The sequence below is a fragment of the Eleginops maclovinus genome, chromosome 10 (assembly GCF_036324505.1).
Source record: "Eleginops maclovinus isolate JMC-PN-2008 ecotype Puerto Natales chromosome 10, JC_Emac_rtc_rv5, whole genome shotgun sequence".
NCBI classification, from domain to species: domain Eukaryota; kingdom Metazoa; phylum Chordata; class Actinopteri; order Perciformes; family Eleginopidae; genus Eleginops; species Eleginops maclovinus.
The window spans coordinates 6,164,326-6,302,834 of record NC_086358.1 but is presented as its reverse complement, the minus strand read 5'-3'; the positions used below and the strand labels follow the sequence as shown (position 1 = coordinate 6,302,834).

General features: G+C 41.6%; 11 protein-coding genes across 39 annotated transcripts; 6 read left to right on the top strand and 5 right to left on the bottom strand.

The window, feature by feature from the left end:
* Positions 1 to 2,251: 2,251 nt before the first annotated feature.
* On the bottom strand, positions 2,252 to 19,041 carry LOC134871357 (alpha-1,6-mannosylglycoprotein 6-beta-N-acetylglucosaminyltransferase B-like). Of its 2 annotated transcripts, none has more exons than XM_063894106.1 (18): positions 18,907 to 19,041; positions 16,761 to 16,817; positions 15,295 to 15,416; positions 11,402 to 11,531; positions 11,174 to 11,313; positions 8,900 to 8,964; positions 8,491 to 8,661; positions 8,050 to 8,217; positions 7,447 to 7,616; positions 7,219 to 7,350; positions 6,989 to 7,122; positions 5,540 to 5,682; positions 5,262 to 5,417; positions 5,033 to 5,179; positions 4,827 to 4,943; positions 4,633 to 4,707; positions 4,263 to 4,423; positions 2,252 to 4,095 (listed from the first exon to the last, which is right to left on the bottom strand). In XM_063894106.1, exons 2-18 carry the CDS (start codon positions 16,784 to 16,786, stop codon positions 3,894 to 3,896), a joined length of 2,259 nt encoding a protein of 752 aa, XP_063750176.1. In that variant the 5' UTR covers positions 16,787 to 16,817; positions 18,907 to 19,041; the 3' UTR covers positions 2,252 to 3,893. The 2 variants fall into 2 exon arrangements, with proteins under 2 accessions (XP_063750176.1, XP_063750177.1); XM_063894107.1 differs by lacking the exon at positions 18,907 to 19,041 and adding an exon at positions 17,243 to 17,313.
* Positions 8,566 to 28,955, top strand: tbc1d24 (TBC1 domain family, member 24). 3 transcript variants are annotated; one of them, XM_063894109.1, is made up of 9 exons: positions 8,566 to 8,580; positions 15,350 to 15,518; positions 20,487 to 20,597; positions 22,819 to 23,929; positions 24,595 to 24,753; positions 25,157 to 25,220; positions 25,695 to 25,790; positions 26,842 to 27,088; positions 27,684 to 28,955. In XM_063894109.1, exons 4-9 carry the CDS (start codon positions 22,944 to 22,946, stop codon positions 27,836 to 27,838), a joined length of 1,707 nt encoding a protein of 568 aa, XP_063750179.1. In that variant the 5' UTR covers positions 8,566 to 8,580; positions 15,350 to 15,518; positions 20,487 to 20,597; positions 22,819 to 22,943; the 3' UTR covers positions 27,839 to 28,955. The 3 variants fall into 3 exon arrangements, with proteins under 3 accessions (XP_063750179.1, XP_063750178.1, XP_063750180.1); XM_063894108.1 differs by lacking the exons at positions 8,566 to 8,580; positions 15,350 to 15,518 and adding an exon at positions 19,930 to 20,020; XM_063894110.1 differs by lacking the exons at positions 8,566 to 8,580; positions 15,350 to 15,518; positions 20,487 to 20,597 and adding an exon at positions 20,613 to 20,783.
* Positions 28,956 to 32,012: 3,057 nt separating this feature from the next.
* atp6v0cb (ATPase H+ transporting V0 subunit cb) lies at positions 32,013 to 39,430 on the top strand. The gene is made up of 3 exons (XM_063892616.1): positions 32,013 to 32,284; positions 37,267 to 37,450; positions 38,391 to 39,430. Exons 1-3 carry the CDS (start codon positions 32,212 to 32,214, stop codon positions 38,593 to 38,595), a joined length of 462 nt encoding a protein of 153 aa, XP_063748686.1. The 5' UTR covers positions 32,013 to 32,211; the 3' UTR covers positions 38,596 to 39,430.
* A 684-nt stretch (positions 39,431 to 40,114) lies between these two features.
* Positions 40,115 to 42,889, bottom strand: nubp2 (nucleotide binding protein 2 (MinD homolog, E. coli)). The gene is made up of 7 exons (XM_063892615.1): positions 42,687 to 42,889; positions 42,132 to 42,247; positions 41,754 to 41,952; positions 41,479 to 41,633; positions 41,185 to 41,295; positions 40,916 to 40,985; positions 40,115 to 40,403 (listed from the first exon to the last, which is right to left on the bottom strand). Exons 1-7 carry the CDS (start codon positions 42,700 to 42,702, stop codon positions 40,264 to 40,266), a joined length of 807 nt encoding a protein of 268 aa, XP_063748685.1. The 5' UTR covers positions 42,703 to 42,889; the 3' UTR covers positions 40,115 to 40,263.
* Positions 42,167 to 48,587, top strand: LOC134870448 (SPRY domain-containing SOCS box protein 3-like). The gene is made up of 8 exons (XM_063892614.1): positions 42,167 to 42,300; positions 43,004 to 43,112; positions 45,146 to 45,281; positions 45,752 to 45,932; positions 46,602 to 46,789; positions 46,923 to 47,025; positions 47,199 to 47,324; positions 47,435 to 48,587. Exons 2-8 carry the CDS (start codon positions 43,072 to 43,074, stop codon positions 47,965 to 47,967), a joined length of 1,308 nt encoding a protein of 435 aa, XP_063748684.1. The 5' UTR covers positions 42,167 to 42,300; positions 43,004 to 43,071; the 3' UTR covers positions 47,968 to 48,587.
* A 3-nt stretch (positions 48,588 to 48,590) lies between these two features.
* LOC134870447 (probable crossover junction endonuclease EME2) lies at positions 48,591 to 52,399 on the bottom strand. Of its 3 annotated transcripts, none has more exons than XM_063892612.1 (8): positions 51,201 to 52,399; positions 50,762 to 50,883; positions 50,587 to 50,673; positions 50,377 to 50,501; positions 50,156 to 50,222; positions 49,885 to 50,000; positions 49,616 to 49,805; positions 48,591 to 49,038 (listed from the first exon to the last, which is right to left on the bottom strand). In XM_063892612.1, the coding sequence occupies exons 1-8, from the start codon at positions 52,312 to 52,314 to the stop codon at positions 48,883 to 48,885; spliced, it is 1,977 nt and encodes a 658-aa protein (XP_063748682.1). In that variant the 5' UTR covers positions 52,315 to 52,399; the 3' UTR covers positions 48,591 to 48,882. The 3 variants fall into 3 exon arrangements, 2 of the variants coding, with proteins under 2 accessions (XP_063748682.1, XP_063748683.1); XM_063892613.1 differs by having other exon boundaries at positions 51,270 to 52,399; XR_010166562.1 differs by lacking the exon at positions 48,591 to 49,038 and having other exon boundaries at positions 49,731 to 49,805; positions 50,085 to 50,222.
* A 680-nt stretch (positions 52,400 to 53,079) lies between these two features.
* mfsd1l (major facilitator superfamily domain containing 1-like) lies at positions 53,080 to 57,901 on the top strand. The gene is made up of 13 exons (XM_063892564.1): positions 53,080 to 53,376; positions 54,079 to 54,179; positions 54,321 to 54,430; positions 54,521 to 54,576; positions 54,659 to 54,802; positions 54,896 to 55,054; positions 55,157 to 55,272; positions 55,394 to 55,494; positions 55,696 to 55,807; positions 55,899 to 56,036; positions 56,327 to 56,466; positions 56,546 to 56,657; positions 56,765 to 57,901. Exons 1-13 carry the CDS (start codon positions 53,355 to 53,357, stop codon positions 56,909 to 56,911), a joined length of 1,458 nt encoding a protein of 485 aa, XP_063748634.1. The 5' UTR covers positions 53,080 to 53,354; the 3' UTR covers positions 56,912 to 57,901.
* A 1,122-nt stretch (positions 57,902 to 59,023) lies between these two features.
* LOC134871135 (actin-binding LIM protein 1-like) lies at positions 59,024 to 74,844 on the top strand. 14 transcript variants are annotated; one of them, XR_010166635.1, is made up of 20 exons: positions 59,024 to 59,430; positions 63,364 to 63,501; positions 65,086 to 65,269; positions 65,353 to 65,468; positions 66,099 to 66,225; positions 66,341 to 66,434; positions 66,689 to 66,776; positions 66,918 to 66,976; positions 67,146 to 67,202; positions 67,808 to 67,885; positions 68,599 to 68,769; positions 69,363 to 69,392; positions 69,492 to 69,621; positions 69,779 to 69,868; positions 71,228 to 71,278; positions 71,605 to 71,669; positions 71,877 to 71,922; positions 72,341 to 72,415; positions 73,022 to 73,102; positions 73,383 to 73,557. XR_010166635.1 is itself a non-coding variant. In XM_063893749.1 (20 exons), the coding sequence occupies exons 1-20, from the start codon at positions 60,568 to 60,570 to the stop codon at positions 73,494 to 73,496; spliced, it is 1,725 nt and encodes a 574-aa protein (XP_063749819.1). In that variant the 5' UTR covers positions 60,517 to 60,567; the 3' UTR covers positions 73,497 to 74,844. The 14 variants fall into 14 exon arrangements, 13 of the variants coding, with proteins under 13 accessions (XP_063749812.1, XP_063749814.1, XP_063749813.1 ...); XM_063893749.1 differs by lacking the exons at positions 59,024 to 59,430; positions 69,779 to 69,868 and adding exons at positions 60,517 to 60,580; positions 72,032 to 72,039 and having other exon boundaries at positions 73,383 to 74,844; XM_063893742.1 differs by lacking the exons at positions 72,341 to 72,415; positions 73,022 to 73,102; positions 73,383 to 73,557 and adding exons at positions 67,968 to 67,985; positions 72,032 to 72,314 and having other exon boundaries at positions 68,737 to 68,769.
* Positions 74,845 to 76,212: 1,368 nt separating this feature from the next.
* On the top strand, positions 76,213 to 121,752 carry si:ch73-103b11.2 (myosin phosphatase Rho-interacting protein). 10 transcript variants are annotated; one of them, XR_010166559.1, is made up of 28 exons: positions 76,213 to 76,971; positions 79,595 to 79,672; positions 81,499 to 81,564; positions 97,783 to 97,934; positions 100,090 to 100,174; positions 102,444 to 102,497; positions 103,282 to 103,501; positions 104,014 to 104,584; positions 105,769 to 105,910; positions 106,027 to 106,143; positions 107,222 to 107,278; positions 107,363 to 107,431; positions 107,528 to 107,617; positions 109,518 to 109,627; positions 109,783 to 109,821; positions 110,816 to 111,596; positions 111,682 to 111,798; positions 112,655 to 116,392; positions 117,263 to 117,410; positions 117,498 to 117,603; positions 117,708 to 117,867; positions 117,949 to 118,056; positions 118,140 to 118,226; positions 118,338 to 118,500; positions 118,804 to 118,833; positions 118,932 to 119,017; positions 119,253 to 119,335; positions 120,374 to 121,752. XR_010166559.1 is itself a non-coding variant. In XM_063892588.1 (28 exons), exons 1-28 carry the CDS (start codon positions 76,852 to 76,854, stop codon positions 120,443 to 120,445), a joined length of 7,479 nt encoding a protein of 2,492 aa, XP_063748658.1. In that variant the 5' UTR covers positions 76,213 to 76,851; the 3' UTR covers positions 120,446 to 121,752. The 10 variants fall into 10 exon arrangements, 8 of the variants coding, with proteins under 8 accessions (XP_063748658.1, XP_063748659.1, XP_063748654.1 ...); XM_063892588.1 differs by lacking the exon at positions 119,253 to 119,335 and having other exon boundaries at positions 104,014 to 104,194; positions 104,282 to 104,584; XR_010166560.1 differs by lacking the exon at positions 118,804 to 118,833.
* Positions 121,753 to 121,773: 21 nt separating this feature from the next.
* Positions 121,774 to 126,414, bottom strand: LOC134870431 (toll-like receptor 13). 2 transcript variants are annotated; one of them, XM_063892593.1, is made up of 7 exons: positions 126,308 to 126,414; positions 124,818 to 125,645; positions 124,171 to 124,733; positions 123,941 to 124,088; positions 123,490 to 123,860; positions 123,245 to 123,338; positions 121,774 to 123,144 (listed from the first exon to the last, which is right to left on the bottom strand). In XM_063892593.1, the coding sequence occupies exons 2-7, from the start codon at positions 125,637 to 125,639 to the stop codon at positions 122,398 to 122,400; spliced, it is 2,745 nt and encodes a 914-aa protein (XP_063748663.1). In that variant the 5' UTR covers positions 125,640 to 125,645; positions 126,308 to 126,414; the 3' UTR covers positions 121,774 to 122,397. The 2 variants fall into 2 exon arrangements, with proteins under 2 accessions (XP_063748663.1, XP_063748664.1); XM_063892594.1 differs by lacking the exon at positions 126,308 to 126,414 and having other exon boundaries at positions 124,818 to 124,983; positions 125,073 to 125,226.
* Positions 126,415 to 127,636: 1,222 nt separating this feature from the next.
* prr35 (proline rich 35) lies at positions 127,637 to 133,072 on the bottom strand. The gene is made up of 4 exons (XM_063892595.1): positions 133,031 to 133,072; positions 132,396 to 132,428; positions 128,928 to 130,416; positions 127,637 to 128,797 (listed from the first exon to the last, which is right to left on the bottom strand). Exons 3-4 carry the CDS (start codon positions 130,274 to 130,276, stop codon positions 127,993 to 127,995), a joined length of 2,154 nt encoding a protein of 717 aa, XP_063748665.1. The 5' UTR covers positions 130,277 to 130,416; positions 132,396 to 132,428; positions 133,031 to 133,072; the 3' UTR covers positions 127,637 to 127,992.
* Positions 133,073 to 138,509: the final 5,437 nt, after the last annotated feature.

The following is a 138,509-nucleotide window of genomic DNA, read 5'->3' as shown; positions in this document are numbered from 1 at the left end:
GGGAAAATCAGGGAAAGGCCTGCGCCATGCCCCAACCACTCAAGCATACACAACAGCTCTCTGGACTGTAGTGTGTGTGTTGCTGATGGATGTAACATGCACATCAGGCAGAAGACGTTTTATCTGTCTCCAGGCAGACTTTTCTTCATTCAACAACTAAACCAACAGTGCATTTCTTCAAGGTTGCCCAACAATGAGTCAGCTATGTACATCATGCCTGGAAACAACTTCTGAAGGAATCGCTCCTCTCCCCTTTTCCTCTCTCCGTCGTTTGCCCCCTTTATTCCTTTGGTTTAATAGTCTGTAATAGTTACCAAGTATCATTAAGGCCAACCTCTGTGGCTTCTAACAGCGCTGAAGGCAAGCCAACTGTTTGTTGTCGGCATTTTATTGGCTTCCAGGGAGGAGGGTTGTTGTTTTTCAGTGTAATCTTGGCACGCCAATAACAGGTTTCAATAAAAGCAGCTGCTTTCTTATGGCAGTTAAGCCGCTCTCCTGCCTTCTTTCCCCTTTTTGCAAGTGTGGTGGTTGGACTACACTAGGAGCTACCAGTAGAAAAGACTTAAAGTGTCTTTATGTAACACATCTACAGAACTTCTGAACTCTTTCTTCTGTGCCCAAAAAAAAATCACTCTTCTTCGCTTGGATGCTTTTTATGTTTCTCTGTTTTGATATGTTATTTCCTAAGCAGGTTGCTGAGGTTTTAACTAGTATGCTTTGAGTAATGCTAGCTAGTTTAGCTTGACCACACTGCCCCCTTTAGGGAACAACCTGCTGTTGCAAATCAACAAAGCTGCAGCTGCAAAGAGGCAGAGGTTCATCAAGACTGGGCTTTTATATGAGTTATTATAAATTCTTTAATTTAAAAAATGTTGGGTCAGGCTATTTTAGAAGTATGAGTATTTACAGATGTGTACAAATCAGTACATTCAATCTGCCGTTGTTTAGAAAATGTACATTTATATTACTACTATGTGTTTTGTTTTTTCAGATAATTTGATCGTCCGTGAAACACTAGCTTTTATATAGCTTTTTAGAAACTTGCCTCTTTTTCTAAGAACTAACTAGCTACTGTCAAGGATCTCCATTTCTTCAGCCCCAAAGTTTGATCAAATTGTTGATTTATGATGATCTAATTTCCATATAGCATGAGGTTTCTCACAGTCAATCCTTATCTTGCATTTAAAAGGACATGCATGACACAGGTTTGGAGTCTGACTCTAAGCAAAACTCTCCTGTATTGCTTTCTTCAACAAGATCTCTCATTTTTCTTGGCAGTGAAGTGTGACTTGCACCACATTCCACAGTTGAAAGGTATAGGAGCAAAGAGTCCCTATGTGGCCAAAGGAGTTCCTGCCTCTCATGTAAAATTAAAAAGCACTCGGACAAACATTATTGAACCTTTGCTGGAGCGTGAACGTTCCATGATGTCTGGCTGATCCTGACACAGGTTCAAGTTTCCTCTCTTGGCTTCTGGAGGGTTTTGATTTTTTTTCCCTCCTCAATCAATCATCCCCTTATTTTCAAACTTTCTAATAGTTTTTCTTTTAACCATACTAACGGCATGGCTCTGTATGAAAGGCAATGTCAGTCTCTCTGTTTGTCTATCACTTTTGTCCAGCCTGAAATATCTCAACAACCATTGGATTTTTGTCCCTCTTGGGATACATTTCAATTACTTTTGTGACCTCCACACCTTTCCTCTACAGTGTAGAAATCATCAATAGGTCAACATATACTTCACATATCATCAACTTCAGCTGTAAGTTGTGTTTACTGCTATTAGCAAATGTTAGCATTCTAATCTACCAAACATAATGGTGAACATGGTAAGAAATGATAGAAACGTTAGCATTGTTGCTGTTAGCGTGTGGCCATGCTAGGAATTAGCTTAAAGCACTGTGCCTAAGTAGCCTACAGGTGTGAAGCATATGCTAGCATTGAGTGTTTCTTTCAATGATATTACCTTTTCGTTTACGATAAGTTCTATAAGCTCTATCACTTTTACACTCTTATACAGTCCCATTTATCATGAGGTAAGTAGGCAGCGGTGTGGAACACTAAAACCTTTGTATGTCCACATGTACGCCTTTGCTTCATATCTACTCTGTGCTGCTTTTGAACCCTCCAGTATCAGCCCCCAGGGAGGTGACAGCTTATATATGCCTTCACACATGTAACTGATGTGAATTTACATGACTCATCCAGAAATGACACATCACTTACCAGAAATTCCCTCTGGAGACTTCCCTCTGAGTCAAAAGCAACTTTATTTTCCTTTAATCCAAGCAGCCTTTTGACATAAACGCAAGTTAATTTCCATCATCTTTGGACCGTTCAGCTGATTAAGCACAAGTTACATTTGACAGGTCCAATTGATTCTACCAAAGTCATCAGAAATGTTGTTTTCTTCGCCCGTTTTCACAGGCATTTACTGGTCAATCTCATAGTCGACCGGTCCTGAGCGGTCTGATCCCTGAATGACAATATGTTCTGGTCACATGAAGTGCACCACGGCGGAAAAACTCTCTTGTTCTGCCAATTAACCTTCATGAGTGCATGCTTTCCAAGAAACACCTCACATTGACCCGGTTCAAAATAGCAGATTGTTGCCATTGTTGGAGCCATCTTTGCTAACAGCTGCACTGTGTAAATCCAGCACCCCATCACTTACAACACTGTAGTTTGGCCTTTACTTGTTATCATCTGTTTCTTTCACTGGCTGTTTTGCAGGCAGGGATGATGGGATAAGTCTGTGTGACCATTTAAGGCTTTCGTAATGGAAACGTTCAGGCCTAATACCTCTCGTTTCAAGTAGCCAAATCATACTGTATGTAAAGTTTCCATGTTTGCTCATATCAACCTGGTGTGCTGAATACCCTTGAGGGGATTTAGCTATCTGTGGGTCATGAGGCAGTGAAGGAATAATATTAGAGCAAATGCAAGAACATGGGGCAAAATGAGTCATCTGTTATGAGAAAAAATCATAATTTCTAGTAAAATAACTCAAGAAAACATAATTAATCCTGCCTTCGGTGAATTTTTTTTTCCCAGTCTAAATGACGCAAAATATGTGTTTAAAGACAAACAATGAGGTTCTGCCTTTACTGGCGGGGGGCATGGATTTAAACAGAGCTGAGGGGGTTTCCTAAGCCAAAGACAGTTGGGAACCAGTGGTTTATATGACAATATAATCATGGTCATATGGTTATGACCTCCCAAAGGCATCCAGAGGTTATCCATGATTCACTCAGATAATGAGCCTCATCACTTAAGCTGTCACCCGCTCTCCTCCGAGGCCAGGGCTAATATCTGCAGCCAGCAATGCATTGAGCGGTTACATGAGCGATAATCCCATGCAACGCTGACCACCATGATACATTACTGTAAGCATATGAATGATTAGATACTTATTCAGCATAATATTGAAGTGCACTGTACTGTGGAAGTTCTGGAGCGGGTGGAGAGAACCAAATGGCTTTAGAGTCAAAAGGGCCACTTCTAACTTATATCCATTAAAAACAAACACTTTTTGCTTAAAGTGCAGCTAGCGGTCATTTAAAGACTGTTTGCTTAAGGGATTAAGAAAAAGCTACAAAAACAAAGAGGGGTTTTATTCTGCACCAGGAGACACCAGGCCTTGAATTTATCATCATTCAACTCTTTAAAACACTTACGTAAGACAATTGTTCCTATTTGGTTCCTGAGTAGTACAAAAAAAACGATGTGAAATCCACAAACAAAACCACAAAGCTTCTAAAACCGTTGGCAGGACAGCAAGCTATCTTTGGTCGAGATCAGTTCTTACAGTATTTATTGCAGACGGCTCTTTGGTACTGTCTCTTTCATCATCCTCTTCGCTTCCTGCTTTTTCCTGAGTTCTTTGATAGCGTTTATAAGAGGCAGTCAGGGCTCAGTGCCACCTGCCCAGGTAGGTGAGCTCTGCAGGGACACAGTCTGCGTTGAGAGAGGTCGGAGCCGGCACAACTGAACAGCAGAGGCTCCTGCTGAAGGCCACAGTGTTGACCCCAAGGGCTGTAGGCAGGAAACAGGTGGTTGACTTCCTGTCTGGTGCTGGAGCAGCCTAACTTGAGTCTATGAAATGGGAAATGAAAGCATTTTAGTTACTGAGTTGGTATTACTTTGGTCTGATATTCTGAATAACTAGCATATACTGACTAATAAAATTAGCTGATTACCTGCCCTGCCCAGTGTCTTAAACTGTCTTTTCTCCCAACCTGTACAGTGTGAAGATTCCTTACCTGGCAAACCCAGCAGGAGTATTTAGGTGGTGAAACAGAGCGGGCTCACACACGAGGGAGGACCGTCGACACACACTATCGCATGACTGACCCAGGGGACCCAGGTGCACCCTGAGAGCGCATTCTGGTGGCCAAGTAGGAAGGGATTTACTGCAAAAGTCCTGGGGGGTATTTGAGTGGAAGAAAGATGAACATTTTAACCAAATTACAACTAAATGTTTTGTCTTTTTTAATGGGTGAAAACATTTAATATTGTCACAAAAACTCTCTTATAGTTCATATATAGTAGTTTGCATAGATTCATATTAGGAGTCTAATGAATAAAAAAAAGAGTGCAACAGGTCTATCCTACACGGCTCAGTCTCTGTACCTGGTGTGCAATGTATTCACGAACCCTCTCCAGCATTCCTTCACATGTGAACTCTCGGGGAGTGAATGGCTTCACCTGTGAAAACATACACATGCACTTTTTACACTGATACTGCAACTTTAATGTATAGGATCATAAGGTGTTTGGTTATATATACGTGTATACAGTAAAACTGCTTGTTCTCAGGTCGCCACCTCTGTGCTTAAAATGGCTCTGACGGCCTCCCGTACTTCGGTCTTGTTGGACACATCCACAGTCCACACGTGGGGTTTGCCGATGAATTTCTCGGCATAAGGGTGCTGAGAGGAGATCTGTCATCCAAAGTGAATTACTCTCTTAAGATTTAAATATTTGATGCACAATATGTGTATTAAAATCTAGAGTTTGAGGAGTTATCTACCTGTCTTGTGGTGGGCTTGCCTTTGTAGAAGTCGTTGTTGTCTGATGAGTGTGCTGGATCAAATCGGGGCTGAAGGAAGACACAGCCTAGAGCTATTGCCTCAATGGGAGCTGGACCCTCATAGGGGAACCCAAGACCTACAAACACCTGAGAGGGAAACATCAGATAACCTTTTTAAAATAATCAGATTCACTGACTTCACTCTTCATTATATGAGCTCTTATCTGACCTTGGCTCTGCGGAGAAGTTGTAGGAAGTGTTCCTGAGTCAGCAGGCCGTGGTTTCTGATGAAGCTGGGCAGATTAGAGGCGAGTCCTGAAGGCTGATAGACTGTAGCGTGGGTCTCCAGCTCTTCACTGATCACCTCCACATACTCAGATTTACCCTGTATAGACACACAAAGATGCAGGATACCGACATCTTAAAAACAACACACAAAACATCTTGCTTCTTGATGTGTTTGTTATCAACAAATGTTCTACATACATTTGCTTTCGTTCATTATACCTTCCACATGTAGTCCTGTTTGCCGTAGACAACTGCTATCCTGTCTTTCTTGTAGGTGTCTGGCTCCAGCTCTTCCTCCCTTACACCCTCCTTCACTGCCTCCTCACTCACAAAACCCAGGAAGGAGTTATCAGGAGTATGAGCTAGACAGACAGAAAGTTAGATGACATGTAAAATATCATTAAATTGCACCACAGATATTGTACTCAATCGTCTATGGCCTGAACCTGCGCACAATGAAATCCCCAATCACAAAATAACCACACAAGTACCCAGAGCTACTGCATTGCTTTATTTGTGAGTATTTGAGTCTTAAAAGTATCCTTATTTTACAATTTCCTAATCAAAGATGGAGAATGCAAGCGCACCCATCTTAAGCAGTGTGGAAAGAGTATCAGCAATATTACGGACAAACCTTAACAGTTGAAAAACAGTTGAGATTTAAAAACGGTGCGAGAGGGAAAAACATGCTGTGCCGTGTGTAAATCAGCTGTTAAAGGAAATGAGAAGTTGAAATATATGTGAGGTTAACGTCTGGCTGTTTGAACAGGCAGCTGACACCTGACACACTAAAGAAGGTGTGAAAGATGAGTATTTACTTTGGTAGGAATGTGCTGGCAAAGGTGTGTGTGGACGTGTGTGCAAGCATCACATTGAGTTGTAAAACGTGTGTGTGTGTTGGGGAGGTGTGCGGGATATGTCATTCTCTCCTTTCTCAACGTTTAAAAGAGCCAAATCCTCCTCGTTCACCCGTACTGCAGCACATTATTTCCTCCTCGTTCTTTTTCAGCTCCATTTCTCCTCACTTGTCTCTAACACCTGTCTGGTCTCACTATCAGATTAGCAGAGCCATGCATCTACGCACTGATACGATCAAGATCACGCAATATGGGGGGTCCGGAAGGAAGCTACAGGGGAATGAGTTTCTTTTGCTTTCATTGTTTTTGCTGCCTGTTTACCGTTCTGCTTCGTCTTGTTGTCTGTTTAGCTTCTCTAATCGACTATCTTCCTCTCTCCATTTCAAAACAGAAGCAAAAACACACGCCTGCACTTTTCTCAAGCGTTTTTCCTTTTTTCTCATGTCTTTGTTTCTCTCTTTCTGCCTCTTCCCAAACATCAGCTGACATCCATCCCTGTCTCCCCCTCAGCAGGACAAATAAACAGTGTTTCAGGCTCTCGGCCCAGTGTGTCCAGCTTGTGTCCGTCTCTGGCAGGGTGGGAAAGATGACATGGAGAGGTGTTGGAATGAAAGCTCTGTCTGGGCACCAAGTTTATTTGACCTCAGCTATTAATCCTCCTCTCACTGTGAAGATGCTTGGAAGGGTGTATGTGAAAGATCAGAGCTGCAAATCTGCAAATGTGTGTATTGTGTAGTGCGTGTATCTGATTCGATGTAGCATACAGTGTCACAGCTTTGTTCTGCAGACACAAATACACATGCAGACTTACGAAACATGGTCATGTACTGCAGGGGCTGCAGACCCCAGCTGCCCCACAGAGTTTTATGTCCATGACTGCGTGCATAACTCCCCAGGTTAAAGGCTGGCTCAGTGCCAAAAGAGTCCAGGATTCTGAAGCGACACCTAGAGATAATTTCAAAAAGCAAGTAAATCACAAAATGTATCTTACATTGATAAACACTGGTGTTCTACAAAAAGTATTTGTATCTGTGGTCGTACTGGTAATGCTTGAAAGCCAGTCCCATGGCGCCTTGAAGGTGAGCGAGGCCATGGTAGTCAGTGTAGATGAGGTCAAAGGTCAGGGGCCTCTGGATTGGACAACTGCCTCGGCCTGGCACAGCCCCTATCAGACTGAAACAACCACAATAAACACACATCACAGCGTTAATCACTAAGCACTAACTTGTATTTTGTGTCAAAGTCTTTGTATATGACAGTGTTGCAGACCTGTGGAGTTGTTGCTGTGAGGTGCTGAAGGTTATGTTGTGTCCCAGGATTGTCAGGGAAGCGCTGAGGTCAGCCCACTGGACCAGCTCCCCTAGAGGACCCCCTCTCTCCACCAGAGCCTCGAAACGCTGGCCAACACTTCCTGCCAGGGCCCCGGGATAAAGCAGCACCTGGAGGATGGGAGGTAAGGGCCGTTTTAGTGCCAACATAAACTTGTAAACAGAAATTGTTATATTAAGTATGCATGTTTTCAATGCTTGTTATTTCTGCTTTAAAAAATATGCAAGACTATTGATATCTAATAGCTCACTTCATATGACATTCTTGTCCTTAAAACTTCTTCTTATGCTCTTATGTCTTCTTCTATGTGTGAATATTGCATATATGAATAATGCAAATACCTCATAAAAAAGCAGGTAAGTGGAGGAAAGGGTAACTACTTCTAACTATATTGTTTATAGAAGTGATTTTCAACTAAGTATGAAAATGTGTTGTTTTTTTAGAAAATGTTATAGAAATCAGTATCTACACACTAAGCAGTTACGCAAACGATATGATCACACAGGCTGAACATATGTTGTGGTACTGTCTTACAGGTTATACCTTCATCTGGGTCGAGTCCGTCTTGTTGCTGCTCTGCCTCATCCTCTCAGCAGCCTGGATCCACCGCTCAGACATCCTCTCCACTCTGGACCGGATGAAGTTTAGAGCAGGACCGCTGTTGTTGCTGATGGCCGCATGCAGCGGGCTCAGATCTGTACGTATATTAGCCTGTGTCGAATCACAGTGTCGAATAGTGAGGTAAGTGTGTACATCTCTTAGAAATAATAATAGTAGTATTACTGTTTTAGTAGAACTAGAGTTGGTAGTGTAGGTACTATTCAATAGGCACTTTCTGAAAGAAGACATTTTATGAATAAATAGCCCGTAATCTCAAAATTGACTAAAGCTTGAAAAAAACAACATTACAGCCCATAGTGTCTTGCCTTATTCCACATTAATAGTAAATAAAAAGTCAGTTGAATGAACTTGCAGTGGTTGTACCTTTGTATAGGAGTGAAGTTTCTGGTGCCATGGCAGTGCAGAGTGGTTTCTTCCAGGAAGAGGGGGACAGAAGTCCTCTATTTGGCTGAGGTATGTCAATATGGAGCAGGTGGTACCATCCACCCCATAAAAAGCATAACAGGGGTCTGACTGCCATCGGGCCCGCAGGAACTGCCACAGAGACGGATGTTAAATCAGCCAAAATAACAAGGCACATTTTTGTCGATGCAAACTTTTAATGCTATACAATATGTACATGCTATATTGTAATTCCCATTATTTTAAAATCCAGCTCATAGACTGGGAACTAAATATGAAATACTATTAAAAAAAGTAGAGGTAAACACTTCAATACCGGTTTAACAGTGCACACACAGAGCCATTAGATTCTGCTACCACACTTTCTCACCTCCACTTTCTCCGCACACATCGGATACGCCTGATCCGTTGGCACCTCACACTTCTCATTGGGCCCTATGGGCGAGATATTAGCCATCACACAGTTATTCTGTTCAGTTTTTCATTTTGAATGCATCATTATTCCACCGTCTTGGCTTTAGAAACAGAAAGCACATTGTGGAGTCGACTCAATGCGGGTAATGAAGAGCAGTGGATAATAACTTTGATATACAACCTCTAGACTGAAATGTTCTCAGTGAATAGCAGCCATCACACAGCAGGACGTATAGTGCTGCCATGCATGTAAGAGGCATGAGAGTAGAGGCAGTGTGTTCTCAGAGGCCCTTTCCCGTAAGCCCCCCACCATCTCTAGCCAATGTCAATCAACTGGAATGAACACACACGCTCACACACACCTGACCAACCTGCCTCCTACCAAACATAACCTTTTACAATGCCAGCCAAGGCCAAAATACACAGTCCTTAACTATGTAAAACAACGTAGTATAACCGGAAAAAAAAGATAAGAAAACTCGGAGGCACAGCCGAGGTGTGAAAGCCTAAAAACAGTGATGGGCTGTACGAAAAAGTGCTCGCTCTGCAAAAACAAGAGTAGGAGTAGACAAGTTGGTGAAAGGACTCCTGGGTAATTTGGTCCTATTTTATGGGTGTGAGGTAATGTGAGAGGTGGAGGGTAAGGGTGGGGGTAAAGACTGATGATGGGGAAGCATGTGTTTGTGTGCATGCGGGTGGAATGTGTGTGCATGTCGACAAGTGTTTTCCCTCACATTTGCACGGCATGGTGTCTGTGTGGCCTATATGAGTTACTTTTTTGGGAAGGGATGTAAGCTATAGACTCTCAACCCCACTGCCCACACACACACACACACACACACACACACACATACACACACTTCCCCTCGCGTGCCAACCAAGGTGCGTAACCCGGCTCTCACCTGACACCTCTCCGGAGGGTCGAAGTTTTAGATGTAAACTTTTTTTTCTTCTCCCCACGGCCGGTTGATCGACACTGGCTCTGTGGGACTTGTTAAACTTCTATTCAAGGACTTCATCCCCCATAACCACCTGCACCCACTGCCCTCTAACCCCCCCATTCACACCCTCCATTATCACAGCTTGTTAATTTCACTGTGTGGTTAACCCTTCATTGAGGCTATGAACCGTGCATTTGGCTCGGAGTATCACGCTACCAGCGCAGTAAACCACAGAAAAGCTTGCAATTACTGAAGCTGCCAACATGCAGGGAGGGGAGAGTGTATACATTTGGTGTAGTCAGTATGTTAAAGCATATTATAGCTGGAATTAACCCTTAAGTCTCGGATTTAGATCAGGCACTGCTTTTTGCAGTGTACATATAATAAAAGCTAAACTTGGCAATATTTGTACAAACACCAGCTTTCTAAGTCTAAATCCCAGTCTTTGGACCAAGTCAGGGTTATTTAAACCACATAGATCCTCAATATCTGCAAAGATCCTATTATTTTTACGTGTATGTGGACATGACAGCCATGACATGATAATTCCAATCTCAACACTTAGATACAAATCTGTCTCCTGAAGTCCTCATACAGAGAAAAGTAGGTGAAATAGAAGCAGATCCTTTGTCTTTTAGGTCTGTCCGTTTTTTGCATTTTTAATAAATTGAAGATATTTTCTAAAAATTGTCAATCACAGTGACACTTTTGAAAAAAGGATGTTTTGCACAAAGGGAATTATTTGAGCCAATGTGGACTTTGTTTGCCTTCTTTTTAAAAGACTTGTAATATATGGTACATATGAGTATGCCACGACGCAAGCGTTCAGTTAACACTTTGATGAGGGTTTACGTAACACAATTAAGTTATAATGAAGCCTCGGTGTGTTTGGACAGCGGGACATGTAATGGTTCTCTGCAGAAATGTATTACGTATGTATTACACACTGAAAAAAAGGAAACGTTGACTTTAATGAATAATATAATATAATATAAAGTTTAAATAAAAAACATTAGATTCAACTTAATATAAATGCTTTCGACTAACCTAATACAGCTATGTGAAATCTGTTAACATGATATATTATTTAAAGTCAGCGTTTCACTTTTTTCAGTCTTCAATGTAATGAGTGATCAACAGATAGTTAAGTGTTCGGACTTCAAGAACACATGTTCATTCAACACCAAGTCTAGCTGTATCCAGGCAATTTGTCACAACAAAATAAAAAAAAGTAACAAAATAAAACAGAATCTGAGATACATATGACAAACAGCTGTGCGTGGCTTTACCTGTGTGTAGAAGGGCTTCAGGTGGGGATGGTGTATTAGGCTGATGGTGCTGGTGGCGGCTGAGATGGTCAAGCCTCATAGAAACTCTCTTCAGCTCCTTCTCCATCAAGCGAGCTAAGTTTAATTGGTCTTTTCTAAAGCTGAAAAACAAACCCACATAGTAACACTGCATGAACAAACACTCTAAGCTTTATTATGTGTGTATAGGCTGCAGATGTTATTGAATACCTCTGCAGTAACAGGCTGAGATCATCTCTGGTCAGCTGGGTGACATCCCTGTCTCTGCTCAGCCTCTGCACCTGAGTGCTCAGAGCCTCCAAACGGATAGCGAGGCGGCGAAAACCGACTCCGCGATGACCTGTGACATAAAGTATACAACATGGCGTGTCATGTATGTACAGTATCGAATGTTAACCCCCTAGCATAATGTTTAAGCGGTAATACCGTGTATAATGTCATGGCAAATCGTGTTCTGAGGATCACTAAACAGCAGGGTTATGTAATGCTGTTTTCTTAGCCTGATCTGCTGAAAAACCAAACAGCAATTATGTGTATTTTCCATGTTCCGTGCAGGGGGTGATGGAATATAGTCACCCATATAGGGAATTTTATTTAGTGACTATTTAATGAAATATAAAAATGTCATAATTCCTGACATATTTAACTGGAGCTTTGTGGTCATCTCATGTTGTTTTATGGTTTCAGAGGCAGCCCACACACACATGCAGACACACAGAGAGACACAAACATACAGTATGCATTCTTGAATGTTTCCATAGAAATAGATGGTTGAAGGCTTGAGCCAAAATAGCTGACCTCCTATTCACTAACAGCACATTTACATGGATTTTCCTAGGGTTTGTGCACCCTTAAAACGATGCGACATCTCTTTGCAGCCCCTTGTCATATGGAATTACCTTGATGCAGAACAGAGACAGTTCAGTTTCCCTTCGTTTTTTTTGAGGCCCGAAGAGTTGTACAATATTTTACAAGGAGAATAAGACAATATTAGTTAATGAAGTAATTTAGTGTGAGAGAAATATGTATTTTTTCGTTAAGATGTATTATTTATTCAACCATCTTTGAGTCACTTATGGGGGTGACCTGTCCCTTAGAATGGGGAGTCTTTGCCTCAAGCACATCAGTTGTGGGTGTTAGGGAATATTTTGTGTAAGCTTGTAACCTTTCGCTCAGGCCTGTGACCTCTTCACACACATGACCATTGGTCTCCTCACAGCTGCTTGTGTACTGCTTGTTTTCAAGCTAGCCAGTTGTGTCCTTCCTCCCTGTCCTCCTCTGGCATAGGATAATGGCCTGGCAGGTGCTGTTATCTTCATTAAGGAGGGGCAGCCTGGGCTTCCGAAGCCTTGTTGTTCCCACAGTGGGTACAAGCTCATGCTGACCTAAGATTGGCTTCATTGTTTAAGCACAGCTAGTTCAGTTTATCTGGCCCCAGATGCTCCGGTAAACACCTTATTTGTGATCTTGATGACAGTTTAAGTTAGGCGTATTGTCCTAGATTGTTTAGTCTGCTGCTCTAAGAATGTTGATTACCCATTTGGAACTAGTTAAAACCTCTTCCTATCCCTGAGATCTTCAGAATTGGTTTGGCATCCGCTGTGGCAACTCGTGTCTGCAGTAAATGTCTTGCCAGTTCTCCGGACGTAACTCCGAATAAACCCAACAGTGTTTTGCCATCAAGTTCCTGCTCTCCAGTGTCTCTGTGAGTTTCGTCTCAATTGCTTCAGAGGTTTTCCAAGTCTGATCTGTGTTTTCTGTGTTTATAACGTAGGAGTAGGACAAAACTAATTTTTTCCATCCTAAAATGTTCGTTTTACTTCATCCAAACAGAACACAGTGTACTCGTAGAGTAAACCAAATAAAATCATCTCCTGCCAATTCTTTTTTTCCACCTGTTTTTACTGATGACAAGTAACTGATGATTCTGGCCAAATAAATAAATCTCACTTGCATCTAAGGGCTTCCATAATTAAGTGCATTCAAAGACAAGGGCTTCCCAATTTTACCAGACTCATTCCCAAATCACACGTTTTTCTAAGGCCATAACAGATAACCCACCCGTGGTTTCATTGCAACTAATTTAACAAGCAATGTTAAAGGAAAAGATGACAGTACCACTTGTTTGTCTTGGTTTAGCTCTGATAGGCTGTAGAGTGTTAGTGTTTTGTTAGCCACATAGACTTTGTAGCCAGCCTTCTACTGTAGTTACCAGACATAACACTGAAAACAGTGAATATGCATTTTAAGGCCTGCCGGAGGGTCCTAAATAAACTATATGAGATGGCAGATCAAAGGTGTCTTGATTGAAACATCTGTATGAGGCAAGGAGGACTGTTAAAAGACTTACGTTGGCAGTAAATGAGGAAAATTGAGTGTTATATTTGCTGGTGATTTCAGGGTTGATTTGAGGTCAGAGTCGGGGTTTCCTTGGGGATTGAGCTTTAACTTGTGATACACAGTAAAAATCCACCAGACGGGTGATGTCACTTTGTCTCTGTTTGCTCAGCTGACTCCCAGCATATCACTACTTAAACGCACCGGGACCCTTTGGGCACAGACGCAATGAAAGATGAATGGGGGAGAAGAGGTTGGATTCTGTAACAATTTAATGCCAGTTGTGTGAGGTAAATACATGAGCACATCATTTAAAAACTCATAAAGGTGTATGAGCAGCTTATAAAACCATGAGTGGATATGTGTGAGTAGATTTGGGCTAGCGTCCCTTTTATGTTTCCAATGCTTACTTGTGTGTTTTTCTTTTTATACATATTTGTTTGTGTTGGAGGGAGCCTGAAATCTATGATATTCTCTAACAACTGCTTCTCTGTAATTGTTGTGCACATGAAAATAAATCGAACTTGAAACCTGAAATGTGGGTGAAACTATTTTCAGACAGCAAGCAAACCAGTTCAACTTGAATTATCTCGTGTCACTTCCAGGGTTGTGGTGAAAAGGGATGATTTTAAGATTGAATGTAACATGAAATGCCTTGGGCAGAAGGATAATGATTCCCACAGAATGCTTGGAAATAAGCATTTGGTCAGTTTGAGGAGGATTAACTGTGTGAGCTGACCAACCGCTTCCCCCATGTGGTCAATTTTCCAACACAACTACTGCTGGGTGGCTCTTTGTACACAACAACTCGTGGTGGGTCCCTCAAAGCACAGAGCTATTGTGGGACTGAGTTTATATTGTCTGCTAAAAACTATTTTTCTACATTTTGAGAAGAAAAAAGATCAGGATGTTTGGATAAAAAGTGCTTTCATGTGATACAATTGATATACAGTTTCTGATCTTAGTCTTAGGATGCTTTTACTGACTGTGGATTTAAACAAAATCCATGCATTGGCTTCTATAAAAGGATTCAGCCTGTTCCAAATAATGCAGAAGTGAAAACAATGTATTTGAATTGAGAAAGACCGCCCCCGAGCGGCTCTTGTAGCATCTAGTCTCCAAAAAGCTCCTTATCATTTGAGGAGGTTTAAAAATTAAAGCCTGGATATGTTTTAGCGCCAGAATATGCAAATGTGTTCCTCAGAATGCTAATTTGACAGAAAAACCTTCTCTGCAGGAGATTGTTGACAACATTTGTCTCTTCCTTGTAAACCAGGAACAAAGCTTGTCTCCTGCCCCCTTAAATTCCCTCCTTTAGGGGAAACAGTTTAGCCAGACAATTGTTGGACATGAGTATCTTGACCGCAAACCCACAACTGTGACACACATGAGAGGACCCTCCGCGCATTGTGTACAAAGCGTGGCCCAACACTCCAAATACAGTTTGATCAGCTCTTATCCCCTGCAAATACAGAAAATCTCTTCTGAATATGCGCACGGCTGCTCTATTTCTATTATTCATAATCTCCATGGCTTTGGTGGGTCGATAAAAACACATTTTTATCTGTTATTACAAAAGTTTTTCTGCCTGATTTTTCTAACAAAATCCACTTTTAAACTTGTGTTTGTGTGTGTGTGTGTGTGTGTGTGTGTGTGTGTGTGTGTGTGTGTGTGTGTGTGTGTGTGTGTGTGTGTGTGTGTGTGTGTGTGTGTGTGTGTGTGTGTGTGTGTGTGTGTGTGTGTGTGTGTGTGTGTGTGTGTGTGACCTTGCTCCTGCTCTTCCGGGGACCTGCCTGCACGTTCCTCACTGGTTATCTCTAGAGGCACCCAGAGGCTCTGCAGCAGCAGGGTGAAGGCAGAGAGGCACAGACAGAGCACCAGGCATCCACTAGAGGGCACAAAACACAGATAAATCACCGGACACGCTGCAGCACACAGCACAGCATATCAGTGGCTGTAGTGGCTCCCCATCCTTTAATTTCTGACAAACGTAAGTACCCCAGGACACAATTTCACGCAAGTTATAACTGGATGTTTTGTTTAAGTGGACGAATCTGAAATTTAAAGCATTTATCTTTTACTTTCAGCTAATCATTTATGATGTTGATCCAGTCATTTATTACTTTAAGCTTGCCATTCCAACCATATATCCAATAGTTGTATTACTTAACTCTTTATGTAACTTTTTAGAAAACCCAACTGTTCATCCATTACAATTATCTCCCTGATTTTTTTTGAACAGTCTGCTTATTTCATTTGACTCTAATTTCAATCAATTATCAACTCTTGTTTTGCCAACTTAATTTTTTACTTGTCTGCTAGCTTACAACTATTTTTTCAAAACATCCCAAATGAAGGTGTAACAGCTGCCTATATATGTCGATATAGTATATATATGTATTATTTTTATCAGCATTTTTATTAAATTACTTTAATCTAAAATTATTTTCATAAAAAAGAGTTGGCTTAAACATCTCCATCTTTATATTTTCTGAATATGTTTATTGGCCACAAATTGGACATGACACAAAAGACCACCTTCTAGTAATATGTATGGTTACGCTACATAAATCTCCTTTAAACTTCAGATATTTGACTTTAAGAGCGGATCTGATGCGGTAAAATCGTACAGCCTGACGTTGCCTTTTACCAAATACATTGAGAATGTGGGGAAGTAAGTTGTTCCATGACTTCACGTGAGGAACCTGGTGTGTCAAAACAAATATCTGAAGCGTGATGTGCCATTTTATCATGCGTCTGCTCCCTGCTTCAGTGTAACTGGAGCAGAGAGAGCAGTCACTTTGCTCTCGCTTTCATCAGGCCAGTAAAACCACCAACCCTTAACCAACGAAACACGGTGTAGCCAAGCTCAAGAACAAGCACTAAAAGATTCAAGTATCTCCTAGAGCCCATAAAGCTCCAGATTCAGATCCAAACCAATTATTTCCATTTCAATTTATCTGTCTGCATTTCATCAAATTTGCCCGAGCACTCATCACAACGTCTTCGGTTTAGGGCAGTTACAGCATGGAAAAGTAAGAGATCTGCAAAGCTGCACAGGAAATGATATTTTTACTTTACTTTGTAGGTGATGTCACATAGTAGGCTAAATAAAGCTAAGTGTCAGGGCAAGCTGCAGGGAACGGCTAGGATGGGATCAGTCACTTTCTTCTAAACACTTTTACTCCTTCCTGGCCATTGATTGGTCGCTGACCTAATGACAAAGGCTTACCTGCGTGGCCGCAGTGCAACATGCATGGCCCTCTGTTTTGCAGGATGCTGGATCTCACTGTCAAAACAGGGACATTGCAAACTCCTGTAAGGTCAAACCGCTCAGTGATAAAGACAAAACACAATTGCTCTATTCTTACACAAATACATTTCCTCTAGTTGGGTTGGGTTTAAGCACCAAAGTTCCAATAGAGTTTCTTTAAATTGTAAATGAATGATCACACTTTACACATGAATTGCGTTAAAGTCTGAAGGAATAAATAGATTTCAAGGAATGCTATTGCCAGCAAGACTGGCCATGAAAGCCTTTTCAGCCAGAGTGTGTAAAACAAGTTCATTAGACTGACAGTAATACTGAACCTCAACAAAACCAAATTGCTTTCGGTGTCACTGTGTGGCAGATAGAGAGATGTCAATAGCTTGGCACACAAAACAAACCAGCACAGGACACACACAAAAAGACACACACACACACATTCTCACCTCCTTGGGTCTCCGTCCCAACCCACTTGCAACCATCAGGCCCGTTCTCAAAACACACAAAGTGAAAAAAAGCAAATAAAGTCGGGGCTGGGAAGTATCTTGCCTCCTTTTTTTGTCTCTTTTCGCTTTTCTTTCCCTCCTTCTCTGGCCGTGCCTTTTCTCTGTCTCACGGCCTATGGGTAGGCATCCTGCCGTTGCCAAGGTAACCTGACTCCCCTTTAAAGGAAACAATACCCAGAGTGCTGCTCAGGCCTTTCAGATACAATGGAGCCCACGCCATTGGGTGACACAGTTTCTTTCAGTCCCGCCGGCTAGACTTAAGCCTCGGGTTGTTGAATTGATACTCAAGCAGGGAGCTGATTTAAATAGCTCAAATGGTTCAAACCTTTGGCACCGAACGGCACAAAAGAGACAAAAGACAGTACAGATGTAATGACAGTAATAATGGTAAACATAATAATACACCCAAGAAATGACCCAATGGAAACTTTAAAGAACATTAAGTTAAGTTAAGTTGTAATTCGGACTTGGTGTGTTGTAACACAGTTGTCAAATAAATAAATCAGGGAGTAATTTATTCCTTTGGGGGGGGGGGTATTTTAGTTCTTGAGCTTGAAATGTATGCAAGAGAAACCCTACCAAATGACAGAAGGCTTTTACATTTTTGAGTAGGGTTTACTGAGCCACAATATTTAATTATAAGTCACAATTCTTGTTTTTTGGAAATCATCCACTTTTGGTGACAATGCACTTCAATTGGACGAAGTCTCCCGGGTGCCTGAAAAGAGCGCCATAGTGCCGAGGCGATTTTGCAGACCAGAAACTGCTGGGCTTTACATAAGCAAAGGAAATACATCTTAACCACAACAGTTTTATTAGAGCCTGGTTACTCTAGCAAAGCAAATACAACAAACATTTGCTTCTGAAAAGGGAGATCATGAGAACAAACATGCAACAGTAATTAGGAGGACCTCAGATCACAGTGTCATACAGCACGCTAAAAGTTTCCACTCCACTTAATCTAATTAACAACATCCCGTTTGGATAGAGTTTGATAGCACCAGACTTCACTCAATCAGCTGACATGATGCTATAACAAGAAGGGCTCCAATTTAACCCCAATAAACAAGTAGGCAGCTACAGTATTGAATCCTGATTGGCTGACAGCAGCAGCTCCTGTGTGTGAGTTGAGGTTAACCTGCTGAGGCTACAGGAAGTAATTCAACTGCAATTAAACTCATCATATAAGCCTTGTATGGGTTTATGAAGAGGAACCTATGACTTTGAATGCTTAATTTTTTAATAATTAGATGTCTTCTGATTATGTTTTTTGAATAAAATAATCAATAACCCAACCACGTATTTTCTTATTTAACTTTGATTTAAATTAATTTAATGACAAACACAACTCGTAGGCCTTTGCAAAGGAGATATGATGCCATCACAGGCGACCAACTAATGCCAAAGCAACAACACACATATACGTATACTTTATACAGTATATATATATCATGTTTAATTGTTTTTAGACGTCTTAATGTGGAAATGTTACTCAATATACCTTTAATTGTACTGTACAAAGTCCAATCTATTGTCTAACACCTTAATTGAGTTGTGTTGAGTCAAACCTTATTCTTTCTTATACACAAAACCACGGGACTTACTGTCGAAGCCATGGGAAATACAGGGTTCCTCAGATCTCACAGGCTGCATCTGATATGAAAGTATTTCAGGTCCTTGTTCTGTGTTGTCTTGTGACATTGTACATGTGTATGTAGTCTGTGTGTGTGTGTGTGTGTGTGTGTGTGTGTATATATATACACAGGTATGTGTGCACAATTGTGTGCATGTGTGTGTACATGTGAGATAGCAGGATGGGGTGGAGTTACTGGAGTGATGTCACGCAGTGTGTGTGTGAGCGGAAAGATTTGATGAGCATAAACCTTTGTAAGCTACGACCTAAAGGCTTACTGGCTTTACACCCATCTGTCTCGTTCTCTCTTTCTCTGACACACTCATACACACACAAACACACACACATACACAGACAAATACGCATACACGTACACACACACACACACATACACACACTGATAATCCATTACTTTTTTCATGAGGATCCTTTATGATTGTTTTCATAGTCATGTGACATGATTGCTCCTTTCATTCCGACACACTTTAGGGCCTGAATGGTCAGTTAGCTGTTTAAAGTGGTTGATGATGAGGAGTGCATCTTCAACATAAAACAATCATTAAAATGAAGAAGAAGGGAAATACTGTGCAATGATTGAGACATTTTTTGTGATATTTTAGGTGGGGAATTACCTCATGCTTCAATCCAAATGCTGCTACATCTTTGACTCAAGCTGATAGATTATTTACACAATTCTATCACACAACAGCATATAAAACTCAACATTTGTATTACATTTGCAGTACTGTGGTCATGGTAAACTAAAACATGAACAACATCAGCCGTGTTTAAGAGGCACTGGACAAGGCCGAAAAGCATTTTGCCCTGACTTGTTGTGGAAGGCAACGGTGGCTCCACAATTTAATTACCGGTAATAAGTGTCATGTGTTGGGCGGTTGTGTTTAGACGGTTGCTTTGAGTGCAGGACAAAGGATGCGTTTGTTGGCCTTGCTATGGCACTTCCTGTCCTCTCCCAGTGCCATCACTTATTTGGCAGAGCATGTCTGCAAGTAAACAAGAAAAATCAGTTACCGCGATCTGCTGTGCAACCTCATTCTCACAGCACTGGAAGATAACTTGTAGAGGTAAACTATAAAAGGAGCAGACTGTAAAATGGGACGTTATATGGGTAGTTTTATTATCTTGTGGCATTCCTATAATACTCAAGTAAACTATAGTACTGTAAAATGTGTTATAATTATTCTACTTTAAGAGCCAACTGAGGATCCACCTTTTTAATTTGGTTTGAATTGAATTGTATTTATTTTTGTTTTATCCAGTCCTTTGTTAATTACCTTCTGTTGATATGAAGTGTTTTTATTTACACACTTTATTGTTGCTCCGATATAACCTATTAGAGGTGTGTTAGTATTGTTCTTTATCTTTCTTATGTTTTGTGCATGGAAAATGCTATGTAAATAATGTTGTAATACCGTGTATAAGACTATAATCTAGTTGTTTATCTTTAATGAAAGTCTCAAAATCATCAACCTGTTTCCTTAGAGAAGTTTTTGTGAATTAACCAGAGCAGTGGCTGCTATATTTACCCAGCCCACCTGAGCCCATCTGCAGCAGGGCTGTCACCGAGGAGGGAAGCACTGCGCATGCGTGAGGCAACTTAATATGAATACTGCTTCACGTCTCAAGACATCTCACATCCAGGTAAGGATAAGGACAGTTTACTTGTTGTCAGTTATCTCTCTTTTATTTACCAGTGGATGCTGTTAACGTATTATATATTCATGTGGCCAGCTTTGTGTTTCTATGCATCGCTTTTCCACAAATTGAAGCTGAAACCTCCCCATATCAACAAACTCCAAGACAGCCTGCGGACCAAATTCATTTGTGGTTGGTGACATTCATGCTAGCTGGTGCAGCAACCGTAGCAGACATATTCTACTGGGCTTTTCTTTCGGTTGTCGGTCGATATTTGCATGGCTTCGTGTTATGTTGTCTGGCTGCTAGTTTGTCTGGTGAAGGTTAGCTGCTTACATGCACTGACAGGAGCAGCTTGCTAACGCTAGCAATGCTAACCAGGCAAGTGTGAATGGAAAAGGGTGTATCAGATTTGCTCGGGCGGTAATATTAAATGACCCGTGTGCACAGGCTACTATCACCCCTGGTGGCTTGCTAAAGCTAATAGGGTATTTGACTGAATAATAGGAATCTTTGCGTGTATTTGCAGCTGTCAACCCAGTGTGTGGAGACACAGCTGTACCCACTGATACTTTGGTGTTACCTCCAGCTCGGGGATAAGGTGGCAGAACCTGTAACGTTAGCCATTTCTGTGCTAATGTCTATCTGCATTTATTTAGCCTACAGCAACGTTCCCCTGTCTGTCTAGTTTTGCAGAAGTAGAGAAGGCAGAGCTGTTTTCTTAAGACTGGTAGACAGCTTCCTCCTCCATTCAGTGCCTTAAGCATTCATGTTTAGTTTGGACATAAATCCTATCTGTATACTCTTGGATTGTGGCATGTCATCATATTTGTTTTAATAATGTAACCAAATGCATGAAGACATTGAGTGGTCATTCAATGCACAATGCATAAGGCAGTTGCCTACTCAATGACATCTTTCATCTATTGCACAGACACCAGAGTGTGTGTGGATCTTTATGTAAAGGATGTAGGTTAACCCTTATTTTGTCAATGGGGGTGACCTCAGTTTAAATGATCAGCACTAAGGTTTAAGGACAAGCCAAATAAACCTAAGCTTGTTGGTTTGGCATCTTACACAACATCATTTTAAGTGACTGTAACCTGAATGCTGCCATGCCTCCCTGTATGAACATATAATGGTTTGAGTGTACTCTGCTATTGGGTTCAAGGCCAAGGTATTCACTTTATTGTCAGGGAAGCCTTTGGACATTTTAGTTTGTCGTTAAGTCTGATTCAAGTTTGACTCAGACAAAAATAGATCCTGTGTCAAAGGTAAATTGGCAACATTTAGGTAAACATACACTTTTAGCAGGACAGCTAATCTCTCTACAGACTCACCCTAAAGGCTTCCAGTTTCACATGCAGTAACGTGTTTAATGCACCTCCATGTGATCTGAGGGTGTTATGACATTATGTTATTTTCAGTATATAGCTAGTGATCTTTGGACAAGCATCTCCATGTGACCTGAGTTGAAAAACAGTGACATGATTTAATGATTGTACAGCTGTTCTCTGTATACTGTCCTTTAGCGTGTGATCTTTGGACATGAACGTTCATATTTCTTTTAGGCGTTGCAGGAAAAGATCAGATTATTGTATGAGAGTCCATTAAAAACGCAGTGACAGTAAAGATGTGTAACATTTCCCTCTCCACCATAATTCACAATTGAATTTGCTTTAATATCATACTTTTCCTCGCCAATTAAATCTGCCCACGATATATTTGAGCATTACCGCACATCTGGAGTTTTTCTAGATATTCTTGTCCTGCATTCCGATCCAGCTACGAATTTACTTAATTAGTTTTTCGCTTCAGATGAAATGCATGATGAACATGCTCTTTTCCATTGAAAGATCTTAACCAGAGCATAAATCTGATTTAGCGAAATTAGTACAGTTTTTCTGTGGCCTTTTTCCCTTGTAATTGCATCTTGTAGCAAATCACCTCTTACCGAAACGAATATTCATTAGCGTCTCTACTTAGTCTAAGTCTATGTATTCTCCTCAACTAGTTGACATCATAGACTCAGATGTGGCTAGATATGTGGGCTCTGTAGGCTTGAGGGAATTCACCAAAGACTGGCTTTCTTAGGTATTTAACAAGTTTAGTCTTCTTACTTCTCATTGTGCTTTGGCGCCTCTGGCAGAATCGCATTTATTTATTCATAAAACATGTTGTACGCTGATGCACATTCATCCAATTTTCCTTTCTTTGTCTCTTCCAGTAACCATCATGGGCAGTTAATAAAAAACAGGCCAGTTATCTGCTGTTTGGAGGACAGAAGGTTAGCAACACTCGGAGCGTCCCTCCTCTCATCACACTCAGGCCGTCCAGCAAGTTTCCAGCACCATGGCTGAGGAAGAATATGGCAGCTTTGTGGACTGGAACCAGATGGGAGATCTGTCCAAAAGCAGCGGGCCCACCAAGGTGGACTGTAAAGACCTGAAGGAGTTCAAACAGATGGCTCGGCAGGGTTACTGGGCCAAAAACCAAAAACTACGGGCACAAGTCTACGAGCAGCTCATCAAAACCATCCCCTGCCGTACAGTTACCCCAGATGCAGCAGTATATCGAGACATTATGGGAAATGCAGGCACCAAGAAGCCCTCCTCCAACTTCCCACTTCCAGAGTTTGTGGATGGAAATCCTCTGCCACGCCACTGCCTGAAAGCGGAGGCAGTATCCTCAGGACATCAGATAATAAACTGCGTGGCTGGACAGTTTCCAGATATCTCCCACTGCCCGTCTCTACCTGCTATTACTTCCTTGCTCCTGCACTTCAGCAAAGATGAAGCCCAGTGTTTTGAGCACGTCAGCCGCATATTAGCCTGCAATGAGCCCGGCAAACGACTGCTGGATCAGACTTTCCTGGCCTTTGAGTCCAGCTGCATGACTTTTGGCGACCTGGCCATCAAGTACTGCCCTGCCGGCCACAAGCTGATCGTAGCCACAGCCCAGGACGCACTGGAGGTTTACTCAGACTGGCAGCGCTGGGTACTGTTTGACCTGCCTTTCAGCCACATGGTCAGGGTCCTGGACGTCTACCTAGTGGAGGGCTACAAGGTTCTCTTCCGTGTGGCTATAGCCCTGCTCAAGTTCTACCGCAAACATAAAGCAGGGGCCGTGGGAGGCGAGGGCAGCCAGCCGCAGGATTCAGGAAAAGTTAGGGCTGACATTCAAGCTTTCATCAAGGGCATTGCCTCCACCGTCACCCCCGAAAAGTTGCTAGAGAAGGCCTTCTCCATCCGCCTGTTCAGCCGTAAGGAGATCACCCTGCTGCAGCTCACAAATGAGAAGTCCCTGCAGCAGAAAGGAGTGACTGTCAAACAGAAGCGGTATAGTGAATAATAGAGTTGTTTGTGTAGTAAAATGTGATCATTCTGTTCTTTTATCCAGGATCTAGGCTTCTTTTGGTGGCCTTATTTTAGCAAACCTAGTGCATGTCTAGCATCATTAAGGAAGTGGGATCTATCACAAGGATATTACATTTTTGTTTTCAAATTGTCTAAAAACTGGCAAGAATTTCCTGTTACTTTTATGGTTTCTTCTCTGGCATGCTCTGGTTTTAGGTTGCTCTTCCACCCTTGTCTCAATTGATTATCTTGTTTCCATTTTGTTTGGTTTCTGCCATTTCTTCCCTTCGCATCCGCCATCTTCTATCTCATCTGCACTTCACTCCTGTGTTTTTCTTCATTGGCTTTTCCACAGTCCTAGGTGGGTTCTGTTCTCTATCCTCCTCTCAAAATCCATCTCTAATTCTTTCAAATTAAGCTCATTCACTCTTTAAATGGATGTGATTTTACACTGGCAATTAAGTGTATCACACACTATGATGTCAGCTGATTGGCCAATATCCCAAAACTTTCAAATGATTCTGTTTGTACCTTTAATACATTCACGTCATAATCTGCTTTGACTTTCTTCTCTTTTGAAGGTTAATATATCAAAACTGGGCAAATTGTTACTTTTTCTATGTGTCTGTATTTCTGGGCATCTCCAGGCGGAACGTGCAGCTGGCTCTGAACCCCGACACCTTCTCCTCAGAGATTGTCAGCGCCAAGGAGATGCGCGACATCTGGTCGTGGATCCCTGAGCGCTTTGCCCTGTGCCAACCACAACTCCTTTTCACCACCTCCAACCATGGGTGCAGTCTGAACAGGTACACCTTCTCTCCTAAACACATTATCAAGCTTTTGCCTGCTGCCATAAATTGAAATGTTGAACCCGTTTGGCATTTAGTCTTTGAAATGATGGCCAAAAGTCTAAAAGGAAGAATAATTGTGAAGACAGAAACCAAGCTGTAAACCAAAGTCATATGAAGCAAAGCAAGAGATAAAAAAAAGGAGATTTCTGAACAGAACACGATGTCTCTGCAGTAACCAGCTGGCGTGCTATTGTGGAGCACACGTCATCGGTCTTTAATAAAGTAATTATAAGCCATTAGCTGAGAGGTTCGGTATTTACTTCAACAGCGACTTGCTTATCTGTGCATTCACATATGCTAAAGTAAACATAGCAACCGAAAGGTGAATCCTTAACTCAACTTGCACATTTTCCTCCAGGTTCTACCAGCATTGTGAAGGCTACGAACCCACTCTGCTCCTCATCCGGACCACAGATGGCGATGTAAGCAACAGACACACACACACACACACACACACACACACACACACACACACACACACACACACACACACACACACACACACACACACACACACACACACACACACACACACACACACACACACAGGTAATGATGAAAATGTGTACATTTATAGACATCCTGATAACAAATCCACCCGGCAAAACGACTCTGTACTTACCTATACAACCATTTTTTTGACTTCCTAAAAAGGTCCACAGGAGCTTTGTGCACTTAAAAATAGACTTCAGGTTGTATTCTTGTTCTTTGAATTGGTGTCAGAGGTCATGACACACACACGTGTCTTATGTTTGGATTACAGTGCTACAGACACATCCCAGCGATACGATTTCAATATTCCACTAGTAGCAATGTTGAGGTATTTTAAAGAATGAAGCCATTGAAGATCAAGAACTAAATCCCAATGTTTCATTCAAATTCTGTTTTTGCCTCAGGTATGTGGAGCCTTCCTGTCCACAGACTGGGAGGAGCGGAAGAGAGGAGGCAACAAATTGAGCTTCTTTGGGACAGGGGAGTGCTTTGTCTTCAGGGTGAGTTTATTTCTAGTATCTTGACTTATTGGTTCTCTTTTCGAAGATAAATCTTGTCTTTTTTGTGTATTTGAAGAAGCTTTTCTAGGGATCAATTAAGGGGAGGTTTTTCCTTTTGAGCAGTAACACCCTATAGCCACCAGAGGGAACCATCCACTGTGTTTTCACTCTGATTTCATCGTCACTGCCCTCATTTGGCACATCAGACTCCTATTTGGAAAAGCCTGTTTAGTAGGTCCCAATTCATTACACTGGCATTGTCATGTCTGCTGAAACAATCACACGTGACCCCATCCTGCTTTGAGTTATAATAACACCTGGCTAGAAATAGCAGAACAGACCGATTCTCTAATGCCTGCTGTATGAATTATTTACTGGTTATCTGTGTTGATGCACAGCCGTGGACAGTCTAGGCTCGTCCTGCACACTTATACTTCAGATCGGACACTCCTGTAACCGGATACAGTAGTAACTGGTCTGGCCCTCACCTGACACCAGGAGGAAGAAGGGTCAATTAACGAGGGCCGATGTCTATCAATTGTTTTTCAATTTAATTGAACGCTCCACTCAAACATTGAGATTGTAAAAGATGTGCAAGGAGACAAGTACACGGTTGAAGTTTGCTGCACACATACATATTTGACAGTTGTTTCACATGAAGAAAAACCAACTACAGCTGGAATTGCTAATCCTTGTGGATAGTCTTGAAATGAGAGGTTTTAGTTTGTTTAAGCTCATTCCTATGGTGAGGTGCATATCATTTGAAACCAGTTCTCCCAAGATCAGTTTAAACATGCAGTACAGCTAAGGTTACATTATCCTCTGACTTGATAGTGTAATTATTTATAGACCAGAGAGCAAAGTTAACAAAGCAGCTATTGTAGAAAACCATACAATGCAACTCCTTTATGTTGGTTAAACGTGTGCCGGGAAGGAAGGAAGTATCCCTTATGTTAAGCATTATGTAATGCAAATACATTCAATATTAGATTAATGAAATGTGTGCTTCTCAGATGAGTTATCAATAATAAATGGCTGTCTCTCTTGACAGATGAAGCCAGAGATGGAGCGCTTCGAGTGGGTGGTGATCCGCCACCCTGAGTTAGCGTCCTCCAGCAACGCTCAAAGCCAAGAAGAGCCGGCCTCCTCTGAGGGTCAGAACTCAGACAACAACGGCTTACAGCAGCCAGAGAAGCCTGCTGGAGACCTGTCGCCCTTCCTCTCCGCCCGCCACTTCAACCTGAACTCCAAGAACACTTCCATGTTCATGGCCGGGAACTTTGACTCCATCATAGTGGGTGAGTGGACAATACTGCGCGGTATTGTTGTGTATTTAGCATTTCTGGTCCCCGTTTTAGCGATGCAATTCAAAATCAATATATTTTATTACCTCTACAATGTATACATTTTAATAAGCATGTTATATATTGTAGTACAATATGTACATATTCACTTTAATTTCCTTTGTTTAAAAAACATTATTTATATAATTCTATTTTAAATTTTATTGGACATTTTACATCTTTTTTTATTTTAATATAAATCTTTATTTTATCTTTTTATTGAACTTTCTTACTTAAACTTGTTGTTTTTTTATCATTGAATGGAGCAATTGACTCAAAACCCAATTTCAAGTTTTCTGATTCTGATTTTTCTGGACAAATGAATATATTTTTCTACCGAATTTCATTTTTTATTTCATTTTTTTCCCTTTCTTAAAACATGTGAAAATGTGGTATTTTAATGTCAACCATTCATCATAATGAACATTGCATTTTGACGAGAATTTACTGCAAAAGAAAGGGAAAAGAAGAGCCTTTATTCGTGTTACATAGACACGTTGTACTTAATAACTTCTAGCTAATTAAACTGTGTGCTCTTGTGTCTTATCAGGGGGAGGCGACGGTAACGCTCTGTACATCGACTCTGAGCTCAACCACGGCCGCGCCGGCCGCTGCGCCACCTTCGATAACCCGCCGCTGTGTGCCGAGAGCTTCCAGGTTTCACTGCTCGAAACGTGGGGCTTCCAGGATGGCATGGCCTCATAGGGCTGTACACAACACAACACACACACACACACACACACACACACACACACACACACACACACGTAGAATAGATCAGTACAGGCATTCACTCATTCATGTTGACATATTTTCACATTTAAACATAAGAAAACCGAACATTTAGATACAATGTCCAGCAAAGTGTTCGAGGTGGGAAACACAGGTATGCAAACAGATCTACATCCGTCCTGCAAATGCATATATGATTAACTATTTTTTATTTATTAATGCAGTATATCCAGATTTATGAACAACATTTGATAATTGTATTTGTTTTCTGTTTATTTTTGTATTTGCAGATTTGTTTTACGGTCTACTCATGATGTTAAAGTGTGGTAATATTTACAAAGTCAGGATCAACTCTAGATAAGGAGGTTAGTTTATATGTTGGCTGTGGTTTGTTCATGTTCACACTCAGCTAAACATTTAATTTTCTTAATGTAACGTCAGTATTTTATGACCTGTGGTTCATTTCAAGCTGCCAAATTGTCTGTTAAGCAATCTGAAGTCCTTAAAGTTTACCAGGCCATTAGATATTAGGAAAAAGGTGTGAAGTCATGAGTGAGTGGGTCAGATGTGTTTGTAAATGTTGAAAACAATGATTTAATCATGGTGTTAGTGGAGTGAGGTCAGCTCAGTTTTAATTAAGTCCTGACGCATTTCCCCCACTTTTATGTTCTGTAAATATTTGGGAGATCTGCTAATGTGGTAACTGTTTGTGAATCAATGGTGAATTTAAGTGTTTCCATTTTGTACCATATGTCAAAGCTTTCGTTTGAGTGAGAGGCAGTTTCTCCTTTGTGTCGTATATGAATATTTGTGTGAATAACAGAAGAGTCTTAAGGCATTTTTGGTTTACAAGTAAAGGAGATAATGCAGTTTGCTAGTCAATCACTTAGTCTTACCCTGCTTCTTCCGTCCTTTCCCTGGTGAAGATAGTAACTAAAGAAGTCCAAATGTGTGCCCTGTTGGCAAAGTGTTGTTGGGATGAATATAAATGCTGTTTTTATGTGTATGTTCAAATATGTGCTCCAGTGAAATATCAACTGAGTGAATACAAATGTACCAAGTGAAAATACAGCACCATGCTTTCAGTACAGCAACGACTTGTTGTTCTGCTGCTTTGTCTTTTCTTCAAACTCTATCACATCTCTGTCTCTGCAAAGAGAGGGGGACATTTCTTCAGACTGTCGCAGAAGTGTGTCAGATGCCTTAAGGTCAGCTGACCATAAATCTACCCCCCCACACACCACACACACACACCCACTCACACACACACTAATCCTGTTTTACTCTTAGTAGATACAGCTAGTATACCTATTTGCACAAATGACTGTTAAATAATGACACAAATAGAAGTCAAAAATACATGTCGTACATTAGTTATGGTTTATTTATGTTATATCTACATTTTTAATAACAAAGACGAATGCAAACTGTATTTTACTGATTTTAAAATATATATTTTCTTTTTTTAAGGGAACGTATGGCTGCAACATTAATGTGTAAACTCTATATTAGTTTGACAAGGTGATGAGAAATGACATTGTTGCAAAGGACACTGTGGTCTGGTTCTAAAAACACTAACTGTATGACTCCTAAATCACTCATACACACTTTTGTATGTCTGCTTTGGTGGAAGCTGATGGTGAACTGCATGACTGGAAAACTTTTAACAGAGATGAGTCAAATATACCTCGTATATCTTTAAAAGCCTTCCCCTTGTATACTCGGCTATATTGGGAAATTCAGTTGAGAGAAGTCCTTGTTAGATTTGAATCCAAAAAGAAATGCCTTAAACCCAATGTATTTGCCATAAACAATACAAATTTGGCAACTGATATCCTTACTCACCTATTATTTAACATTTCAGTATGGGAGCATCCCCTTTCAATATAGTACATTAAAGCTCTATTAAAATAAATGCTCAATTTATTTGCAGTGGGTGTGGCACAGCCTAATGCATCTGCAGAACTGTAGTATGTTAGTGCTGGAGTAATTCCCTCTTTACAGTAAGTGGCATTGACTCCGTCTTGCCAGAGCTTCTCATTCAGGATTCACACTCAGCTTATCGCACATGCACTTCTATTTTTAGCAGCTCCGTTGGGTGTTGGTCTGGCGCATCTCCTGAAAAACATGCTTTCCAGCCTCAAGGAGTAAGATGCTTAAGTATTTAACCGTACATTGAGATGGGTCTCTCCTCGACTGGCCCCCGCTCCTCAGATGACAAGGGGCTGTGGACAGGGGGGATTAAAAAGGCAGCCTTACGCGGTCCCGGCTAAATATTGTTTTGATTCACTGACAGAATATTGTAATGTAATATTGAAAGCGAGGGAGGTCTTTCATTATGCCACGTGTTAATGATTACATGTCACAAAGCTGCATTATAGACCTCTCGTTTGAATCATTACACTTTTATTTTATGGGTTATGTCATTGAGGAATGCAGATATTTGTCATTATTGCAGTATTACAGCTTTTTCAGTTGTGCAGCATGAGCGTTTTTTAAATAATTTGGATAGGACTGAGTTCTTTATGGGGTGAAAATGAGAGACGGTTATTTTTTTGGTCACATGCTGAAACCAGACCAATACAGGAAAAAGGCCAGACGTGAGAATAGCTTAGCTCAGATACTTTTTAAAAATTGCTTCAAATGCTTAATCGTGCATCTTCAATGATATCTTGACTGAATCATGTCCTTGTGAGAATTTCTCACAGTTCCCTGTTTCCCTTCCTCAAAACAGCCTCTCAAAGACCATCCATCAGAATATGCTGTGTTCTTATCACTCTCTTTTACAACCTATTGATCAGTGCTCCAAGGACAAGAGCCTTCACCTAATCTTTGCCAAAACCAACAGGAAACAACAGTGTGTAAATACATGGGTTATCATATTGCTGCATGTTGTCAAATGAGAGGGTTGTAAATGTCTGCTGAGCATGTTTCTCTCAGACAACAGCATCATAATCCTAACAAAACAGAGATGCTTACATCCCCTACCATCTGAAAGAGTCTGTCCTGGATCAATGATAGCTCAGTCAGTCGAGAAAACACACAGTAGAAATCATCTCAGTCATTGTGACCTTTTTGTCATTCATGCATCGCTGCACATCATCTGTGCATCAAAATTATATTTGCTCGTTGCATAACGCAACCTTGCATATGGCAGCCGGAGCAAGACGCCGGCCAAGTCAAGTGCTTGATAGAAAAGAAGCCTGTGTAGAAATTGCATCACGAGTGAAGGAGCTTTACAGTGATGAAGGGGGAGGGGTCCTTCTCTGGTGCTGACTAGACAAGGCAATGCAGAGGGAGCAGAATGGAGGGATGGATGGATGGAGGAAGAGAAGGAGGGGGATGCATGGGGACTGCACAAGCTCTCCGTGACTCACACACCCATTTCATATCTCCCATGATGTCTCCCCCTCCTCTTTCTGGATCCCTGAGCCTGCTCTTGCTGGGAGCTACACAGTGAAATGGGAATTCTTGTGTCCCTCCCCCCTCCACAAACCATACACACTCAGCCTCAAATTCTCTCACTTTTACACTGCTGCATATCACAGCTGACTGTAAACCACCCTCAGCTGCATGGTAGAGTCCTGGTGCAAAATGCAGATGTATGTTTTTACATATGCAATATTAGGAACCTTAGTTCTTGGAGAGCTCACTGTGATCAATTGTGGCTCTTGGAGCATGTCATTTATTTAACAAGCAAACTGATTTCCAATACACAAAAGACATGTGAATAAAAATGATGTATTTTATTGATTTCCCCCTGATATATATGATAAATCATCATCATCATTTGTTCATTAACCTAACAGTCTCTCCACACCCTCTTGACTTTCCCCATCATTTCATCCTGCTGCTACTGAAGGGTGAATGCGTAGATATCAAAGGGGAAACCTGCAGCGGAGCACACCAAAGTGATGCCCGATAGGGGTGACCTTTATAACAAAAGAAAAGGAAACACAATTATAAAACGCTTTCTTTGCACAAAATAAACCAATTACATTTTTAAACCCATATTTCTTATTTCGTGAATGCGTTGTGTGACATAGTAAATCATGAACGAACTTTGTTTTGGTTTGCCCCCCCCCACACCCAGTCGATGATAGGTTTTATCCGTACGGCCAAGTCAGGTGATATTTTCCGCCTCGCCATTTTGTGCTGCTGCGCCGGGTATTTATCAGAAGAGTCGTGACTACCCCCTTTACTTACTGCTAGTTAGGCTCTCCTTGTACTGTAGTCTGTGTCTCATTTCAAGACTGTGGGCTTCGTTTGGTTCCGTACATTTTTGAGTCGACATTAATAATTGATTTTGTACATTTAGTTTATTTTTATATACTTAGTGAGAAAGAATGTCGTCCGAAAGTCCCGAATACGCTCCGTTCTTCGCAGTGATGGGAGCCTCTGCGGCTATGGTGTTCAGCGGTAATTATCATCACATCTTACATTTTACACTAAACCAGGTTGTTAATTACACAATATGCTAACCTTTTTTTCATTTTACCCAGCTCTGTGTTGTCTTCCGTGGTGCGTGTCTTGGAAGCGTTCTTGTTAAAGCCACCCGCTAGCCTTGCTAACGTCGCAATGCTATTCTTGGGCTGTCATTTATTTTAGCCTTAGAGAACAGCTAGCTGGGGACAGCAACTGACTTTGGTTTATTGTTAACCTGCCAATGTTTTGAAAGTTTTAGTTGGTTAATGCAATTATCGCTGCTAGCTTTTCTGCTTCAACGACAGACGGCTAGTTGGCAAGCTAGCTGATGACGAATACATGTTAGCTTTGATGTTAGCATACTTCGGTTTTGTACGTTAGATTATTGACCTGATTTTGACAGGACAACATGGTGAATGATACTAACTGATCAATAACTGTTCGTATTGCATTTATTCCTAATACATTTGACTGCACTTTCTAGCTTTCTGCATTTAGCAGGAGGTTTATAGGTGAGGTTAAATCCCACCTTTCTGCCACATGACACACTACTGCATGCAAGGCTTAAGGGTGTTAAAAGCAATAGGGATTTAGTTTTATACAATATGATTAAATACAGTAAGTTCTATTCGTTAACCAATGGTATGAAATACTCGGAGTTACGTCGATCTTGGTAAACGGTTTGCCATTCTGTCACAATTTGTCAATTCAGTCGTGTGCATCTAATTTAGTGCAAGTTATTTTTAATTTGAAAAAAATGCTTTTTTTACAACTCAAATTGAAACAGAAATCAGCTGGTTAACTTCCTTATTGCTTCAAGGAATGACACAAGGTCACATGATAATCACATGATGATACTTCTCTCTTGGAATTGCCATCTGACCATGTGAACACTTACTATAAAGTCAAACGTTACCAATTCGGCATTCAACACCAGAAAATATGCTTAATTTACCATTATAAAATGTTTTGAAATCAGTTTGAATAGGAACTGTTTAGTGGCACAGAAAGGGAACTTTGAATCTGTCTTGTTTTTAATTATTGATCATCATTGTTTTATAGATCCACTTCTGCTTTTTATTTGTTTCCCTTCTAATCTAACTCAAAAGCTACAGGCCAATGATAAGCTGTATCATAGCAAATGCCCTCACGTGACTAGGATGAATGGGAAATCAACAAGCTGCTAATTGATCGTGATGCAGAGGGCTTGACCTGCTGCAGCTCGAGGCTTTTTGGCAAATCTGTCATCTATGTTGGTAATAGTTTATAGGTTTTCATTAGGGAACATCACCAGAGAATGGCTTTTGTGTAAGGCCTTTTGTAATCTATTTAGAAATAGCTTTTTCCGCTGGAGTGATCCCTTAGATTCTGTTCCTACCTCTTTTTTTGTGTTATTACAGATTAATTCACCCACAAGCCTATTTAATAATCAGTGGAAGCAAGGTTTTAACACATTTTAAGCTTGAGATTAACAGTACTTCAGACATAAAAATAAAAAAAGAAGACCTAGTAGCGGATGTTTGTAGTGTTAATGTTGGTAGGGCATCACGATTGCATTTTTTCCAGCCCTAAAACGAAATGATAACCAGCTCCATGCCAAACCAACCCTGTCATAACTCAAGTTTAATGTGTAGTGAAAGGCAAGGGCAGCATGTCGTTTTTTGCCCCCTGAGGCTAGCTAGCAGTAGGACTAGCCGGCGGTAAAGGAGTGACAGCTGGGGAATTAGCTAGTAGTGAGGGGATCATTCTGGCACAAAGAAGGATGTAGTGGCGGTAGGCAGGACAGGGACACGTGATCAGTCAGACTTCCGCATTAAGGATCTTAGTGTCTTGTGGAGTCATGGACAGAAATATCATCCATCATAGCTTTTGTCTCTGTCGTGTTGGTCACCCTAGTGAGCACAAGCTGGAGGCTGCACTTAACAACATATCTGTCAGTTAAATATTAAAAAATAAAGACTAATTCAATTTAGTAAATTCTGTGGCTGAAAAGTCAGACTTTAAGGTTCTGGGTCAGGTAATAATTTCCTCTGGCGTTTTGGTGTAAGGTGATCTTTCAATTCAGTAGCCCTGAGATGGCGTCCTTGTCTTTAGGACTGCCTGTTTAGTGATGCTTCACTCAGAACAGGTGACAATCACAAGGTGCCATCAACCGTGACGACAGTACCACCACTCCCATTATAGCTTTACTGCAGTTACTCTGTTTCCTCTACCTGTTTCAGTACTATCTTAGCTTATAGTCCACATTTTCCACTTTCATCTGACAACGGTGTGTCTTACCTTGCAGTGTATACCTTTTTTCAATTTCCTGTGCAATTGTTTGATAGCCCAGTGATGTATAATTTGTCGCGGAGTAGGTTTTTGTTACTTTCAGTTGTTTGACCTTTTATTCTATATCCCTATCTCTCTTGAACACACACCTCTTCAATGGAGAGCTGTAAGTTTTTTAGAAGCATATAATGTTGACTCCCCTCAGCCTCTGATGCAATAGATCAGTCAGCAAGTCTCATCATTTCTGCTTTCCTCATATATTTTTACACATTGTGTGGTCCAGCAAGCAGGCCGTTTTCTTAGAGAGTCTTTACCATTATGACCTTCCTGATTTTGCAGAGCAGAGCGCTCTGCTGTCTTTTTGCGTGGGCCCATCGCATGCAAGATCATCCCTAGCTGTGAGGCACCTCCTGCTCTGACATCACAAGACGTCACAAGGCATCCCATACATGAAATATTCTGCAGGGAGGGAAAAAAGAAAATGTGGGAAAAAGCTCTCTACCTAAGCTGAAAGGATTAGGATTAAAACCCAGAGGTTGTGCCTCCACATCACTGCAGAAGCCGCTCCCGCCACACAGCAAACCTTTAATCATCAGGACAGAATGGCAGTGTTTGACGCTTCCGGTGTTTCTCTACCAACCCTCACCTGTCACACCTCAGTGACGCCAAGCTCACAGAGAAAGAGCGGAGGATAACGTTACAGACGGTAACATGTTACGCTGGTGGTAGAATAGTTAAGAGAGTCAGCTGTTCAGAGGATGGCTTGGGTGTTTTAGAACATGGTTTTTAGGTATTGTATCATCTTCTCTCTTGGTCAGCTTTTTATCTTTGAAATGTGGAGCTTGTGTCCTTTGTTTGATGTGCTGTATAATTTGTGATGGAGTTAGAAAACCTCGTCCACCAGCAAAGACATTCCCCAGAAATCAGAATGTTTTTTGTGTTTTTTCCGTGCTTGCAACAACAGTGTCCAGTTATAACCGGACAAATCTCTACAGACGGACAGGAGTGATTTCACCTTGCATCGACGGCATCGTCTGTTGATCTGTCGTGGCAGTGGCTGGCTGCCATGTGCTCATTTGAAGATTGTCCCGCGTCATCTTCCCGTCTGCCTTTTTTTTTGTTGCCAGAAAACCTCACAGCTAGTCTTTGAGTTGACCAGAACTGTCTGCAGGGTTGCTCAACACCGACTCAAGAAAATGAGTAAACAAGGAGCCGGGCACCTCAGGCTGTATGCACAGGGCTGTCCAAGATTATATCTCCAGAGCCTTTTCATATTTAATAATCATCAGTGTGTTGGCGATGGAAAGGGGAAACGATTCTTTTGCCAGGTCCTCGTTACACACCAACATTATAACACGGTTAGCACAATAATATAAAGGTGCGTTTCTGCTGACTTTATGGTATGGCGTCTCAGCATAGTTGATGTTTTACCAAGTTGCATAATATTTACTGACAGCCATTTTGAGAACTGTTTTCTAATTGCATTCAGGCAACAACTAGCTTTTACAGGTTTTGTCGAATCAAGAGAACAAAACGGCACCAATAAAGATACATATTTTGCAATAATTACATGTTCAACACAGCTGGAAATGGGAACACCTGCCACAGCATGTATGCAAATATATTGGATACTAGATTCTGGTCAGTGCTGTTTGTCTTGCTTCTGCTGTGTATGATAAAGTACACACGCTCTCACACAAACACACACTCCTGACGTGGTAAATCTCGTCCAACCAGACTGTCTCTGATCCATGACACTGCCCTGCTCCGACAGGCTTTGTTAGAAACACATTCTCATTTATTGTCGGTCCGTTCCTGGCCTTCTGGTGTTTGCTTTCTATGGTTTGTTTAGTTTTCGAGGAGCTTTTCTAATCCTTATTGAGGCTCTAAGGTTAGGAAGTGATGCATGCTGATCAGATTGAAGGCAAATCTGTGATGTATGTAAAATGTGATTGACTCACTTTTCTCACCTGGAAGCTATTTCATTTTGATGTGCAGAATTATACCCAGGTTTTGGTGCTTGCGTTTCTATATTGGGTTCTAACTAATTTGATTTGAAAGATTATTGATTTCCTCCGTACCTCTCCTTCTGCAAGTCCGACCCAGTTGTGTGTGACGTAAATGCTTCCTCCTCAGTCAGTCTGACGTAGATGATTTGCTGATGAAGCTACCCCAACCCCCCCCCCCCCCCCTCTCCCCGACACAATACAGTGATGTTTGCCAGAGTGTGGACTGGAGACGCCACACAGCAGATGTCCGTGTGTGTCCTGCTGGTTTCCTCTCCTGTACTGATGCCGTCTCTCTCGGGATGTGGCATCCTGCTGCTCTTATAATGTCAGCAGGTCCCCGAGCTTAAGCCGAATGAGGCCCTTTCATTCAGAGAGTGATTTACAACCCTGCAGCAGCCTGTCAGGGTCCATTCTGAAATTACAAGAGCTGAAGCACGAGGAGATGAGATAAAAAGCAGATTTTTGGTTGCATATGTCTGCGACAGGGTTTGGTTATTTCCCCGTTTATAAACTCCCCACATGGAGCCATATTGGATTTTCAAGGGGAACAGAAACCAGCAGTTGTCATTCTGCTTATTTCTGATTTACTTCTGCTTTAATATTCAGCTGTTTCCTCTGGTTTCTGTCATTCCATCGTAGTGTTTGCCATCTTGTTTGTTTAGCTAAAATAATTTTCGCCCTCTCTTCCCCATCCAGCCCTGGGAGCAGCCTATGGCACAGCCAAGAGCGGTACAGGGATCGCCGCCATGTCCGTGATGAGGCCGGAGCTCATCATGAAGTCCATCATCCCAGTCGTCATGGCTGGTATCATAGCCATCTACGGCCTGGTAGTAGCAGTGCTGATTGCCAACAACATCTCAGAGAAGGTCACCCTCTACAAGTGAGTGCAGCCGGCCAATCACACTTTGTGTTGTATACATTTCCTTTTCATTTGGGAGATGTCTCATAAGAGGACATATGTTTTATTCTGAGACAATATATAGTAGGAAGGTCCCATTATGTTTATTCTAAAGCAGTACTGATGTGACTCTGCTTCTAGTCAGGCTTTTCATGATGAAAACATTCAAATACAACACTCCTTCTCACAAGTTAATCTGTGTAGCCCTGTTGTAGCTCCACTACACTCAATAATAGTCTTTTAGATGAATTCCAGCCAAACTGTTGCACCAATAAAATATTCTTACTCTTACAATGAACTCAGCCAGGGAAGTAAACGAGTCTGACGGTAATTTCAATATTGTGACATTACTGTGCATGCTTAGGAAACATTTCCTGTCTCCCAATGCAACGCGCCTTGCAATGCTTCACACTGCAAAAAAAAAGGTGTCACCGTGGGGTTATTTAATGTAGAAATATTGTTGTATTGATATGTTTTCATTGAAATCCATAAACGTGCTATATCGTGACTTGAATGACCTCTATCTTAATATGGATTTTGGTCATATTGCCCAGCCCTAGCACAGAGGCAGGATTTTATAAAAGACAATCACTCAAGCTTAATTCTTTAAATGTCACTGGTATTTAATTTATAAATATATTAGCAAATCTACAATGAGTTGTCCCTGCATTCATTTAAATGTTCCTGTCTTGGAGAAAAATTAGCTTTTTTTTAATCTATTAAAAAGGTGGGAGCATTTAAAAGCAAGAGCATGGTGGATCAGGTTAAATTAGATGATGTAAGCACCAGACTGGTTAGTTTAAAACAAACCTTAAACACCTTATCAGTGTTTTCTCTCCTGCCTTTTGCTCCAAGAATGCATATCAGGCACACAAACGTCCCTCATGCTGACCGACACTTTTCTGTGTGTGTGTGTGTTCAGGAGTTTCCTCCATCTGGGCGCGGGGCTGAGCGTGGGCCTCAGCGGGCTGGCAGCAGGCTTCGCAATCGGCATCGTGGGCGACGCAGGCGTGAGGGGAACAGCTCAGCAGCCGAGGCTCTTCGTGGGCATGATCCTCATCTTGATTTTCGCAGAGGTCTTGGGTCTCTACGGTCTCATCGTCGCCCTGATCCTCTCCACGAAATAAACACCCAAAACATCTCCACTACAAAGATCTGTCCTTTATGTTGCTGCCGGAGAATAAGTGTAAAACGGGAAAAAATTGTAAAAATGTCTGCCGCTCGAGATGAAAGAAGTGAAGGCGGGGGAAAAAACTAATTAAAATGGCTCCATAAATATGGTCTTATCTCAACAATGTGTACAGTTGTCCCAATTTGATAGTCAACTTGTAAATGCGCAATGTAGTGATTCGTCTGTCGTGTGTTTGAGTGTGTGTGTGTGTGTGTTTTCAAAATTGTATGATGAAGATTCCTTTTTTCCCTCCACTTATTTCAGGCCTTGAGGCAAGCCGAGGCAGCTTGTTCTCCGGTCTTAGAGAGCTGACCACAGGGCCGCACAGCTTCTCCTCCTCCTCCTCCCGCAAACACCTGGGAGTTGACACAATTTCTGCATTAATCCTGAGGATCTATTTGTAAAGAGAAATGTATATGGACTTTACGATTTTGTTTTTTTCAACTGATTTTATTTATAAGAAATTGTTCATTTAACTGTTTAATGCAGCAAAAGTCTTTAATTCCCCAGGATATATTATACATATATACAGACATATATAAATATCTACATAGATAGATTTAATGCACTGTGGGTTGTGATAAGTGGTTGGAATTCCTTCTGGATGTAACTCTTGGTTTAATAATTAAGATTGCCTTTAGTATGTTGCTGGTGAAGTTGGAGTTTTGTGTGTAGCTGTATTCTAATCATTACGCAAACATTCTCAAACTTCAGTGTTTTTCCTGTAGTACTGCTGTTTGCATTAAAGGTGTGTGTGCCCCGTGTTGGGTCTCACAAGTGTAATTTCCAAATTTCATCTCCCATCTTACTCACCCCCTCCCTCCTGCCTCCTCCTCATCTGTGGCTGTAACTCCATCTCTTCCACATTCCAGCCATTACGATCCTGCATGGGTTTCAGTGTTTTGTTGCTGTTGGATAAGAAGCGGAAGAGCAGGCTAGTTTCAGAAGATTTAATCCAGATCAAAATAAACTACTCCCTCTTTAAAGAAAAAGAAATGACACAAAGAGACTTGGTGATGTTTGTAGCATCCGGCAGGAATCCAGTGAGATTAGCGTTCAAAGTTTGGCCTAGTTTCACGCAAGGACCGGTCCAATTTGATCTGGGGTTTGTTTTCTGAAAGTGGAACTGCTGCTGACGCATTTACTGAAGAGCCAATCTACAATCCTGTATTGAAGTTATCCTGATGTGTCGACATGTGTGTCACAATCGAATTAAAGAAGATTCCAACTTAGATGTGACTCGCTTCAAACGCATAATGCAGAGTTTTCAGTGCTGTATATTTTACAATAACACCTAAACAGGAAGCATGTCTTGCCATGCATTTTTAGATGCACAATTATTACATGTCTTCCTGTCACACTGCAAATGTGGTTAACACAACAGATGTAACTTAGCCCTGACACTTCACACTAAGCCTGCTATCAGATACTGACTTTAAATAGGTGTAAAAAGTTTAAGGAAAGAGTGAAGCAGATCATTAGTAAATAGTTTAATATTGTTAAACTGTACAGCACAAAAATGCAACATGGAAATCATCCGCACCACCACTAACATGTATTATAATGTACATTTTACAGAGCCTCTGTTCAAACGTAAACAATTTGGAGCAAAAGTAATCTTGGTTCAAGATGTTTGGAGGCTGCTGAGCAGAGTCTGAGAGATGCTGCTGATGGCACTGAAGGTGGCGCTGTCGGGAAATGACTTCAGGAAGTCTTTGCCCTCCTCTATGCTGGTGCTGAGCAGAGGATCCAAGGGCACAGAACCTGAAATGTAAAATGTACTTATTTTTGACCTTATTATGAATTAATAGCCCCAATTTGGTTGAACAAAGACCTTATACCTGAAAGTACCATTCCCCAGTGATCCACTAATTAATGATAAATAGAGTCAACTGGATGTTAAAGGATATTCACTCATCAAATACTTCCCTGTGTAAAGCAGCACAGACACAGCTGGCTTGCCACAGGGCGAGCTGAATTAGCTGCATCATTACTCAAGAGATTGATCTGCATACAAGGCCGATAATCCCTCAGGGCCACCTTTAAATGATCTATTAATTTGATCCAGACTTATTGATGAGCATGCATCAAGCCCTCGCTGAGGTATTTTTAAATGTGCTGGTAAATCTGAAATCGCGATCGACCATTTTAGCAGCATGACAGGGATGTAAAATGCCTTCGAATTCATGAATGGGGCATGAGTGATGTCACAGTACGGTGTGACACCCTGTGGCTGGAAGCTGACATTACATGTCATTCAACCCCACTGGACTCACCGAGGAATATTGACCCGGTCAGCTTGGCTAACTCTTCACCTCCGCCTTTTGAGAAAATGTTGCTGCACTCCTGAAAAGAGAGAATAAAAACATAGTAATGCAACTATTTTTGTGGAGATTGAGTACATAAAACAAAAGATGAAACAGCAATTTATTCTAGATGTTTTTTCTGTCCTATATTGTCTGACTTTGATGCACATTACTGTTACTACAACTTTAATACGAATTATTGATATTTCATTACGGAATTGTATGAAGGTTTTACTTACTGAGCAGTGTGGACAAACAAATCCGCTCATGTTCTCGATGATGCCCAGGATCCGTACACCCGTCTTCTTACAGAAGGTGATCTCTCTCCTCACATCTCCTGTAGAAACTGCCTGTAGCCAGCACATAACAGGAAGAATAATCATCACTGGACCAAAGGGCCAGTCCAGCTACTCTTTAAATGAACTTTTAAACAAAGATGTAAAACCATATCATTGTATATCGTTGCAAAGTGAAATTTGTCAGTGTTCGAACTCCTATTTTTTACAGAAAGATCTCTGGAGCCGAGAGGATACCTGAGGAGTGGTGACCAAAACAGCTCCATCCAATCTGTGTTTTTTAAGGTTGTCCAACACCGCCAAATGCTCGTCAGACGTGCCTGGCGGGGTATCGATCAGCAGCACATCCAGCTCTCCCCACGCTACATCCGACACAAACTGGCCAATCAAAGCTGTGAGATGGGACATTCAGAGAAGGAGAGGAAATTGGCAGAAGAAGGTGTTAGAACCGTGTTCAAACCATGCCACACACGTTTGTTCTTGAGACACAGTGCAACTCGAGAATATTTTACCGGTTTTCTTTGGCCCCCTCCATACCACTGCTTCATCTGGGTCCTCCAGCAGAAAGCCGATGGACATGAGGGCGAGGCTCTTTTCTGCATCAGTGTAGACCGGCACCCATCCTGAGTCACACTGGTGCACGTCAGTCCGTCCCACATTCAACATGCGGGGGATACTGGGGCCACAGAGGTCAATATCCAGGATGCCAACCTGATGAACACAGAGTAATGTTAGTAAGTCAATTTACTTATGCTGCTATTTTTCTGAACAAAAATACAGAGTTTTTAATATGATATCTAAAGTAATGTGTTTGTGCCTGCATCACAACCACGTGTACAGTGTTAAATGTAACTCTGCTGCACATACACTCAGCAGGTCTTTGAACTCACCTTGTTGCCAGCATGCCTGAGAGCCAGAGCTAACTCTGTGGTGATGGTGCTCTTTCCCACTCCTCCTTTCCCAGACAGCACCAATACAACATGCCGGACCTGGGACATGCCCCCGTCTCCCATGAAAAGCAATATGATGTTTATTTCATCATGAACTCAGCAGATACAGGTACGTTTAGTACTAAAGTTATATCGCAGGTATGAAAGGGAGCACGTTTCATCACCTGAGGTCAGAAGTTCAACATAACTAGGTCAGAGTTCGATATGCTTAACATTAGTAACTATATAATAGCTTTTTGTAAAAACGATAGATTCACTGAGTATATAAAAGCCTTTCGGTAAGCTCCCATTTAGCAGCTGAAAGAGCTGGACATTTAAAACGTAGGCTGATTCCTAATTAGCTCCCACTAGCCGGTTAGCTAAGCTATAAATGGGTAAGTAATATACAACACTAGGCAGTTTCAGAGAGCTGCCATCAACTAAGAACAATGATACAACCTACAAATAGGATTGCAACCGTCGGATGAACTTTTTTGACAGAGAACTTTGTCTTACCATTATTTTGTTCCATGTTTTGGATTTTGACGCATGTACAGAATTCAACTGCTTCCGTATAACCCCGTGACACCTAGCCAATCACACATTCGCTGTTAGGGATAAGTCCCGCCCCTTTTCCAACACCACCAATGGGCTATCGGTGCGCATCATGAAGCACAGTGGAAGGGTTAGAAAGTGACAACGATTTGCGCTGGATGCAAATATACAGCTTATTGTTAGATGAGTACATGTAAATAAACTCCTCCCTCCATGAGTCTTATCCAATAAGTACACGATGAGGGCGTGGAGAAGTAATGTTTACTTCTGGCTTGCAGCGAAGTGGGACAGAGTGTAAACTGCACCTGTCACACTGTAGGATACTGAGAGACACACTGGCATTCATATGAGCCACTGCAATACGGTGTGTAGGACGACTACTGCAAGGTAAGAGCATAACTGCTGCTAAAATGAACGTATTCATGCTGTATTGTGGTTTACTTACTTTATTATCTGAGTTCAGATGAAGATACATAACAGCAAAATATGAGATGTAGTGGTACAGAATACACAAACAGTATGTGCTGGTATTTAAACATCCGGATGTGCCATTATCTTGACTTGCAGTGAGAATGTCAATATGTGAGACACTGTTAGTGCACTGAGTTGGAGTGGATTGCTATCTTTGAGCAGGAAGGATTGGCAATACATGGACAGTGGTGTGACTTTCAGTCATTTTAATATCTGAAACATGCAAACTTTAATATCTGAAACGTGCAAACACTAGCTTGCAATCTTACTGTGGGTTGTCTTCTGTAGAATGCCATTGCATGTGCATAAGTAGGGTAAGGCCGAATTAAAGTGAGACTAGCTCCAGACTAACTAATCTAAATTAATGGCAGTTATCTCCTGCACCTGCTTGCAAAGCAGTCACCAGCTGCTGTGTTCAGTGGTGGCATGAACCACAACATGCTATCAGGTTTAGACAATGCATTTAGTTTTTTTTTTAAAAAGAACCTTTTGGTGAACTTCAAAGGATCAACTAAATGTCATAATGGTATCGAAACAAATACTTATCATACAATAAAAAGTTGTGCACCCATAAAAGAGCTTACATTAAAATGTGGTTAATGTAAACAAGGATACTACTCAGAAAACCAAAACGCCACAATTGAGGAAATTGCATTTAATGATTACTGGGTATAAAAACATTTGAACATTTTCTTTAATAAACATATTAGTCATTTTTGTTTGGGGTTAATACATCTGGAAATATAAACCGGTGAAATTAGTTATCAGCTAAGAATGATGCATGTGCCATTCCTTACTGCGTTAATACACACTGGAGAGAGGCAGAACAATGTTTTTGAATCAGTTTTCCATGTTCTGCTGCACACTGGATCAAACTTTGAAATACATTTACAATAAAGTTTCTTAAAGTTGTGGCTATCCTAAAAAAAAAAGTTCTTATATCAGTAAATACAAGTCCGTTCAAAATGTAATGTTATTATCTACACTTCTCTACTATGGTTAATTGAAGTGCTGCATAAGTGTGTAATAGTCAATACAGCAGCTGTGAAAACACACAGATATTACCATCTGTGATTTACGACTCGGACACATTGTCGTCCCAAGGTTCAGGTGACCTCATCTGCAGAGAAAGGTAGCTGCGTGCTGCCACAGTGGCAAAACAGAGGGCTAGGTTTAAAGGTTAAACAAGTGTATGGAAACACTTCCTGCTGCCAACGGTGGCATATGGGCCAGATAGAAATAGGCGAGCTATATAGTAGCTCATATAATAGATGACTATTCAAATTAATATTATCAATTAATAATTGATCAATTGGTTTGACTGATTTCTTTAAGAAAGAAAAGCAAATATTTCTAATTCCTGCTTTTTTAATGTGTAATTTATTCTTTAAGACAGTAAATGTAATATATTTGAGTCCTACCATATTCTGTTTAATAGAGGAAAATTAACACATTAATCAACAACAAAAATATTGTTACTGTAGTTGTTGACCTCATCTATGTGCTGTTAATTCCAAGAATGCGCTATTCAGTCCGAAACAGAAAGTCATTTCTGTCTTTGTTCTTCAAACACAGCCTGTACATACACGTGTCAAGACAATATTTGAACTCAATAAAGAAATACACACTGTTTGCTATCCAAAATGGTGGAACAAGCTCCCTATTGATATCAGGACATCAAAAAGTCTACATAGACGGAAAACCTTCCTACGAAAATCCTATCTTTGCCGATATAGACCTGGCTTATTGAAAGCTAATGTACTTGGAGGAATTTATAGATTTTTTAGTGTGTTTCCTCATGGTTAAATGCACTTTTTGTAAGTTGCTTTGGATAAAAGTTCCAGGTAAATGAAATATAATGTAATATTAAAAAAGAAAAAGCTTTACAGAACATGGGGCATGGTTTACTGTACACATGGCAGCTGATTGTAGAGTTGTCGGATCCACAGAGCTGTCATGCTGAGAAGATGCAGGAGCGGCCGGGCTCGCCATTCGGCCTGGAATGAAACACGGAAAGAGGCAGATGCCATGGCAGTGATCCAGATGTCAGACCGAGGGGAATTGGAAGGCCAGGCGACGACACAGGTGAGACATTAGGGTATGTAAAGTGGAACAAAAGGAAAATGGATCTGCTGCTAAAAATATTTAATTTTAAAAGAAGTTTGAGATAATATGTTTAATTGCTATTACTGGATAGAGACGCTTTCCATGGGATATGAAATGTTTAGTTTGGTGTGACTTTATGACAACTCATATTTCCACCTGATGGCCAGTAGTTTTCCACTGGGACTGTCCCCTCTCTGAAATGGCTGTGTAAGACAGTCAGGTCTTCAAAGGCAAGGAAAGCAGGCTTAGTATTTTTGGAAGGGGTCTAATGTTACATACAAGCACACATGACTTGTGTAACCAATAGGAACCTTAAACAGCTTTTAGGGAAAATGCTTTTCAGTCTTTGAAACATGCTTCTCATTTCACTCTTCATTCCTCTTCCCTTTACTGAGCCCTGGACCATGGCCACGTGCTCAGCATTACAAGATGGTGTTTGTCTCAATCAGATCAGCAACGTGGAGACTGAAGTGGATTACCTGGAGAGTTCTCCGGCCATGTCGGAGGTGGTGTCCTTGCCTGGTATAGAACCGGTGATCGGGGAGTCTTTCTGCCAGTGTGACCGACAGGAAGAGCTTAGCCCGGGCCTCAGTGTCAACGGTGACTGCCTCTGTGGGGAGGAGGATTGGGGTGAGCAAACTACAGTTATACACTAATGAACACAACAGAGTTAACTGTGTATTTAGTGTTGAATCTGGGCAGACCTTCACTCTATGTACGTAAAAATACAAATACTATTATTTGCTTTTGTGAGTATATCACTACATATTTCTTATCCATCAAATAGTTTTATCAATTAAGCAATCTTTATTTTAATAAAGTGCTTCACAGCTGATTAGAAGGTGATAATAAGACACAGAGAACACCAGTGGAAAATGAATAAAAACCCACTAAAAAGACACAATGAATTCAACTATTTAATACCAATTAGTTCAGTTAATAGTTAACACTAATTTAGAGTAAATACATGTTGTAGAATGATACAAATATTTACAAAAAAGGATTACATTGTACAACCTAAAAAAAACAATAATGTAAGTGATAAATAAAACTGAATGCATTTGAATACATTTTTTTAAAAGTTAGAAAAATATTGAATAAAACAACAATAAATAGAAAAATATTTGCAACTGAAATGTAATAACAAAATCTTTAAAACAAATATATAAAATGTCTACAAATCATTCCTAATCCAAGGCCTTAGCAAATACAATAGGTGGTTTTCAGGTTTTGATTTGTTAGAAGTCTGAAATTTTAACTATCCAGCTACTATAGACGCTCATTTGTTGGTGTTCCCAGGTTTTCACTGGAAATGGGACGAGCACTTCAAATCGTCCGGAGCCTTCCTCAGCTGTGACAACAGGAAGGTGAGCTTTCACACAGATTACAGCTGCGGCACAGCGGCCATCCGCGGCGCCAAGGAGCTCGCAGACGGTCAACACTTCTGGGAAGTGAAGATGACCTCCCCCGTCTATGGGACTGATATGGTGGGTAGCGGTCATTTGAATAATTGTGAAAGTCATTTCATAAGTGGCCTCAAGCTCTCTTTGGACGAGGAGGATTATTGCAGTCATATCGTCTAGTGAAGAGCTAAAAATAGTCACCATTTTGTCTGTGTAGATGGTGGGCATTGGGACTTCAGAGGTGAACCTGGAGAAGTTCAAATTCAGCTTTGGCAGCCTGCTGGGAAACGATGAAGATAGCTGGGGGCTCTCCTACACAGGTGAGCGGGTTAATACAGGGAAGCTCTGTACTTAAATACACTTTTGCAGTGCTTTTAACATATTGGACCCTTGTTACATTTCAAGTTTTGCCATTTGAGTAATGAGCAGTTCCACCAAAGAGATATTTCCCCTAGGAAAATTAAATAATGTTTCTGATCGTGTTTGTTCAAAGGTTTCCTCCAGCACAAAGGGGACAAAGTGAGGTTCTCCTCTCGGTTTGGCCAGGGCTCAATCATAGGAATGCACCTTGACACCTGGCATGGCACCCTGACTTTCTACAAGAATCGGCACTGCATAGGTGTGTGTTTGTCTCTAATTCAAGCAGTTAGTGACATAATACGCAGAACCATTTCTATTTAGCTACGACTGCCTTGTTTCTCCCCCTGAAATGTTCTTCTTCTACAACAGGTATTGCTTCCACAAGGCTGCAGAACAAGAAATTGTACCCCATGGTTTGCTCCACGGCAGCTAAAAGCAGTATGAAGGTGATCCGTGCCTGCTACACACCCACCTCCCTGCAGTACCTTTGCTGCACCCGGCTCCGCCAAATATTGCCTGGCTGCCCGGACGTCCTCAATGCTGTGGATCTGCCCCCTGGCCTACGCACCCAGCTCCACCTGCAGCTCGGCTGGGTCTTCACGCTCAGCAGCAGCCCCGAAGCCTCGGAGCAGAACGAGGACTTGTTTGATGATTTCCAAGAAGAAATGAGCCTGCCTCCCAGCCCCACCCCGAGGCCGGTCTCCACCCTGAGTGCCTGCTCCTCCCCGAGCCCCTGCACCAGCCCCTTTGTTGACACAGTCCCGTACCACTGCTCCTGTCAAACATCACCTCAAACTCAGCCGTGCACTTGCCACTGCCCTCCAACTCCTCCCAGCAGCGAATACGACAGTTGCTGCTCTGAACCCGAGGATTACCAAAGCAAAAGATGCCGCTGGACATGAACCGTTAGCCCAAGCGTATCTCTAAGTGTTTGGCGAACAGCTATTCTACGATTGCCATTAACTTCCACTGTTGGAAATAATGGAGATAAGAGCAACCTTATCTTTTAGCCAATATTTCTACTTTTTGAGGGGATTTTTGCTCCTCTTTATTAAGAGTATGTGACATTCAACAACTTTGAGTGTGAATGTGAGAAATGGAGATTTGATAGTGACCTATGGGGTCATTAAGTTGCATTTTAGCAAACGTGGTAATAATAATAATAATACCTGGATTAATAACAAGAATATTCCGAATAATTATTAGAATAATAATAATCATTAATAATACATATTTATAATATTCAGAAGTTACTATATGGAAGGCCCAAAGTTTTACCATCTGACTGGGAATAATGTGAAAGTGTACACTTGTTATTCTCCGGGGATTACTCCCGGGAAACAGCTTTTTGATACTGTGGAAATGACTTTTTGTAAATGTGTTTTGTATCTATGAGCATTTTGATTGAATACCAATGGTGGTTGTTTTCTTGCTTTACAAAAGGATTTGCTTTTCTATTTACAGTTTGTTTATTAACTTTCTTACCCAGGAAAGTATTTTAAATTAAAACAACAATACCGTTTGGTTGCAGCTCATTTTATCTGCCATTTCACACAAACAAAACACATAGTCATGTATGTCCCTCTGATAGTACATCTTTCATGTAAACAGAACAATGTTACACATTATTTTCTTCCACATTTTACGAAACATAATATTGCTTAGATCTCATGACATGTAAAAATAATAAGGTGCATATGATATCTAAGGCATATTTTTAGATTGTAAACATCAACATTAACAAATTAGCAGCCAAGTGGTGACAAAGTGAAATCAGAGCCGGATTTAATCCTCGCTGAAGTTTTCAAGTGGTCGGATCAGTCCAGGACCAGCTGGGGGTTCTGGGCTGTGAAGCAGCGGTAAACTCTGGCTGATATCTCCGGCCCGATACGTCTCTCTTTACCACCACTCTTCACCAAGAGAACAGCCAGCAGACTCTTCCTGGCTGCCTCTGAATCCAAGCTCTGGTACGTCTAAAAACAACAGAATTTATTTGTTTTTTTGTTAATTGATTTTTAGTATTAAGATATATACACAACGTTGCATTATAATCCAAATGTCATTTATCCACTCATCCTCACTACTTTCAAACACATTTAGCTAAAAACCTTACTATTTAAAATAATTTGGTCCACAGGCAAGATGCACCTGCGCAAACATAAGACTAAATGTTTTAAATAATATAGCTTTAAATAAAATGACTGTTTGGAAAGAGGTGAGCATGCGACCGGAAAAGGGAGTTGGACTTTACAAGTTGTGTGAGAGTCACAAAAGGAGGTTTTGATCTAGTTTTGCTTTCCCTTTTATTTTTTACTTCAAATCATCAAGTTTTTGGATTCTTTTTCCATCATGCAAGAAACTATTTCTGCAACAATTCCAGATAACGCAAGGTGATAATTGAATGTATAAATAATGGTTTTGTGGATGTATTATTAGTTTAAAGTCTATGATCTAATTACATTCATTAAATTGTAAGTATTTGGTCAAGTGTTGGCATCGTGCTCTATGCACTGAGCTCTACAGCACCATCCTGAGGCAGCTGTACAGTACCTGCAGCAGCAGCTGAGGAGACGGGTAGGCAGCTATTACAGTGGAGGCCACGGCCGGGCTGACTCTGTTCAGCTGCTGGATCTGCCTGCTCCACACCTGGATCAGCCCCGAGCCGTCCCTCTCCACCCGGACCCCGCTGGCCCAGGAACCGTCCACACAGAAGGGCAGCTCAGCTTGCTCCGTCAGCAGTCTGGAAATACATCTTCTAGGTGAGGACAGGGAAATGTCCCTTCTCTGTTATTGTGGCAATGACTCGAGTGGCTGCCTACTTGAAAGGGCGTTTTGATAAGGCCTTGGTGACAGCACACACATGGTCAGTGACCTCCTGCCAGCCATCAAGGAACACCAGAGAGATGTTCTTGCAGAGCTGCAGGTACACGAGAACCTGGAGAAAAATAAAAGCAGTGTGAAGTGTGCAGTGTGTAGGAACATGTAGATCAGTCATGTGTACATTTTAGCAAATGTTTACCTTCTAAAATATACAACTAGGTTGCAAAAATAACATGCAAGATTGACTTTTCAGATTTAAAGTAAATTGACCTCCTCCACGTCCACGTTCTCCATCCCCAGTTTGGATTGTAGAGTCTCCAAAGGGAAAGCATCAGCTCTGTTAGCAAGAAATCCAGTAATTAAATGTGCAATCTGTACATGAAAGCCAACACAGAATATATATGTTATCTCACCAGAGAATAATACAATTAGCATATAGGAAGGTAAATGATTGTGTCTGTCTATAAGAGGTCACATTAACATACACTTACCTGTAATCCTGCTGAGGGTCTGTCACTAAGAGGGTAACCACCTTTTTGGTGCCCCTGTTGAGACACTCTAAAATAGGAGTAAGGAAAGACCCCGCCCCTGTCTGCTCCCCGTCACTGTCTAGCATCTGCAGGGACAACAAATAATATAGCAGAGGGCCAGCATGAAGGTTGCCATCAAAGTTAAATATTTCAACTTCAAATGTTGCTTACTTTCTTCACAGAGACCACCATGTCCATGAAGTCCGTCAGACCCAGCACCAGAACCACTTGCTCCTCCTCCACTAAGCTGTCTTCTCCCTGTTAAAGACACAACAGTTATGATCCCACTGAAGAAAGCAGAGAGACAGTACGAATATGTAAGTGCAAACGGAGACAGGGTGGTAACCTGAGGTAGATCTCTGGTCCAGGTGATGCTGTGTGGGAGCTGCTGGCCCTCAATGCTGAACCTCCAATCAAAAGTAGCCAAGGCGTCCAGCAAGATGTCAGAGCCACCCTCTTGCAGAAGTGCTGGAATAAAGCACACACAAGGTTACGGCATATCAGCATTTTAGCCTGTTGTCTTTGTGGAAATAATTACATGGTCAGATGACTTTAAGTGGTCCTTGTTGGCTCACACTTTAATGCTTGTAGGTTGAAAATAACAACACTTATTCATTAGCCAGTACTAGATTACTTAGAGTCCACAGATCATCTTAAAGTAGATGATAACGAGCTAAACTGACACAAACTAAATGAAAATTCAGTTTCATCCTCCAATTCTATCTATAAGAATTGAAATGTGTATGTTATAGCATCAATTAAAAAAGCTATCAAACTTTCCTCACTGTTGTTATTCAGTCCCAATATTACCGATGGAAGAAGTAACCACAGCACCTGAAGGCAGCACGGTGTACCTGGATCTATGCGGACAGTCAGACTCTTGAGGCAGTTCTCGGGCCGGAGACTCTTCAGGTTCTCGGCCGCCTCTCTCCTCCTCTGTTGCTCCTGCTTCTTCTCCACGTTCTCCCGGGCCCTGGCTGTCCTCACCTCCTCCCTGGCCTCCCTCTTCTCCCTGGCTGCCTCTCTGTCCGCCTCCACCTCCTCTTTGCTGCGGCGTTTTCTTGCGGGACTCGGGGTTGCATGTTGTCGTGGAGGAGACAAAGCAGCAGTTTGACGGGTCTCAGTTTTTATGGGTGAAGTTTGGAGGGTGTTGCACTTGATGTCTGGAGCCTCCTCGGTGCTCACTGTTATTGTTTGACATCTCTCTTCTCTCTCGAGGTTTACCTCTCTCCTCCTCTGTTGCTCCTGCTCCTTCTCCACCTTCTCCCGGGCCCTGGCTGTCCTCACCTTCTCCCTGGCCTCCCTCTTCTCCCTGGCTGCCTCTCTGTCCGCCTCCACCTCCTCTTTGCTGCTGCGTTTTCTTGCGGGACTCGGGGTTGCATGTTGTCGTGGAGGAGACAAAGCAGCAGTTTGACGGGGCTCAGTTTTTATGGGTGAAGTTTGGAGGGTGTTGCACTTGATGTCTGGAGCCTCCTCGGTGCTCACTGTTATCGTTTGACATCTCTCTTCTCTCTCGAGGTTTACCTCTCTCCTCCTCTGTTGCTCCTGCTCCTTCTCCACCTTCTCCCGGGCCCTGGCTGTCCTCACCTTCTCCCTGGTCTCCCTCTTCTCCCTGGCTGCCTCTCTGTCCGCCTCCACCTCCTCTTTGCTGCGGCGTTTTCTTGCGGGACTCGGGGTTGCATGTTGTCGTGGAGGAGGCAAAGCAGCAGTTTGACGGGGCTCAGTTTTTATGGGTGAAGTTTGGAGGGTGTTGCACTTGATGTCTGGAGCCTCCTCGGTGCTCACTGTTATTGTTTGACATCTCTCTTCTCTCTCGAGGTTTACATCAGGTTTTCTTTCAGTGTCACTTTCCTCAGAGTCAGATACTTCCCATGTTTTAGCTCTGCGCAACACAGACATTTTGCATGTTTAAAACATAATCAAAAATCTCCTAAACTCACCGAACGCATTATTAAACCCCTTCCAGTTGCACAACAATTCACCTCGACGGTGTACGCTGAAGGACAAAAGACAGAAAACGCGATTCATTTATTCTAGTTTTTTTTTAAAGCATTTTGTCTCTGGTTAAAAACAACGAAAGACAGGAGAGGTACCAGCTGTCTATGGTGGATACATAAAAAGTTGTTAGTTTGATTGGATTAAATCTCAAGACACACTGATCAATACGATAGTCGTTTAATATATATCGTGAATATATACTTTATTAGATATAATTACTGCAGTTTTTATACCGAGTCAGACAAAAGTAGTAGCCAATAGTAGTTCATTTGATGCTTGAGGTTTATCTATTAAGGTTTAAGATTTGAACAATCTCCCATTTTAATTAGAGATAAAAGATGTAAGACGAAAGAGGGATTTGTTTTTTTACAAACAAAAAGTGTTAATTGATGTTCAAGAAAGTGAAACATTTCAAAAGGAAAAAATGTGTGGGACAACTCACTTAGAAAAGCTATCGAATAAAAGTGGGAGAGCTGTGCAGTCTAAACAGAGCTAGTTTGGGGCAAAAATGTGCAAAATGTACAAAGGGATATGCAAAGAATCACAGTACTTTAGGATGGGGCATTGTATGCTAAAGAGGGGGCTGGCTCTGATTGGGAAACACCCTGATGACATGTGGAGACTTATCCTCATCCTGTGCAAGAATTAGGCTTCTCTCTTCATGGCAGGAGGTTGAGCAACCAGAGTAGCTGTTTTTACTCTGTGAACATTACACCAACTGGATATCTGGACAAGGAAACTGGTGTTATAGCTTCGCAGTTTTGGACTGTATCAAATATATACATTTACCGAACAGTAGAGGGCAGCAGCACGCCATCACAGAGTCTGCTGAATTCAAAGAAGAAGAGGTTTAAAGCTCGCTAACCTGCTGCTCATGTAAACAACACTAAAGAATGTGATTTGGAAGTTTCATTTAATAGCCATTTTCCTTTTTGTTCACCATGACGCAGCCGGCGGAGAAAGGTACGTGTGTCTATAGTTTTATTTCCCCCCAAAATATCCACATTTAGGATAACCCAATGACCAGACTTCTGTCGTAACCCTCCCTTTCGGCCACCGAAACAACAACTCAGCAGTTCCTACTAAAAGCTCATGTGATTAAACTGGAAGTATAGCCAAAACCGTGAGGTCAGCAAAAATGTTTTGTGTCATCATGGGTATATTTCAAAAACTAAGCTACTTAAAAGCTTGAGCTGCAGTTTTATTTACACACAAACATGAAGTAAACACTAAATTCCCAACTGGGCTGAGTTAAATGAATTGTACAGAACCAGGTTTTCTTAAAAGTCCACTTCCATATCTAAAAAATGTGATTGTGAATCCTTTTCTGTGCATGATATATTTTTTTAGATGGTGATTCCCTTTTTTCTGTGAAAAATTGGACTCTTATTTAAAACAAAGTATTTTAAAATACGTCTGGAGGGGGTCTTTAATCATTTTCAAAAGCGTTGTGTTAAAACCTATAATTAGTATGAGATTTTTATTCAGTGTATTCGCATATTTTTATGGAATATTTTCCTCTGTAATAAATTCAATTGAGGATTCAAGAAAATGTAAACCATCATCTTGCATTCGCTTTCATTGCAACTGAAATTTTACTTTTATAATACAATAACAATAATAATAACAATAATACACTATTTATGTTTGTTTTGTTTTTTACAGCGTATTACCGCTTTTTGGTGCTGTTTTTCAACTGTCTTCTGACATTTGGCTCCTACTTCTGCTTCGACATCCCCAGTGTTTTGCAGGATCAGTTTCAAGGGGTAAGAAAGTGGTCTTAAAGATCTCATCATTGTAAAAAGATTTCCCCAAATTAACTCAACAGCCTCATTGTGGTTTGCTGTCATAATTCCAAAGTCTGTCCTAGATGATAAATGAATCACTGGCTGCCTCTCATCTGACAGAACCTGACATGTTCCAATGTGACGGTGATCAATGGCACAGTGGACTGTGTGGTGGGACTGGGGATGAACCCTCAGCAGTACAATCTTCTTTATGCCATCTATGCTTGGACGTAAGTTCACACGCACATTGACCCTACTGTTAATACTGCTGAGTGTCTTATCAGAAAACTTCAATGGATTAATTTATCTCCTATCAACAGGAATGCAGTAGTGGTGATCATGGCCGGCTTCATGATTGACAAACTAGGAAACCGCTGTAAGTCAATGATATCTTAATAGCAAGCAACTGATTCATGGTAACTCCTGGCGAATTGATTCCTCTTTCCTTTTCTCTGCAGTTGGAGTGTTTCTGTTCTCTTTCCTGTGTGTTTTGGGGTCGTCGTTGTTTGCATTGGGTTCCCACTTCAAGGGAACCCCCTATCTGCTGCCACTGATGCTCACAGGCCGACTGGTGTTTGGATCAGGAAATGGATCTTTGAGCAGTAAGGCCCCTTTTCCTAAAGTCACATACATATTTGTTGTGGTGTCAGCTCAGAGGAGTGTTCTTATTAAACAGCTTTTTTGATCTTTATCAGTTGTTCAGAACCGCATCACAGCCTTCTGGTTCAAAGGGAAGGAGCTGGCCTTGGCGTTCGGTCTGACGCTGGCTTTCTCTCGCCTCGGCTCAGTCCTGAACTTCTTCCTCACACAGAAGTTTGAGGAAAAATATGGCATGCAGTGGACACTCTGGGGTGGTAGGTACTAATAAAACAAGTGGATAGAAACACCATGTTTATGGCCTGAGTGAATAATAATACAGTGCTTAAGTAAGAGTATTTTCTCATGATGCTTTCTAGGTACACTCCTTTGTTTGCTGGGCTTTGTTTCCGCGATCCTTGTCAGCAGCCTTGACAAGATCGGAATGAAGCAGCTGGGACTTGATGGCGCCATCCAAGAGGAGTCCCGCAAAGTGGTACGAACAATATGTTTTTAATTAGAAACCTGTTTCCATCACCATTCATAAAGTGCGAGGGTGCTGTAGTTCTTTTGTTTGAATGTTCATTAACTCCTAATTAATTTGTGTGTCTGTGTAGAGGATTCAGGATGTGAAGCTCCTGTCACTCAGATATTGGCTGCTGGTTCTCACCATCATGTTCTTCTACAATGGCATCTTCCCGTTCATTGCAGATGCCAGGTACAGATATCAACACATACACACATATATGTTTCTCAGATTAAAAATGGGTTTTGAATGCCAATATGCTCAGTGTTGTTTCAAGGATAAGATTGCTGTTGAATGCTGAATATTTAAATAAATTATTTAAAAATGAACCTTGTGCATTTGCTCTTACATCATTATTTATTTTAACATGCAGCTGTGTTTCTATCTGTCCAGTAAATTCATTCAGGATAAGTACGATGGCTACAGTCAGAAGGAGGCGGCCTATATCGCCGGTGCTGTTTATGACAGCTCACTGGTCCTCTCCGCCATTGTGGGCATTCTCATTGTAAGTATCTGTAATCTTAACTTGTTACAAGTATGTCATAGAAAGCAAAACAAAAGGCTGGTGTAACACGTCTCTTCTGTTTTTCTTCCAGGATTGTGTGGGTCTGCGGGGCATTTTTGCAGTGGCCTGTGCCATCTTCACACTGCCTGTGTTCGGACTGCTGGCCTTCACCTTTGTCCCTCCTCTCGTCTCCACCATATGGCTCGGAGTCACCTACTCATTCGCTGCTGTGAGTTGAACTCAAAACCATCGTTTAACATTTAAAAAGACCACTCTCTCTAAGGCAGATCAATTTGTATTGATTCAAAACTTTGGTGAATCCCAGGTTTAGTTAGTTTTTTCGCACACGCATGTCTTTATAAAATCCATGAAATAAAAAAGAGAGGTGAAAAAGCCGGTGGCTAATACATTGTACTTTGCTCGACTTATGAAGGAAAACACAGAAGAACAAAAAAAGGACTAAGCTAAAATAACTTACTCAATAACAAAAAATGAATGACAGTCTGTGTTGTTTTCCAGGCCAGTATGTGGCCGTCCATCCCCCTCGTGGTGCCTCAGGCGACCCTGGGAACAGCCATGGGTCTGGCCACCTCCGTACAGATGGTCGGGATTGGTGTGTCCAATCTGGTCGTTGGGCAGATTTTGGGCTCCAACTCGAGGTAGGAATTACTTAAGATTAGGATCATATTGGTAGACCACCTTTCTGCATTTTAACTTAGCTGCTGTTTTCCTTTCCAGTGAAACTAAAATTCCGTTATGGCGCTGGCAGAGGATGATGATCTTCATGTTGGCCAACACCATCGGCTGCATCGTCACCTCAGTGCTGCTCAACGTTGTCGACCGCAGACAGGTGAGACACACAGCCTGTTTACTGTTTCCTTTTTGTACTGTGTGTGTATAGTCAGGTAACTCCACCACAGGATACAGTGTGCTCAGTTAATATTTGTTTACCTGCAGGGCGGGACCCTGAACAAGACAACCAAGAAGTCGGAGCAGGCGGAGAGAGAGTCCGACAGAGAGCCGCTCACCCAGGGAGAAGAGGAGCAAGGCGAGGAGGAGGAAGAAGGAGGCGAGGTGGTTGGATCTCCTTCTATCAACTCATAGATTTTTGAACATTTCCCTTTTTTATATGCATTTTTTAAATGACCCACTTTTTAAATTGTTTTATTGCACACCTCAGTGAAAACCACACCTCTTCTCCACACGGTCTCTGGGCGTTTCAGTGGTTTATGGAAGCATTTAATCAAAGAAAATAAATGAAACCTTGTTTTTACAGTGTTATTTAAAACTAAATAGTGTCAATACATTTTATTAAATGTAAACTAGGTATTGCTGATTTGTCAGTTTTACAGGTAATTAAAAAATCACCTCATTTTTAAACTTAAGCTATCGACTGTACAGCCATATGTGACAATGTGAACGTTCCCGAGATAACTAGCTCATTTTAATGTCAAGTTACCATGCATGTCAATAACTCACTTTTTTAATGACTTTCTGATGAAAAATTGAAATATTTGTACCTCCTCTGTAATTGTATAGTTGTAGATTTTATCTTGTCCTTTAAAAGAAGGGATTTTGATTTATTTTACGTTGCCATAACAGCAAAAGGGCTGTTCAAAACCTTTTTTCAAGCGATATCGCTGTTACGTCTAATAAAAAAAATAAACATTTGATATCTACTTATTGGCTGGGTTAAGTTTTATAATGGGTTACAGCTCATTATTTTACTTTCTAGCTCGCCACTGTAGTGTTTTTGTTTGCTCATAGCTTTGTTTTCAGTTAAACGTTTTAAAAAAACCCGCTGTATACTTCCTGCTATGCACCAAACTAAGCATGTTGCATTATCTGGCGGTGGTGCGAAGTCCATAGGGGGTTGGCCTGGGAACTGGAAGGTCACCAGTTCAAGTCCCCGAAAGACCAAGTGCCACCGTGGTGTCCCTGAGCAAGACACTGGTTACCTACACTGCTCCCCGGGCGCCGTACATAATGGCAGCCCACTGCTCCTAACACTAGGATGGGTCAAATGCAGAGACCGCATTTTGTTGTCCTAGTACTTGTACTCTGTGCAATGACAATAAAGTTGAATCTTCTTCATCTTCTTATCTATTCCTTACAATCGTAGCTTGCATATAGCCTTGACAAGCATCACCAGTGTAATTCCTCCTAAATACTCTGCAAAGCTCTCTTTTCTTTGCACATTATGGTCAGTAGGTGGAGCTGTTTACATATCTGATGCACTGACGCTCATGTAGTAATCATAATAACCTCAATTGTTAATCGTTAGTTTATCAGAAACCCTTTGGTAAGTCATGGTGGGTATTTGGGGAGAGCTAGCATTCCTTCATCTCTCCTCCTGTCAACAACTGCAAGAATGTAGGCTATTTAAAAATAGCTAAAGGCAAATAAGGCAACAAAAGTTAGTGCAGTAATTTTAAGGTATACACTAACTCTCCTTTATTTTTTAAGCCTATTCACATGTATTGCTGTATCATTTATGGAAATGTAAATTGCTGTTTAGTCATTTTAACACTTATCTGGTAGCCTGTATAGCTTAATAAAGGTGTATTTATATACAGTATGGACAACAAACCTATAGGTTAGGGTATTTCAGTATTTTTACACATAGGTTGTGGTTAGAGCTTGTGCGTTAATGAGTTTTGTTATTCAAATTTGATTAAATGCGAATTAGACCGCCTGATCTAGACAGCCCGGTCTGCTCTTGAATTATGCTGCACTACTCAAATATTTCAGTACTCTATTTAGTTTACCTCCTGTCTTGACCCTGTGCCAGGTTAAATGTAGTAAGCGTCCTAAAGACTGCAGTCCAGTAGATTACCTACGAGGAGGGGGAAAAAAACAATCAAATGTTTGATATTGAGAGACGCAAGGGTCATGAAATGTTCCAACTGGTCATTGTTTTCAGTCATAATCCAACAAAGGATCAGACAGAAAACTCTGATTTGTACAGTCCTGGTAAAGGTTTACATAACTGAATGCTCCATACGGTTCATAATCTTCTTAGAATTGTGCCCCAATTACCAGATTATTAGAAGGATGCATCTCAAAGTCCCTGGAAAAAAGGTTACCTGTCTTTGACTTCCCTGAGCTCACATCCCGTGTTTACCACGGAGATAAACGCTAAAAATACACTTCACTTAATCTTCTTAGTGTGTGGCAGGCCTGCGTCTTTGCCTGCCTGATGCACAACTTACACACACACACACACACACACGCTGAGTCAGTCTCAGAGTCTTAGAAAGCAACGTAACAGCTGACTTTCAACAAGGGGCTTTAGCCTCCTGAGATTCTCTTTATGGTTTCTCACCTAGTGTCACTCTGCAGCCTGATCTGTTCGGACGACAGCCTCGACGACAGAAGCATGTCGGGCATCCTCAACCTCCGCAGCCTGGGCCGGATCTGCGGCTCCAGCAACGAAATGGTAGTTTTGGACAGGGTCAAGAGGAAGAACTCTGTCAGGCGCATGTCCATTATTGAAGATGGTGAAATTGCAGAGGTCCTCTACCTTATTCCTAGACAGTCCATGATGGAGCAGCTGCCCTTCATCAACCCTGACGACTACATCCTGTGTGAGAAGTTGTTTAGCACGTCTGAAAATATGACAGGTAAGGAATTGTTTACTTCCTTATGTATTTATCTTTATAAGTTGTTGCTGTTGTTGTTGTTGTATTGACATGTCATTGCAGTCTTTTATTTGGCTATTATTTGTTGGGTATATGACATTGACAATAATGCTGGATAATGATTTGATTCTTCTGACTTTTTTGATTATTGAATTATTTGATGTTGTTAAAAGAAGTCAAGGTATTAGATAACCCATAATGTGGCTCACAGGTTATATTATGTTTACTCTCAACTGGCTTATGCACCACTATTCATCCTTTTATATTATATTATATTGAAGGTTTTTGGTCTACAAAATTGACATGTGAGTAACTCTGCTGTCAACCCTTTGACATTGTCTTTGGCTGCTCCGTGTAAACAAACAAACAAACATTCGTTGCGTTTGCATCCAAAAACACCATCTGACTCTGTTCAATTAAAAGTGCAGAATGTATTTTGCAGAACTGACACAACATTTGCCCTTTTTATATAAACTTTAAAAATGTCCTTTGTTTGTGTTCTTCTCTGATGCTGTAGTCAAGATCACTGCACACAGATAACATTCAAAAAGATTTAGACCAGAGTCTGGATTTTATACAATACAGGGAGGTTGAATTTTGGACACTGATCAGGTCTGTAATGTTATTAATTGGAACATTTTAACTGCAGATTTGAGTGCGAATCTCTTGTTTTGTTCTACGTGCAAGCAATCCCTTGCTGCATTATACTTTTCTTCTGCAATGTAACAGAAATAAGATCTGTTTATTGAAATTAAAAAAGGTATTTCTAAATAATTGATAGCGTTTCCAGGATGAAATGTCATAGATTTAACTAATCTCTTTATGAGCATGGTTGAAGTTGTTGTTCAGAAGCACAACGCCATTCCTACTGTCCTCTTTGAGCACACACACACACACACACACACACACACACACACACACACACACACACACACACACACACACACACACACACACACACACACACACACACACACACACACACACACACACACACACACACAGTCATGCCCTCTGTGTTTTGGACCACCCCCTCCCCTTGCACCAGCAGTCCCGTTAGTTCCTCTCCTCACTCTGATCCGCTGCAGTGAGTGGACGAGCAGAAACCGACCAACTGTCATGAAAGAGAAAGGTAGACATTTTTATGTGAGTGTGTGTGTGTGTGTGTGTGTGTGTGTGTGTGTGTGTGTGTGTGTGTGTGTGTGTGTGTGTGTGTGTGTGTGTGGGTGTGAGAGTGTGTGAGAGTGTGTGGTAAAGAATGAGAGAAAAAGGGAGTGTGTCAGATCAGGTTTTTGGTTTTATTTAACATTTTGTCACATCAAAAAGTCTTGCAGCTGTATCTCTAATTAAATAGTCTCTAAGAAAGTGAGCAATGTCAATACTTTGTTAACTTAATTACTGCACAAATGTGTATCATTTTAGTTGTCTATTGTGATTTTGCTTGAAATCTTTGTGGACTTTGTGTTAAAGGTCATGACAAATAATGCTCATGACATCTTGGATGCTCTTTGTCTAAGCTTATAATCTTGTCTTCTTTTGTACTGTATTATAACAAATCCTTAAATATGGCTATGTAAAAGCTTTGGGATCTGAATTCTTGAAAACAAATCCCATTAATGTATGCTATTTTCATTTATTTTATTTATTAGGATTGGACAGCAAAAAGTAATGATTCTTAATAAACCTTTCCTTAATCTTTAAACAGAATTGTGGGGAAAAGGTAGAAGCATAGCTGTTGAAGCTATTGTAGAGCATCATGGTGGGTTAACCAGCATGTGATTTTTAGGATGACTTCGGAATTAAGAGTTGTTTCCCTTTTGATTTTCATATTTTTTATTAATCTGCTGCAGTGACCTCAGTACTTTTTCTCAGTTCTATTACTCAAAGACATTTTGTTTTGCATTTAGATAGTGTATAACCTCATTGTATACTTAAAATCCATTGTGTGTACTGTGTTTCGGTACTTCGTACTTTACATAGAATGAGTTATATTTAAACATCTACATAAAGATTCTGTAAATAGAAACTCCCTCACTCCTTGCACGCACACAGATGTAGATTTTCATAGCCTGAGATAGTGGATTGTGTGATTAGCTGTCGTTCTCAGGTTTCTCTCCATTTGCTGTCTTTCTAAATCTACCATTTGCTAATACTTGACACCATATCAGCTTCACATTCTGGGACAGATCAAGTAAGAGTGGATGACATTATGGACTTCTAAAATATTTCCGAATGAAGAAAGACTAAATGCAGACAAAGGATTTTCTTCATGCAGGATAATGCCACACAGATACCGTATGTTATACTGTTACATAAGCCAAACACAATGTGTTCTACGGGAAGAAAAACAACAACATATTTAATCAGTAGGAGTATTTATTTGCTTTTGTTTGTTGGCATCACAGCTCAGTCATTAACAAATATCTGAGGTGTAATCGCACACGCTTTGGCTGAATTTTCACTCATTGTTAGGGTGCCATGGCCAAAAGAACGGGTCACATTCCCTTTGGGATTCTGCCAAGTTTTTTACGTTTTACTTTGATGAAAAGATACATTACGTTTTGCATCCTTTGTTTACATCATACATCACAAGCCTGCTCTGAAGCTGAAGGTCAGGTTGTTTAGATATTGATTCTTTTAATACTTATTAGATTTAACAGTATTATAACCACTTACAGTGAGCTTTTATTAACCGTTGGGAGCTTGGTCTCTTAATCTAGTTTGTTACTTCTTTCTTGTTACCATAGGGACAAATCTCTCTGTCGTGGGGCCACATACCAGTGGTGCTTGACTCAATTTTCTTCACATTGACTAGGCTAAGTTGGGAACAAATTCTAGCTGAAAGGACATCGTGTTGGTATAGTCGAAAAACATTTCATAGTTAGTTCCTGCTTCGCTGTTTTCTGGTTAAACAATGAACCTGTTCTGACTTTTGTGGAAAAACTGTAAATGAAAGAAGAGAAGATGAAGCTCATGTGTCTGTTTTTCTAGCTGGGTGTCCACACAGCGCTCTCACCGTGCCACATTCTTTCCCCTCTCCTCTGCTAATCACATTCAAGACCTCTCAAGTGGGGCTGTGATTAGATTGTATAGGCATCCACTGCCTCTGCCGCCTTATAAACATCAATTAGATAAAAGCAGAAGGAATGAGGTTCTTGCTAAAGTAAGAGACTAAGTTTGGCACACAAGAAGCCCATAAAGCTGATGTTGTTGTGTGAAGTAATAGCTTCTTCATGAGCTCCTGTCTGTCTTTCTAAATCACTATACAGTTTAGTGCTCTGTAGCATACATGTGTGTAGTTCTTGGCCAAAGCAAAGCAGTTGTAAAAGCATTCACAGGGCGATTCATAGAGGGTTGTAGGATGGAGTTTATGATGCTACTTTGCGCCCAAACACAAGCAAAACCAATGACATTCCCATTAGCTTATAGGCTAGACTTTTAGTTTACTCCAATAACAAATGTTAGCATGCTAATCCTTAAGTTAATGTTTACATTTTACGATATCTAACACAATACACTTGTTCTCTTCGAAATGGCAGAAAGTTAGCATTGACATTGTGAGCATGCTAACATGTTTATGCTATCATTAAGTGTTAGCTTAAGTACTTGCCAATATGGGCCTACATTAGCCTCAAAGCGCTGCTAGCATGCCTGTCGAAATCTTGCAGCCTGTTTCTTTCCCTAGTTTTTAACCTCTTTGCTGAATGATCTGAAAATATCGATTTCTTTGTATGAGAAAACATTAAAAGTTGACAGTACCTTCTGTTTTGAAAGGAGGATGTCATAAAGAAGTACATTAAAAAACAAAGGCTATACGGCATCTTCAGAGACTGCTGGCTGATATTGTACGACATGTTTCTATAGTACAAAGATAATGCATTTTTGATGATTCATGAATTCCTCCCTCTCTTTTAGGGCCATTTGCTCAGGATGACCCGGGTGCTCTGGGAGGGAAGCGGATCATCCCGTGCTTCAGGTGTGGGGAGTCATGCAAAGGACAGGTGCTGCGAGTCCAGAACAACCACTTCCACATAAAGTGCTTTACCTGCAAGGGTGAGTACCATCAATATGTGATGTTGTGGACATCCTGCAATCACACAGCAGGAATTAGTAATAAGGTCAAAGGTAGATTCCTTGTAGGTAACTAAATTTGGACATTGGACAATCCAATGAACAGAACTCCTCATGTGCAGTGAGGATGAATCGTGGCTGTCTTGAACACGTTATGAATTCCTGACTTTTGCTCCAAATTACTTCTAAATAGAGGAATGCTATGTACACATTATTCCCACAAATTGATTTTTATATACATTGCTGAGATAAAAAAAGCCTTTACCAATCATTCAATATCACTTCAATAACTTAGACCCCTTGGGATATAGGGATGACCCCCATCAGAGGCTTAGTAATGCATTTCTATACTGACATTGTTCAGTAGGACTGCAGTACTGTGGTGTGCTTTTAGTTAAATGTATAATAAATATGATTTATACCCTGAGCATTTGTGTTTTCTCGTTAAATAATGTATTAAAATGGGAATGTAAGCAGGAAAGCAAGTCACATTGGACCCTTTAGGTTGCATTCAACTTTTTTTAAATTGAGCTGATTTTGCTGGTCAACTTGCTGGTGCCATCAAATTCAATTTCGTAGAAAATATTCTGCATGGCTGTTGTCAGACTCAGATTAATTAAAGTTACTTTGTTTTGTGAAAAACATATTTTCTCATCAGGCTATTGTCCCCACTAATTTAACCTGACAAGCTTCTCGTGTTGTTGCCCTTTCATCCCATGTGACGGTGTTCAGAGCGCAGGGGAAACAAAGAGACATTTAGAACAGAGAATCCTGCAGTATATAGCAGTGGGAGGACCTGGGCATCTAGAGCTTAGTGGGCTTCATTATGTGTATTATGCATATTTTAAAAGTATTTAAAAACCAACAAAACATGTAAGGTGTTAGTGCATAGCTACAGGACAGGAATAGAGCCGTGCAGTAATGCCCTTGGCATTTCTGAAGTGGCAGGTTCAGAGGCACAGTTTCGGATATGGGTTGCGTGGTATCAAGTGACTCCAAACAAAGCACCGAAGAAACACTGCCCCTCTGTCAATAACATGTCAAACACATGAACACTGGCAGATTCATTAGGTCAGACAGCCCAAATAACATCTTTAATGGATTACATAGCTGTTGCAGTTTTTCACTCTACTACTCTGACAGCTCTCATTTTATTTAATTTGATTTAAATACCAAAGGGAATTTAATAAGCAAGGAATACAAAGAAATGAATTGTCAGGCAAAAGGCAACATATGCAAACCAATACACATAAACTCAAAAAGAGTACTTTCAGGATGAGTTCTAGATATTTTATAAGGTTATCAATACAAATGATCCTTAGCAATGAAAGCAGGCCTATCGAATGAGCCATGAAAACAGCAAGGGTGCCAACAAAAGTGCAGATTGGAATTTGTTGTTTGTTTGACTTCTTAAAGCTGTATTTAAGGAACACACATATAATCACTTTATGCCGAGCAAGTTAACCCTAATTTGGTCTAGTTTAATCTAGCCGTATTTGCTAAACAGCTAATGTGGCTTTAATGCTTTCTGTTGTCATCTGTCTCTCCCTGTATGTCTGTGTGCAGTGTGTGGCTGCGACCTGGCTCAGAGTGGCTTCTTCATGAAGAACAGTGACTACTTCTGCCCGCTGGACTTCCAGAGGATTCACGGCACGCTCTGCAACAACTGCGGGGAGTTTGTGGAGGGACAGGTGGTCACAGTTTTGGGGAAGACCTATCACCCAGCCTGCTTTGTGTGCACCGGTTGCAAGTAATTGAGAAAACAAAATCTTGGGAGTTTGGAAGCAGAACAGTTATTTTCCGTGTGGGGTAAACTCTTTCTCTGTTTCTCAGACAGCCCTTTCCTGCTGGGGATTGCGTCACCTTCAGTGGAAAGGACTGCCTCTGTCAGCGATGTATCCGGCCCGTGTCTCCAGTTCTTAGTCCTAAAGACATCAGCTCTTTTAATAGTAAGTGCACTCCTGTGTTATCGACTCTATGCGCATTACTTCCATTTGATCCAGTGTTGAGATCAAAACATATTGATTAAAGAAGCTTTAAAACAGACCAGAGACTCTGATCCCTTGCGGGCATAATCAGACAGAGGATAATGCACTTAACAATGATCAGCTGTACAACACTGAGTTTACATTACCTTAAAAATCCCCACAATCCCACTGGGATCCTGCCAGGTAATGACTAAGAGATACAGTAGAAACATACTCTCTGTATGAACTTGACCTTGTCTAGCTGACAGCTATAGATAGGGCAGAGATCAATAGGATTCAGATTCTTAATGCCTCTGGATTAAGAAGATCTCTCTTAAGGACTTTAAATAAAGGGGTTTCTTAGAACAAATCTCAAGGAAACAACACAGAGACTCAAATATTTCATTTCATACATGTATATCCGGAAACAATATCAAGGAACTGAGTTGTTTCAAACAAAATGTATGAGCCTATTTGGACGTCGAGAGTTAAAAGGATAGTTGGGATTTTTAAGTGGGATTATATGAGGTTGTTATTCCTAGTAAGTGTATTACCTAAGGAAGCTAATAAATGGATACTCTCTTACTGGGTATGTCCTGTTTGTGTTTTCAGACTGCTCTGGCTGTGGTAGAGACATCAAGAACGGCCAGGCTCTGTTAGCGCTGGCGGGCCAGTGGCACCTCGGCTGCTTCAAGTGTAAAACCTGCAGGAAGGTGCTGAGCGGAGAATATATCAGCAAGTAAATACACACCTCTCATTTAAAAGTATCTAACAAAATAAGGTTGGAATTAGAAAAGCCCAAATTATACACATTCAAGAATATCAGATTTTAATGTCAGTGTCTTTTCTTTCAGAGACGGCGTTCCCTATTGTGAGAGGGACTACCAGTTTCAGTTTGGGGTGCAATGTGACGCGTGTCAGAGGTTTATTACAGGAAAAGTCCTGGAGGTGAGACATCTTTGTTTTTTCAGTACAGATGTTGCTCATGGTTGCATGGTTAAAATTATATTGGCAGGGAAAAGTCATTTTTTGCAAAATACACTTATTTTGATATCTTATCTTGAGTGAATGTGTTTGTTGGCCCCTTCAACTCAACTCAAATTACATTCTGAACTATCTCAGACACATTTTTAGATGTCTTTTTATTGCCGGTGATACTGCCTTACTCTGAAGCTGTTTCCTATCTCATCATCAACCTATAGGCAGGGGAGAAACATTATCACCCCAGCTGTGCAAGATGCAGCCGATGTGAGAAAATGTTCAAAGAAGGCGAAGAAATGTTTCTGCAAGGTCAGTGTGAGAAATACCTCAAGTGGATGTGCATGTTTTTATTGTGCGTATGGGGATTCAAACCTGTGACGGATACATAAATTACAAAAATAACGTAAATGGTCAATGTATGAACAGTGCTTTATGTCCCTGCCTTGACAGGATCAACAGTTTGGCACCCGCACTGCAGAAGCAACAGCAGAACTGATGACAGTTACATGGTAAAAAAACCCACTTATTCACCTTAACTTCATACTTACTTAAACTAAGTTAAAATGATCTCCAAATATCTGGTAATATCCAGCTGTTGTAATTGTTGTGAAAAGGAGGAGGAGGCGAGTGTGATGTTTTTTGCACGTCGCTGTCCTCACACTTTCTCTTCCTTCCCAGGTCAGCAGACCAAAAACACCTTGTCTTGATTTCTTTTTCCCCCAACAAAAAGTGAAGGTTATTATCGTGAGCAGACCTGCCTTTTGCACCGATGCTTTTCTAGAGTTAGCAGGCTGTAATAATCTCACGCTTTGAGATGAACCGCACTCGCTTGTTTCACTTGCATCACTTTGCTCACCAGGCTTCAAGTGTGCTAGTTCAAGGCAGCAAAAATATGACTTCTTTAAAGTTGAATTTTTGCATCCAATTATTAGTAAATTAAGCCTATACGTTTGCTGCAGCTGTAAAGCATAACGATGGTCCAATATTTATTACATTTCATACAAAACATTAAAACCCAATAGCTGTAGCATATTGAATTTCATGTTGACCGAGATGCATGCTTGGCTATTTTATTTCCTGTACAATATACACCAATATACGCAAAATCCTGGCTGATATTGTTAGCTACAAATAAAGGGGTTTTATTATTGAGCATATCACAATGTGGAGCATTGCACACGCATGATGCCAGGCCCTCTCTGCTGCATCATGACTCTTAGTGCTTCTAGTGGAGATCTGAGGACCAAGTTATATGAGGAGACATTGAGCTAACACCTAAGCAAAAGTACGAGGTTCCTCAGCGTCCTATGAGTGAAACTAAGAGCTATTTTTTCTTTTAGCCCACTAGATCCTCATCGGAAAGCTCCAGTTCCCGGCCGGGTTCATGCACCCCGGGGAGTCCTGGACGAACCATCTGTGTAAGTTCTTGTGACGACATCTGACGCCGAACAGAATTCACGTGGCTTGATTTTACATTTGATTTATCATTTATTTGTACAGGCAAGTCGCGTGGATAAGGTGTCTCAAGATCTTTCTTTATGTAAACAGAGGGAATCATTTTAGGAAAATAGCCAATGTGAACATAGTCTTTCAGCTTTACCTTGACTGATCGGAACAAGTTTTAATGTTAGGGGAGAACAAACTGAGTTCAATTGCGGTTGAACAAAAAGCAACCACATGTTGAAAAGGAATTTAGATTCATCTTTGCTTGATCCATTTGAAGTCAATAGCAACTCTGAAATTGATTACAAAAACAACTTGTTGCTTTTGGTATCCTTTTAGTTTCCTCATTCCAGTTTATCATGTTCCATAGACTGCCACTGTATTGTGTGGAATAAACTTTCCCCCTATCAAAACACCTCAAATGTGAGCTAAAAACAACCTACCTTTCTTATACTTAAAAGAAGTACAGTATGTAGATAGTAAATAAAAACAGCTACTGGTCACAGATTACAGTGTAAATCTGTCCACCTCATGTGCCAAAGACTGTTTTGGTGGGATTAAAGTTTCATTCCTTGAAGTCTTGTTATAAGCCACCTTTCACCTGACGTAACCCATGCTGTCTGCTCCTTCTTTGTCCTTCATCCCCCTTGCCCCCGTCCTCCTCTCTCCTCCCTCTTCCTGGTCCCAGGCAAAAGTAGATAATGAGATCATTGATTACCGAGATTTAGCAGCCATTCCCAGAGTCAAGGCTATATATGAAATAGAGCATCCTGATATGATGTCTTATAAGTCTGTGAACGACAACTCCTCTTCTTTGGACAACAAGGGCAACAGACAGGACAGGCGAAGCTGTGCAGAGGTAACGTCAAGTTCTACCGGCGACATTTGTGTGTGTCATTGTTTGGATGTTGTTTTCTTTGGTTTCATGTGGAAACCTAAGACTTCCAACTTTTGGTCATTTTTCTTATTCCAGATATGATACTTTTAAAGATGTTTTCCTCTTCTAAAACATTTTAAAGAGGCCCTTTCCCGTAGTGTGTTATATAGGTTTTGTGCATGTAAATGGTCTAAAAAGTTCCCTCCAGAGGGAGTTTCTCTCCCACACTCCCCCCCCCATGCCTGAAACGCCTCCATTGGACTCCTTTGTTTACTTCCGTAACATCGTGACATCAACAACAGTTGCGCTTCTATTGGCTAGTCCTCTGACACATTGTACGTGATAGGCTAAGGGGCGGGACATCTCTAAGCGGTTGGCCAATCACAACAGAGCCTCCTACATTAAAGGATGTCAACATGTCACAAGGGCCCCTCTAAAAGATGCATGGTGGTTAGGATATGTTTCTCTGTTATATATGTTTTTTTTCATTTCATACTTGAGTTATTTTTATCTGAAGCATCTGAAGTGTATGTTTCTTTCTGGTTTCAACTTTTATTTTTGTCATTTTGATTAAGTCACCAGAAAGCGTATCTGAAACCACAGAGGTAAATATTAGTTTTTTATAAAAGCGGACGTATTTAACACACACATTCATTTTGATTTGTTGTGCATTCACACTAGTTTTGTGTCTATGTTCTTTCAAGGAGAGTTTTGAAATCAAAAAGTCCATACCCGCATCTGCAAGCCAGGGATCGTTCGGGGTTCAATCACTGCACAATCGTCACAGCTACACTCCGTCTCTGTCCAGATCACCGCAGCACTTCCACCGGCCAGGTGAGTGAACGCACAAAAGTCAACTTTGAATCTCTGTATCACCTTTCGATAGATCTTAGCCCACCTCTGCTCACTTTTTCTTTTGTTTTACCGCCTTCCCTTATCTGCTCTGCTTCCACGACTCCTCCTTCCACTGCTTTCGTGGAATAACAAACAGGATTGGTGCTTTCTTCCTCTTTAATATCTTGCAACAATGACACATGCCCTGCTCCCCCTTTATGTCACAACCTTCTGCCTCACACTAAAGGTAAGAACCCCTGCTCTGCTGCCACCTTCAATGCATCCCTTCTCCCCTCCTGGTATTGCCTTACCTTCTTTGCCTATCTTTTATATCTCCTATCAAACACTTATATTTAATAGCTATTTATGTTCTAAACTACAAGGGACTGTGGTAAGTTTGATAAAACAATCATTTAATACGACAGAAGTACTAAAGACAAACTGGTTTATGGGTCAAAGATGGAATTTTTTAGGACAGAGAGATGTGATTTCTTTTATTGTTAGAAACCCTGAGCCATCTAGTGGTCACATTTCATAGATCAGTCGCCCTCCTACTATTTTCCTATCTTAGTTTAACATAAACAACAACGGTTTGTGCCCCAGACAGAAAAAAAACACACCTGCTTGCTCCTTCAAATCTTCCATTAATCTTCCCTTTTTCCCCCTAATTTCATATTTTACTTGGCCCTACTTTTTCTTTCCTCTTGTTCAGGCGCCTCACTAACTTATTCCCCTGAAAATAAATCCTTCAAATAAATCTAGATCAAAGTGGGTATTTATAAAACTGGTTTGATTGATTTGAATTAGTAAATATTCCGGTGCCTGTTCCCGACTTCACTCACACATTCCTCTAAAGCTCTATTTATAGGTTTTTGAAGCCTGTGTTATTGTGTGTGTGTGTGTGTGTGTGTGTGTGTGTGTGTGTGTGTGTGTGTGTGTGTGTGTGTGTGTGTGTGTGTGTGTGTGTGTGTGTGTGTGTGTGTGTGTGTGTGTGTGTGTGTGTGTGTGTGTGTGTGTGTGTGTGTGTGTGTGTGTGTGTGTGTGTGTGTGTGTGTGTGTGTGTGTGTAATATGACAAGCTCTGACCGCTAATCGCTGGCATGTGTTTTCAGTGGGAGATGAAAATCCCTCACAAACCACACGGCCTTGATTTTGTATAGTGATCGATGTGTGGTTTTTATATTCAACAATTAGAAACATTAGATCCTTAAAGTGATCTCGATGAGGATTTCTGAAACGATGCAATAACATGAATTTATATTTAAGAAAACATCTACAAAAAGGTGTTTTTCTGCAAATATAAATGTCATTATTGCTCAAGCTTTTGGCACATCTGGCCTGTTTTCTATGTTGTAAATGTCAGATATACTATATATAATGTTGTAGATATACTTATACATTATGCCAATTCTAGTTCCAGTCCTTTTCAGGGAATTTCCTCTAAATTATATGTTAAAATGTACATATAAATACCATATTAAGACATTGAAAAAGGAGAAATGGGACACGACAGTGGGTTCTAACTGACAGTGTTAATGTTATTCCCGTTCTGCTGTGTGATATTTAAGAATGAATCATCTGCTAACGCTGCATTTTGTTTCCATCAGCAGACGAAGGCTTTAATATGTACAGACGGCCTCCAATTTATAAACAGCAAGGTATGATTTGTTCTCCATTTATTTAATCTTTTTTAACGCTGCTCGACTCTTTTAAAGGCACTGATTATTATCTCCGTCGTGTTTCATTTCACAACATTGGAGTATTTTAAGCGCCTGGATAACACCTTGTTATACAATTTAGTTGTAAATCTAAAAATAGAGCAGTACTGAGAAGTGTGTTTTACAGATCAATTAGCAAAAGCCTAAAAACAGAACCAGGGGAAGTATATCTGAATCAGTAAATCGGATCTAATTTGCACAAGGAGCCGAGTCTGGCTGTAAGTCGTCTGATGAGGAACTGATCTGTCTGTTTCACTTTCACATAGATCCAAATTCCTCTACATCACAAACAGCCTCTTTGCCTGGATACGGTCGCAAGGGCCTCAATCCGGTAAGAGCAACATCACCGATACATAATCTGTCTGTGTGAATTATTGCATAAGGCTAGTGGGTGACCTTTTAATTCTGTAGGTGGAATTGGTATCTTTAGAAACACATTAGAAAAACTAAATGACGTTTGTCCAACTTACAGCAACTAATAAATGAATCAATGATTGTTGTTTCCTCTTTTTGCCCCCTGTCTGTTCTTCTAATTAAGCCACGGTCAGCTGATTACTCCCATTACAGCAGTGACAGATTTAAAGGTGAGTATTTAGACATCTTTATTTTTTATCATGGGTTTCAGTAATCACTATAATTCTTTTGAAAATTAATTTGTGTTGCCTTTTCTTGGCCTTTCTCCCCGCCTTTCAGACTTTAAGGTATGTGACAAGACTTTAAATCCCCTGCTTTTGCTTTCTTTGCTTTCCTGTTTGGTTTAACTCACTGTCTGCGTGAGCATGTTTTATCAAGTAACTCAATTGTATTCAAATCTGTAATGCTATAGCAGTGGCTACAGCTTGCCGAACTCTTCATTATTGCGTATATTGCACGTATTATGTAACTAACATATACCACACCAATCTCAAATATAAATGACTTGCAGTAATTTGGGTTTTATAATTGAAGTGATTAATCCTGCCATGACATTTTTCCATTGCACGTGTTTGCTTCATTCTATAGCTCACCCATGACGGTCAATATCCATTAGCACGAATGGACAGAGGAGTGTCCATGCCTAATTTGTTGGAACTGAAAGCAAGTATTGTTTGTATATTCATGTGTGCTATGCGAGAGTTTTCCCTGCAAAGATGTATCATGTTCTGCACCTACAGCAAAAGCTGAAAAGATTGCTCGAGTAACAATAGTCGAATATGTTTCAAGGGCATCCTAATTATTATCCTTTCACTATAATAGCATCACCCTAAAGACTGAGTTACTATACATACTATGTGACGGTGGCCTTGAGGGTCAAAACAAAACATTTGCAATACTCATCATGGGAGAAAACACAACACTATTCAGAAAATATCAGTCGTATCATTTTAGTTAATGGTGGCCATGAGGGTCCAAACACCTTGCCTAAAACAAAACAACTTTTCAGCAAAAAAACAATTTCATTTTTGTGAAATGTTTTTTTTTCCTGGAATGTTGGGGTGTTTCGACACTCAGGGCCACCGTAGTATTTAAATATTATGCATGACAACAGTGCAGTGGTCATAAAAGATGCATGTTACGTGATGATCTTGCTTCATCTGGTACCTCGGTAGCTGGTAAGGTATCCGTACAAACGATTGTGATTAGGGGAAGCATGTGCAAGAATCAACGTATTAAGGATTCTCAACCCGGCTTTGTTTTGTCAAGGTCTACCCATATGAGCTGCTCTCAGTTGGGAGTCGAGGCCGGGTGAAGCTGCCCAAGGATGTAGACCGGACAAAACTTGAGGTAAAGTAGCAACAATAGCATTATTATTAAAGTGGATAAAGATCCATAGCCTTTTGTCAGCGCTACACACCATGCCTTATACCTACATGGACGTTGATTAACTCCTCTACAGTGGCATCATCTGCTCAAATATTCTTCTTAAGGACCTTGAGGACATGTTTTTTTTCAGTCAAACCTACAGTAGATTTTTATTTCAAGAACAGTAAATGCACCACACAAATGATCCGTGCAGCTTTTTTTTTTAACCATCAACGTTATATCTCTACTCTTTCCTTTGCAGCGTCACCTATCCCCGGCTTCATTCTTTGAGGTTTTCGGCATGGGCTTCCAAGAATTTAACATGCTTCCACTATGGAAACGAAATAACATGAAGAAGCGTGCAAATCTCTTCTGAGTGCTGCCTGATGCATGCTTTGACTCGTGGTTAATGTGCAGTAAATATTGTGTTCTGATGACCCCTTACGTTTATTTCTAAAAAACTAGGCACGCTTTTGTGTTTCCCAGTTACCTTATGTGGGTTATTGTTAGGAACATTGTTAATATGTCAAATCAAAAATGAACTTGAGAACTCAACTTACTATATTGCCTTCACTAATAGATAGCCATTATTATTTTATATTTTCAGCCCAAACTCATTAGGGAATATGTTCATATTGGATGATGCAGATGTTTACAATCTCCAATTATCCTAAATGCAACAGGAAGTGTGGCATCAAGAACAGAGACAGTCACGTGTTAATTGTTGACTTCAGGCACCAGACTGTGTTTGTGAGAATAACTCATACAGACAACCTCACCTAATCTTAACCTCTAATATTTTAATTGGCTTTACACAACGCTTACAGTGGTTAAGTTCAAATCATTAGCAAAAGGCTCATATTTTGTTTATTTTGCAAAACTCTGGATTATGATCAGTGACACCATTTTAAAGGGGAATGTATGCTAAAAATGATGTATTGCACATGGCAACTGGAAGAAATGGTTAGCTTGATAATGTTTTTTCTCCAAGATTTTCTGTTTGCCCTCTGAAAATTCAAGTTTTCTTAATTTTAAAACATATGGTTTGAAAAGCAGAACCACAGATAATATAATCGCAAACTATTTTGACAATAATCGCTGGGTGTCTCATGCAAAAACGGAAACCTATTTTGTATCCTATTAAACTGAACATTTAAATACATCACCTTGGGACTTTCAGCAAATGGGTTTGGAATTTTTTTCTTAAGATGTTCAGAATGTTTATAGACCAAGCAATATATTTAGAGGGTATTTATGGAATTTAAAGTCCATAAAGGCTGTGAGGCTAGCTCAAGTTGACTTGTCTTTAATTAAAAGCCTTTGTAGATCATTATTAGTACACTTTAATGTACGTCATGATACCTGATGTATGCTGCAGTGATTAGGTACATGTCTTCATGTCAATAACACGTCATTCTGATAAATGATGTGACAATGTTTTCATGTCTACTTCTATAAACTGTTTTAGTTCTGTTATTTATTTAATCACACTTTGTTGTCTCCTGAATACACAATTGTTAACATATGGCTGTAAAGCAACATTTTTGAGTGACTAAATGATCACTGGAATGTGCCTAATCGAACTTTTGAACGATTAGGGGAATTTGACCCTTTTTGTTTTGTTTTATGTTTTCCCCTGACTTTTTACTGTATGTGTTACCTTCTCACTGCTGTCCCAGCACAACACCTCAAGCGCCCTAAATAAAGTGTTGCACTTCTTCCAAGTTGAGCAAATGAATGTCTCTTCATTGACAGAATGAGGTTGTGTATGCATGATGAGGCCATATTTTTGCACATGTCAGGTTTTCTTTGTGTGCATCTCCCAGGAGTCTGGATCATCAACTTGGAAAAAAAAGAAGAAAGACTCTTGGAAGTTGCCCATGAAAACAGACATGCAGACAACAGACCTGGCTTTCTATTATGTGCAGAGAAACTGTCATGATGAATATTCTTCCAGTACAGCATGATTGTTTTCTTACCATTGAGAATATCAGTCAAAATCCATAATAAGAAATCCTACTCGGTATGATACCATTTTCATAACATCACAAACTCACGGATCACTTTACATTTGTATCCATAAAGCCATTTGTTTTTTCTTTTTCCATTTCCAAAAGTTACTCACTGTGAAACCAACAGATGGTGCTCTGGAGCCTGGAATCAAAACACCACTTCATGATTGCTTTGCATGTTAATCATGAATATTTGCCAAGCTTTTTTTTAAAAGATTGTATTTATCAGTGTATCTGCAACATTCTTTTTCTTTACTTGCATCTAACATGTAGTGGTTATAGTGGAAACATGGCTTTAATCGTGGTCCTTTCCATAGTGGCTTACTAGACCCATGAGTATAGGATGATGTAAGCAGATTAAATCATCATTAAGTAAAATACATTCCTGCTTTTCATCTGTCCTTATCAAACGAGTCGATTGAGGAATGTGTTTAAATTGGGTAAAATATTAAGAGTTTTGGACAATATTTTGTGTGATATATAGGCTCAGGCTGGTAGGCTAGGTCACAGAGGGACAAATCTTTACATACTGTAGTGCATTTTATGGCAATTATTATGGAAGGAAGATCATATAACCATAATCATAAGATGTTATCATGTTTATTAAAATAAATCTAGTAAAGTCTCAAACCAGCATAAATCATTTTCATCTGAGGCAACACTTTTTGACAGTGTTCAATTTCTGGAAGTGAAAGAAAGAGAAATGTTCTGTCCACCAATTTTTATTCTGCTTTTTTAGTTCAGTTTGAAAGATTAGCACACCAAACAGAAAACATGCAAAGTAAATATTATTACTCATAAAAGAGGCACCCTGAATAAACCTATGTCTTTTCAGAGGGCACTGAAAAATATTATCTCAGGCTAACATTGATAACATCACAGTTTCACACAGAAGTTGTTGTTTTTGTTATCATGGGCTGAACCTTGAACCTTTAAAGCCCACCTAGCTTGAGGGAAAGCGTTGGAGAATTCCGAGGCTTTCTATTGGTCAGTTAACGCACGAGCTCGGTTGTGGGCGTTTCTGATTGGTCGGCGTTGCTGTCAATCAGCACTTCACTCTCTATTGAGCACCTCCCAGTCTCTACACAGACTGGCCCAGGCGAGGATTTTCATCGAAAACATCCACCTCAGACTGCGTACCAGAGCCGGGGGGGAAACGGTGCTACGACGACCGGGGAATCGACGCTATGGATCCAACTGTCTGACAGCCGCGTCCATGGCGTTTTTTAAAGTTGGTGTTGGAGGCGTTAAAAGGATTCAAGAGCAATGAATGCGGTATCACTTGTTAGATAGAGAGGGGCCAAAGTGGACTCTCCCTCCTCGGTAGATCCGTTCCACCCGATGGAGGCTGACGGGACCTTTGCAGCGAGTTCGAGGCCCGGAGGGTCACCTGAGAAACACCTCGTTGCAGGAGGCAATTGAGGAAAATACCGTGCACACCTGTCTGCGCTTTCAAGGACTTACTAGACAAGTTCTTAGTGAGCACAACAACAAAAGTTAGCTGCGGGAGGCGAAACCCCCCCTGCACAAGATGACTATGTTAGATACCACTTAGCGAGGGGTTACTCACCGCCTCAGGTAACACAGGACAGGTGAACTACGTTACTCTTTAAAACGGACTGCACACTTTTTAGAAGTCATACCAAATCATTTGACTGCGACGATTCATCAGTTCTCTTTTGAAGTTGTGTTTTTTTTTTTACTCATCAAGTGTCAACCATGTCACTCAAAGACAATGCTTGTCGGAAATTTCAAGCCAACATTTTTAACAAAAGCAAATGCCAGAACTGCTTCAAGCCCAGAGAATCACATTTGCTGAACGACGAAGACTTGAATCAGGTGACCAAATGCTTTTTAAAATAACATGTCACACTTGTGATGACTGTCTATGTAAGTATGCTGTATTAATGATGCACTGAAACACTGTTTGTATCCCTCCTTCTGATGTACACATTTCAAATGGTTAGTCATATGTCAATAGACCATGAAGTGCAAAGGTTAGATTAATTGGACATAATTAGTTTCCTGCCCAAGGGCACATATTGACCTCAATTCATGCAGATATGGCTCCACCCAGCTCCATGCTTTCCAGCACAGTAGCCTACTATCAGCTGCTTCTGTTGACTACTTTGGGTCAGTGTTTTATTTCATTGTCTAAAGTTGGTTTGGTGTCCAATCCTATGTGTTTTATCCAAATGTCCAATGATAGTTCAAAAACATTGGAGACTGACACAATCTGTGCCATGTTAATCCAAAATGAAGCTGTTTCAATAATGCTTCCTACTGGCACGAGTTGTTGACATTGGTGGGTTGTGAAAGGTGGCATCTGGCAGCTGAACTCTGTTGGCCTTTATCGTGGTCATTGCCTTTTGGTAAGCTGTTTAACGGGACAGATCAAGAGTCCCCAGTATCCAGGCAGTTTGTGTGATGACACCCCTGATGCTTTTTACGTTAGCTTCGACATGGCTGTGTGATGACTAACTTCAAGCCGACATTGTCCACAATTTCCTGTAATTTCCTCCTCTATGACCAATGGCTCCTCTGTTGAGATGGAAATACTTTTGGGGGTATGTGTCCTCCTCAGAGGAATTTCTGACCCACTGTCCAACAACTTTATCCTTTGATGACCGCAACCGGGAAATGTTATCATCGGCGGTCAGGAACTGAAAACCAAGGATGTGCTAGCCAAGTTATTCATTGTTTGAATCCAGTGTAAAGAAGATACTGAAGGCCTGTGAGTCTTTTCCAGTGCATATTTCCAGCATTAGTTTTGCCTCCCCACCAATACGCCCCTCAAAGCCCAACGCTATTGCTGCAGTTTTACAGTGATTTATAATGTGGGGTAATAAGAAGTTGAAAGGCCATGAACACACGCGAACACACTCAAATGGCTCCATTTAACCCACTGAACCACTGAAGTGTAAAAAATGACCTAAATTCATCTCATCTTTTCTCTCTTCTGTGGACTTTCAATTGGGGTTGCTGTCAGGTCATGTGAAGAGAGATGGGACCCTTGGTTTCAGAGTTTCTACTTGGATAAAGCTAGTGTCCCGGTATTCGTATATTCCCTTTCAACACTTACTGTTCTTTCTTGTACTCCCATCGTAAAATAACTTAGTCTACTCTGTAAGGTGTGATTCCTAGGGGTGTGAACAAATATAGAGTTTCGCAATTTGCTTTGGGATACCGTTATCAAATCCCAGATTTTGAATAATTGGTCGCAATGCAAAGACATGTTAAGACAGTGGCCTATTCTGTGGTGTGTTCAAACCCCCATCCGCTAAATGGGAGTGATGAGTCTATTAATTTGAATCTTCCACTCCAATGTAAACTGAGACAGGAAGAAGCGTAAATGGGTGTGTGTTCTTTCAAATGCAATATATTCCCGAGATTGATTAGTTATCCCTGTACCGTGATATCCGTATTATTTTTGCCAAAACACAGCCTTAGCAACTCTTATGCGTCACCTCTCAGGTTGTGTTCCAAAAGTTGCAAGTCTACACAAACTCTTGACTTATCAAGGTTACAGGTTGGGACTTCCGATTTCAAATGTCCTATTATGACATTTTGTTTACAAAGTCACTGAGCTGAGAAATGTGCTGTACCTCCTACAGTCAAAGCGAAAGAGTATTTAATGATGGATTATACTTGGCTTTACATGGGATGGAGTTATGACTGTAATCAAAACCACTGGTAGAACGACAGAGAGGTGCCAGGCGGCTGTAAATGTCAAAGCTTTTCCAAATTGATTTGTAGACTGTTGTTCCACAGACTTGGGCGTGCAGTGGGATTACGTAAGGTACTTTATTTGTTAAGCTCTTTAGGTGTAGGTGAGATTTGTAAACATATTTAGTATAATGATTGGCCCGCTGCACTAAACCCCTGCAGTGGTTATGCAGGGTTTTTTCTGGCTCTGCAAACAAATGCTGACTACTACAATGGTCAGTGTTCAAGAACGTTCCAGAACAATTTAAGAGACTGCCAGGCCAACTTGCATTTCTCAGTTTGAATTGCAAATCTGGAGCCACAAAAGCTCTCAACCTCTGCTTCTCTCTCCTGTTTCTCTTCCACTGTTTTTCTTGCTAACTTCTGCCTCTTCGCTGCCCCCCTCCACCCACCAGTCCACCCACTTAGAGGATCAGAGGGGAAAATCATGTGTGTTAGCCTTTCCTTTTTATTTTCCCAGGGCAGCATGGCGCTCTGGAATAAAGCCAGCTGGAGAATGTAGCCTGCAGTCTACTCAAGAGAGCTAGTGACTAATACACACCTTCCAAAGTTGAACCACAATCTGTGTTGTGCGTGTGTAATCCTGTCTGATACTGGGCACAATATAAACCCTGAACTATTATCCTCCAGTTCTAGCTACAAACTGTTCAAATGTGCACAATTAAACAGATAATCAATGTGTTAAAGTGGCTGCTTTGGTGTTGTTTGAATGACCTTAATGTTTTTCCGTCATCAGGCAAAACCTATTTATGGAGGATGGTTGCTGCTGGCACCGGAGGGAACAAACTTTGACAATCCGTTACACAGATCTCGGGTAAGTGGTGCCTTTGCTGAACTTGAAATTGATTATGGTTGGAAGGGAGATTTTTTTATTTAATCAGCTCTTTTTGACTTTAAACATTTGGTGCTTTAGGAAGGAAAACAAATCTTGCTTTGACCCAATGTCTATAGCTTTTGCTCGTGCCAAGAGAGGTTGAGTACTTAGGATTTTGTGTCGAACATCTTTGAGTACAAGATGCGTATTATTCAGAATATTATGGCTTCTCAAAAGGCCACACAAGTGGAAAAAGGCAATTGGCCCGTCTTTAAATTCTGTTATGCTTTCAAAGGATATCCAACAAACAGGAGGTCTGGTTATTGTGACTCCTGTAGATGTTTCAGCAGTGTCCTGTGGAAGGCTCGCCACCCCCCCCTATCAGAAGAATCCACACTATCCAGCAATAATGAGCCTGGTATTGACTTTATTTCATGACTCCTGGTCCCCCGTAACATCATGTAATGGGAGACGTGCTCTGTTGCACCACTTCCTTTATCAGCTCCCAGATTATACTGTGGTGGTGCATCCCAAAGAGGAGTAGTGGGAATGTGGGGGAGGAGAAGGAAGGAAAAGTCCCAGTTCTCACAGCCACACTGATAGCTTCCATATGGGTTTTGGGGGGGAAAAGCACCTCTGGATCCTTCCACTCAACTACTGTCAACAGGCTGCTGCTGCTGCTTTGACATACCACTGATGTGCTCTGCCTATTCTTACAATCGGCTTTTCCCCGCTGTGTATAATTGGGGGCCTGTTGTGCTGAGGTGAGCAGGTTGGACCATGTTTTGACTGACCAACAAACAAATAACAGAGAAAAAAGAGCTGACGTGTTGGCTGAGTCATGTTTTAGGACCAGTTTGTGGACCTGTGGTTGTAAATGTTCATCAAAAACACAGTGAGACAGAAATCTATCACCCTTTTACTGGATATGACTGCAGTGACCTTTTTAACATCCCTTGTGACGCTTATCAGCACCCCTTTTGAGACCTTCAGATGCCTTTTAGGTTACAAAACACTTGTTAATATTTCATGGATTTGCCTCAGTTGGAATCGGAGCCAGGGATATTTAATACTGAGACAAAACGGCGTGTTAGGATAAGAGGGGGGCAGTGGAGAGATCATCAAGCCAAAGAGAGAGGACATCAATAAAAACTGTAATTTAATCAATTCCTCTAATCTCAGCCTAATTCTATCCAAGAAATGAAATGTCTCCTTTTATATGAGTTTTAAAAAATATGATAGGCTTCACCTCAGTAAGACAAATTCAATCCCCTGAGACGCTACAGTCAAACCAAACGGGGCTTTTACCTACTGTATTCTGTCTATTGTCTTTTATTTCCTCATACAATTTAAAAGTAAACTAATCTTGACTTCCTGAATGCCGGGTAAACATGTGATGCAGTCAATGCTGAATGTGTGCCAAGAACTTGGATGCCACTGGATAGCAACCGTTTCCCAAAGGCGCGCCAGCCCTTATGCATTTACTGTTTGTTTGTTTGCGCCCCAGTATAGCGGCCAAGTGTTTATACCCTGAGGAGTGCAGTATATAACATTCAAGAAGTAAATTGGATAATTTGCAGATTCATTTACTGATCCAATTTAAAACATCTGGCTTTATAAACTAAATATCCATCAGTATTTCTAACTGTGTAAGCACGTTCATAACTAGGGTTGGCTAATGTATAAAAAGCAACAGCTTCTAAAAACAACACTAAAGGCTTGCACATTACAACATGTTGCTTCATCATTCATGTAATTAGCTGTTATGATATCTGCGTTGTGACCATGTGAGTAATTCAAGCATTTCTTTGTTGTGTTTAATGCAGAAATGGCAGAGGAGGTTCTTCATCCTTTACGAGCATGGCTTACTGCGCTATGCTCTGGACGAAATGGTGAGTGAATGCTTTTTTCCCCATCAGCTGCTGGGTTTGGTTAGCTTTGCAGCAATTTTGTTAAATGGCAATATTTGAATAATCGACTGCTATTACATATAAGCTGCTGGCTTGGCCTAGCAAATCATGGATATGATGGTTTGAGTGGTAAAAGCATCATCAATTACCGTGCATTTACACAGTCACTGGCACAACTACTATGACCAATTATACGTATAATTATTCCCAATGTCAGCACAATATCTATCCATTTAAGGGAAGTGCTCTTGCCCCTTGTGACTCGTTGTGACTTGTGACTGATTTTATGTGACAATGATATGGGAAGTGTTGAGTTTGCTTGATTTACCAGCGTATCAACAAAAAGTTAACATGGTGGCTCATTTCATCAATAAATACATCTGCATCTCAAATAAGGAGCTGGCTCTCTTTGCAGTTGGGTTGAATAAAGAGGCCAAGATGATAATTGATCATTTACAGTAGTTTTCCCTGTTGCTTGATTTACTACATATAATATCTCTAGACCGTTAAGTAGCTAGTGGCAATTAATTACTTTTGACTGGAGTAGAAAATCTCATTTCATGCTTGTGTTGATGCTCTAGGTCAAAGCATTTCTCATGACATACTTTAAACACTGGAATTGTTTGATAGCTACGATTTTAAAGTGTAGTTATTTAGGAATACCTGGAGCATGCGATGGTCTCACCAGGCGGCCGCCACACCGTTAACACCTGCGCTGTCTTTCATACAAAAGACAATCTTGTGAATGTGTTAAACTCTAAGCCAACAAGCGTAGCGGTGTCAAAAGGAATGAAGTGACACCATATGGTGTTAAAAGTCATGTGCTGAGCTTTGTTTGTTTGTTTAAGTGGCTAGCATGCTTATTGTGCAAGAACCCCGTGCTTACTTCCTGTTAAATAAAAACAGGAAAATCAACTTGATGCCGGGAACACTGATGTCTTTACTGATCATTAAGGGTGCCAGCCGTCTGGTTATATAGCAATAGTTATATGTAAACTGACTGACTGTTTTTGTAGGTCACTTGAATACTAGATGGTCTGTTCCATACGTACTGTAGCATATAGGCATGCTGGATATTGATTGACCCAAAGCAGCGCTCACCATTTTTCTTTTTCTATATGTGGATTTGCTTTATAATGAGTTGAAAGCAGGAGCAGTTGATGCAGCACTCGCTTTGTTGCTTTTGACCCTTCAATACTGTATGTGTCTCATTCTCTGGCGGAGGAGAGAGATGCTGAGAGGGTTTATGTAATAAAAGCAGCAGGAGATAGGCTGCTGTGTAGATTTTTATTCATTACTCAACTTTCAGGGTCATTCCACCCTCCTATAGTTATCTGAATGGCAAGGTTAGTGTTTCCAAAGTGCATCCACGGGTTTGATTGCTGAAAATGTGATTGTTCGTAACGTGCAAAAATACTGTTCTGGCTTAAATTTTGGCTTCAAACTGAATGCACTGGGGAATAATGACAGCAGAAGAAGCATAGATGATGAGTTGTTTACTGAGGGGGGACAAAGGAAAGTGGCGGATGTCCTCCTCCATTCATCTCGCTCCCTCCATGTCACTCTTCATCTTTTCATCCCCGCTCTGAATGCAGGATCAAAAGGAGAGGGGGGTTGCAAGGGTCTAGAGCTGGAAATATCAAGTGACACTAAATATAGAAACCAAATGCATTAGAATAATTGTTTGGTGTTGAATACAGCTGCACAAAGTTGGCTAATGGGCATACATATCCGGCACTCGTTTTCCGAGGACAAAGAGGTAAAATACATTTTAGAAAACTGAACAACTGGTAGGCTTAGTAACTGTGATCGGCATTATGGGTTTTTATAAACTCTTGACTTTTATTGAAGGACTTTATACTTAATGTAAAATACTTTGGTGCAGAAACGTAGTATGAAGCTTCAATAAATACTATCAACACTGGAGCACTTTGAATGAAACCCTTTTTTGCAGCGTTGATGTGCAATAGTCCATACTGGATGATGGCTATGGTTAAGAAATGTGATGCCCGGCTGCGTCGTATGCATAAAACATACAGTTAACTTGTTAAATGCTTCTGATTGCTAAAACCAACATAAAATACAATAACAGAGACCAACTCTAAGAGCAGTTTAAATGGTGTATTATGAATGACATACGGTCAAATCTAAACACTGCCAGCTTTCACCAGTATAACATCGCTCTAGACCACATCAGAGCCCCCATCTGAGAGCAGTAGTTTGGGTTGTAGATGAGGAGGTGCCCCTCTGTTTTCCTCCCAGCCTAGTTTTATGACTCTCGTGTCTTGGCTGTAACCAAACCCAGATGGACTGCGGTCCCAACCTGCAGGATGTGGCACGGCCTCGGGGGAAAGGAATGGGTTAGCAGAGGCCTGGAAGAGATCATAGTTCCTACAGCCATCGATTTAGGGTTGCCCACCTAAGGGGAACACCCAACACGACGCACCACTGCCATCATTTCATGCTAAGAGCTGCTATGGCTTTGAAGAGCCGTTGTGTCCAGCATACAAGTGGTGGAGAAAGCTTCAGTAAGATTGTGAGAAAATGTCTTCTGAGAGGAAGGATGTAGACAGTGAATAGCTGTAAATGTTGGCCTGCAATGAACATGTGCAGCCATGCAAGGCTAATGTTTTAGTACAGCTTTCATGGATCATTCTTGGCATACAGTAGGCCTCCAAAGAAGGGCGTTAAAGTTTGTTGTGACCATGATAGTTACTGAATTTAAATAAGAAATGACATAACTCTACTCCCAAAGTCTGCAGTCACACAGCGTCTGCTATCTGCTGAATGTACAAGCTAGATTCTCCCAGAGAATACCCAGTTATTTAAAGGGAGCGTTGTCAAGGCAACAGGTTTTGTCCCTTTTGTCCAGCAACCATTGACCATGGCATGTGTAACATGGGTCTGGGTTATTCTCTGTTTTGTGGAGAGCTCTGGCTGTCTCTGTCCTGACTGTAGGGATACAGGACAGAATGCTCTGGCATTAGAGCACGAATGTGTGGGCTGAGGTTTTCTCCAGGCTCAGTCATATGGTGAGCAAAGCCTTTCTACAGTAGCTGTGTAAAAAATCATCAGACCCAGCAATCGAAAGAAATGTGCAAGGCTGGATCAGACAGAGTTTGTGCTGAGCTGCACATGTTTCAGTGTGTTTGTGTGTGACTAAAGGCACCTGGGAATGACGGTGCTTGACTGCAGAGGCCGTGTCATGAACAGGTGTTGCTGGGTTTTGAGAAACCCTCAGACTAAGCTGTCTTGAGTTCACACTGTTGACAGAAAGTGAACTCATGTACTCATTTAGAGGTAAGGAAAAGACAGATGTACAACATGAACAGAGGCCACCTAAACACGACGGTGAGAATAAGCTGTTTAACTGAAGTAAGAAACACACATACACTAAATCCATTATCACGTCGCGGTGAGGGCAGCTATGTGGGTGTAAAGAACTATCTAGCTCCACTTTAATGACATGAGTGCGAGTTAAAATGATCCAACACCCACACTCTAATAACCGCTTTGCTATGCGGTCCAAAATACACGGCACAACACCTAGCTCCCATTGACCTTGTGTTGCCCTAATTGAAGCCTTTTCATACTGACACACACACACTAGACACACACACCTCGTCATGTGATCTCGGCTGAAATATTTGTCTTTGCAATGTCTCAAGATCTGTTGTGGTCTCTGAGCTCACAATGAATCACAGCCACAGCACTGAAGCTTGTATTACTGTTGACGGTGCATTGTGCTCCATATTTCGTAATGATTTGGAGGCCATTGGAAAGAAAGTGCATTTCTTGTTCACATTCTTGTCAATAATGCATTTTAGTCCAGATAGAAGACGCAGAGTATACCTGCAAATAAAATGAGGCTACCTATTGAGTTGCATTGTACAAAAGACCCATTCAGAGGCTCTTGAATTGCATGTTCCCTTTAGAGTGCATTGAGTGCAGTTGACTGTCTGCACCACAGCCATATTCCTTGTAAATCATCCAAGGAGAACATGACGTTTTAGCTGTTAACTCATTCTCATTTCATCTTAGCTCAATTAATTTCCTGTGTTTACTGGACCCCATAGCACTGTCCAAGAACTGCGTGTTTTGAGAAACTTTCCTTCATTTCCAACACATTTGTGCATTCTTTGAACTTGAGGCACACCATTCTGCTGCCTCTCTCCTGAATCTTCTAGACATGAGCATATACAACCCAATGAGCAATGTTGGCAACGCAGGCTTGTAAGACCGTTCACATGCTGAAACATGCGTAAACTCCCTGCCTTCTCAGTGAAAAAAATGAAATTCAGGACTATTTTTAACTGATTTTTGAGTAGCTTTTCTCTTGTGTTGGTTGGAAAATGAGGGGAGCTTTCTAGGGAATGGATGAGTGGGCAGGGCCTCTTTGCTGTGTTGTTGCCTTCGGGCTCTCTATGCAGGGAATAAGTGGAGGCTGACCACCCCACCCCGTCAAATTAGGGATACTTATAGGGGAGCTCCAAGTCTTGTACTCGTAGCAAGCCATGGGAAACGGAGTGGAGAGGGAAGTAAAGACTGCCTGGAGTACACACACTTGTGTTACAGTTCATGACGGAAAGATCATGAAGTTCAAGAGTGAATGAAGCAGCTGATTTAGAGGGTAAATAACACATGAGAAATCAGTCAAAGCACATGTTGATAAGACCTGTGTAAGTCCTCCATATTGGATTATTGTACGTTGTTTACTAAGTGTGGGTCCAAGGTGAGGCGTATGTTGGTTTTGTAGAGATATGGTGCGTGAGAGTCTTCTTTTCCCCATGGTTCTAGTAGGAACTGATGTGCTGGAATGTAAACAGCCATGGATTACAGTGGGGTCACTGTTCCCATTGCACAAAGCCACAAAACCATGGGAACAGCCATTCATACAGCTTGTAATCATCAGGGTCTACAACACTGTAACTGCCACTCAACCCAACGTCCCTGAGCTGTAGTCCAGTTAACTACATCTATAAAAAAACATTCCCATGTTTTTGTTTTCATGTACAGAAATGGGGAATTTTTGTGGATTCTTGTTGCTGTTCTATCCCAGGAAATCCTAAGCGGCCGGCTGGGGGAGGCTGACCGCAATGAGTCTGCAACACGCAGGCCATTATCCTCTCCAGTTTTAAGAAACCACTGCGCAGGTAGCACATCCAACTAGTGGGAGTCGAAAGTGCATTGACAATTACGGGAAACCTCAGCAGCTTTCCCACCCACAAACGCTGTTGTTTTGGAACAAAGTCTTCTAAATGTTACGGTTGAACAAGCCAAACCATGTCTAATTGACCGTTGATTGTAATTCCCTAACTTCATTATTATTATTAGAAAGACCAAAAGTAAACTGGGGGAGGTTACAAGGCTGCGACTACCAGGTCTCAGTCTACACCAACTCCAGGCTTCCGAACGATTTGTCAGTGACAAGGACTACTGTGCTTAGAGAATTGGAAGTAACATTTAAAAAAAATCCCCAGTTTTGATGATTCTTGTCAGTTTTCTGAGCTGATCCAATACTACACTAGGCCGCCTCATGCGCGCAAGATCCTGTGTGAACAGGTCGTTTCATGGAAACCATGATACTCTACCACACCCACCGCTTTCCTGTTTAAAATAGACACTTTTATCAGGAAACAGGCTCTTTTTATGTGGAAGTGTCATCCTCGTACGTGTCATCAGAGAACACACTGGCTTATCATTTGAAGCCCTGCAACTTAAGACGGGACTATATTTAGATTTTTTCCCTACATGTCTAGGCAACTTGGCTAGGTTTTGTCTACCCAAACAAAGGAACATGTATTTCAGCCACAGTCTTCCTGTCAGATCCAAGCCTAGTAGTTCACTTCACTCTCACTTTGATGTTGCGATGAAGGAAAACAACAAACTCCAAGAAATCTTTTAGAGAAATGAGACCAGAAGGCTGTGTGTGAAGGTGTTGTACGCAGATATGAGTCGATCAAAACCAGGAGAGTCTGGATAAGATAAGTACAAAAAAAGGTCTGACAGACATTGGGCAGTTGTGTTCTCTTTGATAAATGACCATTCTTGCCCTCTGTTGGCCTTTTGGTTTGACTTTCCAGTGTTGTCTTATCTGTGCTCTTTAGTCTTTGCTTCGGCTTTAGTCACTACATCATTCCGGATGTGGCAAAGATAACAATCTTATCTCTTCCAATTTTTCACTCTTTGAGCTACTTCAACTTCTTAAGTCAGAAGTACAGTAACCCTGTCTGGCTCTGGACCAAATCTACTCCATAAACATTAAACTTGGCAACACTATAGTCTCTTTTATTGTCTTTACCTTTAAAAGGGTTACTGTTTATAGTGTACAGACACACACAAGGGTTTACCCAGACAAGCTGCTTGGAGACCAAACTTAATTGTGTTTTATTTTATTTTCATAACACTCAAGGATTAAATATGAAAGACAGGGACAAGCTTTCCAACTGACCTCCCCCTTACCCATTCTACATTTTGCCTGTATGTGTGCTTTAGCCAAAAGGCCCTAATGAGCCTAAAAATAGTGGCTTTGAATTACTTATTCAACCGAAATTATAGTTCAACAGCATTGTTCTCTAGCTTGCTCCCTCAAACAAACAGAAAAAGGGGCTAAGCTGTACCTCTTTGACTGAATGAGCAGGAAGTGCTTCCGTTGAAAACGAGGCCGAATTCATTGACATGTATTGACCTGGAAACACATAGACAAATTGTTGCAAGTCACACCACATCAATAAGTACGCCTTTATCTTCTCTTAGCATTTAAATCTGTGCACAACATTGCGGAGCTTTATGTTCATTTGTTTATTGTGTTTGAATAAAGTTCTACTTGTTGTTATGTTAGATATTAGTCTTCAACTTCTGTAGGCTGCAATCAAGTGGAGAGCGCTGTGGTCTAATATTATATTGCTGTTCACTGTAGCATGAGCCTGTGGACAGGATCATTTAACACAGGGCACTAGGTCTATCAGCACCTCTTGAAAAATAGTACTGTATTGCTCTTTGCAAATGGTTTTCTCATACGCTATCCATTTTCTATTTGTGTGGCCAACTGTCCTTTATATTTTTCTCGGGGATTGCCTTGTTGTTCTGAGCCAAATGTTTGATGGCGGTCCAATGTTGCGCCATGGTGAGGATTGCTGAAAAGGCTCTTTTATTCAGGTTGTCTTTTTAACCATCCTTTTCCTTCATTTTCGTATTCTTTTTAATGATTTCCAGCCATTCATTATCCAGAGAAAGGCTGGTTCCAGGAGGCTTTGGCTAAACCAGTGTCCACTCTCTCTTCCATGGCCCCACTTTTACTTTCCCATTACTCATTTCAATTCACTTTGCCTTCCCTTCACTTTCTCCTATTCTGCCACTCTCTCGCATCTCTGTCTTTCATTCCAGCTCTCTCTGGCCAATAAATCATTTGCGTTGTAGAGAGCAGCCAGCAGTATTGTGTAACTTCTCTCTCTCTCTCTCTCTCTCTCTCTCTCTCTCTCTCTCTCTCTCTCTCTCTCTCTCTCTCTCTCTCTCTCTCTCTCCAAACCCTCCCTTGTCTATAAAACCAAACATGGCCTGACTGACTGCTCGCTCAGTCTGTTCTCAACACTAGACCGGGACCCTGACAAAGGGTTTCATTTAAAGTGTCAGGGCGAGAAGTTAGCCAGCTCTGAGACGGGCACTAATAAAACAGTGGGGTAGGTTTCTGCTTGTGCGTCAGTAGGGGTGTAGAGACAATGAGTAAAAATACTGCTGTTGTGAATTACCCACAGACGCACATTAATGTAGCCCGCAAGGTTATTGAGGTCATATTTGTAAAATTCAACTTCACAATTAATGCTTTCAAGCCAAAGGTTTTAAACTTCTGGGTACATTTTTAGGTTGTGGGGACAGGGTTGATTATTTACATCCCTGTCTTGGTTGGACAAAGTGCAGGTGTAACCTAGAAAGACACTCTGGGCTGCGGGATTGAGTCCTAAAAGTCAGTTAACATTGTAGCACCTTCATGCGTTAAAATACGCGTGTTTGTTAACAACAGTTTGAGAGAATTTACAATCTATGAAGTAGAACAAACAATAAAATATGTCAGTAAATACTACAAATGTGAATTTTGAAGCTTTTAGAAAGCAATGCTAACAAACTGGCTGAATAAAACTAGTGGTGGAGATGTGAATTATGCTACCTTCTTGTAGTTTGTTCATAATGTTAGTTTTTGTCTACAGGCCATTGAATTCAAATCTCAAAAGTCATAAAAGTGCTGGTTGTTTTTGACTATCATGCTAACAAATACGTATACGCTTCAATTAGGTTTATCTTCGAGGTAAAGCCATTGTGTTGCTATTTCTTTTGGTCCGCCCAATAGACCCTCATTAGTGACAGCCTGCAGGAGTCGCAGCTGCAGTTGACTGTCTTTCCGATCTGCAACAGGTGCAGGTGTATTGGATGACCTTTCACCTTTCACCTCAGCTTGGTGACCTGCCAGTCCCACCACCTGTTAAGGTCTGGGCTTTGCTGCCAAGCTATTTATAGCCAGAAAGAAAGGGGGTCTTGGAGACAGTTTGAGTTATGTTTCTTGTGATTACAATCATCATATATATGTCATGGTACACAAATGTTGATAGAAAAGATTTGATGTAATGCCAAAAGAAAACTCCCAGTAAAACATTCCTGGGCTTTGTTTCATTGGTAGGAGTTGCTCGTGAAATCCACACAACCTGCACGGCACATAATGTTGGCTTGTTGTTAATTGTTGTTGGGTGAGCCTCTCGCTCTTTAATAAACCACTCTGGGTTCCTCAGGACCCGGACACAAATTACCATTTCAAGCAGCCCTGGACTGGCCTGCCTCCAGACTCGGCACCTAATCAGCTTAGTGATCTCCCCTCTGTGCTTTCTCTCAGCTTTAAAGAGAAAGCAACCAAAACAATCCCCCCACCCTTTAAAGAAAGTAAACAAAACTGCAGTTCTTAGTATTATTCACTTCTGAGGGACGGATAAAACGCTGAAACATTGATATTTTATACAATTCTAAAACAAAGCACTGCTAAAAAAATAATCCCCCTTATTGTTAAACCATTAATTAACACAGATAATAAATAATCATTGGCTTTTCCAGAAAACAACAGGGGACTCACAACGGATAAAATACAGCAATTCATATTCAGTATATAAATGTATGTAGCTAATATATTCTAAAACCTTAACATCTCCAAACCAAAATGCATATTGAATATCTTTATAGTTCTATGTGATGGTTTGTTTTCTGCCTTTTTCGGCTGACATCATTTCAATTTTCTACTCAACAATTATTTTATGTACCACTATTCTTTTTTTAATGTATTCACAAATGTGGTGTTTTATTGGTCTTGAAATGTTTATTATTTGAACTATTGTTTGGTAAATCCCTCTCTGGTTTAACCATTCATTTGTTAATTACTTTAGTTTTCCGTATTGGGCATACACTGTGATTTATTCAATAGATTTGGCATATTTTGTAAAGCAATCTTTGTCGAAAACATATTTATCCGAAGGAGAGGAGGAACTGTAGGTGCTGTATCTTACATACTGAATTGAAGCTAGTTCTGACATTTTGATTTTGAATGAGCCTTCAAACATACAACACATCTAGGAATGTATTTTTGCCCTGAGGTATTTGTTCCCTGATGAGTCTTCTCTGAAGTTATCTGCTGTCAGCAATGTTTAGGTTGACTGTGAACCACCAGACCTGTGGCTGTAGGAATCTGCTCTACAGCCCTGTGGAAAAATGACTAGCTCCAACACTGAGGTATAAGCTGAATTCCCAAAGGAACATTTTTCCAATCCCTCCCACATTTTCCCTTCCTTTCTGCCTGATGGGCTAATTTGAGTTGACTTAGCAAAGCTTTGGCAGATTTGCAGTCATAATCAAAGAGGTAGTTCAAGCCTGACTGCAGGTCTTATGTAATGTCCTCACACAATGTAGGCTAACAAACTCTTTGTTCATTTTGTTAAAGTAAATATATTTCTGTGCCTCTTTTCATTTTGATAAGAATACTTTTCATTTAGGCCCTGCAACTTTACCACAGCATATAATTGGTGCCTAGTCATTTTGTCCTACTTTGCAAAGTGCTGTGTCAGAGCACCCCATGGGGCGCTGCTGTTTTGTGGCACACTGTGATCTTGGAGCAATTGTTTTCTGCTGTGGAAAACAAAAAGCTGATCCTAGAGCTGCGACTCTCGAGGATTTACTGCTCTAGAAGTCAGTGATTGAACAGCGATTTACTGTAGAAGATGATGCTTGATAAAGAGCACTCCAATGTGCAGGTTATCTAGCTGGCATCATAATTGGCCTTGGGAAATATCGACGATATGATAACGGAGCTGTTTTATTAAGGACCTAATTATGTTGTCGGTTTGACATGCATTTGTAAAAGTTGTGCCACTGCAGAAGATTTAGATAAGCCATACTTCACTGCCTCCATGGTTTACTACGCTGCCTGGGATGTGTGACACCTAATCTGTGTGCCACCCCTTAAGAGATAGCCAATAGCCACAACCAATAAACTGAAATAACTGATTTATAAGTTGCAGCTTGAATCCAGTCACCTTTGGATTGAGCAATTTGGTTTTATGAAGCAGTTATGGTGTTAAAAAAAAAATCACATCTGCCTCAATATACGCCTCTTTGAAGATGCTTTTCAATAACAAAAGTGGCTGAGGATCATGGGTATCCTTTCTTTAAGCTGTCACTAAGACAATATATTGGATAAAACATAATTTCACATTAACATTTGAATGGAATACAGATTTTGGGAAAACCCTTTATCCTCCAACTTTGAAGCTTCAGCTAACATTTTGAAATAACTCTGTTTTGACCATTTAAAATACATCTCAATAAAAGAAGACGTCAAGATATCGCTCAGCCCTAGTTAGCAAGGAATATTGTTAGAAAACTGATCCAACAAGCAAAGACCTAACACGGGTATCGTTCATCACAGCTGAGGGGCAAAGAAAACGACCATTAGAACAAACGCGTTCACACACTTTAAACACAGTAATTGAATTAAGCACGGTCTATATAATAAGGCATATGTGGAAGAAAGCTGGATAGCGGTGAAAGGTAAAAGTTACCACTCTGGGAAGCCACACACACACTCTCAATGATTCTCCTTAGTCTGCGTCTGAGCTGCCAACCCAACATGACACAACTCGATCCGAGCACCTGTTTCTCCAGCCGGCCAATCTACTCTGTCAGCACCCAGACATAAACGGACTGCTTCCTCACACTGTCATTGTATACATCACACACATATAAGCTTCAATTACAATGCTCCTTGAAGTAGGATTAAAAAATGTTGTACCGTGCAGATAAATTGTTCTATTTTTTACCCTCGCAGTCATTTAGTTATCTGGGCTTGCCAACGATGTGTAGCTTCAGTACAGTTACATCAGACTGAACGATTCTAGCCTCTATTGGAAAAGACTCCTGCTGTACTATAGCACAGCAAACGCTCTTCATCCTCCAACTCTCCCTCCTCTTCCTCCTCCTCTGCATTCGTCAACTGCTGGCCTCCTCACACCGCATTAAACCACCCACATCCTCTCACCGTTTGCCGTAAGAGGAACAGAACTGCTTCCACCCACAGTCCTCTCTGAAATATCTGGTACCAAATGTGTGAAATGCGTGTTTTTCTTTTTCAAATATCGCGTCTTTAAACTGCTTTCGCCGTTACCTTTCACTGCGGTGCTGTGGATAACACAGATGCCCTTACCGTAGCATTCATCTGAACGTCTTGAACGCATACCAGTGGAGTGAGGTGTGTCTGAAAATGCTGTACTTGGCCCTGCAACAGAGATGTCAGATATCCACCATATGGTTTAGTCTGATTTCTTTACGTTTGTCTTAAGTACAGACAGGGGTTAAGGTTGCTATTATAACTCAGGCTAAGGTAAATACCACGTGTGATTGTGCTGGCTTAACAATATTTGGATCAAATTATAGGACTGTAAGGACTGATGATTGTAATCTTGTCCATGACCAATGTAGTTCCTGGCCTGATTGCAATGTATATCTGTATGATATTGTGGACTCGGGAAGGAAAAGAGAGACGGTGGTTGGATACTTCTACATAGCAAAGTCGAGGGGTGACTCCATCCGTCTGGCACCTGAGGATATTTCCCCCGCAGCGGGTTGTTGGCATGCTCATTGGTATCACAATTTGTGTTTACCTCTGTTATCCTAAGTTGCTAAGGAAAGATTTATTGCATAATTGCTGTTATCGGTAATGAGCAGAGGATGTTGGACCCTGAAGAGACCTGATTCCAGGCCATGCTGGTGAGTCAGGACGAGGCGGTGCCAGTTCATCAGCTTTCATTTGGCGTCCATGTCTTCAATGATCATAGTTAAAGAGCTTTGGATGCGGGGTGACACACTCAAAGATCCTGCAGTTACATGTTGAATACAGAGTAACGTAACTTAACGAGAGAAGCTTCAGTTTTGAATTTGTCACCACACATTTTGGCAGAAAAACAGGCACCTAATTCCCCAAAACAGATGTTGCTGATCAACTTACAGGTGTTCATAACAAACTCTGACATGAGCAATCATTTAGGTGTGTTCGTACTGATAGAAAGTGAATGAATAATGAGGCGAACGTATTTTTCTTTGCAAGATGTTGCAATATCATTCCCTCACGATCCTCTTGACTGTGTCATTTTATCTGAACTCTGGATTTCCATGGCTAGAAATTAGTCTGTCAAACCCAAAAATGTTCATGGCAGAGGAAGAGAATTTGCTCCTCAACCAAAATTGAGAGTCAACGATCTGCCAGCTGCCAAAAGAAGCAAATACTTCTCTCGCTGTGTCATGAGGGGGAATGGGATGTTTTGCTTAGCTGCAGAATCGCCAAGAGTGAAGGAAAGCCAACGGCGCACAGGCATGCTAATTACCATTTTCCAAACAGAGAGTTGGTTCCTAATGAACACTGTTGTAATGATACACACCATCTGGACCGAGATCACAAGACCTATGAATACTATATGGTAAGGAGAGGAGAGAAGGGCCCACACTAAGCAGTTATATTCGTCAGTGGGAAGACTGCTGTGATTCTGTTTACTGCAGTTTTGGCTTCAATTTTCAGAACCATAGTTTGCTACTTGGCTAAAAGAAAATTTGAGGAATCTTAATAGTTTAATAAGAAATGCTTTTCATTAAATAATTTTCAGTCCTTCATGGATGGAAAACCTTTGTGTTTAATGTTTGTTCTTAAACCAAACAAAAATTAATTAAAATTCTCCAACATTTCGATACAGTTTCTTTTAATCTGGCAAATATAAAACATGTTTGGATGTGGTTTTCCTTGAACCTGTTTTTGTTTGCAATTGGAGACCAATATTCAGGTTCATATTAAAATTGTATAACAGCTTAAATTGCACAAATGGCGTCTGCCTTTAGTTCCCGATAAATATTGGTGCTTACACAAGATGTCCACCTGTCTCTCCATCCATCACACGCTGACCCAGAGAAACCAAATCTCTTTTGGATTTGTCCCCGTCTCCACTTGAGACTCCGCTCAATGTCTCCCATCCAGACAGTATTCATATCATTGTCTGAACGACTTGAGAGACTAGAATAAGTTTGTGCTCGTTTCATAATTTCCATGCTCCGATCAACAAAAGGACACTTGTTTGGGCCCCTTGTCTCTCGGTCATTTCCTTGTCGAGGGTTAAGGGGAGGAGTGGCTCTGTGGACTGTGGCGGCTGACAATCCCACATTGTGTGAACTGCTGCTGCTTCACAAAGGGCCCATTGTGGAAAGCGGTGGCCCGGGAAGAGGGGACCGGGTCTAGGCTAGGTGGTAGAGAGGTCTGGGTTCAGGGGGCCTTGGTCTGGGGGGCCAGGTCCAAAGCATAGGGCGTCTATTGGTGCTTACCTGACACGTGTGCTGCTTATACACATATACTGTACTCCTGAACGTCCCCCTACTTTGTGTAAGCTCTCTGGGTGAACAGCTTTATGAAAATGGGTTTTTCAATCAGAGCTGTTGTCAGTCTGTGATTTATCGTCTGCAGTGAATCCAATGTGATTATAAAACCGGGAGGGGGGGGGGCTTAAGCTGCTTTTACAACTGTTCCCAGAATTTGAAATATTTTGCTGTTTATCCTCCTCTGACTCGAGCTCGAGGACATGCGTGGAGATTTGTTTACTCAGACAGATGGCCTTGCAGTCCAAAGTCAGAGTCCACAAAACCCCTTTTTCTTTTTTCTGCTGCACTGCTGTTCCCCTTGACCACCAGTTTGAGACTTACTCTTTTTTTCCCCCCATCTATCCCCAAAACTCCTTCCTCTCTACATGTCTGAGAGTGACAGGGTCTCAGGTCAAGCTGACACCCGTCTCTCTGGTCAGTCTGAAGCAGGCGTGGGCCCTCGTCCAGCTGTCCCTCGGTCTATTTGTCCGTCTGTCTTTCTGTCTGTCAAGCCCGGCTGTTGCCCTGGCCTCTCACCTTAGTGTCAAGGGCCCTTCGTGTTTTAAAGCACAAGAAGTTGAACCAACTTATGTAGACTTACTGCGTCTGTGGCACATTGGTTTTTACTCCAGAACACGAGGAATGCAAGTGCTTCTCAGTTTAACCAACCTATCATTGTTTTTGCTTAAAATGTAGACTCTGCTTTGTCCTGCTACAATATAGGCCGCGGTAACGGAGTAGAGAATGAAAGTGACATTTAACAGTAACGGAGTAAACAAGGCCTCTCATCTGCCCTCAGGGTTGGATTACCACAAACTGTTAACTATTGACTCCTCTGTCCACATTACAGCCTTCCAGGGCTGTGTTGCTGGCAGGCTGTGGTTATGCTGCTGTGTCCTCGCCTTAGGTTTATCTGGTCACTAGCAAACATAAACGTGATACCTTTTTTAAAATTTGTTTCCAGCTCTCTAATATACTCCGATCTTCCAACCGGCTGTAATTTATCATCTGTGGCTACCTGGTACTTATGGCTTGGAACCACTGTGGTATTTTGGTGTCTATAATTCTGCCTGCATGTTCGGTGCAGTGAAGGTAGGGCCTAGAAACTGTTCAAACAGCCACACATGCCCATTGTGCTTAGTTATGCAGTACTCGCTTACTTCATTGAGCAAATATAAATCCCTTGGTCAACACAACATTATCATGGCTTCTCCTGTTGCTCGTGTAAGTCATTTGGAGGTCAGACAAAATATACAATATACTTCCCTTCTGCAAATATCCTACTGTCTTTCCAAAGACACAAGTTGTTTGCTCTAAAAAAAAGCACAATTGTATTTATTTTATTTGCCAAAATGCGTGAAGAGCACGAAGTCTTCACTTGACGAGCTACTCTGCAAAGGACTACAAATAGATTATCTTATCTATTCAAAGTTAAGCTAGCATGTCTCCATTCACTGTAAATGAGCCGTGCTTACATACAAAGCCACTGTGTGCTTATATAAAGCTGCATGTGAAAACCTTTTTCAACAAAGTAGTATTATTGTGGAAACCCCGTGGTATCCATGTGCATAGTCGGGTTTACACCTCACAGCTACACATCAGACCGATTCATCTCAAAACCACTCGGTGAACCCATGAACTTGCACGGTTTTACAGACAGGCCTTTTCACAGGTCCTCTCAGGCTCTTTAAAGTGCCGCAATATACAACATGGCTGTGAAGATTTGGGCAACACTCTAAGGTCAATATGTAGTAGTTAATTGTCTAAATATTGTAAATGAGTGGGATTTAATGTTGTTTTTGTGTGCAGCTGATTCTAAAAAAACAACCAAAAGCTACTACTAGTGCATCATTGTTGTGCACTTTAGCCTATAATGTGTGGTAACTATTAACCAAATGCAATGCCAATTCCGTCAGAGTTGTGAACAGCTACCTATTTCCCCGCCTAGAATCTGCCTATTCATCATCAGAGTGTTACTTTCTTTTACAAATGGAGCTTGTAAAGTAAAGAGCTGCATATGTGAAGCCATTATGTAATTGGTGTCTTTTTTTAAAGTGCTGCAATACACAACGCAAGAAACCAAAATATCACAACGAGCTCTAACAGGAACATTGGATGTGCACAAACTGTGATTATATCAGCTCGTGGTGTGCCAAGCTTGGCAGGAAAATTGGTGCTGGGGTGGATTGTGTGAATACCATGTGGAGGGATATGTGGGCACGTCTGTTCACTTCCCCACTTAACACTTTCTCTGTGTGTCCCTCTTGTGTAATGCAGCCCAGCACGCTGCCACAGGGGACGATCAATATGAACCAGTGCTCCGACGTCATCGACGGAGAGTCCAGGACGGGTCAGAAGAGCTCCCTGTGCATCCTGACCCCGGAGAAAGAGCACTTCATACGCGCTGAGTGCAAAGAAATTATCAACGGGTAAGACATAATAACAGCATCAAGACATATTCTGCTAACCTTTAGGCTCATATTTGTATTTTGTTACACTACTGTGACATGTTAACATGCTTTAATGTTCAACAAGCTCTTTGATATGCTCATACTGCCTCTGCTGCAGCACCTCTTTTCACCACTTTGGGATTTAAGCCTTTGCAGACCATTTACATGTACACAAACCAAAATAACACACTTTAGGAAACGGAAAAAACCCAAAAGCAAAATAGGGCCAGTGGTGTAGGAACAGTGGTGGTACATTTACACAACTGGAATTAAGTACTTTTTTGTCATACTTTATTAATAGCCCCATTTATTGCTACTTTACACTTCCATGTCATTAAAAGTATCTCACTTTTACTACATTTCTTTAACACTAATAGTTACTTTCTACAGGCTGTGCTGAAATGCTATAGTACTGTAGTACCAAAGAACACAGTAGTTTAAGTATATACACAAAACATGTACATTACACTACTCTTGTTTGTATTAGCATTAAATGTTGATATTGTTGATGATATCTTCTCTCTTTGACTGATTTGACATTACATAATGTTGCTATGGAAAGTTACAGTTTTTTGTTAGGGTGATGCCAAAACAGCTTCTTTGAATTTGATAAAAACTGAATAATATAATATACTACAATAATGTACTGCTGTGAAAAGATCCATGTCCTTTTACTTTTGATACTTAAAGTACATTTAGCTTATTTACTTCTGTACTTTTACTTGAGTAACATTGTATATTTGGGCCTGGGAGTACTTTTAGACTTGTACCTGTACCTATGTAAAAGACCTGAGTACTTCTTCCACTACTGTGTTGTAATAACAAATTGATAATCAGCTGTATTTTCCTAAAATGCACTGCCTCAGCACGGTTTGTGTTGCTCTGTATTTTGTTTCAGTGGTCAGGGATGACAGAGACTTGGGGAAAGGGAGAGTGTTTGTGCGCAGCTGCCTCTGCTGCCAAATCTGCTCTGCCCCCTGCTGTCTCGGTTGCACTGTGCTTTCCAGAGCCGTGTAATCCACACTGCAGTGACAGTGCACATTCTTGAACTGTTCCCTCTCCCTGTGTCCACAAAGCACCCCCCCCCCCCCCGCCACCCCCAATATGCCTAGACGCAGAGCTCGTCTTCTGCCCTTCCTGTGTGTCTCTGCACTGTACTCTCCCTCCCTGGCTCTAGCGAACATTTTATGGCTATTCTTAGGGAACTGTGACTCACAACACCTACTCTCCGTTATGCTACCTGCTCCATCGCTGCACACCTCCCACCCTCTATCATCTGGCTCCCATGTGTTCGTTCGAGCTATCACACAATCATATTAACCCTTGCCGAGGCTGCTGTTCTCTGACAGTGATGCAACAAGCAGGATTGTGTATATGTATGTATTGTATATGTTCTGTATATCTCCTGACAGTGGATTACGTTACAGTATAAAAACACGGCTTCATTGTTACTCGTACATTCGAGTCACATGTTTTTATAGTACCTAACTTGATTCTTCTCATCATAAAGCGAGGGGGTTTCGGTTTCAGTTTTTCTGTTATACATTATCCTTTTTCTTTGAATTGAGTTTGCTAAACCTTCAGACAACTGCTTCCAGGTTGTTTATTCAAATGATTTTTACTGAGGACATGCATTGATTACCTTGTAGGGGCATTGAAAAGCTCTGAGTGTGGGAGTGTTATTTGAGCATTGAAGTAAATAATGTATTTATGCTTTGCTGCTTAACTAAATCCACCCGGGCTAATCAGATAATAGTTGCCTTGTGAATTGCCTTTTCAGTAAAGATCACACGCAGCGCCAAAAAGCAGACATCATTTATAAAGGCAAATTAAATGTGGAGTGGCCCGGCTTTAAGGTGCTTTGTGTTGCCCCCTAGAGGATTGAACAGTGACTGAATGTTTTATTTCCCTGCATTAGCTCAGTGTTTGTTTAAAGAGTAGAAGGTGTTTAATTGAATCTAGTTTAGTTGGATCTATTTCTCAGTATAAGGTCATGCAAAAGCTTCTCTTTGTGTGTATACTTCTTTTATATGTTGCTGCAGAGAACATTTTCCTCGTCATATTTTTGATCGATTACAGATTTGTCTGCGTTTTTTGTCACAGGAACAATACTTGACTGTTTCACTATTCGTAGGTGGCAGGAGGCTCTGACTGTTTACCCCCGGACCAACAAGCAGAACCAGAAGAAGAAACGCAAAGTGGATCCACCCTGTCACCAGGTAATGCACCTACTTACACACGCCACACTTACTACGGGAAGTAGCGTCACTGAAAAACTAGGGTTTGATCCAAAAGGATGCATGATACCAAGCATTTCTTAATGGAAGACCATGAGTTTTTTCTGGCTCCCAGTATTTGTTGTCCACACTTTGAAGGTGGCTTCCTCCATACATCAACACTGAGCTAAAGCGAGCATTATAAATCATCATCATGGAGCGATTGTGCCAGTGCTACAGCTAAGAAAGAAAATATTTAAGGACAACGTGCCTGGGAAGTATGCTGCATGGTGACTTCTCATTCCACTCAGTCTACACCAGCTGTTTTCCCTCCAGAGATAGAGAGATGTATTGTTTTTCTGCCGGCAACATGATGAAGAGTTGTTGCTTGGCATATTTGCATTCTTGAGTCCCATGATGTGGCCGTCTCACTGCATTCCACATGCTCTTTAAATTAATTCATACCACTGTGTTCATAGCACAATGGTATGAATGCTGCAAGTTAAACCAGCATTTGTGGTTTCCTACAAAGTGGAAACATTCTTTTAGTTTATACAGTCACCTGGTAAAAAGGCAGCAAACATTGTTGAGCTATCAAAATATTCCTGAGCAAACATTCAAGGATGAGGATGACAGCTGCCTGCTAAAATAACATTCAGCAATGCGACCATGATCCTCTCTCCTCTTGAGTTCTCTGTTGCGCCGTGTGCTTTTGCAAAGTTGTGTCCAGCACAACCCCCGAGTCCTGCCTCCTCAGTTCTTTTATTCTGATTTGACGTAATTAGTCAGATTCAAGACTTCAAGTGGAGGTCTGTAAAAGAAGCCCTAACCAACACAACTCTAAATCCCGGCCCGTAATGTGACCCACCTCACCTGAAGAAAAGTTATTTCTGTTGTCAAATGGTGAAAACAAATCTCCAATCACCACACCTTCTTTTTTATAGAAGTACAATCAGATGATCTTATTTCCCTCCAGCTTCTAACATTACAATGCTGTGAGTTGTTAGAAAAATCCAGCCCTGAGCTCTTGCACACTTACTGAGAATACATCTCAAAGTCTGTGTGTCTGTATAGCTGGACATTGGGACTTGAATCCGCTGTAGTGCTGTTCATCATTGTCAACCCTTCCTGAAAGACAGGTACCCTCGAAGAACAATGGGTCTAGAAGGAGTCTATAAATACATAAATGATGTAAAGTAAATAATACAAAGTTTAGCATTTTCTTTGAAGTCCCAATGCAAACTTCAGTCAGATTTCTCCTTGTTGGACAGAGATGAAATTCCAGGGGTAGAGCTGTATTACTATGAAAACAGTTTAAATAGCCAGATGAAATATAGCGATTGTCAGACCACCTACTGTGGGATACAGCTCCCCGACCTTCCCTTCCCTTCCTCCTTTCTGATGCAAGGCCAAATGTGTGGTGGGTGCACACAAATTGCTCTCTGAAGTTCATTGTCTGGCTCCTCTAATGACGGCGCCCTGAATCCGACTGTGACCTTGCCGGGACACCGACGGGCTCATTTGCAGCGGGACAGTGGTGACACATGGACGACCTTAACTTTGTCCCTGCTCCCATCCCAAAAACTTTTTCTGTGTAATTAAGAATATCCGTTTTAAATAACGAAGCGCCATTAACTTCTGATACGTGCTCTTAAAAAAAACAATACCTTGTATGTTTTTTTTACTAAGTATGAAATGAGCATCCCCTTTAAAATAGCTCTAGCAGTCAAGGCTAAGTGACACAATTAGGGCCGGTAATGTGTGAGTGTGATTATGCCATTACTGCTTGTCTGAGGTCAGTTTCTATCATCGTCTCAGGGGTTGTTTGGGGATGGAAATGTGATATAGCATGTCACGGATAAATACAGAGTTTACTTAAGGCTTATAGTTCCGCATGAGAGCTTTTCCTCCAACTGAAGAGACAAATGCTAGGTGTAAATACTCGGGAACAGAAACATTTTTACCTACTGGGTAGTGCCTCTAAATCGATGCACCTGACCTTTAGTTAAAAAAAGAATCCGTGACGGGAACCATCCTTTTGTTGTATAACTGAAAGGAGTTTTTACTTTCTTGTGTTGGCTCTCAAGAAACACATGAAATAGTGTTTTAATCTCATAAATGTGCTTGAATTTGGCCCTAAAGAAGGATAAAACTAAACACCATAGTCCAAATAATACTATAAAAATCATCGAGACATTTGTTTGGCTGTACTTGGATTGATACTAAATCAGCAGGACGTAGCATTAACATCAAAGGCTTTTGTGATTGGCAGGCTGGAAGAAATGCAAGCCAGTGTTTTTCCACTGAAGACATGAATGGACACCCAGTGAGTTCAGCTTGGCCAAACCTTTTAGCTTCATTCTTTTAAATCCTCTCATTAATTATATCTTTGATAATCACTATCAATCCAGGTGAAGGACATGCTTTTCTGATTCTCTCGCCGGTACTGAACGGGTGATTCTTAGCACAGCATGAGTATGGTGATGAAAAGCGAATGATTGAGGGCCTTTTTCTTCTTTGGAAATCTTTCTTTCTCCTGTTATAAATCCTCAAATGGTCTATGCTGATTCCCAAAAGGGCTTCTTTTTTTTAGTACTGGTGAAATCAAGCTTTGAAAACAACAGCAATGAGTGATGCAATGAAATCTATTAAAACCTCATTTCCATCCCCAGGATTTCTTTTGCTTTGTCCTTTTTTGTTTTTGAATCCTTCAATAATAGAGAATTGTTTGCCAGAATTAATTCATTTTTCTTTGTTGCGCTGTCAATCACTTCTCCTCTCCAAAGATCTTCCTTCTCTCTCTCCTCAACATTTTTGATTTTTACCTTTTTTTTACGATATTTATTGCTCTGAGACTTTGATATTGGGAAAGAATTGGAAAACTGCTTTAGTGATACAGTGGTGTCAGAATTGCACTTCACATTAATCATTAAATACAGCTGCAATATTTGCACATTAATAAGATTCAAAGAAAATTACTTTCCATTGTTTAATTTCTCTTCAATCCTTTTCCTTCCTCGTATTCCTTTCCGTAGTCTATCTGTAACCTTGCCTCCCTTCATGTAATTTCCTCTTCCCTTCCCCTCCTCCCATCCCAAACCTTCACCCAGGAGCCCGGTCCAGCCAAGGTGACGGTGACGAGCAGCGGGGGAAGCATCCCCTGCCTGCCCAGCAGCATCGCCAGCGCTGAGCGAGTCCCGATGAGCCACTCCACTCTGTGGCAGGAGGAGAGCCGCTGGAGCCGCGCCACCATCCCCTGCAGCCGCAGCGCCTCCTGCCTCAGCCAGCTGGGCCAGAGCCAACCAGAGTCCAGTATCACCGCTCAAGACGGTGAGGGCAAAGATTACGGCATGCACATTCCTCTACTTCCTGCACCTAGGCTTCAGCTATTGTTTCACTGAGATATTGAAAAATAGGTCATCAAAAAGGATGTTTGAAAATGTGCTAGCTACAGCTTATACACAGACATTGGACAACTCTCTTTAGTTACCATCGCACCATGATGTAAAATCTGTGCTTTAAGAGACAGTTCACCCCAAAATGATCACTTAAATAACCTTTGACATCAATTAACCTTAAAAAATGCATAACCTTATTATGCAAAAGGTCCACAGACCATGCTGTGAGCTCTTTTTTTCTACCGAACTAATAACTAGTTCCTACATAAAACTGCTCACAACAAGGTCTGTGGATAATGTACCGGTCATGGTCACTGAAGAGAGACTTTGCTGTTGAGTGTCTTACTCTTTTGTAGTTTACAACAGATATATTTTAGTGCATGAACACCATATATGTGCCTGTTTTGGGTTTTCCATATCAGTTGTACTGTGTCTTTACTTCAGATGCGGGAACCATGACTACTGGACGAAAGGTGCGAGTGGAGAGCGGTTACTTCTCCCTGGAGAAGACCAAGTCGGAGCCTTCTCCCCAGTCTGCTCTGTCTCCACAGTCTGTGCAGCCGCCCCAGCATCTGCCGCTGTCCTCTTCAGCATCGTCCTCCTCTTTAGGAGCTCTCAGTCCCAGGTACCACTCCGAGTCAGACTCCCTAACATCCCCTTATCATCCCCCCCAAGATCCTCTCCCTTCTCCAGGTGCGCTTGTTTCCCCCAGCTACTCCACCATCAGCTCCTCGCAGAGCTCACTCGACTCCGAGCCCAGCGGGAGTACGCCCACCTGGGAGGGACGCTGCGGTGGTGGAGGTAGCACTGGTAGTGTGGGTGGTGGTGGAGGAGGAGGAGGAGGCAGAGTGGGGCGGCCTGGCAGGGAGTACACAGCACTGTCTGATGTGCCTCGAGCTCGCAGGCTGAGCTACCGCGAAGCTTTCCGCTCAGAGAAAAAGCGTCAAGAGCTGAGGGCACGGACACGGAGTCCCGGCAGAGAGGAGGTGGCTCGGCTGTTTGGGCAGGAGCGCAGGTAAGAGGTCATGGATCAGTGTCATGCTCGGCACAATAAATAAGTTGCATTTAGCATGGAAAACATAGCAGATTCAATCATGATTAGTAATCATTAATGAGATAATGTTTGTTAACATTTAGAAAGCATGCCATTTAATATATAATCTGAGTCTCATGCATTCAGCCTTTTCAGTTTTTAGCACCACCCTGTGGCTGCTGTCCTTGAGGCATTCCTATACCTTGAGCATCTTCTGTTTCCACTAGCTTAACACTGGTTTGCCTTTTAATGATTTAGGGATGCATATGCACGTTTTTTTACTTTCTTTTCTATAGATCTCTTACCTTCTGCTCTTGCTACTTTGCTAGTTTCTTTTGTCGTTTCAATCTTTTCCAGGAGGCTCCTGAACTGAGCTTCTCAGAGCTAATGCTCAACCAACCCTTCCACCTCTGTCCCAAAGCTGTTCTCTGCCGGTCACCGCTGATTCCTGCTTTCTATCATTTCATCTCTGCACTGCCTGGGGACACACACACACACACACTGTTTCAAACATGATTTATGTATACTGTACACAAGCAAACTGGTGGATGGTACTGTGGGTTTACATACGGGTGTGATCTTTCTGGTGTATACACACACGCATATTAACACGTGCAGAGTCTAAAGGTAACATCGACTGTGTTGCCGTTGCTTCTACTTCTTCAATTTGTTTAATCCCCCATCCTAGTCATTCTCCTTTTAATCTCTCATCATATAACACCTAGTCTTTATTCTTTTATGTTTTTCTAAATTGTTCTCTTTTGAGATATTGCTTCTACCTTGCACATTGTAACATATGAAACGGACTTTGAGTCTAAAACGATGTCCAAGCGTCCCACGTGTTGTACAGTATGTACCTGTCGGGCAGTAATGGCTGCATTTCATTCTGCACAATGAACAAAAACGAACTATAAAAATCACGGATGTTGTTTTTGACTCAAATTCACTTTCTTATCATGCTTAATGGTCTTGATCTTATGCTGATTCTGCCACCATTTTAGGACGATGTAATGCGATGTTATATGAACATTTTATTTTGTATGCTGCACAATGTCATTTTTAAAAACGTCAGACAAGCGTTTTGAGTTGAGTAAGATACTGTTCAAAAATACTGTTGTGTTTTGAGCACTTCTTTGAAACTAATGTCTTTTTCGTGTGTCTCTTAGGCGTTCTCAAGTCATTGGCCGATTCCAGGAGGGTCAGTCTGAAGAGTGCATGGACACAAATGGCGCCAATGATCCCTCTGCTAACACCACACTAATCCAGAGACAAGGGCGCAGCGAGAGGCGCTATCTGGCTAGTAAACATGTATGCATAACTCTTCTCTGAATAAATGTAAAATACTGAAATTATTCTGTGAATGGCACGTGTATAAAAACCTCCTCACTTACTCCTCATTTATAATGCAATTTTATTTTTTAAAGGACCTCTCCCTGGATGCAGGAAAGGACCGTTCAGTCCCTGATGTGTCCAGCTCCACTTTTGCTAATTTAAGAAGAGCCAAGTCCCTGGACCGCAGAGTCACCGAGTCCTCCATGACTGTGAGTACCGATCACACATCTCAAGTGTCCAACAAGGGGATGACAAAATCATTTCAAGGTCCCATTTAAAATGCTTTGTGACTCAAGATTTGGATGCACAGATTCCTTTTTACCCATGGAAACTGCCATTCACAGGTTTTTTGTGTTTTGGGTGGGTTTTTGTGCCTCCCACCACCTCTTGCTCCACTCAGTGTAGATACTTCACATGTCCGCATACTTAAAATATATTAGCAAAGTCTTCCCAAGTGAGACTAAAGGAGCCCTTAAGTTGCCTAAGGTTGCACTGGTATCTTCATGACGCCTGATTCCGAGCAATGTGACTCACTGCGACCGATCCCAGGTCTGCTCCGTGCTGCAGGGGCGATCCAGTCAGTGTGTGGCCGAGCTGCAGCTGCCCGAACCCCCGCCCACTCAAACACACACACACATTCATGTACACACCACTGCCGCACACGCTACTGATAACTATAAATAGCTGGCACAGAAGCAGCCGCAGTCGTGAGTATGTCCCCGGGACAGACGGAAAGACACAGATTGTCAACATACGCAGTGAAGGCAGTTAGCCATCAGAATGACTCTCTGCCAGGCCGTGACTCCACACCTGATGAAGCTCAGCAAGAACAAGGTACTGTTGAGTGAGCAGAGGCCGGGCTTTTGGACCAGGGATTTGACTTAAGAGTCTATAAACAGACTTGAGCTTGGTTTCAATGTGCAGCAGTTTGTGTTTCACAGGGAAAGTCCAGCTCCCGCCAGTCGTTCTTTTTAGCTGGAGCCACGTATCTGCACTTTTACTTCTAGAGCGGAGGTGGTGACCTACATGTAAACAAATGCATGTAATTGCAGTGGTGCATATGGACGTGTCGTTTGTGTTCTACTTACATCAGTGATAAAAGCTGTTAGTTAGGACTTGTATATAGTGACAAATGTGCAAAAAGTGCTTCAGCAAAATATACTTTATTTCAGTTCTTTTTCTATCAATGTGGTTAATATTTGATCAAAGATGACTTCATAGTGGTAGCTGAATATCCATTTATTTTGAATGACTTGCTCACATCACTCTATCCGGTCTTCATTGCAGCCAGATCTGCTGAACTTCAAAAAAGGATGGATGACAAAGCTGTACGAAGATGGGATGGTACTTTACTTTTATTTGATGGATTGAATTACTTCGGTTTCTACTGGATAAACCATCCAACTAATGGTGTTTTTTGTCCTTCAGTGGAAGAAGCACTGGTTTGTCCTGACAGATCAGAGTCTGCGATACTACAAGGACTCAATAGCTGAGGAGGTAAAACACATTTTCAAGAGACTGTGTGCTTTTATTTTTTAATGAATAGGCAAATAACAAGGCTTTTGTTTGCTATGTTTTCATTTTTTCCCTTAGGCTTCAATAATGGATGGTGAGATTGACCTCTCCACTTGTTACGATGTCAAAGAGTTCCCCGTCCAGAGGAACTACGGCTTCCAAATCCTGGTGAGTTTTGATCCTTCGCGTCATCTTGTGCCGGGACATGAATCACGCGCAATGATGAAACTCATTGTCTGCAAACATGAGCTCTGCTGTCTCCAGCCGGTCTATTATCAGCCTTTTGACAACATGTAAAGCATTTTTAGGTATCATGTTTGGTCTTTCCAAAACGATTATTTGTCTCGCTTGACGGATGCCACTTGACTTGTCATCTCTGCGAGAAGCTGACATCACTGCGGTCTAAATCTGCTGCAGCCGTTGCCAGCCCTGCATGTCTCTCTAAATCCACGTCCTGCACAATATTTTTACCTTCCTCTTGTGTTCAAAAGCCCCGTCCTTGTCCACATTTATTCAACAACACTCAATGTTTGAAAACAGTTTTGTAATTTAACTCTTGAAGTGTAATTCCACAACTGTTGTGCAGTTCTGAGGATGCTGCTGTGAATCCTTTCGTCATATAATCCTTTGCCATTAAACATTTTTAGCACTTGTTGCTGGCAAATCACTAACCAGACGCATATAGTTGCATTGCAGTTGAACCGTTATCCATTGGATGTCAGTGTGGGTTTTGTTCCTGCTACATATAGATTCAAACTGTATCGCATAGAGATACAAGGTCACTTCTTTTGTTTACTTTTGCTTGAAGCAGCTTCCCCAGCTATTTCTCTCTGGGGGAAGTCGGAAATAGAAAAGTGGAAGGGATCGTTGTCTCTTTGGCTGAGAACAACATGGGTTTGGTGACGAGAAATTAATAACCCCAGTATTTATGTCCGCTCCCTCTGCTGCACGGTCGCACTGAAAGAGGCTGTTGTTCTGTCGTTGCAGTTAAAGCAGTGAAATAAAGTTTCCTGTTTCTTAAACCCTGTTATTGTGTCCTAAGAAGCTTTAATTCATTTACTTTGATTTTGTACAAATCACTTCGCTTCCACTACAAGTCCTAGAAATGTATTGCATAAACAGTCATGCTGAAAGCCATTAAGCAAAGGATTCCTCAGTTTAAATGAATATTTCTACATCCATTTTGCTTAATGACGCAGGGAAAGAACTATATGTGTAATTGTACTGCATATGTAACAGTGTTTTATTTGCCTCATCTCATTTTTACATTACACGATATTATTAGAAAATCACAAAAAAGAAGGTTGCTGATAAATGATTTAAATTTCGGTCATTGTAAAAGATAAGCAGCAGTTTTGTATAAAGCAACAGTTTCACACATGTCCTAAACTGTACACAAAATGTCTTTGAGTATGATAAAGCAAGACAAAGGTGCACTGTGTCTTTAGTGCGATATGTCGGCCTCTTTCTGACTTTCAAAACTCTATTTGTAAAAATGACCTTGTTAAAAAAGAGAGCAGCAAACCTACAGGACAGAATCTAACAAAACCTCCTGTTTCACTTGCAAGTCTAGATGGTATAGTGAACGTGTAGAAAAACATGCTTTTCTTAGCTTTCTGTCAGGGTGATGTTCTGCTTTAAGCAAGCTTTAAAAAACCTGAGCTGGGTGTAGTGCTACAGCACAACAATGTGAAGTAAAAGAGAAGTAAGGCCAACGATTTTTTGGCCATTTTCATACTGTTAAAAAGAACTTAAGAGAGGACGCAGAGGTTTAGATGTACTCCGTAGAGCAGGCAGTATTCTGCATGAGAGCTGCTTTTAAAGATACAATCATTCATAAGAAGTTACTGAACATCGTCTAATGCAGTAATTATAAATTGTCTCGCACCAGTAGCAACAAATGAGGCTTTCCCCTGGAACAAAAAAAGCCTTACATCATCTAGGCAACTCCCCAGATCTTCTGTTTTAGGCTTGAGCAAAAACAAGGGGCTTCGTCTCAAAGGTATTTTAATCGGCTTGTTGTCACATCCCTGTCACTCGTGTAAATGAAATGCCTTTCTGTTTTCAGTGTAAAGAGGGAGCGTGCACCCTGTCAGCCATGACCTCTGGAATCCGCCGCAACTGGATTCAGGCCATCATGAAGAATGTGCGACCCACTATTGCCCCTGATGTCACTCGGTAATACCTAAAGAGGATTAACGCTTAAACCACTGGCAGATAAAACTACTGCTTTTTCTCACTCATTTTATTTTCAATCCCTCTCTCCTCCTCACCCTCTCTTTCCCCTTCTCTCTCCTCCCCCCCTTCAACCGGTATTTCCAACCTGCTTCCAGGAAAAACATCTCACTGAAACTGTCCGTTCTGAAGCCCAGGTTGGAGTGCTTGTGTGTTGAATATCTCCCCCGTCCTCAAACAGTGATGTAACTGCTCAGCAATGTCAGCCCTAGCGTGTTTGTCGTCCCGCCCTATGTCATGTGATTGTTGAGTAACGTCTCCTTGTCAGTCGTGCCACTGTAGAGACACACACTTCAATCACATCAACATACGAGAATAACCTACCCGACCTTCTGTTGATCAACAGCAGAGCGTTTACAGATCCTTGTAGTGTGACTCCACTGAAAATAATCACGAAACAACAACGGTTTATCTGAGGATATTGGTAACCACCTAAGCATTTATTTTTGTGCTTTCAAAAGCCAAGTGTTGCCTTTCAGATGCCTCATCATAAATGACACTGAATACACACTATGACCCGCTTCCACAGATTTAAACACTCTGCCAGTGAGTCTCTTAGGCAACTCTCTCCAAGTGGAGAATGTGTGTTCTCTTTGGTATTTTTGCAAAGACGCCTCAGAGACACCTCTTTCTCATTCTTGAGCTCTGTCCCTTCTCATTTTCCCCTTACTCATACCTCCCTGACACCTCCACACACAACGTGGCAAAAATAGATTATTCCGTCAGGTCACTTTGCCCCTCAACACCACCAAGTGCCCATCAACACATTCTTAACATTAAGCCACTACTGTATACAAATAGCATTAGCATAGCAGCTAAAGGCCGACGTCTGCCATCAGGCTTACCCCAGATCATGACAGTTAAAACCCAAGCTGCTTTCAGCCCGTTGCAAAGTGCCATATAAGCATTTTGTTGTTAATGGTTTGACTTTGATGCATTTTACTGATAACCATGCTTTTAATGCACAGTGTAATGATGCTGCTCTGTAACAAATGTATGCATATTTGTTTGTCCTGCAAAGCTTTAAGTGTATTGGAGCCTGAGCTGATATAAGTGTTACAATCCGTCATCTTTTTCTGGTAACATCATCTGACTTCTATTTTTCCTTTTGTTGTGCATTTGTTCACACAGATCCCTCCCTGAAGAGAAGGCAAAAGCCAACGTGATGTTAGAGCCGTGTCCACAGGCCTCACCTGAGCTGAGCACCAGTCCTGAGGCCCCTAAGTCCTTTGTCCACACACAGACATGTGGAAGCAACGCCTCTGGCCCCCTCTCCGAGCCTCGTAAAAGCCGAGTCCGTGAGCGCAGACGAGAGGGTCGCTCCAAGACTTTTGACTGGTCCGAGTTTAAAATGGAGCAGACAGAAAAGCGAGTGAAGGAGCGAGCGGACACAGTGGACCTCACTTCATCGTTCTCCACAACGTCCTCCTTTTGCTCTACCTCCTCTTCGCCTTCCTCATTAGCGTCCTCTCCTATCTCTACCTCCTCCCTCCATACCTCGTCTCTCTCTGGCACTCATCCGCTGTCTATGACACCAGAAGCAGAAAAGGAGAGTATCAGGAGTGACGTCCCCCCAGATGGCGCAATCAGTGCCACGCACATGCCAAATACTGTTACCGTCACTATGACTTCAACGCTTAACACGACATCACCGGTACAGCCATCGATACCTGAATGCCACGAGCAAGGAAAGATGGAAGTAGACCACCCTGCAGCCAGGAGTCCTGCTACTGAAGACAAGAAGAAAAACAAAAACCCAGACGTCCATCAAGAGATCGAGCAGCGGTGGCATCAGGTGGAGACGACGCCGTTAAGAGAAGAGAAGCAAGTGCCCATCAACACAGCGTCGGGAAACTCTGGTAACTCTGACAGATTGCCGGCTGATGAGCTTGCTGCGCTGCTAGACAAAGAGGTGCGTTGCCTCAGTGTGGGGAAATTTCAATTTTTATGGTTTTGGAGCATCTTGTCATTCATTGTTTTTCACTTACTTTGCCCAGTTGGGAGAGAAGCAGCAGGAGCTGGACCGACTGCAGAAGCAAAACAATGTTTTAAAGGAGCAGCTGGAGGATGCTCTCGGGAGGGAACACAGTGCCAGACAGGGCTATGTTCTGCAGGTACTACACTCACCACCCATACTGCAGGATCAGTATAGGTTTGAACAAATAGCATTCCAACATTTATCTAGAGAAAGAAATCCTTGGCATTGACATTTTTTTAAGATAGACAAGTCAAACGTGGTACAGTAAAGTTAAAAACTTGACTGTGTAAATTGTACTTAGGAGTAAGGACTACTGGTTCTTGATATGTCATATTAATGTGTGGCTACTGTTACTTATATAATATTCTACTAACAGGTGTGGGTGCTTATCCTCTGAAACTGATATGCATGGTTGTGGTGTTCTTAGCATGAGTTTTCACTAACTGTTTTTTACGGAGTTTCACATCTCCTGGGAATATTATTGATTTGAGCTGACACGCTTGAGGTAAGAAACTTGATCAAGGAGCCTTGCGCTGTGCTTTTTCTCTCTTTTCATTTGTGTTTTGTCCATGCACCCTTTCCAAGCTTGATTTCTGCATGCTTATTGGTGTTTATGGATTGCATACTTTAACTGCTTTTTTTACATTGTGCATTTTTAAGTTCCGACTTTTGTCTCACGGAATCAAAATGTCGTTTTTTTTGCAAAAGTTAAATAGATGGTCTGATTTTTTATTTATTGTTTAAATCACTATATCAGTGGCCCATCGTTTGTTTTTGGTTTTTTTTGGGGGGGGGTTATTCATTTCCACCTTTCCATTTTCAAATCACCTCTGAAAAAGCACAGTGGAAGCTTGGGGGAAAACTTCCAAAGAAAGATTGAAATCAAGAGAGGAAAACTTATTTTCCTGGTTCCCCGCGAGATGTGGTTCTCCGTATATGGTAGGTGAAATAAGGATGTCATTAATGAAATTGTTTCATCAATCTTTTTCAAGAGTGCAACATCCCCTTCCTCTTCACCGCAAAGAGTGCCGTGGCAACGCCTGCACAAGCTTAATCAAGATTTGCAGGGTGAGTTGGAAACCCAAAAGCGAAAGCAGGATCTTGCTCAGCAGCAGATTCGGACACTAAAGAGAAGCTACACAGAAGCCCAGGATGCCGTGGACCACCATGAGTCTGGTATTCAGGCTCTGCAGACTAAACTAGCATCTGCAATGGCCGAAATCTTGGCGAGTGAACAGGCTGTTGCCAGAATGCGAAATGAGCTCAAGCTAGAGCAGAAACGCTCAAAGGAACAAGAAGAGGAATATGGCCGTGGTGAGACCACACTACGTGCCCAGTTAAAGGACAGTGAAGACAGACTCCGTGAAGTAGAGGCCAGCCTCTTAGAGAGAAACCAGGCCCTCAGGCACCTGGAGCGCCAGCAGGCCCTGCAACGAGACCATGTTAGAGAGATTCAGCGACTCCAGGAGAGGCTGCAAGAGGTCACTGCTAGGCTCAATGTAACTGAAGAGGGTCAAGCACTAAAGGAAGAGCGCCTGAGGAAGGAGCAGCATAGCTTGCAAGAGAGTCATGAGAAGGAAAGACAGAATCTGTGTAGAAAATTAGCTGAGGCTGAAACTGCACAGAAGGAGATGGAGGTCCGTGTGCTGGAGGCTGAGCAGCAGGTGGAGGCCTTGTTAAGAGGAAGGCAGGCTTCTGGGGCCAAAGAAAGCAGGGAGGAAATGCTGAAGTTGCAAGAGGAGCTGGCCCAGAAGACTGACATGGTGGAGTCACTAAGGGAGAGTGTGCGAAGGCTAGAAGAAGAGAAAGGCCATCTCACCTGCCGCTGTCAGGAGCTTCTTAACCAGATAGCAGAAGCGGATCGCGAGGTGAACAAGCTTCGCAATCGTCTCGAAACGGAAGAGGCTGATTACTACACCCTAGAGCACTCCTATGAGAGGGCTACTCAAGAGTTTCAGAAAATGAGCCAGTTCCTACGAGAAAAAGAGGAGGAGATCCGGCAGACTAAAGAGATGTATGAGAGGTTAATGATACGCAAGGAAGAGGATTTGAAGGAAGCCCTTATTAAAATGGCTGCACTTGGCAACAGCTTGGAGGAAACTGAACAGAAATTGCAAGCTAAAGAGGAGCTTCTGTGTCAAATGAGTCAAAGTCTCTTGGACAAAGTTGAACCCTGTAGTGCCGAAAAGGATCTGCAGGCCAAGCTTGTTGTTGCAGAGGATCGCATAGCAGAGCTTGAGCAGCATCTCAATGCCCTGCAGCTGGGCTACGCTGACCTACGCATGGAAAGGCAGCAAATCCCAGACAAGAGCAAGAAGGCAAGGCTTAAAACATCCGCCTCCTTATCAGCAAACACATTACTTACCTATGACAATACATCCAAGACAGAGAACTCCCAAGACGATAAGGAGTCTCAAGCTAAGAGACCAAGGATACGTTTTTCCACTATTCAGTGCCAAAAATACATGAATCTAGAGGGCATGGACTCTATCAATGCGAGCAGTACCTTTGCAGACACAAGACAAAATGTAAACGAGGATGTAGATGAAGATACCCATCTTAGTAAAGAGAACATCTCTGATATTACTTTCTCTCACAATAGTGACCCAGAGAAGTTCATTTCTATCATACACGCCCTAGAGACTAAGCTGCTTGCCACCGAGGATACACTCAGAAACCTCACACAAAATGTAGGAGAGCAATCCAACCCAGCAGAAGATGCGTCTAAGAATGATCTAAAGATGGCAGACATAAATCTTAACCCCAATAAGGAGTTCGGTAATGGAGGTGGGACACAGAGTAGTGCTGCCAACAAGCATTATTCCAAGGCCCTGTTGTGTGTGGAAAGCAGTCGAGAGACAGTCAGGACCATTCTTAATGGCTCTCATGTTACCACCGGCTCACAGCTGCACTCATTGTCAGAGATAGAGAACCATTTGTTCAATGCATCACTGTTCATCCGACAAGGGCAAAAGACTGAGGAGCAATCACCAGTTGTCGATAGAAATCCCACCCCAGAGACTCTAGATAAAGAAGCTCTGCACCTTTTTGCCAAAACGTTATCGTTCGAGGCAGTTGTTCTGAATAAAATGGCTTTGTTATTACAGACATCAAAGTCCGACCTCCTTCAATCTCTTGCCGAGATATGGGAAGACTTGGAGAACATTCAAAGAGGTGACAAAGAGTGCTTGGCTATAGTTTATGCTGATGTGTTGACCAGGAAGTTGATGTTAGAAAGTTCATTCTGGAAAGAATTGGAGAAAGCTGAGACGGATGTTGCTAAATCCAAAGAGGAAAGTGTTTCAGCTGATGTAGATGTGGACTCCACAGTTATCTTTAACACTTTAATGAAAGCTGAGTTAGCCTTCTCTATTCAAAACCTTAAAACCTGCTATGAAGAGAAATTCAAAATACTGAAAAGGGAGATGACTGAGGCCCATGATAACCTGCATCAAAGGGAAATGGCCTTGAAAGCAATTATTGAAGCGTCCAAAAGGCCTGATTTAAAAAATGTAATAAAAGAAGTCAAAAATAACTTTGAGTTTGGTGAACAAAGGTTAGCAGACATTTCCCCTCCTGAACTCGCTCCCTACATGGAGCAAATTGAAATGGAAGAGGCTAGAGACTTGGCTGAGGAAGTCGTAGACAGACATTTGGTTAGAGAAATGCCGTCTTGTGGTGTTAATTCTATTGAATCGCTGGAACATGCAAATGACAACTTGGCCAATGAGCTTCAAAGACAAGCTAAAATCCTCCATAAGTTTGCTGAAGAGATAGAAAGTGGTGGAAACCATCCTACACTGGCTAAAATGATCCACGGTCTTCTGGGCAACCAAACCTCACATGGTTTAACAAGTACCTCTCTCTGTATGCGCGATGCCCTAATCCAGGCTCAGGTAGCTTATGTGGCCTGCAGGTTACGGGCCATGCATGAACAAGACCTGGGCTGGTGCAAACAGACGGGTCAAAACATGGATGCTCTTGTCCAGCAGCACGCCCAAAAAGTCAGCGCAATCCAAGAAAATTATGAAACAGCGTTAAAAGAGGAGCGCCTAAACTTAACACAAGCAGTTTCCACTCTCAAGAAGGAGAACCATACGCTTAAGAGTGAGATCAGCAAACGTGTGAACCAGCTCTCACAGCAGCAGGACCAACTGGCTCTCCTGGAGGAACGTTTCCAGAAGGAGACTGAAGAGCTGAAACAGAGGCATAAGCACGAGCTAAGCCAAGCTGAGAAAGGCCGTGCCTCCATAGAGCTGGCCCTCATGGACACTACAGCAGACAGTCAACGAAAGCTAGAAGTCCTGCTGGTGGACATGGAAACCATGGAGGAGAGGCATGATGGTCACGTGAGGAAACTGGAAGGGCAGTTTGAACAGCGGATCTGTGAGCTCCAGCAAATCCACAAACAGGAGATTGAAAAGTTACATTCCCAGTATATGGAAAATGTCCAATGTGTCCAAAAGCACCAACAGGACCAAAACGGTCCTGAGGTTTCCCACTCGCCTCCTTGTGATGAGGCCCCTACACCAATGGATGAGGAGGAGCAGGGGAAGGGGGAGGATGCATATACCAGGTCAGAGGTGGACTCCATGCTGGTTCTGAAGGACCGGATCCAGGAGCTGGAGGCTCAGATGAGCACCATGAAGGACGAGCTGGAGAACAAGCACCTAGAAGGAGATGTGGCCAGCCTGAGAGAGAAATACCAGAGAGACTTTGAGAGTCTTAAGGTTTTTGCTCTTTCATTATACTGTAGTGTTTTTTGTTATACATCAGTGAGAGAGTATTAGATTAAAGTAAGATAGCATAATAACAAGCTGCTCTTGTCCATGTTTCTACTAATATGCACAGAGCGATTGAATTGGCAAATGGCTTGTTTTGAGATTGTTTGCACATTTCTAAAACTTGCATCATAGATGACATCAGTTTGCTTACATCACTAGAGCCATACTAGCTGCATGCTTCTAGAGTTTGTACGGTCAGCCGTTGATCCACCAATGTGGTTACCCTGACTTAAGATTTACAGCCAATAGCCATTCAAGGGTACCATCATTTTATTGCGATTGGTACGAAACTTGCCACAGACATTCATGGTTCCCAGATGATAAACCCTGATGACTGTGGTGACGCCCTGAATCATCCTGTTGTCTTATAAACGTTTGGATGAATTGTCAATATGTCCAACACATCATTTTAAGGCGAAATACCTGCGAAACTAACTCGAAACAGCAGGATTTTATGCTCTCTGTAGTTGGTACGGAACTCATGGAAAATACAAGATTGCCACCAACATTGCTTCTTGATTTGGGCATTAACAGACATTTCCAACCACTTAAAGAAGGGAATTCAGTCTATTAATGACACAAAATGCAGCTCTGATGGATTAAAATGTCACAGCTTCACCTCACTCTCTTACTAACATAGCTGGGCTTCACATCATTAAAGCTTGCATGGATTCTATCAATGATTTTGCATGACACCATGTAGCCTAGTGAATGATTAATAGGACATTGCACTTTATTAGTCACTCAGATTATACTGTAAGTGGTAAATGCTCAAATAATGTCGGCTAACAGATTCTTGATCCGTTCTTCCCCTAGGCTACGTGTGAACGTGGCTTTGCAGCAATGGAAGACACACACCACAAAGTAATACATGACCTCCAGAGGCAGCATCAGAGGGAGATCTCCAAACTTATGGAAGAGCGAGAGAGACTTTTGGCTGAGGAGACTGCTGCCACAATTGCTGGTAATTGAACCGTTTTTTCACCCGTAATTTCTCCACTTTAAACAAAACCAGCGTACAATAATTAAATGTGATTCCTCTTAAATGTAGCTATTGAGGCAATGAAGAATGCACACAAGGAGGAACTTGAGAAGACCCATCGTTCCCAACTGAGCGGACTGAACGCTGACATTGATGAACTGCGCCTACAATACGAGTATGTTCTGAATAAGAAAACTATTTAATTGTGCAGATTCTAGACTTGTTTGGTTAACATCAAACGAAAACTGTGGTTAATCGTATGATGATCTGCCTCTCCAGGGAGGATCGGCAGTCCATCCAGAGAGAACTGGAGGTGCTGTCGGAGCAGTACTCTCAGAAGTGTCTGGAGAACGCTCACCTGGCCCAGGCCCTGGAGGCCGAGAGGCAGGCCCTCAGGCAGTGTCAGAGAGAGAACCAGGAGCTCAACGCTCACAACCAGGTCGGATTGCACACCTGCAACTGTACCTATAAATATCATTTCATTCCACGGTTTTAAACAAAACTTTATCCTCTCCAACAGGAATTAAACAACCGACTGACTACAGAGATCACTCGGATGCGCTCCTGCTTCAGCGGTGAAACGGCTATGTCACCACTCACCCAGGGAAAAGATGTGTATGAACTTGAGGTACGTCTAAACACAAGCAATGCAAACACACCTGCAGTAAGGATTTGGTCTTTAGCCTTATGACCGTTCTGCCCATCTTGTAGGTGTTGTTACGAATTAAGGAGTCAGAGATCCAGTATCTCAAGCAGGAAATCCACTCTTTGAAAGATGAACTGCAGTCTGCCTTAAGGGTAAGCAGAAACAATCTTTAGATAGACAACATATTAATGTTTATGTATTTAATTAGTGGTAAGTAACATTTGAAAAACTGAGTGAAAGTGTCATTGATGACTTTTCAACAGGACAAGAAGTACGCCACGGAAAAATATAAAGACATCTACACAGAGCTCAGCATCGTGAAAGCAAAGGCTGACTGCGACATCAGCAAACTGAAGGAGAAGCTGCTCATTGCCACAGAAGCTTTAGGAGAGAGGAACGTCGATGGAACGGTCACACCTGGATACGGTAAATGCGAAGTTCAACCTTTTTTTTTTACAGATTTATCAAAACATTTCTTATCATATCTTAAGCTAAGTTAATCATTTAGCTAGTCAGGGGTAGATACATTTTAAGTGGTATGCATATACAGGACATGGTTAACTGTGTCGGAGATCTACAGATTTGCCCTGTTTGTGCTCCTTGTAATCTATTATGATATATTTCTGGTGAAGCGTTGTAGCTACAACCCGTTTGGTTGCAACTCATTTTCAGTTCAGCGTCATTAACCCTTAAATGCATGTTTTTTTTTTTATTCCTATCCCAATATAGAAAACCTCAGGCGCACTGAACCTCTACAAGGTTCATATTAAACTCTTTTGGCTCGTTAGTTTTTCTACTTAACTCTAGTGATTGCAGATTGATGATAATAAAAGCTTCTTTTTTCTTTCTCTTTTTAGATATCATGAAATCAAAAAGTAATCCAGATTTCCTGAAAAAGGAACGATCAAACGCCGCCAAGCAATCAAGAGGCATAAGGTCCAAGGTGAGGGTTCAATAACACATTTCCTGCATCTGTCCCAAATTCAAAACATAGAGCCACACATCTTTAAGCTGCCATTTCAGTTTGCTGTGTACTGTTATGCTGAAGCTTCTGTCGTGCAGACTTTATCGCTGTGAACCGTCCCTCCACACACCGTGTTTCACACTTGCTCAGGACATATTTTACTGAGAGTCTCTTGTCCTGTAAGTTTTGTAATCTCGTCTATTTTGTCCGTCAGTCTGTCATTGAACAGGCATCATGGGATAGCTGACACTCCCATTGTGGGGTGATTCCCACCCAACCCCCGCCCCAAGATGTGCTGTAGGTATAGCATGATGTAGCCCAAAGCATGCCCTCACCACCCTCGCATGATCTCCCTCCCCTCCCCCTTAACCAACCCTCCGTATCTCAGACCCTGAGAAATAACAAGCTGGACGTTTTTGAAAAAAACTTTTTGATACTGCTCAAAATCAGGTGAATGTAAAGCCACCGCCAGCAGCTGGTTAGCTTAGCTTAGCTTAGCATAACGACTGGGGAAAAAGGGAAGCCTCTGTAGCCAGGTTAGGTGAAAACTAACATGCTGACAAACCACTTTTAAAGCTCACAAATGAAACCATGATCTCCTTTGTTTGATTAGCACAGAAACTGAAGTGTAAAATAAACAAACAAACAATTAGATTTTGCAGAAATGTTAGTAACTGAGGTTTAAAGGTGCAAGTTGGCGGCGTGGTTGTCTTTCTTTTTGGACAAAGCTAGTCTAGGTTAGGGTGACCAAACGTCCTCTTTTGCCCGGACATGTCCTCTTTTTACGTCCTGTCCGGAGCGTCCGGGGGGGTTTTATAAATTCATGAAAACGCCCGGTTTTCACTGTTGGGACCATTAAGCGTGTACTTAAATTGACTGGCGCTTCCCCCCACCCCCCAACAATCGCAAGTGTCCTCTTTTTCGCCACCTCAAATCTGGTCACCCTAGTCTAGGTGTTACTTTATAAATTGAACTCCTAAGGATATGGACATTTAGTTTAATTATATATAGTATTTAAGGATGTAAATTGTGTATTTACTGCCAAACTGTTGACTCTTTTATTGTAAAAACCGTCTCTGTAAATGTCGTCTCTGTCTGTTTGTGAGTGCTGTGTTAATTGTGCACTCTGTGTGCCGTGAACCGTCTCCAGCACAACCACTTGTTTTTCGTAGATCTCACATTAAAAATAAAGTGTGTCCATATCAGAAAAAGTCTGGAGTTCACAGACTCAACTGTTTTGTGATGTCTGCATGTTTCTTTTTTTTTTTAAAACAGTTTTCTGCACGTTCATCATTTATGAACGATAAATAACCTCCCTTTTCTTTTTTTTTACAGAGCCTGAAAGAGGGACTTACGGTGCAGGAGCGTATGAAGCTTTTTGAGGCAAAAGATTCTAAAAAGATTTAAATTTGTAAGAATCTGCAGTTTCGTTTCTCTCTCCTGACCTCAGTTTCTGGTCAGATTGGTACGGCCATGCCAGCATTTGCTGAAGACTTGTATAGGAAATGGGAAAAAATCTATTAAGGTCAAAACCAGGACCTGCTGCTTCCATCCCTCCGATAAGTTGTCATATTTTTGTTCGATTTTTTTAGTTAAAAAAACTTTTATTGAATCAATCCTGTTGTCATTTTTCTTTTTAAAAATCCATAGACGTATAATCTGTCCAATGTGGAGATGTGTCAAATAAGCTGTGCGAGGAATACATGACAGCATTTTTATTGATCCTCCAAAATGCCAAAATGACAGCAATACACAGTATAAATAATATATATTTCCCAATATGAATTAAGTATCTGCTGTATTTTATTATTGTTACAGTTTCTATATCTAATAATTTTCAATGTCTTTAATGTTGCCCCAGTTCTGTTGTACATAACTACTGGATATATGTTAGAGTATGGTTTGATATTGATTGTTGGGGCATCTGCTGTACTATAACTATGGTTTGATTGATAGTGGAAAACAATGTGATGCTTAACTTGCTTATGTATGAGAGTTTTATAAAAATGGAGTGTTTGTGTGTGAAGGGGGATTTAGAGAGGTGGGATTGCACTTATCACTTGACTACTTGAGGAAGCTTTGTTTTATTTGTCTCAAATCGGTGTAGTGACTTCAAGTCATTTATTGCAGTGCAACCAAACATCTTAACTTCTGTCAAATTTAGTGGAAAACCGTGACTTGTTAGTGATACTGGACTTTTTTTTTCTTGGAACCTGGATTTGTGTTTGCTCAGTTTTGATTAGCGTGAAAATATCCTCTCAGAAAACAGGAACTATTTAGGACGTTGCATGACTGTACAGTACCTTTTTGAATTGCAGAATGGTCATGTTGCCTCTTTTTCCCACTTTTTTGCTTTAGTGTGGAACTCTTTAACACTAATAAGCTTTGCTTTGCGAGTCCTACTGTTTAGGTGTTGAGATTGAAATGTTTTACTGTAAGCGGCAGTCTTGAAGCACTTGGCCCAATCCCTGACCTCTCACTGAAATCTAGTCGTGCCTCAACTGAGTGAAGAATATAAACATCCATGAAACCTGTGCAGCTATGGATACACACTGTATAGTATTCAAACCACGCCTTGTATATATATGCTACACGGAAGACTTCTGTGTTTTGTTTTAAACTTGTACCTTGCTCACTAGCTCTATATTAAATATATATGAATATTTTTTATTTTCATTTGAATGTATAACGTCAAATAAATGAAGTGTTTGGAAGTTTTGGAGTTATAGTTTTATTTTTCAGACACTTTGTTTTTATTTTATTAAAGACTCCTGATTTTACATTTTTTCCAACACAAAGTAATCTTGAAGCAATAGGACAAATGCATATATTTACTTTTCAATGCTAGCTTTTTATAGTATAAAAATACCTTTTTTAAAACCGATTGGTTCAGTCTACAAAATGCCCTAAAAAAAAGTCAAATGGACTAAACTGGTAAATTTTTCTCCAATTTCTCATGATAAATATACTTAAAATAAAACACGCTTTAGAACATGTCATGAAACAGAGCACACAAAACTTTAAAAGCCCAAAAAAAGGTAATTACAGTGAAATTATAAAACTTTCCAAGTCCTCACTTTTTTTTTACTGGAAACCAGCTTCACATATCAACTTAATGCACACTATTATTAAAAGACCATTCTATTCTTCTCTGGAAAGTACCCTGCTGTGAACATGTTCTGCTTTTTACTAGGCAGCATGATGTCAACAAGAAGCCACAACAAACGGAAAGCAACAAGTTTAACTCAGTAACTCAACAACACTAAATTGCTGTTTATATATTATGTTGGATTGCGTCAATGCTTCAGTCGGTCTGTGAAAATTGAATTATGGATATGTTGAAACATTTAGCATTTGTTTTAGCCAATTAGCCGTGCCATATCATATTCTCCACCTCCTTCTCCTTCCTCATCCTCCTCCTCTTTGTCTTTTAAAGCATCGATCAGTCTGATCCAGAAGGTGTTCCGCTCCTGTGGTTCCTCCGGCCACAGCAGGTAGGTCTTCTTGCGAACAATCTTGCACAAGCGTGTGTAGGGAGACAGGAAGCGTTCAGGTATCTCCTCCAGGAACACCAGCAGCAGGACGTCACTGCCATCGTATAAAAGCCTCAGACTGGCCAGCTGAAACTCCATGGAGCACCACTCGCTTTGCAGGAAATTACGCGTCACCACACAGATGGTGTGGCGAGAACCGTAAATGGCGGCCTCGATGTTCTCCAGAACAGCAGCGCCGGGTCGGAAGTCTCTGTGGTGGAGGCACAGCCGGAGCCCAGGTGCACATCCAGCAGCAGGCCTCTCCAGGTTGGGAACCAGCTGCTCCATCACCCAGCCCTCGTCTTTAGAGCTGTAGGAGATGAATGCATCATACTGGAATTTGGCGCTTGTGCGTCCACGTAGTTTTGCCCTGAGGACAAGCAGAAGGTAGCGCAGAGTGGGGCCCTGTGTTTGCCAGGCCAGACACACACATACAAACAAAAGGTCCACCACAGAGCTGGAGATGAAGAGGATGAAGGAAATGTATTCAAAGGAGCACGCCTTTTCGTCAAACTGCCACAGGAAGGGAAATTTCCTGTAGTTATCACACCGAATGTCGTAAAAGAAGGGCACCTAGAAAGGGAAAACAAATAAGAAAATAGTACTGTATTGTGCTTTAAGTTCATTTATAACATGCATTGATACTTATCAGAACGTCAGCAGCTTCTTTTACCTGTATTTGAGTGTTCTGGATGGCCCAGGTCTTGAACCAGGCATTGTCACAAGTACAACTGATCGGGTTATCTGAAACGGTCAATACAAGCAATCTGGAACACACAGGTAAACATAAAGGTTGACAGTTTTATTAAATTCCATCCTCTCTCTAACTCTTGGCAAACATGGGATTAATGTTAAAGTTTCAAATGTTTAACTGTCTTTCCAAGAGTTGCTTGCATTAACATTCGTTATCTCCTCTACCTTGGCAGAGCCTTCAGCATCTTTTTGTCCACAGTGTGAAGGTGGTTTGACCAAATGTTCATAAACTCCAGGGTGTTATCAGGAGGCAGCAGGTTGGCAGGCAGAACATCAAGGTCTACTCTGTGGAGGGTCAGTTTTTTCAGCTTTTTCAGAGGGGACAATACTGCGCTCAGGTTGGTATTTTTCATAGCCACTCCATTTATGAACAGTATTTCCAAATTGATTAGAGGAACAAAGGCGTCACGGTGGAAGTCTACCATTAGGCTTTCTCCAATCTGGAACTCGAGAAGTCGAGTTTGACCTTTGAAGAAATTTGGTCCAATGACGCCAATGCCTTGACCTCCGGGCCCCTGGTATAGCATGTCCAGAAACTTCAAATTGGACATGGAAGTTAGACAGATAAAAAGATCATCAGATTGAACAATAAACTCTTATTAATATATTTTCATACCTCAAGGGAAGTTAGGTTGATGAAAGGGGCGTCATAGTGTTTAAAATGGAGGCGGTTATTGTACAAAACCATTCTCCTCAAATTGGTCAGGCCACACAGAATATATGTTGACAGCATCTTTATGCGGTTCCCACTTAAGTCCATCATTCTGAAATACAGATGGATGTGGACAGTGAGTGGACAGTGAGAAAAGTTAAGGGAAGTTGAACACACTTAAGCAAACTCCTTACCTGAGGTTGATCAGGTCTTCAAAGGTGTGGTCTTTAATGAAAATAATGCTGTTCATGCTGAGGTTGAGCTTTAGTAGCCTCCGCAACCTACTGAAGGGCTTATTGGTGATGTATTTCAACAAGTTAAACTGCAGGTAGAGCGCCTCAAGGTTAGTAAGTTTGCTGAATACATTAAATGTCAACCAAGTGATTTCATTATTAATGAGAGACAGGCGAGTCAGCTTCTTCAGGGGGACAAACCAGTTGGGGTTGATGTCATGAACTTTGCTGCTGTCCATGCTTAGTAACGTAAGTTGGGTCAGTCCTTGGAATGTGTCTTGCTGAATGTCGAGTGAATTTCCGTTTAGCTGCAGTTTTTTCAATCCTGGGTACCCCTCGAATGTAGTACGAGATATCTGCTTCAGACCACATTTGTTTAAGTAGAGTTGGCTCGTATTACCCCTACCAAATGATAACTGGGCAACATTCTCGAGCTTTGCAAAATTAAGTATCACCATACGTGGAGTGTCACAGTCCAGGAGGCTTGAGTTCGTCTCTGGTAACCTGGAATTCTTCAAGTTGACCTGCATTCATTTGGATGTAAACATTGCTTATTTTAAAGACATTAAATGATATATAGATTTTGCATTAGCATCAAGTGCACGTACCTCAACCCTATCAAGCTGCTCCATTCCTTTCAGCAGCCCGCATATGGTCAATGGAGATTTCTCTATGAACAGAGAAAAAGAGACCCAAGAAAGATTCCTCTTTGTCTCTGCCGAGAGTCCCATCAGCTGTCCTGCTTTTATTCCCCTACACTGCAGGATCTTCAGCCTGGGGTTCGAGGTAAAAACGTCAGAATTTAGCTTCAGCCTTGGGTTGTAGGAGAGAGTGGTGTCCTGAAGGGCAGGAAAACAGCTCACATTAATACTCCGGAGGCTGTTTCTGTAAAGATCAAGACGCTGAAGAGTGGAAGATCCACCAGACTCCCCACAGCTGAGCCACTTGAGCTTGTTCATGGACAGATCGACATGTGTAATCACTGGTAGGGACTTAAAGATGACCAGAGAGATTGTGCCAAGTTTGTTTTGATCCAGAAGCAGGGTTTGTAGCATACTTAGCCCATGAAAGCTATTAGAGTTGATGTGTGAGATGTTGTTACTGCTAAGGTTGAGTAAATTCAGGACACCCAGGTCTCTGAATTCTCCTCCTTTCAGATATGCCAGCTTGTTCTGGCTCATGTCCAGGTATTTAAGCCCAAACAGATGCCTCCATGATCCAGGTGGGATGACCTTGATCATGTTCTTGCGCAGGTTAAGTTTTGTTGTGTTATCTGGGATCTTGCTCAGGACATCAGTGAGGTCAGCTATGTGCTGTTTGCTGCACCACATGTTGCCGGTCCCGGGGTAGGACATAAAGCAGCTCTTAAAGCCGTAACCACAGCAGCACGAGGTGTTGAGCAGCAGAAGGAAGATGGCGGTTCGCACCATCTTTTTCTAATGCAACAAGATCGGACCAAAGAAATAAAAGAAATATTAGTTTGGAGATGAGATGTGCTCTCTTCAATACGACTGGATATAATCAATTATTGTGCTTTATTTTTTTTTTAAAGGAAATATATTCAGTTTTTGAGTGCTTTTTGCTGCAACAGCCAAATAATTGGCAAATAGTTTGAAAATCAATAAAACTATAAATACATTTTTTGCGAAACATGTCAAAAGATGCTGTTTTCAGCCCCTCTGGAGATTTCCCAGTTTTATTGACTTTTTAAATTGAAATAGGGATAGAGTTTTGGATTGACAAAACAAAACATTTAAAGACACTTGACATTGAGAAACTGGGATGGCAGAGAAGTTGCTTATGAAAATAATTCATATTTGTAGCCTAAATTTATAAGCATTTTAAATTTACCTCAACATTATGTTTACCCCCCTGCCCTTCATTTATGTATGTGGGAGATAACACAACAATATGAATGCAAATTAAATCTAAAATACCTTTATTCTTCTATTACCTTTTACAGTTTGTTCTTCTAACTTAGAGCACCGTGTTACGTCTTCTTATCTAAACTAAATATGTTAATAAACTTTGATTTAGTTCAAAATGTCATATTTTTACAGCATGTTGCAGCCTTAACAATTACAAAATATAAACTTACCCTTATTCTTCTTCTTATGCTGCTTTACTTGATCTAACTGCACTTCTTGTTTTAACGTCTAAATAAACCCTAATCATTTTGAGGAAGGATGTTGTTGTTTAGAGCTGTGCGTATACCCACGTTTTCACACTTACATTGTGAAAAGCTCAGTCATGGAGGGTTTTATTCAAAGATGTACTGATTATATAGTTTCATACTAAGAAAAGGTTATGAGTATTTCCTTCCACAAGAGGGAGCTATCTGCTTTGATCCTGCATCTAGTGATGGTGCATCAATACTTCAGATGTGCAAAACATCCAAATCGGCATTTATCAGAAACCCTTAAAGCTGTCAGAGACACTGTGCCAGCATTTAGATTTGAATGGTTTTTGGGAGACTTGCCTGTAAAGAGACCCAAAGTGATACTCAACTGTTCTGTTGTGTCACCTTTACCCACAACTCCAGTAGCACTTCAAAACAACTGTAAAAACAACAGTCTTTTTTAAGGATAATGAACTTTATTATTGGGTGAGGAGCAAGATAATTATTTTACTAAGAAAATGTAATCCCCCGTGGGCGTTTTGTCGTTCTTCTATGTGATGCTTGAATATTTTAATACATTTTTGCAACTATTTGCTAGAATAACGGCTTTGTTTTTATAGAATATGTTAAAGAACAAATGTGATTTTTGACTTGAATCAAGATATTCAACCAATATCATCTCAACGGTCGGATGAGACGGGCATGTTGACCTCTTCATGCTGAACATCCACTGTGGGCTCTTCTGGTCCTGGCGGCTGACCTTTGCTTCTGCAGTGGGTGTGAGGGCGGTGAAGGGGCCAGCGGACCTGGGTCAGCCCAACACTCGCTGCCCATCCTTTGGGGGCGACAGGTAGTCCGCCGTTTAGTCCGTGTGGAGCTCGGTCCCCGGGGCCCTGACCTTTGCAACGGGGGGGCTCCTTGATCCACGAGCAGAGGCACAGGTGACCCTGCTGATGGAGATTTAGCTGAAGGAGCTGCTTCACCTTTAGCACATGGAGGGGGGCAGGCGGTGCTGCCAGCATGAGTCTGTTTGCCTCTTATTTAGACTTTAAACGATAGTGATGATGACAGTTTGCCTTATAGTCAAATCAATAATGTTTAAATAGTCCAAACATTGTTTTTCATTTATACATTGAACTCCATCCCCATTTTCCCTTTGATCGTTCATAAGAAATAATGAAACCCTTTGTTTTTTTACTTGTTTTATTCAAAGAAATACAGTGTGTATAATACAATGAATTGTCATGAAGTGAAATGATGCAGTCCAACACGACATCATCCATATAAAAAACATTTACCCTTTTTTATTATTTTACAATATTTACAAATCCATTCAAAGAATTGTCTCTCAGAGTGAATTTAATGGACTTAACAGTTCAAATGATCTCATGGAAGTTACTGTAAAGTGCTGATGTTACTTCAAAATATGTTTTAGTAGAATCTTATCGTAACAATCGATGTCCGCGGTCCATTTCGTAAGACTTCTTTTCGAAATTCATTCCCTGTTTGTCTGATAAGGTGCAAAATGTTTGAGGTTTATGTGACGTTAGGATGAGAGTGGAAGTCCTCCTGAAAGCCACTGCAATTCAAAGGCATGCCAGTAATAATGAGCACTTGAACATCTGTATTTGAGTCGCTTATATTACAGTCAGAAGAACGAGAGTTTAATTGTCAGTAGCCGTCAAAGGACTCGGAGGATGGGCTTCTAGTCGCTGAATGGACGGGGGCCTCTTTGGGGTTTTGGCGGAGGAAGGGATATCGGTGAACACCACTGATCGTCCGTCGGGGCAAAGCAGTACGCTGGAGTCTGCCTCACACTTGGTGGTTCTGCTCGGCCATAAAGCTTCAGCAGAACTGGGCCTCATGCCGAGACCACCGGGAGAGAGAACCTCTGTGTTCACCACTGACGCCTGACTCATCTTGATCAGCATATCCAACGACTGCTTACGACTCTCCAGCGACGCCTTCATCGCATTCCTCTCATTCTCTTCTTCCTCCTTTTTCTCCTCCAGCTCCTCGTCCTCTTCCTCTGTCTCTGTGGCGTTGTCTCTGCCGTCCTCTCTCGTGCTGCGATCTCTAACCCCATCCGTCTGGTCCCTCTTCACCGACAGGTCGAGGGGTCCATCGCTCTGGCGAGAAGACCTCTCCAGCGCCTGGTGGATGTGGGAGAGCTCGCTGCGGATTTTGCCCAGGTGTTCCCAGAGGTGGCGCTGGGCGGGAAGGTCCTCTTTCTCCAGGTGGGAGATTTTGCGCTCAGCCTCCTGGTATTCCTGCAAGGCCTTGGAGAGATCACTGAGGAGAGCAGCCACTGACTCTGAAGCCCCCTCCCCTATTGTTCGGGCAGCAATCGGGTCCTGCCTGTTGGGACCCCCGCAGGTAGACTGAGAGGATGTTTCACTGCTGGGACTGGTAAAAGGTTCGCTGTACCACAGATCATGGTGCCGAGTCGGCAGCTGAGCATCCTGTAATCTGAGGAGAGGAAAGGTTTAGGACTTTTGAACTACAATTCAACCAATTGCGTTATTCACTTTAGATAATGATGGAGAAAGGTACTGCTACTTGATAAAATAAAGACATTTCATTGACTTGAAATCCTTACCTTCCATGGAAGAGAAGTGTGTCTGCTGCCATGCTGAGATTTGATGCAGTCTGAATATTCTTCAGAAGATCCAAAGTGAAGCCATCCATGTTCGGCTTCTTCTCCACAGGTGCTTCATGGTTCCCAATTGGGGCTCCTGTCCTTTTCAGGCCCCAACTTGCTTTGCCCTCCTTGGTTGTAGCCTGCAGTTTATCGCCCAACCTGTACCCGTGTTCGGGGGAGTCCCTCTGAGGTGACACCCAGCCAGCGGGGGAGACAGCGGCTGCCCCTGGCCGCAGAGCAGGCACTTTCCATAGATTTACTTTAGGCCGAAAACCAGACGGGGGACTCGCTTCTAGACTGTTTGTGGACGTCTTGAGCACCTTGCTGGCGTCGCTTTGACCAGAGGCCGGTCCGAACGTGTGCTCGCACAGGAAAGGGTAGTAGAGGTGAGGGGGGATAAGAGCTCTGTCTGTGTGGGTGCTAGAGGCCGGGTGCATCAGCTGAGCGGCCGACGCCAGGAAGGGAAGCTGGGCGAGCTGAGCGTGGGTCTGGGCGGCGGTGGCAGCAGCGGGAATAGCTGAGTTCATGTAGGAGAAGAGGCTGGGGGTGATGGGGTACCCCACCCCGAGGACTGACAGGTTGAGTCCAGTGGGATCCTGGTAATCCATCAGGTTTGGCGGAGGAGGATAACAAGGTATTGAGCTACCCACTCGGGGCTGGGCACTTTCAGCTTTGGCCTTTGTGTGGCCGGACGCCAACAGCCGCCACTGCTCCGACAGCAGACTGGGAGCAGTCAGATATGTCTTAGATAGCTTATAGTGTTTCAGCTGGGCCTCTACTTCTACTGAGCGTGCTCTTAAAAGCTGATCTTCCAGGGAGAGCATGTCGGCAATCAGAAGCTCAGACTCTGGCTGTTTGATTTTCTTGGTAGGGCACTCTGCAGCGTCTCCTCTGTTGGAGCTCTCTTTCCCCAACCCAGCAACCTCTACTCCCTCTTCCTCGTCTTCTGCTCCCTGGCTTTCCTTGTCCTCACCTTCATCCTCCACAGCCTTTCGTTCCTCAATCCGTGTCACCTCTATCCCATTTTTCCCATGTGCCTGCTGAAGGGGTCTTAGCTGTTCTGGGTGCAGGATGTTGCCCTTTTTATACGGCCAGTCGGACTCTATGAGCAGCGACAGGGAGTTCTTGCACAGGCTGTACTTCATGTGGTTGTACAGGTGGGACTTCTCCATGCAGGTGAACGGGCACTGGAAGCATTTGTAGTTGTATGGTTTGCCCCATGGCCGGGGAATGTAGTGAGGCTTCTTAGGCTTGCGCTCCTTGTGTTTGCTGACGGACGTCACTTTACAAACGTCGTCTTTGGACATGATTGAGTCTTGATATTTTAAAGATTGTGTTAAAGTGGTGATGATTCAAGACAGATATTTATATTCTATGTCTTTCGTGCCAGGGTTCATTTCATTCTTTTATCTTCAGGTTGGTCGATGAAAAAGAGCATTTCTTGAACCTGTGAACACACAAGACAGTGTTGTATGAATAAAAGGGATATTTCAAAAGCATCAGCAGATCAGGAACACCAAAATGACATGTTAACCTATTTCTTTGTTGTGGAAAAAAGGAACAGCTTGCAGGAATGCAGATTTGTATGGAATCTAAATATCCATGATGAAGTTATTTGTGCGCTGAAGGGTGCTATTATATATCATTATGCACATATGTGTATTGAGAGAGCACATTTGTTGTCTGCCTGCGCTGAGCGTTGCCACTAACCTAACTGCAGGGAGGCCTAGCTGCTCTGTTCTCACTGTACCTGCCACTACTCATTAGTTCCAGTGCAGCACCAGGCGCTAGCAGGGTCCGGGGCTGGGGGGCGAAACAGGGCCGCCACGGGGGACTCTGCACCTGTGCGTCAGGCCCTCAAACACTAACGGACCCGCTTGAGCTTAAGGCCGGACCCTCGGAGGCCGGCTACAGACGCAGTTCGGCCAGGCTGAGGGGTTGCAGGTACAGTATGTGGGGGAGAGCAGTCGGGGGTTTGAGGCCTGGGTCCTAATGAGAGCCTGGCGTTGTGCCTAAAGGGCGTCATTAGTGCAGGGACTGGGATCTGGGTCAGGACACGGTGCACAAGTTCAACTCCTCTCCTGACTCCTCATGTAGAGTTGGGTCAAAATTTATTATACTCAATTAGCAATATTAACATGTTTTATACGAGGATACCATTTGAGTTGATTTTTAAAACATTAGTTATAGTGATGGTAACTATTTTAGAAGTTGTTGTGTCAGACAAGCAGTTACGGACATTTTCCTTCATTATTTAAATTAAATTATTTTATGTTGTGCTTCTTCCATCTTTCAGGAGAACAGTTGGACCCTTGCATTTTAGAGATTTAAAGAAAGCTGGTATTCGTATCATGTTAAGTGTTTGCTGGCTCTCTTTATTTTATATATTACATTGAAACATCACATACTTTACGATCTATAATCATCGACAAAACTAAATTAAATACGTGTACAAGAGAACGTCTCATATACTCTCTTGTTTTTTCATAATTGCTCTCCTTCTTCATCTATTGGCATTCTTTTCATTCATTTCTTATCTTCTAAAATACATTTTAATAAATGTGTTTTCATCTGTTAAATTACAGAAACTTTGTGATCTTTTTATACTTTAAGCCAGGCTGTTGGGTAAACCCTGCGGTGGAAAAAGATGTGAGGAGGAGTGTGCTCCTCAATTTAAAACACTCTGCTTTGAGGCTTTTATTTTGTCTTTTTTCTTTCCCCAGGTCATTCAAAGATAAAAGTCTGTGTGACGTTCAGGGTCCAAAGTGAAGTAAAGATAAACTCATGGCTCTTGACAAAGTTTTGATATAAAGGCCACTGAAGCGAACACAGGTGATGGATGCTCTGTGATGTTGAGAGACAGCAGACAAGCTCATCTATAAAGCTGCAGCACGCAGGGTGATGATGAAAGACACAGTGAGACTAACTCAGGATGGCAGGCGGTTACAAACTGCTCTCCCAATTGGACCCTAAGAATTGGCCCGTTTTGTGGCTGACCATTTGATTGGCTCACTTGTCCGCCCCGGGGCTCTGACCTGAGCTTTGAGCTCATAATGGGGCCTAACAGCTGCTGCTACCATCCAATCAATAAAAATCTTTTTTACAGTAGTTTTTTCCCCCTCTCCTGGCCACTGCTATCCGCTCGCCTTGCCACTGACTGTGCACTTTGGCCCCCCGCCGCCCCATATCCAAACCCTGCGGTCTTGTTTTAAGCTTTTAGGGCTGGTGATCAAACAAGCCTAACCGCTTCAACATCTATTGTTCCAATTAAAGAGGTTCACCACACTAAAAGCTTTGACATGCAACAGCAACCACACCACTGCAGCCTATGGGACGGGCTGTTTGTACAGTAGGTCAATTCATGACTCAAACTGAAATAGTTTTAAAAGCTTTTTGTAAATTCATACTTTAAGTTAAAGTATTTACCTTAAAGGGTTGTCCGAGCGATGAGTTGGTTGTCTGGAAAAGAAGAAAGATTACAAAATGATGGTCATAAATCATTTAAATCTCAGTTTCTTTTTCAATATAACATGCTCAATTTAACACTTGCTTTTACATTTACTTCTTCAAAAATCATATTTGTGTTACACAATAAATTAAAGAATTGTATGAATAGACACATTACTAACTGACATTTGTATTTGATAGGAAAACCTCACATGATGATTCAGCTTCAAATGTTTTAAGCAAGAGCATTAAAATAACATGTTATGATCATTGTTTTATCATTTGAAAATGAAGTGACAATGCAGTGCGTTATTTTAAATTAACATCTGCATGCATGGAAATAAAAACGGTATTATATTTTTAAATAGCCCCATTCAGTCTTAGAAATACACATTATAAATGAGTTATAAGTCAAATTAAACTCGTATTATAACCTTGCAATTAAAACTACAAAATAAAAGTCGTGCACTTAATACACGTTTTCTCAATGCACGCAAAGGCACCACGCAGCAGGCCTCTGTTTAAGTAACTTTATAAAAGATGGCTTAATCTTTCCTAAACTAACCCGCTTGCATGCCACAAGCTATTGTAAAGTGATGAGGAAATGAACGTACCTGGAGAGCGTCCCGGTCTGTCTGCAGCGGCACTGAGAGGGCAGCGCGCTCTAACAGGAGCGCAGCAGCGACTCTGCTCATATATATTGACTGGGAGCATTGCCCGCAGGCACTACAATACAGCAGCTCCCCCCTCCCTCCTCGCTCTCCCCCCCCCCCCCCCCGGATTGTCAAATGTGGACTCTACCTTGCAGCCAGAATAACAACTTCAACAATATTGGCAAAGGTTACAGTTTGGTGATGATGGCTCCTCGTTAAAACGGAGGGTGACGTGAAGTTTGGCGTCTGGGTTAATTTAAGGTATTTTTTAAGGTGGTTTCATGGGTGATTTTAAACCGAATGCTTTTCACTGAAATATGAAAATACTACGTGTTTAAAGATGTTTTGTGGTTTGTCTGGCTGTTACCTGATTTTAAAAGTCTGATTCAAACCATTTTGAAAGACGTTTGAAAGAAAAGATTATAAAAGGAAAACATTTAAAAAGATGCAAAACCTTGAATATTGAATATATTTATTTATAATACACACAATAGTAACACACACAACATAACGTACATAAGGGAGGGGGGAAGGAAGACCAAAAGCAATTTCTTGTTTTAATTCATCGAAATAAAATATCTCAGGACAAAAATGACACCAGAAAAAGATAATTTCCAGCAGAAATGAGTCAAATAAAAACACATAACTGGTGTTCTTTTTCTCCAAGGGCTGCAAAATCACTTAATACATGCTCTAAGTTTACATTGCATTTTCATACTAGAGAGCATCTTTTGCTTCTGCTGCTCTGAAATCTGTATTTAAGCATTTGAAATGACCTTCTACACCATCCGGAATTCTGTCTGTCTGTCTTGCGCTTGCAATGCATTATATTAATAGCAGACTACACAGACTATGTGATGTGATAAAGGTGTGTGTGTGTGTCTGCTCCTCACTGTCCCACACAGTCAGTATCAGTGTGTTTTTGGGGAGGCTGCTGGTGCTCTCCACTTCACCTGCATCACCAACAACATCAGGGGTGTAGTCGAAGGTGTGAAGGGGTGTTTACTGACACGTAAGATCACATCCACAGGCGATGACTGTCTTCTGACAGCTTTCTTTTTAATTATGTTTTTAGTTTTTATTTTGTAGAGACTGGAGACACAAACAAGGACACAAAAACAGTGTAGGGGAGATGACACCCCCATCGCACAACTAAGTAAAATACAACAACAAAATAACACTCATAAGATAAAGGAATTATAAGAAAGAGAGAAAAAGTAAACGTGATCGCTTCAACTCTTAACAAGGTTGACTGCTCAATTCATCCAACAACCAAAATCATATATTTATTATTCCATATGATCCCATTTTGCGTTATTATGTTGTGCCACCTTTTGATTTAGTCTCAACTCTTTCTATGTAATGTCCCACTTCACCTGCCCTTCTCATTCATCCCCCTGTCTCACTCCTCATTTCTCTTCTTTTCTAAATCAACTCCAACCTCTCAATCTCCACTTCCCCTCTTTATCCATCTGCTCTCTTAGCCTGTGGCGGGCTTTGGGTCAACTCCAGGTTCTTCATTTCTCTCCTCTGGCTGGGTGGGATGAGCGCATGCAAGCCCCTTTGAGAAATGTCAGTGTCCGTGTGCTGGGAAAGTCGGGGGCCCTTCACGAGCCATCAGACCCGCTGTCACACCGAGGCGGCCAAATGGAGACTGACAGGCCGCTCCATAGAGCCTAACCATCTGTACCAAATGTGACAGCAGGGGAAAGAGGATGTCTGGTAAATCAGGAGGAACGACGGGACTGCACTGTGACATGGAGGAGGGAGTAGAGAAGCAAAATCCTCCATTTCTTAAAGCACAGGCACATGAGAGGTGATGTCAGTTGTTTCTCCAAGAGAGTAAGGGACTGGTTATCTACAACTGAACAGAGGCACTTGGGAGGCAGTGTCAGTGTCTCCTGTTACGTGTCAGTGTGTTAAGTGAGGACTGACTCCTTCAGTGCTGCCACTTCCTTCAGCCTCTTTAGGAGATATTTGGTATTAAAGATGCCAAGTGCTTTCGTCTGTTCATGGTCTACTTGAATGGAGCCAACACTATGTCTTGCAGTGATATGATCAAACTCTAACAGATTTATAACAGAAATCACTAGGAATAAAATGCAATTTAGAGTAAGATGAGCCTGAAGATGTTTTTTTATATGACTAGGGTAAAAGTTTGAAATACAATACTGAGTACAAGTGGGACACCAGCTCATTGTTGTGTGTTTTTACATAAACTAACAGTACTTATCCAAAGCAAAGGAAATGTTAGAGTTAAATGGGAATACATGAGTGTTATGTGATGCTTGCCTCTTAAGCAATAAAGTGGTAATACATACAAACTGTATTGGTTTGCTTGTGATAAAGAGATCCTGCATTGTAAAGTGCATCTCAATAGGTTGATCTGCTTATAGTCAATAATAGACATTCATTCCCTCATGTCATGTATCATTCAGCATAAGAAATTCTACCATAAATACTAATTTTCTCACTTGGATATCTCATTTACAACAGTATTCGAAATTGTTCTGATGCTCTCTGGTATTTCTAAGTATTAGACATCCTCTAGCAAATTATATTTTGAACTTAATGATCTACTGTTTGACATAAATCTGTTTTAATTGTTTGAGATCTATTCAAAGTTCTTTGTGGCTAAGAAGTTTTAATCCTTTGCTTCTCTGCTTAACTAGAAGAATCAGAATACCTTTATTCAACCCACAGAGGGGAAACGCACATTAGTTACAGAAGAGCCAACGATAGCTGGATATCACTCAAGAAGCATGCATTAAACACACAAAATACACATCCAGTACCAGAACAGTTTAGCACTATAGCAGCCAGGTAGTGGAAATATTGCAAAGCTATTTATGGGAAAAATGTATTGCACATAAATAGTATTGCAGGGGCTTTATAATCTGTTTGTTGGGGGTCTACCAGTCCTCCCGCTGCGGGGAGGAAGGACCTGCAATATCTCTCAGACATCGCTGTACAGAATCATGCCTATTGTACTTCCATGATTGTTTGTTTGATTAGCACAAAAGCTGTGTTTATTGGTCAGTGGTACTCTTTTTAATGTGGTTATTTATGAAGGGTTGTTTTGTGTGTTTATTATCTGAGGAATCCAATCACTTAAGCATGCATTTAATGATTTAATTAATCAATACTTTGCAGCAAATGATTAATGTTCTCTGTAAGCAGTGAAGGAGGTATTTCACAGAGCTCTAATTTAATCAGGCCTGTTCTTCTTTGCTTGTATTGACTTATTTTATACTCACAAACACACTCCAAGTTCAAATGCAAACTGTGTTTTTTTTACCTTCAGCAGGAAAAAGTACGATTGTGAAGCAGCGGAGACTTGCAGTGTGAGCATAGAAGTCTCCTGGCGAGTTAAGAGAGTTGAGGGTCCTTATGGAGCGGCATCTGGGGAGGCTGACAGGAGCACTCTATTACCACTCAGAGAAAGGAACCTGAGGGGTGCAACAACACCGCTACCAGCTTCATCCAGCTGTGCAGATGCCTCCAAACACACACACACACATAGGCGCACAACCACAACCCATGCAAATTAAGAAAAAATTCATGATGGACTTTGTGGAGTTATAGAAAGATAGGAAGATAGGTGACTAAACAGCAACCTCTAACCCAGGGTGGGTCTTTCCGCTGCCTGAGTTTCAGGCCTGAGGTGGAATAGCTAACAGCTCGTCTCTTAGTCTGTGCTGCTGGGCACATTAACTAAACTCATATCGCTCTCAGCCACTATCAATTATTCACCAGCCCCCTCCCCATTTCTCTGCTTCCCTTCGTTTTCAAAGGAGAACAACTCCAGCAGCATTACCCACACACAGCCACAGTGCCTAAATAACCTCATGCCCTTAGTGACTTCCTTTCTTTGAGTTTGATTTAAGAATTCAATTACCATTATTATCCTAAAAAATATTCTTTAACATGCTAAGAGCTGTCTTACATCACTGTTGCAATATAGTTTATATACTCTGCAACTTCTCCGTGTATAATTGAGCTCATTTTTTCAAAATCTTGGAGCATAAATTGAACATTTTTAGTGTTTTTGCTTTTCCTTCGAGGCACTTCAGCAGTCCCAAGTGGAGCTTCTGTATTTAGCTCAAGGACACTTCAGGATAGAAGCTCACCAAATGAGGCTGGGGAACAGTCTCTCAAACTGCTCGGCCTTTTTGAAAGTGAATGATAATGGACGTTTATTCAGTTTTTTCATGATAAAATGGCTGTGGTGTGCAAAATGAACACGGGAATATCTCAAGATTATTAGGAAATATGCTTCTTTGCGTTCTATGGCTGGCTTAGTTAAGCAATCCTGTCTTCAAAACACTGTAGGAAGCTGATTGAATCTGACAAATCCATAGGCACTTTTCATTTCCTGCTAGCTTGACGTGAAGTGTGCAAAATAATGCTCCAAAGTATGGCTCAGGTCTGTGAGACACGCGGGATGGCAGGGACTCTTTGCTCTTTGTATTAAAAAACGAGGGAAGTCACTTACCTCAAAAGTTAGTAAGCTTTGCTAGGTGCTGATAGATTATGTTACCTCTGGACAGAGCCATGCTAGCTGTTTCCCCCAGGCTTTATGCTAAACTAACAGGCTGCTGACTGTCCCCTCATATTTAACCACATACATGGTTAGTATTGACCTTCTTATCTAACTTTTGAATAAAAACAATCAAGCATCTTGTTTAGTAAACCAGCAGGAAGTAAGTATTACTTTCAAAGGTCATTAATGTTTTTTTAGCTATTAGACCCGCTTAACAACATCCTGAAAAGACTGAAAAGACAGACGAGCGTCTTTTGAAGAGGTGAACTGCCCCAACAGTATGTCAGGGAACAGCGCTGGGAGCACACAATGAGACATTTTCAGCGTCACACTTAAATGAACACACAAAATCATACAGAAGAGGGCCGGACAAACGCTGGCTATTTTCCAAGGTGAAAACTCAGCCGTCAATGTGAGCTCGGCTGATATCTGAAAAGGGCAAATGACAAGATTAGCCCTGAATGGATATATGACTTGCTGATATGTGAGTGATTTCTCTGCACATATCTAGGCCCTTCTCTGAGCCTTATCATCAGACAGGGATGCAGCAGTATCAGTAGGTGCGAGGAGCTTCGAACTATCAGTCTGTCAGAGGCATTCATTTGGAAAGGGATGCAGCTGATGCCTCACATTTACTGTATATCACTCATATATATATCTCTGAGAGTGTGAGTGGAGTTCACACCGTGCTGTGGGTCACTGACAGGAAGCAGCTGGCGCCTCGGTAGCCGTCTCGGTCTCCGCCCTCCCGTTTTCACCAGCTGCCCCCAAACGCACCCGCAGGAGGCGGGTCTCTCTCGCCAAGGCACCTGTGGGTGTCACCTGATGGGGGAAAAGCAAGTGGAAATGAAAGGAAGCAGCCGAGTCTGTCAGAACACATCAGGACTGCTGTCCATC

What these genes read in the sequence shown, in the direction of transcription:
- LOC134871357 (XM_063894106.1), bottom strand. Translation starts at nt 16,786, where the DNA reads ATGCATGTTGCACTGCGGCCACGCAG. An exon ending in TCACAGCAACAACTCCACAG is followed by an intron (nt 7,351 to 7,446) that starts GTCTGCAACACT and finishes TGGTTGTTTCAG; the next exon opens with TCTGATAGGGGCTGTGCCAG. An exon ending in ACTCCTGCTGGGTTTGCCAG is followed by an intron (nt 4,096 to 4,262) that starts GTAAGGAATCTT and finishes CCCATTTCATAG; the next exon opens with ACTCAAGTTAGGCTGCTCCA.
- tbc1d24 (XM_063894109.1), top strand. Translation starts at nt 22,944, where the DNA reads ATGGCTGAGGAAGAATATGGCAGCTTTGTGGACTGGAACCAGATGGGA. An exon ending in GGGAGTGCTTTGTCTTCAGG is followed by an intron (nt 25,791 to 26,841) that starts GTGAGTTTATTT and finishes CTCTCTTGACAG; the next exon opens with ATGAAGCCAGAGATGGAGCG. An exon ending in CTTTGACTCCATCATAGTGG is followed by an intron (nt 27,089 to 27,683) that starts GTGAGTGGACAA and finishes GTGTCTTATCAG; the next exon opens with GGGGAGGCGACGGTAACGCT.
- atp6v0cb (XM_063892616.1), top strand. Translation starts at nt 32,212, where the DNA reads ATGTCGTCCGAAAGTCCCGAATACGCTCCGTTCTTCGCAGTGATGGGA. An exon ending in TGCGGCTATGGTGTTCAGCG is followed by an intron (nt 32,285 to 37,266) that starts GTAATTATCATC and finishes TTCCCCATCCAG; the next exon opens with CCCTGGGAGCAGCCTATGGC. An exon ending in GAGAAGGTCACCCTCTACAA is followed by an intron (nt 37,451 to 38,390) that starts GTGAGTGCAGCC and finishes GTGTGTGTTCAG; the next exon opens with GAGTTTCCTCCATCTGGGCG.
- nubp2 (XM_063892615.1), bottom strand. An exon ending in GAGGGGGCCAAAGAAAACCG is followed by an intron (nt 41,634 to 41,753) that starts GTAAAATATTCT and finishes CCCATCTCACAG; the next exon opens with CTTTGATTGGCCAGTTTGTG. An exon ending in TTGTTTGTCCACACTGCTCA is followed by an intron (nt 40,986 to 41,184) that starts GTAAGTAAAACC and finishes CTCTCTTTTCAG; the next exon opens with GAGTGCAGCAACATTTTCTC.
- LOC134870448 (XM_063892614.1), top strand. Translation starts at nt 43,072, where the DNA reads ATGAGCCACTGCAATACGGTGTGTAGGACGACTACTGCAAG. An exon ending in TGTAGGACGACTACTGCAAG is followed by an intron (nt 43,113 to 45,145) that starts GTAAGAGCATAA and finishes TCGGATCCACAG; the next exon opens with AGCTGTCATGCTGAGAAGAT. An exon ending in CAAGAATCGGCACTGCATAG is followed by an intron (nt 47,325 to 47,434) that starts GTGTGTGTTTGT and finishes CTTCTACAACAG; the next exon opens with GTATTGCTTCCACAAGGCTG.
- LOC134870447 (XM_063892612.1), bottom strand. Translation starts at nt 52,314, where the DNA reads ATGTCTGTGTTGCGCAGAGCTAAAACATGGGAAGTATCTGACTCTGAG. An exon ending in GACCCTCAGCAGGATTACAG is followed by an intron (nt 50,223 to 50,376) that starts GTAAGTGTATGT and finishes TCTTGCTAACAG; the next exon opens with AGCTGATGCTTTCCCTTTGG. An exon ending in AGAACGTGGACGTGGAGGAG is followed by an intron (nt 50,001 to 50,155) that starts GTCAATTTACTT and finishes ATTTTTCTCCAG; the next exon opens with GTTCTCGTGTACCTGCAGCT.
- mfsd1l (XM_063892564.1), top strand. Translation starts at nt 53,355, where the DNA reads ATGACGCAGCCGGCGGAGAAAG. An exon ending in TATGCCATCTATGCTTGGAC is followed by an intron (nt 54,431 to 54,520) that starts GTAAGTTCACAC and finishes TCCTATCAACAG; the next exon opens with GAATGCAGTAGTGGTGATCA. An exon ending in CCATTGTGGGCATTCTCATT is followed by an intron (nt 55,808 to 55,898) that starts GTAAGTATCTGT and finishes TTTTTCTTCCAG; the next exon opens with GATTGTGTGGGTCTGCGGGG.
- LOC134871135 (XM_063893736.1), top strand. Translation starts at nt 59,121, where the DNA reads ATGGTTTCTCACCTAGTGTCACTCTGCAGCCTGATCTGTTCGGACGAC. An exon ending in AGCGGAGAATATATCAGCAA is followed by an intron (nt 66,226 to 66,340) that starts GTAAATACACAC and finishes CTTTTCTTTCAG; the next exon opens with AGACGGCGTTCCCTATTGTG. An exon ending in ACAGGCGAAGCTGTGCAGAG is followed by an intron (nt 68,770 to 69,362) that starts GTAACGTCAAGT and finishes ATTTTGATTAAG; the next exon opens with TCACCAGAAAGCGTATCTGA.
- si:ch73-103b11.2 (XM_063892584.1), top strand. Translation starts at nt 76,852, where the DNA reads ATGTCACTCAAAGACAATGCTTGTCGGAAATTTCAAGCCAACATTTTT. An exon ending in GAGACTTTGAGAGTCTTAAG is followed by an intron (nt 116,393 to 117,262) that starts GTTTTTGCTCTT and finishes TTCTTCCCCTAG; the next exon opens with GCTACGTGTGAACGTGGCTT. An exon ending in GAACTGCGCCTACAATACGA is followed by an intron (nt 117,604 to 117,707) that starts GTATGTTCTGAA and finishes CTGCCTCTCCAG; the next exon opens with GGAGGATCGGCAGTCCATCC.
- LOC134870431 (XM_063892593.1), bottom strand. Translation starts at nt 125,639, where the DNA reads ATGGTGCGAACCGCCATCTTCCTTCTGCTGCTCAACACCTCGTGCTGC. An exon ending in ATGCTGAAGGCTCTGCCAAG is followed by an intron (nt 123,339 to 123,489) that starts GTAGAGGAGATA and finishes TGTGTGTTCCAG; the next exon opens with ATTGCTTGTATTGACCGTTT. An exon ending in TCCAGAACACTCAAATACAG is followed by an intron (nt 123,145 to 123,244) that starts GTAAAAGAAGCT and finishes TTCCCTTTCTAG; the next exon opens with GTGCCCTTCTTTTACGACAT.
- prr35 (XM_063892595.1), bottom strand. Translation starts at nt 130,276, where the DNA reads ATGTCCAAAGACGACGTTTGTAAAGTGACGTCCGTCAGCAAACACAAG. An exon ending in ACACTTCTCTTCCATGGAAG is followed by an intron (nt 128,798 to 128,927) that starts GTAAGGATTTCA and finishes TCCTCTCCTCAG; the next exon opens with ATTACAGGATGCTCAGCTGC.